This window comes from Atractosteus spatula, chromosome 6 (genome assembly GCF_055471065.1).
Source record: "Atractosteus spatula isolate fAtrSpa1 chromosome 6, fAtrSpa1.hap1, whole genome shotgun sequence".
NCBI lineage: Eukaryota > Metazoa > Chordata > Actinopteri > Semionotiformes > Lepisosteidae > Atractosteus > Atractosteus spatula.
In genome coordinates, this window is record NC_142711.1 from 12,402,806 (window position 1) to 12,546,984 (window position 144,179).

The window sequence follows — 144,179 nt, forward strand, 5'->3', positions numbered from 1 at the left end:
TCATAGAAGTTCCCGAGCTAGGGTTAGGGTTAGGGTTTGAATGAGAAGTAGACATTTACTGATGCCCTTGCTGTGCTTTTGGAGGCAGTTGAAATGCAGGAAAAGTGTTGTTTTGTTGTTTCCTTGACGACAACTTTTGGCCCACTTTTGCGATTTTTGCTAAGCCGCGCGGCTGTCGCTCAAAAATGGTTAAAATGCAAAGTTTTTCAAATACACTTTCTACATGCTAAACTCTTTCGTTTTTTACATTGGAATCCAAATATAATGATACTTTTAGCCAAACTTTAGTGGGAATTGTGATGCTGACCCCGATATGCCACAAACTGTGCTTATTTCACGCAGAATTCCAGCTGCAGGTGACCCAACAACAAATCCTGAAAATGCAAAGCAGATTCAGTGCAGATACACTGAAGGTGCTTTATAGCATTGCATTAAATGTTTCTGATGAGTTTGGAGTCATTTGGGTAACTTTTTGAACACAGGATATGAAAGCCAGGTTTTTGATTGGAGTCATAGTTCCCGAGCTATGGTTAGGGTTAGGGTTTGAATGAGAAGTAGACATTTACTGATGCCCTTGCTGTGTTTTTGGAGGCAGTTGAAATACAGGAAAAGTGTTGTTTTGTTGTTTCCTTGACGACAACTTTTGGCCCACTTTTGCGATTTTTGCTAAGCCGCGCGGCTGTCGCTCAAAAATGGTTAAAATGCAAAGTTTTTCAAACACTTTTTCTACGTGCTATACTCTTTCATTTTTTGCATTGGAATCCAAATAAAATGATACTTTTAGCCAAACTTTAATGGGAATTGTGATGCTGTCCCCAATTTGCCACAAATCGTGCTCATTTCACACAGAATTCCAGCTGCAGGTGACCCAACAAGATATACTGGAAATGTAAAGCAGATTCAGTGCAGATACACTGAAGGTGCTTTATTGCATTGCATTAAATGTTTCTGATGAGTTTGGAGTCATTTGGGTAACTTTTTGAACACAGGATATGAAGGCCAGGTTTCTGATTGGAGTCATAGAAGTTACCGAGCTAGGGTTAGGGTTAGGGTTTGAATGACAAGTAGACATTTAGACATTTTAGCCCTTGCTGTGCTTTTGGAGGCAGTTGAAATGCAGGAAAGTGTTGTTTTGTTGTTTCCTTGACGACAACTTTTGGCCCACATTTGCGATTTTTGCTAACGCGCACGGCTGTCGCTCAAAAATGGTTAAAAATGCAAAGTTTTTCAAACACACTTTCTACATGCTAAACTCTTGCGTTTCTTGCGTATCGGAGTGATATGGCTGCTGACAGTATTAATTCTACTATTCTATTAAGTAAACAAATGGCATCAATTCCAGTATTTGAAGTGACTGATATAGTGTTCTATAGTTGATTTTCATATACATATTATCATGTTTTGCCTTTCTAGTGTCACAATATTTATTTTCAGAAGGCTATTTGCATATGTAATGCCCCTATATAAACACCACAAATATTACATTACAACATTACATTACAAATTAATTACATAACATTACAAATCCCCCTTTTTATTGTATTTTAATTTTTGAGATGTTGCTTAAAACTTTAAGAGAAACTGGATCCTTTCGTACTTTTATTCCATTTTTCATTTTGTGGTCCATAAATTCAGAAGTGATTGCAAAATACCTGCATTTTAGCTAGCATGACAATAATTAATATACCCAAGATAAGGTGCTTTATAATTTAATTCATGGAATTAGAAAAAAAAACATTTTAGCATTCTAAGTGTAAACTGTATTTATGAGTAGTGTGAAGTATTAAGACTGGAAAATGTTTTAATTCATTTTTATTTAAAAATAATTATGCTTGAAATTGTCACATCATATTAATATCAAAGCATTGCAAGCTTTCACTAATGGCTTTTTAACAGAGCATTTAAGTGGAATGAGTCCACTGTACAATTAGTCATGAGTGACTTGTCATGGTCCTCCCATGCTCTAACATAAACTAATTATCTGTAAATATAACATTTTTCACAGTTCTCATTAAGAATGATTAACTTGATTTAATAATATGAAATTTAAAAAAAGCTTCAATAACAAAAATTATCATTTAAGTAATAGAAATATACAGTATATATAATTTAATTATTTTTCATTTGATGGGAATAGGATTTAAACTACATTTGGAATTCAGTGAGATAATGTTTTACAGAAAAACAAATAAGATTTCACATAAAAGTGTATTTTTGTTTTGGGGGAAGGGTTTTTAGGACACCATTAAAACACCAGTGCTAAAGACTTGGAACAAGTTCATTGTGATCAATAAACCTGGTGATTTCTTAATGTAATTTAGATACTATTTTGGGGAACAAAATTGAGTACCCTTAAGCCTTCAAGGGCCAGAGTTCATTTAATTTAACAGATTACTTACTTAATTAATTTGTAATTTATAGATGCTGGCTATCTTTAGAAGTAGATGACCTATAAGAAAACAAATATTGGAGCTCTCCAGGAACAGGCTTGGAGACCTATGCTCTGAAGAGTCTCCCATCAGAATCAGAGCTGGCAGTGGGGAACCAGGTTCAGCACTTTTAAAATTAAAAAGAAATCATGTTATCGCTACATTTATAAATTCAAACAGACTTATTTGAAACAAAGTGGGCTTCCTACAGGCATGCCCCAGCTTGTGTTCTTTCACCAGAATTACGGTATATTGGAACTGTCATTATTTATTTTCTTAGCAGAAACCTTCCATCATTGCAACATCTAAATGGTCAATAATACATAAAGACACTACAAACCATTGTTCAAATACAGTAAAAAAAAATGACAGAAGCAGTGAGACAGGCACGATGCTTTTGCAGAACAGAGAAGAGTGAAGATCGTGTCTGTCAAGCAGTAAACTGTAAGTAGATAAGGAATCATTGATTCCTCCCTTGATTCAAATAGTGAAGTAATTATTCTCTTCTCCACCTGATCTCCTGTGCAGGGGGATGTTGATGCATAATGGCTACAGTACATTACCCAGGCGGGAGCTGCACTTCAGTGGTGAAAGAAGTGGGTCCTGTCCTGTATGGGTAGCTCTTTGGGCACCTTTGGGATGAAAAACACTATGTGAAACAGAAATATTTTTTATTATTCTGAAATATAAGTAAATCATTGCTATTGTATAGAGTTTTCCATAGTAATAACTTTTAAATAGTTTTTTATAGTTTATTCAGTGCTGGTGTGGCCTTTACCTTACCTATTGTAAGGTATTACAATAACTATCTATTGTAGTTTATTAAAGAAGCTCAAGTAGGTAGCTGCATCAGCATATACTGTATAGGCTGCAAAGGCACAGGTACCTGTATGTATGAAACTACAATAGGAACAGATAAACATTTATTCCTCGCTGAAAGTTTCAACGTTTCGACTGTGGAGCATTCTTCAAGTGGAAACCTGAAGAATGCTCCACAGCTGAAATGCTGTGTATCTTTCCTTTTCCTTTCAGCAAGGAATAAATGTTTATTTGTTCCTACTGTAGTAACAGTACCAGTTTTTGTGATGATGGAAATGAAAGGTATGAAACACTTTTAAAACATTACTAAACAGAAATCAAACCAAACACAAATTAATCAAATACGTCACACTTGGCAAAAGTGGGTGCTCTTTAATCGTTGATAAATTTAGAATTTTAATTTGAATGATGTAGATATACAGTACTGTATACTGTATTGTGGGAACTAGTAATGAATAGTTGTGTTGTACTAGTTTGCTAAGAACACTATGATGTAAATCATTGATTTAAATAAGGAAAACTAGTGATGCTAGTAGAAATCCCTATGATACCTTTTTTTATTTTTGTTGCTACTAATTAGTATTACCCCAATTTGAACATTCACTCCGTATCTGTACTGTTTGCTATCAATTGATGGATTTTCCATCCACTTTTATGCATTACTTTAAATTCCTATCATCTGCAACATAGGAATTATTCATTTACAAGGATCTTTACCAAAAGCCTTCTGAAATTCTAATTATAGCAATCACATGCTCTCTTTGTATTCATTGCTGATATTCCTGCTCAAAGAACTCATTTAGTCATTTAACCAAGTGTGTCTTCTAAATCCATGCTGACTTTTCCCTTAGAATCCTACTGGCGTAACATTTGCATCAATCTATTTGCATAATAGTCCAGATTGTTTCCTCACCCTGAGAGCCTTCTGTTGGTGAGTTGATCTGCTTGGAACATCATTTTTAGAATTATGATTACTGTTGTTATTATATCTCCAAGTGTATTTGTGAATTATTCACTACACTTGCTTCACAGATGGAAAAGACTTTCATTTTTCAGCACAATTTTAACATATTTGTATTATTTTAGTCTCCATTTTAATATTCCATTCTATTTTACTCTTATCCTTTCTAAGATCCTTTTTACCTGTGCTTACAATTCATGTTATCCTTTTGTTAATGGAATATTTTTGTTTTTAATCAATTTACAAAACAATTTATTTTCCATTATATTTCTGAACCATCTGGAATAGAAAATATTAGCTTTTCTCACTTTTGGAATAAATTTGTTCTGTTCAAGCAGAATCTGTTTAAATTGGAGGTATCATTTCTCCAATCATTTCATATCTATCTTATCTCATTTTAATTCTCTTAAACTCATTCCTTAAAAGCCTGCTTCATGGAAATTGTAAACTTTTGCTTGGAGCTAAACTTGCAGTTTCAAAATAAACTTCAAAGCACACCATATTATTACCACAATTCCTCAATGGTTCTCTCACCTCTGTTTGCCTCACTCTGTCTTGATTGTTTGAGAAGTCAAGATCTATACAAGCATTTCCTCTTGTAGGTGCTCTATCAAACTGGGTATGAAAGCTGTCATCAACGATGTCTACCCTTTTGGTTTCTGCTGCTGAAATTCCTTTCTTCCTTCCTGTGTAGGTGTAAGCTGTGTTCTGTGTAAGTTGAATTGTAATATAAAAAATATAAAAAATAATATAAAATATTATTTTTACACATAAATTCATTATACAGTGCTTAATTATAAAGAACATTAGCATTTGGTGGTCTATTCTCATAACACTATACCTTCGGAATGTGTTTCTTATGGAGTCTGACACATATAAAAAAATGAGAAGTTCTTAATTCCTATAGTTTTAGTTCCTGAACCTGCATACTCTTTCTGAGTACTGAGTACTCTTCTGAGTACACTTCTTCTTTCTTAAACTTCTCTCCTGAACGAGGAGTATCCACTAATGTTTATTCATTTCCATCATTTCTATCAGTTTCAATAAGCCACGTCTCTGTGATTTCAATAATGTCCTAATGACATACTAATATGATTTTGTTTAATGTAGTTTGTTTCCAGTATTCCTAGCATTAGGGTATAAACACTTAATTGCCTGGACCTTTGATTTGTTTTTTCCTTTTAGTTCTCCCTTTGACTTTGCTCATAATGTAACTTCCTCATGGATTTTAATTTCTTTCTACCTCATTACATTCCAATTTAAATGTTTCTGAATACCTTACTGAATTCTTATGCCAAGATGACAGGTGTCCACTGGAAACTGGAGTGTAGTTAAGGGGTTAGGATGTCAGAAGGTGGTGTAGGAACAGTCCTGAGACTAAGAGAGAGCTAAGACAGGGATTGCATTCCTCACAAGCATATCAGAGAAATCCTGGTCTTTGATTTGTTTTTCCTTTTGGTTCTCCCTTTGGTTTTGTTAAATGAAGGTTGTCTACTCTGAGCTAAGGCTTAGACTGGTAAGCTCTTGTGGTGAGATAATAGATGATTTAAACGATACAATTTCAGAAGTTAGACTGAAAATACTTCAAGGTCTAGAATAATGGATTATTTTACTGATTGCTGTAATAATAATATAATAATAAAACCTCAGGATGGATATCTGTCCCTGGACAAACAGGATCAATTGGTTAGCACAGGACAAAAGGGAAAAGGAGAAGTGGAAAAGCCAATAGACTGTGAACTACATGTAAATAAGTACAGGAAGGTTTAAAAGATCAGGGTTCTTCCAGCTTTCATCAATTAATCTTCTTACTCATACTAAACCCAGAGGCTTATTATATCATGCTACCCAGTAAGGAAGATCTTCTCATTTAGAATTCATCCATCCTATTCTAATATCTTTTGCCATGATAAGGTCTGCTGTGGCTAAGAAAGTTGAAGCTTTCTTCTTTTCATAATGTCCTCATACTGTATGTGCTTTTCTTTTAACAAATTAACATTTGCCATTGTTTGCTCTTACCCAGTGCTGCTATGATTCCTGAGAAAAATGACTGATTTAGTTCTGTTCTTTAGTTTCTTGCGAAATCTGAAACGGTCATCTTGATCCATAGTCAGATATGACAGTCTCCCCATTCATATTTCAGTGAATGATGGACCACAATCCGAGTCTGAACTCCTGCTTTGTTGCAGCAAAACAGAGTGCTGATATCTAGCACAGACTACGATTCCCGCATGAGTCTGGAAGTCACTGTCTACAACATAATCATGAAGAAGGCCCTTTAACTACACATACCTGTACTGTACGCATTCCAATAGCTATGTTACATCATTGAGAAAAGCCAGGTTTGGTCCCAACTAGGGCAAGTGAACGCCATTGGCATGTCCCAAAATCAAATACAGGTGCAAGTCTTCTTGGGGATGGTCAGATATTATTGCCATTTCATTTCCCAGTTTTCTTAACATGCTAGTCCTATAGCAGACCTCACAAAGGAGACAGTATTTCTGGCAAGTTTGGCTTTCTCTGATCTGAAACAGGCACTTTGTGAGAACCCTTCCCTTCTTCCTATGCATAGATACCTCAGGCGAAAGAGGTGTCTTTTATCCCAAATTAAAGAGGAATTCATTCCGTCATCTCAGTCACAAGGTCCTACCATTATTGTATTTAGTGTATTTATGTAAGAGCAGAAAAGCATGCCTCACATTGAAGTGGGCAATAGAAGTCTTCAGGCATTATCTGCTGGGACTACAACTGATCTTCAGCTCTTGCATTGCTCCTCTAGTTGGTGCAGGTCTTATTTTCCATTTTATGTTACTGTAAATTGCTTATTTGTAGTTTAAAATGACAAGTAAATTTAATATATGTACTGTATGATAACTCATCCTGGATAGGGGTCTTTACTAATGAAGGAAATACAGTAATATTTAAGTATGTGCTTAAGAGGTGAGCTATCCTGTAAATACAGATGTCTGCAAACAGCCCACTATACAAATTCTGGAATTGATGCCATAACATGTAGAGTAGCCAATGACTGATTGTGGAGTGAGCTACAGTATATAAGAGTGAGATTTACAGTCTCAGAGAGTGAGAGTCAAGGTCGTAGTGTGGAACTTTTTCACTCCCTTTGTAACTACTTCACTTTCTAGAAATGTGCTATATGTGAGATTTATGTACTGTATGTGTAGAAAAATAGACTACATTTAAGGCTTGGTAAACAATGTCTACATGCTTGGAAAACAGGTAATTTATTCTCAAGGATATGGTGCTATTCTCTAATTGTCTATTATAGAAGTCATTTGCAGTTCAAGAATTGATTACAAAAGCGACTTTCCTGATTTGGTTATTCCGAGAACCACATAACCAACTGTAAACACAAGGCAAAGTTTTGCTCTTTTGCATAACGTCTGTCATTGCCTTAAGGAAGGTTTGAAACATGAAGGGAAAAATTATTGACTACACCTTTATTCTTTCACATGAAATGTTGTTTAATGTTTGGATAGCAATCTGTTGTGGCACGTTACACAGAAGTAATTCTAAACATAACATTAATGGTTGAAATTCAAAAAGTATAATTCAGAGGTTCATTGTGTTCAGGTTTAATGTGTTCATTATCTGTGTTTATGATGCTCTTAACTAGCTTAAAGAATAAAGGTGTTCATTGAGAGTGCAGGCTGTGCTTTATAATCCATATCTAACAAGCTGCAGTTTGGGATATATCTAATTTATGAAAACATTAAAGCAATTCATTTCTAGTATCTGAATCAGGACTAGACCTTGAAGTTTTCTTTTGACATGCTTAATATATTTCTAGTATCTGAAACAGGACCAGTGCTTAGATTTTTCTTTTCAAATTCTTAAAAGGTTGCAAGTGTTAAGCCTTTTCCCCAGCTCTATATTCTGTGTTAAATGTTATGTACTGACAAAGCTAAATCAATGTTTATGGAATACAGTACATGCCTTCCACATTGTCCTTAACAGAACATGTAACCATAGTAACCATTCATATCAGAAAGCATGTATACAAGGCCAGAGGCTATATGTTTCATTATGGAGCAGATATTGTGTAAGATCACATTGACATTTCAGGATTTGTTAGGTTGAGAAGTGGTATCCAACTGTGAGCAAATGGGACTTTTAATAAATAAAAAAAGTACTTTTTTAAAAGGTTAAGAAATATAAAATTTAAACTTGTGCAGCAGTAGGTCAGCCTTTGGGCTGTGCTACTCTAGAGGATAGGTTGCTCTTTATGTATTTGTGCTCTTGCATATAAAGGGGCAAACACAGGGTATTTGCGCATACTTTATTTTATTCACGATGCAACTATAACCTGCTGAAATGAAAAGGAAATATCTCTAGATTGGTACTTCGACATTGAACAAAATTTTACTAAAGAAATCTCAGTACTCAAATGTTTTCACCATGACTTGAATAAGGATGTAGATGAACTACTGTACATATTTATCTAAAAAAGCCTGTGGATCAGTTAGTTATTTCCTGCCTTTAATATATATAATGCTTCGCATTCATATTTATTTGATTCACTGTTTACTTCCTCTTATTCCAGCTGGACCTAATTGCTCAGATAGTTATAGCTAGGTATTTAATTATACCTGTAATTCCTATAGTGAACCAATTGGAAAAACATCTCATATAATAACCTTATACAAATGTGCAGTACTGTGGTAATTACTTTTTTTAAACCAGACAATAAGACAGTAAACTTTAAATCAAAAGATGATATGTTAAAAGTGTGCAATGCACTAGCAAATCATAGAAAATCACATTTAGAATATTCTGTATAATTTTGGTTACTGCATTAAAAAATATGTGAGGACTATGAAGAAATTTTGATTCAAATATTCAAAATCCTCAAAAGTATCAACAAAGTCAACCCAATAGACTTCTTCACAATCAACAGTGAGAAATAAACCAAAAACAAGTGGAAACTAAGGTGCTTTTAAAACTGAACAGAAGGCACTTTTTACACAAAGGGTTATGGTGGTCTCCAAAAAGCCATTTGAAAACTGATCAACCTGTATAACCAATGAGAATCAACAATCAGTGCTATGTGTAGCATGCACAAAGTGTAGGAAGTTTGATCTTTTTGCAATTGTGATGCCCACAGACACACCTCAACAAAAGCCATAAGTTGTAATTGTGCAATGTATTTAAAATGTGGAGTTCCAGCATCACAAAGAAAAGCCAAAGAAAAAATCTTTAAAAATTCCTGCTTCACTTTAACATACAGCTCTTTGTTTTTTATTGTGACTTTCATCTATGGATTTCAAACACTAAAGTTAAAGTGAGACAGGACAATAGAAGCTGACAGCTGTTTTTGAGTGCCTAAATACAGCAAAATTAACACCTGACCAACAAGAGACACCTTTTAGCCAATTGTTCCAATATAAATGCTTCTTTAAAATACAGAGGATAAGCACTATTACTGTTTAGATGACACAAGGGGGTAGGATTGAATTGGCTTTCTTAAAAATATAATGTCTACTGTAGGTGTTGTACTTACTAGTCAAGTTTTTTGAGAAAAGTTACTGTATGATAAAAGCTAATAGTGAAAGTTCCAGAATTTTACTGCTCAAATACTTTTTAAAACTTCTTAGTGTAAGAATCACTATATTCAACACACAAACGTGACTGAAAATCAAATCATGAAAAAATATATTAAGTAAACTTAAATATGTTAAATAAGTAAAATGATTAAACTATAAAGTAAGCTAAGATTTTAAATAGTTAACATTTCAAAATAATAAATAAATTGAGGATGGAAGTTCTTTGCTGATTTCATTACAAATATTAGGTAAAAGAAAGAACAGAAGTCTGCAGTGAACATTTATGTGGAAAATAAAGCCTGAAATGGTTCCATTTCCAATACGTTATGATGAATCAATACTTGGCTGTATAAGTCTATTAATAATCTCCAACACACACAACTTCATTGTTTTGTATTGGAATTTTTTCTTTGAATTTGTTTTAGGCCCTGTTTCCTGTCTTCAAATGTTCTTTGGCTCACTTTCAGGATAATTTTTGTTTCATTTTCTCAGAGTTCCTTGAAATAGTGTGCTGTACCCTGTAAAGTGTTTTCTTAAACCTGATATCTGTTGTGATCAATTTATTAAACTGGGCACCTTCAACCATGATATATAAAACCCCAGTTCAGTTAATCTTATAATTAACTCCAATCTACTGTACCTGCTTCTAAAGACTGGCGACATTTATAAGTTAGTGATGAAATAAGCAAGATGTCTGTGCAAATAACTGGTTAAACTCTGGTCGTTGGGGGCTGAAGAGTACTTCAGTCCCAGGTGATCTCTTAATTACTTAGGTTAACAAATCACCAACTTAATTGATTACAATGAAAGTGTTCCAGATCAGATCTGACTTCTCAGACCAACATCTGCTCTTTACACACCCTTCCTCATGTATTATTTTGCTTCTGTGTGTTGCATGTTTGGTTGTTTCTGTCATCTGTTATTTTTATTATTCTATTAAAAAAAAATCTTCCAAAAGTGGACATTTGTTCAGAAATATCGCAGTCCACAGTTTATTGTATTACCTAGTCTTGCACATGAACATTTTGTTAAACAGTTAAAACCTGAAATAAAATGGTAGAATCACTGTTGCTATGCAAAAAAAACTGCTGCATTGGATTTTGTCTACTATTTTAAGAAAAGCTAGATTAACCAACATGATGTGACCTTCATGTTGACAATTCCATTGCAAGATACAGTATAAGCCGAGTGGGAGGACTCAATTAACTTTTGCATCTCTTAGGTTTTTAAAACTATAATGTGAGAAAACGTGTTTTCTTTTTTTTATTTGTTATAATTGTGGTTTTCATGAACCTTCTGATATGCATCTTCACATTGAAGAGAGACTATGATTGGCCTTCAAAACAAAATTTGATAAATAACCTGAAATTAGAAATATTGCCTCTGAAAACAGAGGTAGAGTATTGTATGATGCCTGTAATTAAATGAAATGCCTATTATTTTCTAATTAATATAATTTTTGCTATGTTTTTCCTGCCAATTAATACCTTTGGTTTTTAATGATATTACAAAGATATTTAAAAAATTAAAACGAGAAACATTATAGAAAATTGCTATTTTTCAATAAATGTGATACTGCCACAGCCATTGATTTTTTCAATTAGAAAGAGGGGTTCAAATACAGGGTAATAAGGAGAATTGCATTACTAAATCTACTGAGTTGCATCAGTGATTATTTTGTCTATTATTTTTGCTGATACCAAATACAAGTTTTCCAGCAGTAGAAAAGTAGAATGTGTTAGAAATTAGGAAAATGCATGATTGCTTTTAGTGCCATTGTAATTTACTCCAGGTTTAAATCCAAATTCATTATCAGGATTCAATTTCCTTGGCCATTGAAATCCTTTTTATAGTAAAGACGATCCCTGCGGACAAGATGGCTTGAAAGAGGCAATGCAGTTTGGAATAATGATACACAAAGAGCAACAGAAAAAAAAATTCAATAGAGACTTCTAAAATGCTTTCAACCCAATTCTAGAGGACAAACATTATTGCAACTTAACATGTACAGTAATATCAATGCCATAGGGATTGGTGAACGTGGCTACAAGAAGTAATATACTGTACAATACAGCACTATTCTTGAGTACACACTCTGGGTGTATTGTCCAGAAAAGCGCTGTATAAGTAATAAGCAAATTATTATTATTATTCAAGAAGAAACAAGAAAAAACTCCCATCCAGGCTTGGAGGAGGTAAATGTCATAATGGTAAAGACTTACTGTAGCAGTGACGAGTGCAAGAGACACCTGTCCAGTGACAAAACTAAAAGACCGAGTGCTAGAAAAGATGTGCACAGAGTTTGACAACACTTCTGTTTGACAACACCATATTTTGGTGGATTACAAATAATCTACACAATTTGTTTTTAAACTTATATATTTTAATTAAAAACTGTAATGGACAATTAATTATTGTTACGACCCCAAGTGTTTTGGGGTAAAGGGGTGTAACATTTAGGATGGATTTGGATGCAGGTGGGTTTCTGGTGAGGGACTTAGGAAGCGTGACAAGTTCTGGTGCAAAAGTGATTTATTTTAAAAGTGAATAGGTGACTGGTACGTATACAGGACACAATAACACACAGGGAAAAGGGAACTTGAGCGGTACCAAAAGAACGAAAATAACAAACAAAATGGAGCTGGCTAATAAAGTGAGGGAAAGCTGGCCTAACTTCCAAAACAAAACCCGAAACACTCGGTCTTCGACGTCTTCTAACGCCCTAGCTAACCTTCACTAACTACCCAAAACCATACAAGGCAAAAGGCACTCACCCGTCCTAGTGTTTCAAATACAAAAGACGAACTACGTGTGCAGAATGTACCCAACAACCTTAACTAACCCTTTACACAAAAGTTTACACAAATACACAAATGCGCTACGAATGCAAATAAGGGAAAACGAGAGTAGACACAAGGAATAGGGTATAAAAGAGCACAGAGGTTGATATAACAAGTTTGGGCAAGGAAATGGCGAAATACAGGATACAGGATAATACAAACAAACGAAAGTACAAGGAGACGAACACAAACCAACAAAGACGAAGCTATACGGAAACACACACACGAAGCAAAACGAAAATGGAGAGAAACAAAGCTGAGTCGAACTGAACCAAAGTCAAGCAAAAGGCTCCTTCATTCTGAAAACCTCCAAGTTAAATATTGAAGAAGTTGAGTTCTGATTGGTCGAGAAGCTGTTTACGAATGACGTATTATAGCAAAGTGGATGAATTAATGAATCAACAGGACGGGAGAACAACCAAAGTCAGGAAGTGTGGAATATAACATCAAAACAAACACACGGACCACACTGGGACGTAACAATTATTTATCAATTAATTGCTGCTATATACTGTAACGCTTACGGCCAACAGGTACTGTGTAAGAGCCGGCGTACCAGAGCAGGTGACGTCACCGCCCTTCCCTGTGATAGCAGGACTACAGCTACTGGGCTGTAGAGAGATCTCTCTTTGGCTCACCGGGCTGGGTCCCTGTTGAGTGACGCGGGAGTCCCGGGTTCGAGCCCCGGACGGTGCGGGGCCGACCTAATGCGGCAAGGGCGCCCGCCCGAACCCCCGTTGCGTTACATTGGTGTCAGAAGCGGGGTGGGATAGCCCTTTGCCAGGGACGGCGATTTAAGCGGGGGAGAGTGTAACGCTTACGGCCGACAGGTACTGTGTAAGAGCTGGCGACGTCACCGCCCTTCCCTGTGATAGCAGGACTACAGCTACTGGGCTGTAGAGAGATCTCTCTTTGGCTCACCGGGCTGGGTTGCTGCTGAGTGACGCGGGAGTCCCGGGTTCGAGCCCCGGACGGTGCGGGGCCGACCTAATGCGGCAAGGGCACCCGCCTGAGCCCCCGTTGCGTTACAATACATTATATGAAGGAGGCTGAACGTCAGAAAAACCTGCAAAGAAGATATACAAGTTTTAATTAACTTGATTAAATGATTGCATACATTTGATATATCTCGAACAGCTATGCACAAAAGGATGATGTAATTTTTGTTAATTTTCCCTGGCACAAATCCTCCAGTTCTGAAAAGCTTGTTGATAGACTATAATCTTTAGGTTTTGCCATAAATCCATCATCTATTTTCTAACCGCTTTATCCAATTCAGGGTCGTGGGGGAGCTGAAGCCAATCTTAACAATCAATGGGCACAAGGAGGGATACACCCTGGACGAGATGCCAGTTCATCACAGAAACAAACATGCACATACTCTTACTAGGGCCAGTTTTCCCAGAAGCCAATTAACCTATAAGTATGTCTTTGGACTGTGGGAGGAAACAGCATATGAATACAGTGTGAACTTCACCCAGATACAGTAGCACCCTAGGTCCGGAATTGAACCCAGGACCTCAGCACTGTGAGGCAGCAATGTTGATCTTGCCATAAATTGTCTAATTAAATCATTTAAGTCAGACTTTCATCATGTGCTTCACATCAATTTCTTACTAATATTTTCATTTTAAAATACTATTGACAGTTTCGGATTCATTAGTTACTCAAGCAGGTTTTTGTCTACAGTAGGATTTGCTTGAGTCATTAGTCAATTACTCCATTCTCAATGCTCAGTACTTGCAGATGCTACCACCATCATACTTGACAGTTGGGATACTGACTGGATAATGTACTCCTGTATATAGGGCTTGTAGCAGATGTAATGCTTTGCATTCAGACAAAAAACTTAAATTTTAACTCATGTTACCATTAAACATTCTGAAACATACAGCCTGCAAAACAGTATATCTCATATGTGATTTTAGATGAGTATTTTCCAGTAATAAGGCTTTTGTTTAACCCCTTACCCATAAAAGCTTTGTGTACACATTGGGATATTGTTAATATCCATTCCAGACATAGAACTTTGCAAATATTTCTAAGTCACTGTTGGTTTTAAAGGGGTAACCTGACACGATTTCCTGGCTGCCCTTGTGCCCATCTTGTAAGAGTATCTGATCTGTGTATCTCTAGCACATTGTCCCACTTTCCTTTGTCTTCAAGTTTGATTTGTTGCCTTGTTCTCTGATTTGTGTCTTTAAATTCAATACTTGAGAGAAATTATAGATATGGATGCATTTAATTTGAATTCAGGTTAAACAACTTTTATTATGCAAAGAGACTTTTAGATTTATTTTCTGGCTTTTCAAACTACTCTTTTGCACCTGAACTGATTCAGGGTTACCATAGCAAGTGAGTTGAAAACATACTGTATGCAGTTGATGATTTTCTGATTTTCATCTACTGTAGAATCTAATTTATGAACAATACTTAAGCAATAAATACTGTACTTAGCCTTTTCAGATTGGAGTAGATTGCAAAGATTCAAAATATTAGCTCCTATTTCAGTATAAATAATTGCAAGCTTAGGAGTGTATTGTGAGACATCTAAGCATAGATTTAACATGTTGAAATACATTTTCAGATTTTTTGTTATTATTGTAATCATCTTTATGGTTTATATCCTTTTTGGATAACGTTGTTTCACTTTGTTACACCTCACTTAATGACATATATCTTAAAATTACTTTGAGATAACTTCAGAACAAGAAGAATGATTTAGCAGAACCTAGAATTACTTAAGAGAAAACTGGCAATGATGTAAAGATAATTCTACACATTTGAAGTTGTATTGCTAGCCAGTTTTGCAAAACCTTTAAATAACAGCCTGGATTGTCAAGTGTTCAGTTTTACAGATTATCCTGACTTTTTCATTGCTTTTTGCTAAACACAGTTATCGTAAAATGAAGCATTACTGTTTCACTTGCCAGACATTTTCAAAGCATCTTTTGCAGCAACTAATCTGTAGTGTCAATGTTTTAATTAAACTCACCACAGGCACACATAAAGGAAGCAGGAAAATGCAAGTAAACTCAGCTCCTTCTTGGAATGCAGCGAATGAACACAATTCAATTTTTCCTTGCAAAATTAGAAAACCATTTGTTATAATGATTAATTATTTATTTTAAAAAGATGATGGAATACTTATAACAATATAACAATTTACATAATACATAATTTATTGCACTCTTTACATCTCACTCTTTACATGCCCACAGACTATTCCCATGATGACCATTTTGTAAAGTTACATTGCTCAAACTGAAAGTTACAGTAAAGCAAAAACTAAAAAAAAATATATATAATTTTGATTGCAGTACATAAATATTAAGATCTGTGAACCCTTGGCAGTAATTATAGTTTCAAGGCTTTTGAGTAAGTTTCCATCAACTTTGCATACCAACTTGGTGCAATTTTTGCCCATTCTTCTCGGTAGATATGCTCAAACTCTGTCTCTCAAGTTGCTAGTAGATTGCTTATGGACAGTAGGTTTTTTCAGGTTCTCAATAACATTCAAAACCAGCACTGTGACAGTAACACTCAAGGACCTTCACTTTTTTATTCTTAAGCCATGCCAGTGTAGCTCTGGCTTTGTGCTTTCGGTCATTGTCCTGCTGAAAGGTGAATTTGTGTCCCGGTTTTAGGTCTGAAGCAGGTTTTACTCTACGATTTGCGAGTACTTTCTCCGTATAAATCCCCATTAATCTTGACAAACTTTCCTTTCCCTGCTGCTTAGAAGAACTATAAAATAATTCTGCCACCACCATGCTTTGACAGCAGTAGAGATGGTAAGGCTGACTGAGTAATGCTTCAGATGTAAGGTTTTGCATTTAGACCAAAAGTTTTCAATCGTTTTTCAAGCCTTTTTGCACATTGTTGGATGGCCGATCAATAAAATGCTTGTTTATTTCGGTTTCTGTTATGAAATTTGGTTTCTCATTAATTTTTCAAACCTCTAAAGAATAATAATGGTTTGACTATAGTGCTTTAATTTACTTCTCTCTTTCTCCACCAATATCTTCTTTTAGCCATATACAATTTCTTACATTAGGAATTCATCTTTTCACATACCCCAACTTGGTTTCCATGAGACACACAGACAGGGAGAGAAGCTTGGGGTCCGAGCACAGGGTCAGTCATTTATACAGCACCCCTGGAGCAGTTTGAATTAAGGGCCTTGCTCAGGGGCCCAACAGAGTAGGATTCCTTCACCAGCTACAGGATTTGAACCGACAACCTTCTAGCCACAGGCACAGATCCTTAGCCACAGTGCCACTGCTCCACCCGTTTGGGGGGACATCCTAATCTAGGCTGTGGCTGGATGCCATTCTCTTGTAAACTTTGTGAAAGTATTTTAAAGTCACCATGTTGTCAACACCCCCCCCCCCCCCCATCTCGCCATAGGTGAGAGCATGAGTTCACCTGAATTGTGATTCCTGAATTGTGGCCCTTCCTGCTCAGTAGTCACTGCAATGACTGATGTAATGCCATGTACAAGTGAATAAATTCAGGTTGTATAGGAGACATTTCACCACAGAAATGTTACAAAGTTATCTACAGTACATGCAGAGTTTTAAAGTAAGTTGTATTTGTTGGCAAAGCTGTCTCGAAGTCGAGAGCAATATTTTTATTGGATTAAAAGAGCTGTATTCACAAGCCTGCTTGTTTACAATGGAACAGGACCACTTCACCTCACCGGATATTTGATTGCCTCACTCTGAATCTGAATTTAATGTATTTTGTGATGTTAATTGGAGGCTTTACATTTTACTGTGTACATTTTGCTTTAATTATGTTTTGAAATACACTCATTTGCTCAAGCTGATTCTTTCTAAGCCAGTGTAAATACATTACTTATAAGAATTGATATCAACTTGTCTTGAGGTAACAATTGAATTGCAGAGATGCAATGTAGAATATTGAGTTACGTATCCAGATATGGATTTGGATTTCCCGGGGAACGGACACAAAACACCAGCTGGCAGGCTCTGTTGCAACGGCGTTCATTCAGCGTCCTCCGGCCCTGTTCTGCCCGGTTCCAAGGCAATCCTGGTGCAGCTCTGAGTCAGGAAGAAGGAGGAAGAGACTTCTGCAGCTGCGCGCTGGGCAAGGTCTCTCCAAGGACCTCTCCCTAGCTAGCGTCTGGGCTGGACTAGGAAAAAGAAAGTCTGTGCACAGCAAAATGACTGCACGGTCCAGGGCAAGTCACTCTAAAATGGGAAGAAGACCAGTTCATTCCCGACGTAGAGCTACTGCTGAATAAAACTTATTCAGATTATCGACAAAGAGTCCAACTGTTTGTTGCTCCGGTGACCAGATGCATTCACGGTAGCGCCAGTGAATTCACAAGGTTTTCTGCTGCAAGCTCAATCTTGGGCAGATGTGTCTTTGTGTGCGGGCTTCCTCCGGCTTACACTTGGAACACAAGTGCAGTTCCAGCACCTAGACAGCACAGGCGGTCACGTAATTGTCCAAGTTGAGCACAAGAGCGAGGTTCTGAGCCTGTGCGTCACCTTTTAACCGGGAACAATACGGCTGTTGATTGGTTGAGAGTTTGGCAGGCATTTCAGACCCACGTGGGGTTACCATGCCCTGCAGATTCCTGATTGGTTGGTCAACTGTAGGAAAGAGTAACATTGACCTCTTGACCCTATGGCCATAAATCAGGTGTTTGTAAGGTCCGAGTGGGCCTGAGCAGACATCCTGTCTCCAGGAGTAGCCCATTCATTATAATATAATATAATCTGTGAATTGGCTTCATTACTCTGCTCTCCTCCCCACTGAGAACTGGTGTGTGGGGAGCGTTCTGGCGCACTATGGCTGCCGTCGCATCATCCAGGTGGATGCTGCACATTGGTGGAGGTGGAGGGTAGTCCCAGTGTCCAGTGTCCAGAAAAGCGCTATATAAGTGTAAGCAATTATTATTATTATTATTATTATTATTATTATTAATAGCTGGAGAATCCCCAATCCTGTGAACTGTTCCTTATCAGAAGACAAACACCTTAAATCAGAAACCACATGGAATAGCCCCTATGTGTCTTGCACCAAAGAGATGAGAAAGAGAGGCCTCACTGGAAAAGGGACAGCAACACTTAATTCTGACTTATTAATAAGCATTGCCGCTTATTAACTTCCTCTCTTAACTCCAATTTTTAGTTTTGTATATAGTGAAATTGCTTCACGTATTATCACTTTTGTTGGTTTTGCATGCTCTTTGTCTGTATCAGTGAGTGTATACTACTGTATGTAGTTTGTATCCATGAGCAGACTGCTTGTTGTTCTGTTGATTTCTAATAGCAAAGAGAAGATCGTGCAGTTCAGTGTTATAATTAATAAATTGTGCCAGTAAATTCAGATAACACTACAGGAGGAACTGCAAAGGAGAAAATTTGTCACAGGTAGTTAATAGAAAAATGTCCAGAAAAGAAAGAGTGGAGGAAGATAAACACGTAATCTACATGCCCTTGTTGATCACAGTTTCAATTAATTGTCCACAGCCAGCTTCAAGGATTTTTGGTGTAACACATGTAAATATACAGTATATCCAACAGTACACATACAGTATACTGTACATGACTCTCTGACCATTTCAGGGACAATCAAAGGGCATCTCACAATCTCTAGCAATCACATTTATTGCTATTCTTGTAGAACGTGTCCTGCCATTTACATTAACATACTATAATCAGGAAAAAGACTGGTTAACTGTTTCAGGGAACATGTCAGACCAGGGAACAATCACAGATTTATCCAAGAATATAGTCCTGTATTTTACTTTTTAAAACTTTTTTAAATCCAGAAAACATGTTTAACATGAATTTAGGTATATTTTATTTTTTAAATCTTAATGAATTGGTTCAGAGCATGGTTCTTCATTATGTTTTCTTCATTTTGTTGTACTTTTCTGACTTTTGTATAAATATTGGCCAAAATAGCTCAAAATACTATATTATTTTCTAGACATTATTTGAAAACAATGAATTTTACAATATGGCAATAAATTAAATTAACTGTTACTTTATTTCTTTTGCAAATAAAATAGCAAAAATAACACACATGATGTCTGACAGAGGACGTAGAGCAAAAGATCTTTTTTTCCCATAGCAACAGACAACTAGCAGAAACATAAAATGTGAGGGAATGGCATTTTAAAGATAACTGTCACAGAAAACAAGCAAAGGCCATATAAAATCAAATCTATGGTTCTGCATATAAATGGTTACAAACATCACTGCATTAAGCTTGTAGCTCTTTGAAGCACTAATAATTAATTACCTATTAGCTTTAACAAAGTATATTTTTGTTATGAGTATTAGATGCATACAGTACATACAGTACATGTATGTTTAGACATCAAAGAGGGAGATAATATAAGCTCAGGTTTATAAGGAAGTATTTTCCTTGCTATTTTCAAATACATATGTCTATGTAATAAAAAAAATGCAATAAAAACTGACAAACCAACAGATAGATCTTTTACAACTACGTTTTTATTTGAATATACAGTATGGTAATATACTCAAGAACATTGACTAATAATTTTACTATTACCTCACCAGAAAAGCAGATGAAAATGGACAGGTGGCTCCTAAATGTATTGTATTTAAAGTATGAAGGTATCCAATTAGATATGTGCAGTATTATAATAAACTGTTTCTTTGAACGTGTAGTGCTTAATTGTATTTGATTAATCCATATTTTCTTTATTATTTGATTATGGGGGGCTGTATACCTGGACCTTATTCACATAATAAAAATTCCACATGGAAATAAGCATATTCATTTTAAAGCTATTTCATTGTCTTTCATCTCCCTCTTGTGGACAAACATTTCATACATTTTTAAGCTTGTAACTACAATATACAAATTGTTACAAATATATTACTGTATATTAGTCTTAGCATCAAATTTAATCATTCAATTCAGAAATATGCGGAATTTAATTTAGTATACTGTATATATTTCACCATAATAGTTGCTCATGTGCAAGACACAAATAATTGTTGATTTTAACTAGTCTGATTGCTGCTCACTATAAATTCAATTTGATTTATTTTGAAGGAAAGGAGTTACATATTGACTTCGCATGGCTAGGAAATTTGACAATAACACCTACAGTGTCAAATTACACCTCTTTACAGTGAACAGGACTAAACCAATCTTTCCTGTTCACGTTTCCTTTCCCATTCTGGTAGATAGATAAGATCCCGAAGGGAAATTGAGGTGTTACAGCAGCCCAGCCCACAACAAGCAAAAACAGACATCAGAATAGACTAAAAATTAAAATAAAATAAGTACAGCAATACAAAATAAAATATATAGAGTTAGGTGTGTGCGAAATATGCTCATAGTCACTGTAAAACAATAAAATATGTGCAAAAAATGTGCATAGGTATATACAAATTGAAAGTACCACAGTATAAACAGTATATTAATGCAGTGTCCAAAAAGTACAATAGTGCAACATGCTGTCCATAGATGAAGGGATAGCAGTCCTAGCCTAGGGCAGTGTTTTACACCCTGACAGCCTCCGGGAAGAACACCATAGCTGGGGCAGTCTGTTACTAAAAGAAACAGACACACTCTGGACTGATTGGATAGCTAACATTTAGTATTCCAAATGCCTGAATCAAGTTCTTCAACATAAAATTGTAAATTAATTTTAGAAAGTTTAACATTCTTTTCAGTGCTTTTAACAAGCTTGTTACTCTTTACAGCAGTAATATTTTTCTTATAATGTTGTGGCAGGTCAACAGTAGTGACCTCAGTTCCATTTGACCTGCTACTAGAGGCAGCACAGGGTGTAATGTTTCCTTAATTAGTTAATTTGTGGTGGTAGGGAGACTGAGAGCCACATTTTAACATGGGGTAAATTTAGACTTTTGGTATGTAAAGGGACTCACAGTATTAACCGGTTTTGGTTTGTTTTAGAGCAAGTATTTTTTTTTTTGGTGGTTGAAAGATTTGGCTTAATAAAGTCTTTGGGCACCTACAGTACAGTGTACCTTTCTATTGTGGTATCCATGTGCTCAAGCCTCAGAGTTCATCAGTTTACAGGGATGCCAGGCACAAATACTTTGATCAAAACTTTACTTTTTAATTTAAATTCAACAAGTTGAACTATGTATCCAAATGTTTTATTTTTGCTTTTGATATATTTCTAGTTACATTTTGAGATTTTTTTAAATTTCAAAATCTGTTTAAAGATGAAAAGTAAAATGCTAAAATGAATGTAAGATTTAGAAGAAGGAATTGAGATGGAGTTAGAGATGGAATTAGAAGATGAAATACAATTTATTTGTATCACTAAGTGTAACAGTATCAAATACAGATGATCACCGCCATTTAACAATTGCTAAAATGGAGTCTTGGAACAAAAAACAAATGGCATAGGTTTACAAATGGTAGGGAACCATTCAGCCCAGGTTCTAAGTAGCAAACTGTTCTGAAGACTTCATCCAACTGTATTTTGAAATTTATGGTATTGACCTTCACATCATGGTTGGGTAGTTTTTCTACGCTCCCATAATTTTTGTGTAACAATGTGCTTCACCTTCTCAGTTTTAAATGTTCCTCCCCCTAATATTTTTATTCAGGTATATCAATTCACTTTTCAAAGTCGATTCTGAGGAAGTCCTTGTATCAGGGCCCATTATAATCAACATTTTAATAAATTAAAATTTAAAGCATCATCCTACATTAATTTGTTACAATTATTTTGTTGAACTTGGGAATGTACCTCCTTGCTCTCCTTGGACTGATACCAGAATTACATTTTTTACTTTGTAGCATGGTCACCCATCTGCACCAAACAGAATACAATTAGGATTAAGTCTATCTATATAAATCTCCCTATTACAAAATGCATCCACAAACCAATAGAGGCCATTTTTAACTTAGGGATTCTTATAAAGGGAAATCAGAGTTTCCTTAAAACAAAAGAATACCACATTCTCCTAACAGGGTTCATAAGGGTTCATATACAGTACTTAACTCATATCTGGTCTTAAAGGTTGCTCTCGTCTTTTAGGCTGCTCTTCTACCCTTTCCTGTCCTTCCCTCTCTCCATGTTTTATTTTCCTTGTCTTGTCCGTTCTGTTACCTGCTTGTTTTTGTCCTGTGTTCCTCAACTGTTGATGACAGAACTGTTTTGTTTATACAGAACTTAATTAACGGAGGTAAACCAGATGATACAGCTGATCAGCATGACTCTTCAAGTCAGCAAACACACCAATTCCTTTCTTGCTTTGAAGCTCTTGAGAACTACAAATGTTGACACTAGCCAGATGTTACTTGTTGTCTTAAGACATAACTATAGTTTAACTGACAAATCCTAAAATAGCAAATATAAATCCTACATAATAGCAAATCCTAAATCCTCATTCCCCAAACTGTTTCAGAAAGTTAGGGCAAATTCTCAGGTTACTGAATTGTGGCACTAATCAGAAGCTACTGTATATCTGTAAGACTTTTTTTCCTTCTGAATTAACACAATTTCACTTTTAGCAGCCTAAAACAGGACTCGGATATCTTGGAGTATTTATTCCAAAATTTGCAAAAAATCAACTCTTTAAATGTCATTCCCCTTCTACATAATATCAAACTTAAATTGGAACTTTGGTGTAAATTACCTTTATCTTTTTATGGTAGGATGGAAACTATCAAACTGACAAATAAGTAACTCTTATAATTTTGTGTCTCACAAAAAAAGAGGACACTTAGCAATATAGACACAAACAACCATGAAAATTGAATAATACTCACTGTACAGTACCTCATGGAAGGGCAGGAATCACACAGAACATTTCATCAACTACAAGGGTTGGCTTTTAGGTTGCTTGATTGTTCCTTGTTAGTGTGAATACTGTATCATAACTAATTGATGTATATTTACATACATTCTTTGAACTTTACTCACAAAAAGCATAGTCATATTTACAGATTATATCCAACACTAGAAACGTGTAACATTTTGTACAGCAGATGGCTCCAGAAGCACTAGAGAAATTATCCATTACACTGACATTACACTTGAACCTGTAAAACTTTAAGTATTACTATGACTGAAAAAGACCTTTCTACTCAAATCTAATCACCTAGTATTAAATACTTACCAGAAAGGCACAGCATATTTTGATCTTTATATTATACTATACTGTATATATATATGGTTGTATAAAGTATATGTTCTCCCTGTGTTAGCGTAGATTTCCTCCAGGTTCTCCGGTTATCTCCCAGACTCCAAAGACATGCTGGCAGGTGAATTGGATTCTGGGAAAAGGGCCCTGGTGTGAGTGTCTGTGTTTCTGTCTGTGTGTGCCCTGCAATGGACTGGCATCCTGTAAAGAGTGTATTGCACTTTACTTGCGTATTACGTATTACTTGCAGGTCTGGCTCCCCCTGTATTGGATAAAGTGGATAGAAAATGGATGGATATGGTTGTATATATCTACAGTATAAATATTAATTATGCACAGTCATATTAATAAAATAAGATGCTGTTGAGCCTCAAAAATCTTCTGTTAAGTATTCACTCACAGTATTATAAAAATACATACAGTATTATAAGTGTTTCAGCTTTTAACCTAACTGCACTGTGTATTTTGCACCAAATATGGTGTTAAAATAAATCCTCTAAGTATGTCTTTTTGTTATGTCACTGAGATACTACCAGGTGAAAAACTGTAAAGGGGAAAATATTATTGTTATATTCCACATTCTAAAAAGTTTTCAGAGACTTTTTCTAAAGTTGTCACCAAGAAGAGCATAAAGAAAAGGATTTAGGCAACTGCTGGTGTAACTCAAAGAAGGAATCCCAATGATGAAAGGCATTTGCTGAACACCTGTTGTCAATTGACACCTTCTCTTCAATTGTGAGAATAACAATTGCTAAAGGGTGGGAAAAGAACACAAAATCTAATTAAAGCAATCTATTAATTCAAGCACATATTAAATAGATATATTACATGGCTGTAAAAACTAATAAAAATAAGCACTGCATTTCCAAAAGAATAACAAGATGACCCAGTATCATAATGACTGTTTTTAGAATTAAACTAAAAAAATACTTAAAAAACCCCAAGAATGTACAATCTGTTCTCTCAGGCCTTTTGTAATTTTAGTTGTAGAGAATGGGTCAGTGTCTAGTTTGCTACAGTACATTTAATTTGCATGTGAAGATTTGATATTACAGACAAATACATTCACACTTTTATGTTTTAGTTAACATTCATGTTCTCAATTAATATTTTAAACTTTCAAAGCCTCTCTTAAGAAAATACTACCTGGAGCTTTGTAGCACTGGGGTCATATTTGGATAAAAGACAAAATCCGCAACAAACTTTGTTGTAGTTTCCTCCACTGAAATGTTGGACAGCTCCCTTGTGTGCAGCCTTGACCTGAAAGAAGAGAATTGTGGTTGAAGATTTACAGACCAACCAGCATTAGGGTACTTTTGTTTTAAGGAAGTTTGAACAGATTGCAGCCTGGAATAGCACTTTTTATTAAACTTGTTATCATAAATCATCCAGTTTACAACACACTGTTTTCATGACTCTTCGTTGTAGTGTTAAAAAATGAAAATAAATCAAGACAGCAGGTATAGTAAGTCTTATAAAAAGTTAAGTCCAATAAATTGTATTGCTTGAAACTGTAGTTCATTATTTTTGTTATGCTTTAGCTTTTTTCTAATGTTTTAATGTTGAGAACCTTGAAACCAAACTGCTATCAGGCATCTACTGTGAGATCAGCATTTGAAAATTTCTTAGTCCTTTTTGCATTTAGAAATATTGCTTTAGTCGTCAGTCCTTATTCTTAGTATACATTATCTCTGGGAGGTTTCCATTTGGCTCAACTAATACAAGAGCCCACTCAGAGCATAGCTTGAGTTATTTTCAATTTTATCCTGCTATTGCTGTTTTAAACCTGGGTTTGTCAGGGGATTATGAGCAGAATTTCAAAAGCAGTAATAAACAATTAGTACTGATCTGCTACGAAATCCTTATCTTGAGGAGACTTGGTGGAAACCCATGAAGAGAAGGAGATGCATTAGTCCTTCCCTTTGTATAAACTCTCTTGTAAAGCATCATGAAGCTCTTAGCATGCCAAAGGGCAAGTGCTTTGAGAATGCTGCTATCAAAGAAAAGGTTTTACAGTCTTCATAACCACTGTATTGGTGCAGGTGTCATTGTGAAAAGCTAGATTGATCTATAATTGGCAATTCAAAACCGGGATAGTATCAAGAATAACCTGTATTTTATGAAGTGGAGTGGAAATTGTATACTGTATAGCGTGCAAAAATAATCTGAACATGCCCTAAAGCCTATTTTAAAAGTGAGCTTTTAGATTGCATTTGAGGCTGCTTTTTATGTATTTCTTAGGAAAATGTGTTTTACAGTCTGTCAAGCTTTCTAGGTGAACACGACATACTCTTTATATAACATTGATTCTTCAGAAAATAGAATGCTTTGGAAATTCATGCCTTAGTGCCCAAAATTACCATGTGTTTAAATATAAAAAATCTTATCCGAATTAATAAAATTTAGAACTGACATTTTACAGATTCCACTTTTTACAGACTTCCAGAGTGCTCAAAAGTTATATTTAGGCAATACTTACACCACAAAAAATGTCAGAGATTATTTTATTACACTGCAGTTACTTACTGTATGTTAGAAACTTTAAAACAATATATTTCCTTATTCCTAAGAGTACAGTCTTAAAAAACTACAAATAAAGTATATTTCATTTACTGTATATCACAGATATACAGAATATGTCACGATTGTAGTCCCTTCTCCTCAAGGGCGCTCCGGCTCTTCCTTGTTTGCCTCATTCCCCGCACCTGTTCCTTGTTCTAGCCTCCTTCCAGCTTCCCTTAAAAGCCAGTCGCTGACGTTATTCCGGGCTCTGCATCTGATTTCCATATCGTGCGAGCCCGGGACCTGGTTGCGCCTGGCTCCGTTATGCTTTTCAGTTCCTATGCCTGTTCCTGTTCCCCTTGCCAGTTCCAGTTCCGGTTCCTGTTTTTAATCTTTCGTCGTGGATGGATCACCTGACCATGGACTTTTGCTTGTGTTTTTGGAATTCGCCTATGGACTGGTTACCTTTGGATTGTTTGCCTCGGCCACACCTCCCCCGTGCACCAGCACACTTTGGACACGCCCCCCTGTTTTCATCCCTGTATTCCTGCAGGACTTTTCCCCAGTGTTTCCTCACTACTTCGGATTGTGTCGTCCGCATAGGGTCCGGAAAGAACTGTTCCGTGACAGAATACAGAAAATATACAGAACATCACAGAATAAAATAATTTCTAAAGCTAAGATATATAGCATATAGATATTTAAAACTAATCAAATGAATGGCGTAAACCTCAGATTGTCAGCAGCCACAACTCCATCTCTTATCAAAGGTTTTTGGAAGGTCAATCTAGCCTGTAAATAAAAATACAAAGCTTGTTTTCTCTTAAAGGATAACACGCTTTATTCAAGCATGTCTCCTGTTGTCTCATTTCTTCTTATAAATGCATACTATTTGCGAACTTTCCAATATTTTCTATTTTTTTAGTACTGGTTTCTTACCCTTGTATTAATATTCATGGAATATAAATGTTTGTTTTAAGTGCAGACCTTCAATTGTCTCTAGCATCCCTCTGTGTCCCAGCTGTATTTTTTTATAAATGTCTGTCACATTTATATAATATAATTAAATAATAACATATATTAATATAAAATATTATGTATTTTAGTAATATATTGGTTATATTAATTTATCAATATCAATTACTGTATACATATAATAAATAATAAAATATATTATAAATTAATAACATATAATTTATTCTATTACTGTATCCTTCTGAAGGCAGCTATTTGAGGGACCAACTATGCAACTTGTCCGATTTCACAGTGTACTGCCCCTTCTTCTTTTGTCTTTCCTCTCTGTCCCTCTGTCCCAGATGCAGAAATGAGAGGATAAAACACACCAGATAAAAGCTGTGTATGAAGACTCACTTATCAAGAGAAAAATGCCTTTGTTGTGTATGTTAAAAATAATACTAATTCTGTACAGTTATCCAGCTCTTTTCTGGACACTCCACTTAAAGCTCTTTATGGTTCACAGAAACTCCCCAATACGATCTACAGTATGTGTAACACTTACCCAATGGCAGCCAAAATGTGCCAGTATGCTCTTCGCATATTGACTATCAGTAGGAAGGATAATAGAGTAATGAGGCCACTTCATAGATGTGGAATACTAGGAGGCCATGACTGGTAAAGGCCAGGGGGGGTCGGCCAGGACACCAAGATAAGCCCCTGCTCTTTTTGAGAAATGCCCTGGGATTTTTAATTACCATGGAGAGACAGGGCCTCAGTTTTATGTCTCATCCTAAGTACTGTATCATTTTTACAGTATATTGTGCCCCTCATCACTGGACCCACACAAACCCCAGGGTGAGCTTTCCACACTGGTCCCACTAACATCTCTTCCACCACCTTCTCTTTCCCAGGAGGTCTCCCATCCAGGTACGAGCCAGGCTCAAGCCTGCTTAGCTTCAGTGGGTTGCCAGTTGTGAGTTTGCAGGACAATATAGCTACAGTACAAGGTTCTGTTACCTTGACCAAACAACAAACCTAGCAGCTTAGGTCTTTGTGTAAAGCATTGGGAATGTAGCTTGAAGGGGTCTTTCTGACCAGAACCAGGATATTATCAAACTATGTTGAATCTCTACCTCTTTAATGATGTATAGTCCTGCATGATTATTTTCAATCTGGTATCCATGAAGGGAGGCTCTTTACAGTCAATCACCCAAAAGATCACCATCAAAGAGGAACATGCAGAGTGGACAGAATGACTATACCTGTTGACATCAAAACCAGTCACAAGCTGTGATATCTTTGTTTAAAGAGTAATGCACAGCTCATTTAAGCTTGCTTGCTTCTCTTCTCTCTCCATCAAACCTAGAAATCAGTCAAAATTACCAATCATGTGACTGCAACCAATTCATGACACCAAGCTGAGGGAGTGAGTCCATATGTAGCAGAATTCTGCCCAAGATTCTTTCTGCAACAGACGAAATCATGTGCCTCAGGTACCAATTGTTATTTTACTTGATTAATTAAATTTATAAAGTTGGGCTCTGTCTCCAACACAGACCCACAGACCCCACAATGATTTTGAGCAACACATAAGTTCATAGCAGAATGGACTGCCCAGGAAGTGTCAGATCAACATGTGGACCAAGTGACATCAATGTCCATTTAATCACAGGTTTTGGCAATATTATAACATATTGCATTTAAAGAAATATTCCTATACTTGAAATTATTGTGACATATTATGAATTGCGTTAGAAGATGGATATCAAATAACAATCAAACATTTGAAAAGTCTGATGATAACTACAGCTGTATAAAAATTATAATGGTTACAGTTGTACACACATTTTCATATACTTTGAGTGACATTTAAAGTCAATTTTAAATGTGCCTGTTGACCAATAGCGCATAGTATAGTCAAAATATATCTGTTTTAATATTTTATTTATAGTACTTTTCCAACTAATGCCCTGTGGTGTAGACTTATTGCTAGCTTAATGCCTTTCAATCAGTTTTCTTCTCTGTGGGACAAAGTGGTTATTGACATTCAGCCTTTGGGGTGTCTACAGCAATGTATTGACTGCACATTACCTACCTTTTTCAGTCTCTGCAATCTAAATGATTGATTTCTAGCATGAGTGAACAAAATTGCCCTGATAAAAATGGCTTTGAAAGTTATCGACAGCTTGTTTGTCATCTCCGGTGGACTTTGTGTTTAATTCACTGCCTCCCGGTTCTGAGGGCATTTAAAAATGAAGCACAGGAAAATCTGTCAAACTTTAAATTGTGCTTTGTAGAGACTTGTCCAGAAGAATATTTACCTGTTCCTAGTCTTTTACAAATTCTGGTTAATAGGTTGCAAGGGCACATGGACATTCCATGGGGCAACTGGAAGAAAAAGAGAAGAGGAGGCTAGGGAGATAACTGAAAGGAGCATGAAGCTTACTCTTTTCATTAGCTTTTATTATTTCCTCTAGAACACAGTTAACTTTAATACTGTACAATGGGGAATGCCCATCGCTGAATGTCTACAGACTTGCTACAAAAAAGCAAGAAAAAAGCAGAGTACAGTACTTCACCTGTCGACTTGGTGTAGCAGAGCTTGTTTGGACATGGTGACGTTGTTGCTCTCCCTGCGCATTGCAGAAACTTCAGATGCCTGGGCTGAGGGAGATCTCCATTAGCTTATGCGGCTGGCTCCCTGTTGCTTTACGCCAGAGACCAGGGTTCGTGCCCCAGGTGTTGCGGGACGAACCGGCGGGGTGGAGCGGCGAGGGCACAGAACCGTGACAGTCACATTGTGTATGTCTTCATTGAACTCACACTACACTACAGATAATATACCCAGGGCCTTATAATTTTATTTACATTGCTTTTTGATGAGGCCAGCATAAGAACTAAAATATTTCACTAAAATGCAGCCAACTCTATTGGAACATAATCTTTGTGAAGACGCTCTTCAATGAAGAACCACATCTTAAGTCATGCTCAGACTTCTTGATACCCAGGAAACAGATTGTATTTCAAATAAATCTATGTTAATGTTAGACCTCATTTACAATATCATGTAGAACTTTGGTCATCACATTATAAAAATGGTGCTGTTCTGAAATCAGTCTTAAAAAGAGTGAACTGATATATTCCATATTCAAAGGAATTTCTGACTCTGACAGGCTCAATAATTTAAACCTCTTCACTTTTGAACTGAGAAAACTACAAGAGGAATTAGATATTGGGTGTCCATCTGATAATTTTCATTTTTATAGGAAATCACTGCATGAGATGTTTGAGTCATTTAACTATTAGCCCAATTGCTTCCCGTCAGTTCTAAATCTTTGTCTAAATCAGTTCTTTGTCTCCTTTAAAATTTGCACAGTCACTTTAAATTCACTGGAAATATGGAGGAATGTCAACTGCTCTTTTGGACATTAAAAAAAATCATATACTGTGTTGCTGGTGTGACTGTGCCAAACAGCTCCTACTCAATGGTGCCAATGGTGTCTTCAGACATGACTGACTGTACAGTTTATATCCAATGTGCCAATGCGGGAATTCTTAGCCTTGACAGATGTATGTTATTTTTAAAAATTAGTTTAATAGACCTAATTTTTCCTATTGTTTTTTTAGCCTATCGCCTTGTTCTGTACTTGTTCCACATTTTTCTATGTGCTTTTACTGTTAGTTTAAATAAAATTAAAGTTGATAAAAAAATTGTTTTGAACAAAAGGTTAGCCAGTTTGAACATTTTAATTAAATGCTAGAAAGTGAAGCTTATTTGTCAAAGACAGTGGACTTCCTTTGAGTTATTGTTACCAGAGCTCCTTCAACATTCCTGATGAGTTTGACAGATACATGACACAATTTGATTCCAAAACCTTAATTTACCTATGACTCACATTACAAGCATTGAATTACCATGATTTGTGGTTCCAACAGAACAATTATTTTCAAGATAAAATTTATTAGGAGATGACTTTTGAAGATGTAAATTCGATCTGACTTTCATTTCTCAGGAGCTTTTGTAATCTTTTACTGTAGAGGGGATTGGTTAGTTAATATAAAGACACCACAGACTACTTAACTGCTGTGTTAAAATTGTGTAGCTTATTCTTTCTTTATGGATGCTGTTGACTGTAATTAAAGTTAAATTTCAATCTCACTTTATCTCAATGTCTAGCTCTGTAGTGGTTTTCTGTTCCATATGGTACATGCTGTTTCCTGCCAAGATACTCTTGATGAAGTTTCATAAATAGCTTGCAATATCCCAGTGAATGAGGGTGAATGCATTTTCCATCACATACCCATTATACAGTAAGTGTGTACTTAAAGCCATTCTTTAATTTATTCCAGTTAAGGCTAGAAGTTCCATGCTGTAATATCCCGAATACCTCTGGTTTGTTTTGTCAAATAAGGATGATGAATAAACAGTGTAAGGAATACAGTTAAAGGAGGACCTCAATGATAACAATATTTATCGTATTAAGTTATGGCCACTACTCTTTAAGCACCTAGTCTGCCAAAAACATGGTGTTTTTAGAGTTCTACAGTGTGATTTTGGAAATCGTTTGATTTCCATTTCAAATATTATCTAAATGTAACAAAAATAGAGCAACAGCTAGGTGTCTTGGTTTCAGGATTATACAATATTATTCTTGGGGAATTTGCCATTGCCTAACTTTATTATTTGTTGAGTGCATATTTGTCATCTGTGTGACCTTTGTGCTTTATTTGCATATCAATAATTTGAAATATGACTTTCCATTTCCCTGTTTTTTTTGGCTTTTGTTTGTTTAATGCATTCACAAGATAAATGGCAGTCCAATTTTATTGTGGCTGCTATGATAGTGACATCCATTTACTCCAAACACATTATTAATTGTGAATCCAAACTCAAAATACTTAAATGTAATGTTTTGCATTTAATGTGTTACTTAGCAAAGGTTAAAACAGAAATAAATGTTTTACTTCAAAACTTAATATAGTTATCATCTGCACATTTATTCAGTCTTATCATAAGTGCAATGGAGGCAATGTCAATATTAAAATAATTCTATTACATACTCTATATTGCATAATCTCCCTTTACTTTGTAAAAAGCTAAATTTTCATTTGTTTCAAAACATTTTACATGCTCTTTTACAAAATAAATATGTGATTCTCCAATATACTGTACAGTATATACTGTATACCCTGTGCTTTATATACTGTATACCCTCTTTTTGTAATTATCTAATTGTTGACGTTGTTTCATACACAGTTCTCAAAACTATTATTTTTTTCATTTGTTTGCAAAAATTATATAATATTAGATCATACTTGAAGGTTAGTTACAGTATGTGATTTGAATTATCTTCTCATTTTACTGCAAAATACAGCAAGACAACACTTATACAGTAGCAATATTCTATACATTTTCTTATCAAATATTCATCTGAACTCTTAAACATTGAAGGGTACTCAAATGAAGTGATTTTGTAGCTTTCTGTGTTTATTGAGTTAAAATGTTTTCTTTATTTTTTGTAGGAGACTTCCTTTTTTCCCATTGTATTTGCTTAGAACAAGCAGTAATTGTGATTGAATATTGTTTCATTCATGGAAAAGAGAACAGTTCTTGGAGCATTGCTGTTTAATGTTAAAACATGTCTTTTATGTTTCCCTTTGTTACTATGGTAACAATCGCCTAGAGACAGCAGAGCAGTTTTTCCTTTTCTGATGAAAATCCCTATGCTGTCATTGTAATGATCATTCAATCTTTGTCAGATCTGACTTTGATCCAAAGCTACATACAGTAATCCATGTATATTTGTTTCAACTAGAAAAACATGTCTCACACAAATAATAATAATAATAATCATCATCATCATCATTATCATTATTTTTATTATTATTATTATTGTTGTTGTTACATTCTACAATTATATATTATATACTAAACCTGAATGTTGTTGTTTTTCTTCTCTTTTCGGCAGGGAATAAACCTTTACTTGTTCTTTCGCAGCCTACACATGCTGACGCAGTACCTACTTGAACTTCTGTAGCCCTAACTCATGCTCAAGTGATTTTGAAAGTCAAGTCGAGTTTGTTGAGATAATATACAGTTTTTGGTTGACTGTATGTCAACAATATCCCATATCCCAGTCCCTACACAAAGCTGGTCTGACTGAGTGTTCGCCAAGAAAGAAGTTTTCACTGAAACAGGCACAACTTATATCTTATATAAGATACACTGTAGATATGAGGAAGAAGGTTTTATGGTGAAATAAGATAACAATCGAAATAAAAAGCATTACATCTGGTCCAAACCCAATACAGTACTTCACCCACTCAGCTCAATGCCAACTGTCAAGCATGGTTTTGAAAAGATTATCAGGACTTAGAAAAATTGATTGGTGCAAAGTACATTTAATTTTTGGATTAAAAATTCAACTGTCAGTAGGACCATGGCCTGAAGCACAAGGCCTGTTCCACACTGCATTGATACGGTGTGATAATGTCCTGTGAAAGTCCTAAGTAGATTTGAAGCTGGCAGTCCATTAATGATCCCCAACTAACTTGTCAGAACTAAAGCAATTGTGACAGGAAACATTTGTAAATCTTACACCATCCCATTTCATAAATCATAAATACCGTTCTAAAATGGCTCTCTCTGACAAAAGTACAGCCACCCAGAATTACTTAGGGGGCTGAATACTTACGCAATCAATAGATTTTACTCTGTATTGTTATGCCTGCCCTGGCTTTTTTATTCTTTATCCTGCAGAGTGAGCCAGCATTGGTGTGGCAGCTGGGCACTGCTCCACTCACCTGTCACTCAGCAACAGTTAATATGAGCACCAATTTGACAGGAGACCTGAATCGCCTGGAGACTATTTATGACCTAGCGCATTTCAGGTGATTCAGGAATATTTAAAGGCTACTCTGTTACTGTTCAGGGCTCTGTTATTGAGTTCTGGCCCTGAGCCCCTCAAGCTTGTTTCCTCTGAGTCTCTAGCTTGTTTGTCTCCCATGCTTTTCTCAAATCCTGAACTCTGCTTTGTTATTACCTCCATTCCCAGATCATCCCTCGGCTTGCCCTTTTATGCTGTTTGGACACTGGCTTGCTTGACCTTGTCTCTCAGACGTCCCCCTTGTGCTTTGGACTGTTTATTTTGAATCATCGGCTTTGACCCCTGCCTGCTCAACCATGAACTCCAACAGAGCCACTTCCCTGAGTCCCTAACAAGCTGCCTGCCGCACACAGCACTGTTCTGCTCTCCTGATTGCGTGCTGCCTGCGCAATTCACCCTTATGTGAGCTGCCTGCACAGTCCCCTGGGTCTACTCTGCCTTTCATCCAGCAAATGAGTTCAGCTTACGATTCCTGATTGGTTAGTTTCCGCTGTGCAAATGGATCTTTGCATAACAGTAAATATCTTCTTTACAGGTTTTGCTGACATTCACTGTCCTTAAAAAAATATAACAGTGTTCAGTTGATGCATTTCAGCTTTGGATAAGAAAACTAATTAGGAAGCAATTATATACATTACTTGTAATTGATCAAAATGTGAAATTGTTGGCAGGAGGTGAATAATTTGTCAGGTATTGTATATATACAGTATATAATGTCGGGTACCAGAATTTTAATTCAATTGGTGAGTTCATTTCCTCCACTCAACCTAATCTACTGTGTAGTGGGGCCATTCATATATAATAAAGAGACATCAATTTTCTCTCAGGTGGGCATGTAAAACTTTTTGGGATCCCAAAATTAATACCTCTTTAATCTAAATTTATTTTAAAAATTTAAAGTGACCTTAACGTGTTTGTGTGGAAACAGATGTCACGTCACAGCTAAAGGAAAAAAAACTTAATTTTTCAAAGTTATAAAGTTTTTATGTGCAATCCTGGTTATTGTATCCAGTAGCAAATTAGAATATTAGTCTATAATACATGATTTTTCTGCCCCCTTGTGGACAAATGAGATATTTGTTCTCTGTTGCTGGATTTACAGTACTTCGAGCTCTGTAAACTGTAAACAGTTTGTGGTTAAACTTAATGAAGCAATTAAGAAAGTGCTTTTTAGAATTAATATATGTAAATTGAACGCATGACACCTAAAATTGAAACATTCTATTTGTGCTGCCTGCTGAGTTTCATATAACATTCATGACACTAAAATAATTTTAGAAAAAAAACCAGGAAAAGAGTGTTACCCTTTGATTGTATTTATCTTTATGCATTTTAAATCTATATTTACAGATTGTTAAAAATCTAAATATCTAAAAACCTAAAATCTTAATAAAGGAAGACCTATACTAGAACTAGAACGTTTATTACAATGATGGCAAAGAACAGAGAAAATGCTGTTTACTGTATATTCTAATTTATATTGTCCAGTGAAGTATTATTGTTGCTAATTAATGTTTTTATGTCCTACCATCTGGTAGTAAAATCACTTCTATATGCAAATACTGTAAAAGTGCATCCAAATGTTGAATATGACAGAAAACAGTTGAAAGAAAAATTAAAGATAAAACACTTACCCGCCTATTGTGTGGAATCTCAACAAGTAGCAACAGCATCACAGGAACCTGAAAATCACCTGTGTAACTCAATATACTGTACATTACACAAATATACTACAGTACCAAATAACTAAAATGCATATCTGAACGTTTCATTCACTGTCAAGAAATAGGGTATTAAAAAACAAAAAAAAGTATTCCTACAGTACTTGTATAGTAATTGTATCCCATACTGCACCATTTTTAATTTCACTTTCAAGTATTATTTTATGTAGTACCATGCTTCTTTTCATTTATATTTTATACTTATACTCCTCCTCTCTCCCAGCTTTTGTTCTCCTACTACATTACCTTTGCTTACTGCCCTGTCTTTCTCACGCCTGAAGAAGGCTCCACGGCCGAAACGTTGTGTTTTCTTTCTTCTTTTTTTTTCAGCATGGAATAAACCTATTACTTGTTCCTTTGCAGCCTACGCACGCTGACGCAGCTACCCACCTGAACAAAAATGGGAGAATGGCAACTATCATGCAGAGAACAACATGTGACTTCCTTTTTTAATAAATTTTCTTTTATGTGTTTATATCAGTACATATTAAAGTACAAAAGTAAAAGTACAAACTAGTATGCAAATAGCAAAACTATGAAAACTAAATATACTGTAGAAATGGAAACACTGAGAGCCTGAAGTGGCTAACTATGAAAAAGGCTGAGAACCTAGCAGAATGTGTTGTGGCAAATCACTGAAAGCTTATTATCAAAGTCACAAAGCTACAGCTTTAGACTTTGATTATAAGCTTTCAGAGATTACAAGAGTAGTCACAAATTACCAGTATTTATTAAATGTAACAAAGGACCAAGTCAAACTAGAAAACTGCTGATTTGTCAAGACCATTATGTAAAGGCTTCAAGACAGAAGGAAACTAACAAATATTTATGAAACAAAAAGAGAAAAAACAGAAGTAACAGCAGTTAAGAGTCCATTATAGACAGAAAGACAGAAAGAAGCTGAAGTGTATTGATGCAGCTTTTGAAAATAACCCATTTTTGAGGTCTGCAAAAACACTACATTATTTTGACATTTCAAGAGAACATGCACTATGGAACAGACCTGACTAAGATAACAAATTCTTATCAGATGCTTATCTTCTAACATATTGTACAGACAATGCAAGTATTCTCCAACATCACCAACCTATATTCTGTTTTGAAAATGGTGGTCTTGTTATCATCTCATACTGTTCCTGTCTAATTTATAAATTAAAGTTTACTGGCACTAACAGGAGGAAATGCTGTCAATACCACTCTTATGAAAAATACCACATATGACTCATATTATGACATAACAATGGGGAAAAATAATTTTGTTTCCACAACTATTTCCACTTGATTGATGTGTTAGTGTCTGACATGATAGTTTTGTCTTTTGATGTAAATGTAATGTTTTGTTGTACTGTGGCCCTAGTGTGGCTAATTCAATTGCTAAACTGAGAGATGGCAGAATTTGTTGGAAACACAAAAAAGGTATTACATCAAGTGGTATCTATATTCATCATTCTGCTACAATCAGATCAAGATGGTACAAGGTCTGCTTTCTAGTACTACACCTTTTCATTCAGAAACCCAGTCTAAGAAATTAGTAATTATTTTAAGGTTATAATATAAAGGAGATCTCCTGTTCCAGAATTTGCCATCAATGTTTAACTGACCTGGCTCTAACATTATTCTGTTTTCTGAATTTATTTAATACCTCTGAGATTTGAATTGTAGTTTGATTCTCTGTTGGACTGAATGACTTTTTTAAAAGAAATTTTCTTAAAATAGTTGTATCTGTGATTTTTTTTTTTGCATGAACTCGCAGCATTGTAAAAAAAACCTTTAACACTACCCACCTTGCAGGAAGAAACCTGGAATTCACTTTGGGATAATATGTATGATACTTTAAAAACAGATTATTTCATATTTTAAGCAAATGTTCCATTGTGCGCTATAATACTCAGTATGTGGCATATTATGAAATAATATAATCTTTTGTGGAGTCAAGTGATTTATTCCGCTCATGTGGGTTGCATTATAGTATTGACTTGTGTAAGCCAACTAGGCTTTGAAACCTAGAAGATAAAAATAATGATGATCTTTTCTTCCTACTTGGGATACATCTGGTATCATAACCAGGCAAAACACATTTATAGGTCATCAAGCAGGCTTGACCAAATAATGCAGTCTTATGCATTTTAGATCTCACACAGCTCATAAAACTACACATGTCCAACAAACCTAGACAAATGTTTTAATTACCTTAGAGTTAACAAAGTTTACTTGCATTCAAACAGCAAAATATGTTATTGCTCAAATTAGCTTTGTTAAAACACAGAAAAGTGTGTTTGGATATTCTGTTAGGTGTTTTTGTGTTTCTCCTTCGATGTACTTTTCTCTTAGAAAGTATTTTGTATTTCAAAGTACTGAAAATAAACATAATTCTTAGTTAATATTTGATGCATTTTTTTCTTTATATAAATCTTAAAATTTGCCAGCATTATGCAATGGCAAAGGTTATGGTTATAGGTTAACCATTCCGATATCATTTTTTATTTTTTAATGCTCATTTAATGTGCTTTAAGACTGCCAATCCCAAAGTAAAATGCAAATGAAATAATTAATACAACATAATCAATGGTGTGTTTTTTGTTAGCAAGAGGACAAGGTCTAACTATTGTTTACATTATCAATTAACTAGCAAACCAAATCCGGATCCTTGCTAAATGGACCAAACTACCTTTTCAGATGGATTCTTTCATTACCCACATATAAGGCACAACTTTTATTAATATTTAATATAAAAAAGTATTCCTGGCGTCCACATGTAGAGCAACAGACTATATTCCTAGTACTGTCTAAAAATTCACTTTATGGGACAAGTAAATGTATTTCTAGCTCATTTTTATTTTTTTCTACAAAGTCTGTCACGTATACTGGTTTCCATTGTATATGTTACAGATTAAATTACAGAACCAATTTATTCTCGTCTATTTCTACTTTAAACCGTTTTTTTCCCACCCACTGCTTTTTTGCATTTGTATGAAACACATCGCTCATTCGCGGTCATTTAACGCGCTGTAAATACAGCAGCTTTTAATTTTTTTTAAAAAAAGTATTCATTTTCAAATCCTTTGTGCATACTTTTACAATTTATCCCTCGGTTAGGAAACGTAAAACGTTATACGCTTTTCCGCTATGGTTATACAGACGGTACCCGGATGAGGGTCACCCTCACTTCTTCCTGCAAGTCCGACTTTGCCTCACTCGCTCCCAGCGTGCACCGCGCTGCGCAGTGACGCCAAGAACAAAACACAGAGCAGACATACAGAAAGAGGGTGTTACTTGAAATAAACATTACACAATCCAGGAGGAGAAGATCGCTTACAAGAAACATAACAACAAAACCCCCAGACTCTTGAAATTAAAACGGACAATATGCACATGTGTACGCACTGAAATATACCGTCTAACGCATAAACAGCAACTGTGTATGTTTTGCGATCCCAAAGCAGGGTTAAACCTGGAGGATGTGATACATAAACACCAGAGGTAAGGGTTCGCTGCTATTGCTTTTTAAGTTAACATCAGTTTTCAGTTTGCTTGATCAGGTTGGAGGGGTCGGTTGTCATAGTGTTGAACACAGAAACGCGAGTGTAATGAGTTGATCAGATGCAGAGAAGCAAGCCATCCTTTGTACTGTTATAACAGTTGGTGGTATAGTCAGGCTGACTAGCGTGTGGTGGGCCCACTGGCGGTGTACTGTACGTATAAACCGAAATGTAGCAAACGAGGATGAGCCTTTCTTTTTCTGTTAGGAGAAAAATTGGCTGCCTTCATCGTTTCTTCTGTAGTCTTCACTACTTTGTTTAGTGATAGTAGGAAAAGGAAACTAGGCCTCGGATTGAAACTGGACTACAGCCTGCATACAGAGCACTGCTAAAACCCTTTCAGATCTTAAAGGGGACTTAAACGTGACGTCCTTTGTGTAATTATAACAAACTGACTTTGGTTTGTCAATTTTCACGTTAAAGAAAAGCAAGTCAAGGTTTAGCGAATTAGAACTCGGAGTGGTTCAGTGGTCAACACGACATGACTCAGCCTGGACATGCCTGTCATTTTACGGCAGGGAAAACTTTCCTTTTGTTTTGGTCTGTGAAGTTAAGTGGAGCACACGTTACCTGTCAGAGATCTAAACGGACACGGAGTGGGATTTGTAAGAAACGGAAGGGATACCTGCCCTTGATCCAACCGGGGTTTTAACCTTTACACTATTTGTGTGAGACACATGAAGTTCGAGGCAGATCACTTCCTACCATTGTTTGGATCCTACTGTTGTTTTCTGGTAATCATTGTCAAATTCTGTACTGAGATGTTTTTCTAACAAACATTTTTCAAAGACAAAACGTTTTTTCTTCTCGAAAAATAAAATAGTAGATTTTTCTAAGTATATTTTAACTATTAACTTTACTTACTAATTATTCACTGTTAATTATGCCTCATACATTATTCAGTATCTATACAAAGATTGTCCCATGGTAAGAAGTGTAATGCAGAGCAAACTGTAGTATACAAGACAGGTGCATTTTTAAACTCACTATTTTAGCTCATACTGTTAATTTAAAACCACTATAGAAACTTGACCTGTAGATCCCTGTGAAAATTAAAAGGATGTGTGTTAAGGTTTGAAAACAAAGGCACTTATTGACTTTAACCCTTTGTACTATATTGTCCATTGTGGTTGAGCTCTATGGCAATTGGCATGAAAGAAGTGTCTGTATAGGACTAGAAAATATTGAGGCTTTCATGAATTATTGTATACAGTATTTAATCAACTCTGCTTTAGTTGACCAGAATTTATACCCTGCCCATATTTTGTGAAAATAATTATTTTTAAAAACTGTTAAAACCCATTTAAGTTTGGATGTTGTAAGTCTTCAGGTGGGCAGCTGCGTCAGCATGCGTAGGCTGCAAAGGAACAAGTCATAGGTTTGTTCCATGCTGAAAAAAGAAGAAAGAAAACACAACGTTTCGGCCGTGGAGCCTTCTTCGGGTGTCAACGGCTCCGCGGCCGAAACGTTGTGTTTTCTTTCTTCTTTTTTCAGCACGAAATAAACCTATGACTTGTTCTATTGTAAGTCTTGATCATCTGTTCATTGTGAATGATCTATTGCTTTTAAGCCACAGTGATTTTGCCTATATACAGTGCCTTGCGAAAGTATTCGGCCCCCTTGAACTTTTCAACCTTTTGCCACATTTCAGGCTTCAAACATAAAGATATAAATTTTTTATTTTATGTGAAGAATCACCAACAAGTGGGACACAATTGTGAAGTGGAACGAAATCTATTGGATTTTTGAAACTTTTTTAACTAATAAAAAAATGAAAAGTGGGGCGTGCAAAATTATTCGGCCCCCTTGCGTTAATACTTTGTAGAGCCACCTTTTGCTGCGATTACAGCTGCAAGTCGCTTGGGGTATGTCTCTATCAGTTTTGCACATCGAGAGACTGAAATTCTTGCCCATTCTTCCTTGCAAAACAGCTCGAGCTCAGTGAGGTTGGATGGAGAGCGTTTGTGAACAGCAGTTTTCAGCTCTTTCCACAGATTCTCGATTGGATTCAGGTCTGGACTTTGACTTGGCCATTCAAACACCTGGATACGTTTATTTGTGAACCATTCCTTTGTAGATTTTGCTGTATGTTTGGGATCATTGTCTTGTTGGAAGAGAAATCTCCGTCCCAGTTTCAGGTCTTTTGCAGACTCCAACAGGTTTTCATCCAGAATGGTCCTGTATTTGGCTGCATCCATCTTCCCCTCAATTTTAACCATCTTCCCTGTCCCTGCTGAAGAAAAGCAGGCCCAAACCATGATGCTGCCTCCACCATGTTTGACAGTGGGGATGGTGTGTTGAGGGTGATGAGCTGTGTTGCTTTTACGCCAAACATATCGTTTTGCATTGTGGCCAAAAAGTTCGATTTTGGTTTCATCTGACCAGAGCACCTTCTTCCACATGTTTGGGGTGTCTCCCAGGTGGCTTGTGGCAAACTTTAGACGAGACTTTTTATGGATATCTTTGAGAAATGGCTTTCTTCTTGCCACTCTTCCATAAAGGCCAGATTTGTGCAGTGTAAGACTGATTGTTGTCCTATGGACAGACTCTCCCACCTCAGCTGTAGTTCTCTGCAGTTCATCCAGAGTGATCATGGACCTCTTGGCTGCATCTCTGATCAGTCTTCTCCTTGTCTGAGCTGAAAGTTTAGAGGGACGGCCAGGTCTTGGTAGATTTGCAGTGGTCTGATACTCCTTCCATTTCAAGATGATCGCTTGCACAGTGCTCCTTGGGATGTATGAAGCTTGGGAAATCTTTTTGTATCCAAATCCGGCTTTAAACTTCTCCACAACAGTATTACGGACCTGCCTGGTGTGTTCCTTGGTCTTCATGATGCTCTCTGCGCTTTCAACAGAACCTTGAGACTATCACAGAGCAGGTGCATTTATACAGAGACTTGATTACACACAGGTGGATTCTATTTATCACCATCAGTCATTTAGGACAACATTGGATCATTCAGAGATCCTCGCTGAACTTCTGGAGTGAGTTTGCTGCACTGAAAGTAAAGGGGCCGAATAATTTTGCACGCCCCAGTTTTCATTTTTTTATTAGTTAAAAAAGTTTCAAAAATCCAATAGATTTCGTTCCACTTCACAATTGTGTCCCACTTGTTGGTGATTCTTCACATAAAATAAAAAATTTATATCTTTATGTTTGAAGCCTGAAATGTGGCAAAAGGTTGAAAAGTTCAAGGGGGCCGAATACTTTCGCAAGGCACTGTATGTATACAAACCAGTGTAACAGTAATGATTATGGGGACACCTCCACCTTTCACTGAAATCCTGCTGAAAAAAATAAATTCATAGAAACTTTTGGTTTAACATTATCCATTTAAAAATAGTAGTTGGAGCATTTTCTTGACTTTTGACCTCAGTTAAATCTTAGGACACTCTTTGCCCACTCTCAATCGGAGTCTTGGAGACAACTTTCAGAAACTGAACTATTTAGTGTGTGGTGGTTACAGCAGCAAAAATGATGCACAATACTAGATAACAGAAAACAGTCTGGTTGGTCAAAAGTCCCCGTGTAATTGTTTCCTTATACAGAGGAGAGCACAGACCCTTTGCTCATATAAGGCTAAAGGTGCCTAGAAGGGCAATTAATCTACAAGGGTTATCGAAAAGAGCTATGGAGAAGGGTGTTTTGTAGAAATACAACTATTTTAGTTTTAATTTTCTGCTCTAAGAGTAAGCACACCACATGAACTGACGGTACAGTAAAAATAAAGCATACAGAGGAAGAAATGAGGTATTATTGTTCACTTCACTCTCATGGAGTCCTGTAAAAAAGGTAACTTTGTGGTGAAGAGTTTATCTTTGGAATAATAAACCTAAGCAGAAGAGGCTAAGCCTAATAAGCGTAATGGAACAAATTGGGTACCATTCATTGTAACCTTTACTTTTTTCTGAAGGTTTTTAAAAGTGATCCGATGACTGATGAAGTCTAGACGTCATAAGATCCTAGTAAAGTTATTAGCCAGCTGTCACCTTGAGTCCCCTGAGAGGTTGCTAATGTTTGGCTGAGGATTGCTGGGGCTGGGTGGGTATGAGTCAGCCAGGGTGTCTATGCTAAGCAATAGTATTCCCTGGGCTTTGCAGATCAGTTGCTATTCATCAGTGAGAGATGACATTGTTCTTCCAGTTGGTTCTGACTTATCAGGTACTGTAGAGCTTGCAGCGTACTTGAGAAGAGAATTCATAGTTCTTTTCGCCTCAGCCATAAACTGTAGCCACAGGTCTGGCTCCAAGGTCATAGTTCTAAGCTGTTAATTAATGCTTTGTGTTTATAAATAGGGAAATTATGAAAAATGAAACTTCTAAAAAACTCTTGAGACCTGTAAAAGTGTAGGAGAAAGTAAATCACAGTTCACCCCTACCCTGGGTTATGTTGCTTTGCAGTTACATTGGTTTTAATACAGAACAAATATATCACCTTTATGCTGGTACAGGCAATCATGCCTTGGCTTTACATCAATTTGCCATTGGTGATTAGCCAGACTGCGACATTGATGCCTGCTTAGCCTGTTAATGGCAGCATCAATTGTAAATCTGTGTGTACATTACAGTTTTTTTTTTTAATGATTGAAAAGGCTTCATTTTGATCTATTGCATACATAGGAACAAATAATAGGTTAATTCCACGCTGAAAAGAGAAGAAAGAAAATACAATGTTTCAGCTGTGGAGCCTTCTTCAGGTGTGAGGTCTGCTCACACCCAAAGAAGGCTCCGCAGCCGAAACGCAGCTACCCACCTGAACTATTGCATACATATATTATTATTTCTCATGCATGGGCTAAGAAAAGGAAAAAAAAACGTATTTTATGTACAAATTTACTTTATTGTGGGTCTCTAAATCTAAATGTAGGGTATGCCTTTATATTGATTATTCTTCTCTTTGCTGCCAGGACTTTCTTAATTGTGAAGACCTTTGTGTGTTCTTTGATGGAAAGTCAAACCATCCTCTAATTTCTAAAAGTTCAGAACTTTAAAATAAGATATTGTGAATATTGAGTTGCAAAAACGGTTGACAAATGCCAAACCTTAGTTTTGTGAGAGTTTGTATGAATTGTTTTTTAGATGTTTTGGTGTTTCACTATTCATGAAATGTGTTATTGCTAGTATTTGTACCTTAACTTTAGCTTACGTATCATGTAATATTTTCATATTTCACTTTGACTTATAGCTTGTTCTTTATGGCTTTGTAGTTAAGTCATCCCTCATCTGGAATCATTCACTATGAATGCACATTATTGCTAGATCTTGTCAGATATCCGAAGATAAGCAAGGATAACCCTTGTTATCACCACAATAGGTGGCTCCGGTGGGCCACAATTTTCCAAGCAATTCCCAAGTATTTTGACAGGGGATGCTGTGATGTAGAAGGTACTGTTATCATCATCATGACATCATCAAAAATCAAGGTTTTGACTAGATGGTCATTAAAGGTCCCCTAGAATTGTTAGTAACATAGTAGTGGACTTGCATAACCTGTACTCCCTAAATTTACTCCTTAGTTAAATTGGTAAAATTATTTGTCACTTATCTGCCTTATTAGTTGTGTTTGTTGCAGGTCAGTGCATGGTGGAAGTAGGTCCCCCCAGTACATGAAGTGCTTGGGAAAAAGGAATTGCAAGCAATTACGTTATTATGTTATAACAATAATTCACCAAATAGCTCTTTCAATACTATACATATCCATTTTTCACAAGGGAAGGAACTTTGTATCTGCAGCCTGTCACTTGTGTATGTAGTGTTTTAGCTGGAGATCAAAGCCATTTGGTTTACAGGGATTATGCGGTATGGAAATTTGCAGTTACTTTCTAGTTAATTTGTACATTTGTATATTTATAATTAATCCAAATCAGATTCTTAATGTGAAAAAAACATAGACTTTTGAATTAAATGAGATGATTGATTGATTTATAAACTGTATGCTCTTTCCAAAGGCAAATACACTTCAACTTTTTGTGCTACAGTACACAACAATATGCAAAACTCACATTTTATTACAAACCAAGGTGCCAAAAGGCTGATGTTTTTCAGTGTTAAAATGACAAAATTGTTTATACTACATACTGTACATCTTGCAATGCACATGTTCCCAGTTGAACCCTCATCAGTGGATAAGTGTTCTCCAAAACATATAAAGTGATAACACTTCTAATTAGTCTGTCCACAAATCGCAAGTCTTATACTATATACCGATTCAAATTAACCATGAAAGATCCAGCATATTAGGCCTGTCTGTTGAGTATGCATGAAGTTTTTGGGCGAAACCCAGTTCAGTTTGGTTTGCCATAGTTTCTTGTCTTTTAATGTGTGATATTTTGATTCATTATCGTTATTATTTTGCTATACCTAATTTCTGATTTTGGTTCAAAATATACATTACATTTAATAAGAACAAATAATTAGATTATAGATTAGAATAGAAATAAAAATTATGAATGATCATGCTTGTCTGTTATTAACAGCTTTTGAGATTTTTTTTACTTAGTGTTGTGAAGTGTGCTTTATCTTTCTCTGCTGATCCTGTGTCTTGCTCTCAGTGGATTATTTGTATAGAATAACAGTGAATGTTGAGCCAAGTTCAGGGTCTTACTGTGAACATGGACAGTTATCTGAATTTTTCTAAGTACTGGCAGTTTTGTTTTGAAGACACATCTTCTTTTAATTACAGTCCTGCACATCCTTACATTGTTGATGTCTGTGTGATGGATAAACGTAATGGAGCCTTTCTAGCCTGTTTGGTCGTTAGTGGTTAATTATACGAACACAAAAAAGGTTACTAAAAGTACAGGGTTTGATAATTAGCTCAGTGACTCACGTTTTGTAGCTTTGAAACTATAGATACTGTAATTACATGAGTAGTTAGCAGTACATTATGAATTTATGCAGGAATATACTTGAATACCATTTTGGATACCATTTTATGTGGAAATAACTTATACTTGAAAGAGTAGCCTGTATGGGATTTTATGTCCTTTTGCAGTATTTCTCTTTTGTAAGGGTAGCACTGATATTAGTATATTATATACTGCTATGATGTTCTGGGATGTATGATATAAGTAATTCAAACTTGCACATGTATCAGTATTCACAAAGTATACTCCTGATTTTTGAGGGGTGTGTAAAAGGCAACAATGTGAAGAATGAGTGTTATTCCTTCTACAGTCTATTTATCTTAGTGACTTAGTATTTTAAAGTGAACATTTTTTAGAATATATTGAGAAACGTTTTCAACTACATGATGTTAATTCCAGAAACCTTTTAACATTATTGCATATTAATTTTGGGTTGGTTTTCTTTTTCATTTAATGATTTTGTTCTCATTAACAGGTCTACCAAGCAATTATAAGATTCATTTTGATGGTGCAACAGCAAAAGAGCAATCGAACATATGTTCTCCTCTCCTGAAAAACTTGGCTGTAGATATCAGGAAACTGTGTCCTGTGCTTAAGAGTAAGTATACAGTCTTAATATATAGTTTTTAATTCATGAAACAATCTAACAAATGCTATGTAAAATAAATGGAAAAGAAGTTAGGAAGATGTGATAAATAGTTTGAGAGTGTTTAATTTAGTTTTCTACTGATACGTTGAAGAAACACAGCACTGAGTGAATTAGTGGATTTAATCAAATATTTCAAGTCCTTATAAAAATGTTATAGTTAAACAGTGAGTAGGACTACTCAAAAATGTAACAAAGAAAAAAGTTAGCTACAATTGTGCATTCAGAAAAAGATCATCATCCCCTATGTATTCTTGTTACATTTAAAAGGTTGAATCATAAAGTTCATGAAGTCTAAAATTGCAAACTCAGTTTAAAACCTGGTTGAAAATGTAAGAATGCTTTGTGATGATTTTGTGCATTTCTAATTAGTTTTGAGAAGGGAAATAATCGCTAAAAACATGAGATATTGGTCCAAATGGATCTTCAGACTGTTTCAGAATTAATGTTTACTCCAGTTCTTTTCCCCTCACATCATTTAAACTATTTTGGAGATCTCCTGCATGTCTTACATAAATATTTTGTGTTTAAATGTTTTTCATTTTAATATTATATCCTCAGTATAAGTGCGTTTGCTATGCAAATAATATTGATCCATTTCTTTCCAGATTTCCAAATATACTGTTTTTGCTCATTAAAATATTTTCTTATTTTCTTCATGGGAGTAGGTGCTGAATGACTAAATGAAAAAGAAAGGGACACGTGAAGAAAGCTGGAGATATCAACATGAAGTTGTATGTGTTTCTGGTCAACAATGGCAATACACTGACATTTAACACTGAACTTGCTGTACAAACGTAAGAGCAATTCTTGTTGTTTTTTTTAAAATAGTAAAGTGACTGCGCTGTCATTAACCTGTGTTAAGATGGTTGAAGAAGGCTAAGATATGTCCCCAGATCCTCACTAACTTTTACAGATGCACTATAGAAAGCATACTGACAGGTTTCATCACAGTGTGGTATGGCAACTGCAGTATTGCTGACCGCAAAGCCCTAAAGCGGGTGGTTAAAACTGCCCAGTCCATCACTGGGGTTGCTCTCCCATCCATCCAGGAGATTTATGACAGACAGTGCTTGAGGAAAGCTCTAAGCATCATCAAAGACCCCACACACCCCAGCTACAGACTGTTCAACCCATCTACCATCTGGAGCATTGGGGCCCAGACTACCAGACTCCCCATTTTTTACAGTTTTTACCCCCACACTATCAAACTATTAAACTCCCAGCCTCTCTCACCTACGATCTGAACCCTTACAGTGCCTTCTCTCTTTATTAGAACTCAAACACACGTTTAAACTACCTCTACCTCACATGTCAAGAAGTTCACTCCCCATAATTTTCTATCCTTTATTTCATTCTGTTGATATATGATTTTGCACAACTGATGTTGTTTTGCACATTACCTGTTTCCTGTTGTTGTTTTGCATATTATCTGTTGTCATGTTGCACATTGCCTGTTGTTTTTTTTGCCCTGCTTACCGTCTGAGAGCTAGCTAAATAGCAATTCGTTATACCATATACCTGTGTACGAGTATAATGACAATAAACTTGAACTTTAACTTAACTATGTGATAAGACTATGTGCTATAGATAAATAATTTTCAAGTATATCAATAGGATATTGTTCTGTAATGTAGGTTTGGTAAATCTTTGTTTCCTGTTTTTAAGTGTTGCAGACCTTAAGAATGCTATCCAGTCCAGATATAGGATTGCACCTCAGAACCAAGTTCTTGTTGTCAATGGCGGGGAGTGTATGGTTGCAGATAGACGTGTCTGCAGTTATAGTGCTGGCACAGTAAGTATTGCACAGTATGGTGCAGTATCACCATTGTTTTCAATTGAATTTCCATCTTAAGCTGAATCACATTTCATATTTGGAAGTGTATGTGAAGGTAACCCATTGAACTGTAGTTCAAACAGTTCTTTATATTTCTGGCAAACGTATTAACATAATCAGGTTATAAATCACTCTTCAGACACTCTTCAATTGTCTGTCAAACCACTGTAAACAAACACATTATTATGTTTGTTTCCATCACTGTACACAAACATCATTACAGAGGAAAGATTTCAATATGGTTATCTATTTTCATTGACACACTAATTAAGTACTAGTACTGCAGTTTTGAAAAATGAACTACAGTTTGAGCTAACAAGTTAAAAGTGAAAATCGTTATTTGCAAAGTAGTATGTTAAATACACATTGTCATTAAAATTTCAGTGCTCTGAATGACCACTTTTTTCACAACTTTGATCTTTCCTAACATTTGTTCTGCTCATTAAATTAATACACTTTTCTCAACATGAGAGTAATATTACAGTCTTTGAATAATATGGAAACAGTGTACTTAGATATAGCAAATAATAAAAAAAACTCTACTACTACTGTAAAAATCGATTTAATCTTTTATAATTATTAAAACATTTGACAGTTGAAATGGGGGAAATGGACTCTGCAAACATGATAAATGATTTAAAAAGGCCTCTTTGCTTTCCTTATCTTATCACAGCTAAATTTCATTTACATTTTCCTCCTTGCAGATTTATTCATACCCCTAATGAAATACTGTGCCCTTCAAAATTACTGGCATAGGAAGGTTATTTTTGGTTTATTATCAAGCAATGTGTATTTGTGATCATGCTATTCTTAAGAATAATAAGGAACTGTATTTTTTATTTTTGGGTAATTCTCTGCACTGATTCTGTATTATGGTATTAGAACCATAATATTTTTTGTTCAGCCCAGGTATTTCAAGTTGATAATGAGTACTGAGGTACATTAAAGTGTGCAAAAGTCAGTATCTGGTATCATATCTCTGAGGCAATAACTGCATGAAGTCTGGAACCCATTGAGTTCCACAGAGTTCTTCCAATCCTGCTCAGCTCAGCCTTGCTTAGTTTCTGAGATCTGACAAGATCAGTGTACAGGTAGCTAATCCTTCTAACTATATTAGTCTGCTTGCCTATGTACTTTATAGATGTATTTATTTCGGTATTACACAAGGGTATGTTTTGAAACATGAATTCATTTTGTTGTTTATTTTTTATTGCAGGATACAAATCCCATTTTTCTGTTCAGTAAGGAAATGATTTTCTGTGATCGCCCTCCAACAATACCTAAAACCACATTTTCTGTGGAAAATGACATGGATGCAAAGGTTGAAGAATCACTGTTGATGCCAGCTGTTTTTCACACCGTTGCCTCGCGAACACAACTTGCTGTGGTAATTTATTCAATTTATTTTTTCTTTTGAAATGTTTTGAATTAGTGAAAAATGTACATCTTCATGGAAGTCTTTTCAGCCCGAAGGCACTATAAGAAAACATAGTATATTATATACTTTCTGGATATGTAATACAAAACTCACTCTACTGTTTATCTAAATAAATATGTTGTATACTGTATTGTATGACATTACAGTACAGTAAAGCCTTACTTTACTGGACTAATTGGGGTAAGTTGGTGTCTGATGTCGCCAGCTGTGTATCAAATCGCCATGCTATATGTGAAGCTCAAAAAAACTTTTATAAGCAATGAAAATTATATCAGACATAAACCAAGCTTTTTTGGAATGGTAGTAGACTACTGGAAGCTTGTTCATTATATCCTTGTGGCTTGCCGTTAGCATTTGCACACAGTAACGCTAAGATCCTATCCTTGCTGATTTCACATTCTGGTGTAGATGTCTCATGATCTTATGCCTGGGTATTTTACGGGATTGAATTCCAGAAAAGACCAGTCTAGTCAGCACTGTGCAGTTGGGATAATACGATACCTTCATCTTCAATTAATTTATTCACGTTCTTATGAAACTTTTCTATCTCTTCAGTGGGTGCGCTCAGAGTTTTTATTATTTACTTTACTGTGACGTTTATAAAATTGCCAAAGCCATTCATCACTGAATCTGAAATTAAATTCCATGTGTTTGGCAAACGTATTGGCTGCAGATCGCAGTTTAACATTATGGTCATCCCTTTTGCAGACAAAACCCCTTTACCAAATTCGTCTGTTAAAGTCTGTAATTACTGTAATTAAAAATGGCATGCAGTGAAACAAAATGAATAACTGCATTGTGTCCTGGTAAAAATGTTTGTAATAAAACACATTTCTTGCAATATTTTGAATGATTTGGCACAGGGATATTGAACCCTCTTAGTCTTTGAATCCTTTTTGTAGCCTTGACTTCCAGTCTATGGTCAAGGATTATAGAAATCGAGGAACATTTGTTAATGACTAAAAAGTGCAAAAAAATAGTGCCTGTTGCATTTCAAATAAGAGTAATGTGGGAATTAGTCTTGTTGAGGTTTAAATGTAAATTGGTTTCAGGTCATATATCTGGCTAGCACTGCTAGCACTGCCGGGCTTGTCAATCTTAGGTCTCAAGTAGGACATAAAATGTACACCTTAATGTTTCTTTGACAAAACTGAATTGTTGACACCCTTTTTGTTTATGTTTTGTTTTGTGGAATGAGCATACCGTACTCTTCGTGACCAATATACTGTACACTATATAATACACTATACTTTAAAAAGGTGCCATCCTTCGGATGAGGGGTAAAACCGAGGTCCTGACTCTGTGCAAACATTTACATCTTTGCAAAACCAAACCAGCAATAAATTAATTCAGGGAAACGTCAGTTTTATTTTACAGCGACTGTTATTTAACTTGTTTTTCAGGAAATGTTTGAAATTGCCAAGAAGATTTGTTCTTACTGTGAACAACAAGTTCACGACGAACATCTCCAGCACCAAGGCTGGGCTGCTATAATGGCCAATTTAGATGACTGTACTCTGTCTCATCAGAAGCTGCTGTTTAAATTTGAAACTGCCTATATAAGTTACCAACAGAGTATTGAAGATATCAAACAAAAACTTAACAAGTAAGTATTGTGTCCCATACACATTCTCATGTTAATACACAGTTAGTGAATTGGTGTTGAGCGTCAAAACAAATGCCTCTAGTGCTCAGCTAACTTTACGCAGTTCTGAAGAGAGGCAAGTGAAAACGTGAGAAGCAGTGTGAAAACGGGAGACCATAGTGTTTGCAATTGTTTTCTTGACAACTATGTAATCACCATACTTTTCTCAAGTACAGCATTTGTAAAGTACAATTTTGTAAACCTATAAGCATACAAAATTGTCTGAAATTTATATCAAGAAACAGAATTACAAGAGAAGACCTTGTTTCACATGCTAAAAGTCAGTATCTTAACCTCAATACCATCTTCTTAATAATACATAATACAATAATACAATAATTACCAGTACCCCTTTAAATTTCAAGCATTCCATCTGTAGTAAACATGGTAAGCTTGTGGCTTATACATGATGGTAAGATACACAATTTATCATTCAAAGATTTTTGCATTTAAGGTTGAACACTAGAGGTCACCTTATCTCTAGAATTGTATGCATAATTTTATTCTACTGCATTTCAGTTTCCTCTTCCAGGAATTCAAATACAGGGGAAAAAGACCTTTTTCCTGCTGTCTGTTCATGGTTGTTCTTCAAAATAATAACTTCTGGCATGTCTAGTTTAACAAAGACTTCCAAGGCCATTTTCACACAGTCATAAAAAAAGAAGAGATGCAGATGAACATAAAGTTCAAGAGTAATGCAGATCTACTAAAATCACTTTATATGTCAGCCAATAACCCCATATATATATACTTTACAAGTACTATTCTTAATATAAAATTAAAAAAAAAGTCTTGAACCGCAGTGGAGCGACTGTAGTTGACTTGGATACTTTTCTCATGCTCTTAAAAAAGGCATGTGTCCAGGTCTGATCCTTGGATTCGTGACTTGGACTGAAGACCTGAGGCAGATGCAGAACTTATAGAGATACCAGCTGCTCCAGCTTGGTTCTTTATTTTGTGAATCAATTCCCATGCATGCCCAAGACACCTATTTAAGTACAGGGAGGTTCTTTATTGGCTTTAGGTTCTAACATACCGAAATGTAGGCTTGTTTTCCATTAAGTTTTATTGAAACAGTGGATGATAGCCAAAGTTACCAAAACCTTTTGACTGGCTCAAAATCCTGCAAAAAAGCACATAAAGATAAATCGAATGTGCGATTGGTCTTTACAGACATTAAATAGATATTCTTCTTCTTTTAGCTAACAGTGTCTCTCCAGATTCAATTGGGAGAAATATTTTGAATTAAGGTTTGGTCATAAAATAATCTGTTTTCCATGTCTGAGGGGTGCTTTTATTTAAACTTAAAAAAAAATGTTTATTTTATGTATTTTGTACTTTTAAACATTAAATGTACATAATTATTACTTTCATTACATTTGACTATGTATATTATTTATATAAAATGGTCATGGTTGCTGTTTGATAGTTTTACTTAATTGTTTTGTTGTTTTATTTGGTATATGTGTATTATGCACCCTAAGGTAGGTATGTCTGGATCTTTTGTATTTGTTGGAGATCTCAGTCTGGACCTGCTATATTTAGAGTAATGGATGGGTTAGCTTATGTTGGCATCTTTGTGACTGTGGCTGCTCTGTCAATTCCCATAGAGCTGTTTTTCATTTGGATGTAGAAAAAGAGCCTGGTCGATAAGGTGTTTGACAATCACCTATTATGCTGTTGTGCTTTTATTGGGGACTGAACTGACTGAACTTTTGCCTACAGTCTAATGTGAATTTAGAATGGTAGTATTTAATAATTACTACACAATGTAAGTACAGTATCGTGGACATCTACAGTATCTACTCAGCCTCTGTATGGTAGATTGTGGTAGATTTTGCAAGCTATAATGCACAGTGCAGTGGCAAAATACAGAGACCTTAAACATTAAATTAAGTACACCTGTGTGTACTCAAACACAGTTGGACCTGTCATTCCTGCATTTTTTGGCCATTTGGTTTTACCATAATCTTTTCAGCTCTCTGTGTGCACATAAATGCTCTTTTATGTCTTAGGTTTAATTATTTGATGTGAGAAGATGATAGAGAGATGAGAAGCAGATGTACATCTTAACTAATGAATGTCAAAGCCTCATTTTGTATTTAATTTTTTTGTAGTTTCTGAGAAATGAGTGAAACAGTTTAAACCAATATCACATTGTTTTGTGTTGACCGAGGGAAATTGATCTTATTTTCTGATAATTAATAATGTGCCTTAAAGATGAGGGCATTCTTACATGCTTGGGTTTTAACAAAATCAGAGGCTAGTATCTGTAGACCATCTTGTTTTCATACACCCAGTTCAAAGTAATTATTTTAATAAGAAAATATAGACTGTGCTGTATAATTCTAATAACTATCTGGTGATAAGCTGACAAGGGACTTCACACATAGTGCAGCAGCTTCAGAACCTTCCTTGAGGAATGTAATGGTGTTATTTTGGAAATGAAATAAGTGCTGTTTTGTCCAATTTTAAAGCCTAGGTACAGCTGTATCCGTTATGGCTAAGATTCCGCTGTTGGAGTGCTTGACCCGCCACAGCTACAGAGAGAGTTTGGAAAGATCGAGCTCACCTGCAGAGAAGGAAGGAACTGAAGAAGAAACTGAGGAGGAGAAATCTACTGATTCGGTGCTATGCCCTGGACAACCCAGAACTAGTAATAAGTCATCAGCGTCATTTTCCATATCGGTAGAAAATTCACCTCAGGACAGCATAGCACAAGAAGACCATGAAACAACGAAGAGTAGCAGTCCGAGGGCTGAACTGCAAGATGCGGACTGCCAGGAGAAGAGTGATCAACCTCTATTCAATGTTTCCTTGTTAGACTGGATAAATGTACAAGACAGACCAAATGATGTTGAATCTGTTGTGAGAAAGTGCTTTGACTCCATCAACAGAGTAAGTGAATATTTGTTTTAAGCCTGTTCTCTTACAAGCACTGGAAACGTAGCATTGCATTAATAAAATAACCTTAGATTCACAAATCGAAAGTATGTTGGGGTTTCACTGCAGATGTTTAGAATTCTGAAAATACTTTTACTGCATTTTCCCAAAAAAATCTATATACGGATATTTCAGTTTTGATGTACTTGGGTATCTTTGGGATATAAAATTATAGTCTTCGTTGAAATACACCAATATTTAGATTTTTTAGTAACTGGAAGAGCGTGTTAGTAAATGATTACTAAATCATATTAATTTTAAAGGGATGAATAGAAAAAGTTTAAAATTGTAAATATCTCTTCTTTCCAGTTTCTTATAGTTACTTAGATTTTGATTTATTAATTTTGTTTTCGTAGCCAATATTAAAATTCTCAGCATCATTTGAGCTTCGATAGATGTAAAAAATCCCATATTTTATTAAAATGTTAACAATAATGATAATTAAAAAATAAATTTGAGAATATAACATTTCTCATTATCATGAAAAAAATATTGGAAGAGACATTTTAAATGTTCCATTTTAACTTAAGTGTTTATTTTACGTGTTTATTTAAAAGTATGTTGAGAAAGAAATATTTTTAATTACTTAGGTTGCACATTTATATTTCAAGTACCTGGTTTGAAAACATTTTAAATACATGTAGCAAAAATAGAAAAAGAGGTAATTTTGAAATCCTATAATTAGCAATACCTAAATTACATACTTATGCATTGCCATGCTTATTTGTTTTTAACATAGCTTAATCTTCATTGCTGGGGTCATGCATTCATTGTATTTTGAAACAGAAATCATTATTGTGCTAAACTGTTGATGTATTACATATTTTACTTTTGGGGGTATTTTATTATTGGGATTTTTAAAAGCTATATTAATGGCTTTAAAAAGTTAATAATTCAGTTTATATTTAAAAACAAAATCTCAAACATGTTTTCTTAGACACTCTTTATCACCAAGCTTCTGTTGATTTAGGCAAGCAGTTCTGGGAGTTATGCTATCTGTCCCTGAATATTTTAAATTAGAATATGATTAGTTTTGGCTAACATTGCACACTCACTGAAAAACACTGCTTTTAATATGATTTTAAAGATCTAAATGAAACAGAATATCTTGTTTATAGTCAGAAATGTATTGGTTAAACAATAATTTGTATGTACAGGTTTAAATTTATGCCATATGCCAGTTTTTCTTTAAAGTAATAGTAACATGAAATTTAAAAAGTGAGAAATCTGAGATATATGTTAATTTCTAGGTATTGTTGATATTTTATTATTCTCTGAGTTTATAGTTTTAGTCATTGTTGAACATTAACAGTTGTTACATATCACTCTTGAATTCTCAACTGTATAAGGGTAGGTAATGATTGACTAAAGGAATTAGACATGAAAATCCAGGACAGTATAATGCGGATAAAAATACTTTCAGCATATTTTTTTCTTTCAAAAGGCAAACGTTCAGTTTCAAAACCTAGATCATTTTGATTAATAATGTAGGACTGGGCTCTACAATATAGTATATGAAGGGTATAGAATTTCAAAAGAAGTGTCAACATTGAGATATTTAATGTTATTTTCCATGTTATTATTTAAAAAGGGTTCATGTTAGGTCTTATTTTTTATTAATTCGACATCACAAAGTATGGAAGGATTATGGTAAAAAAAGGTTGATTTAATTCAGATGTATACACTTAGATTTAAAGTTTATGAAGAGTTTATTCATGTTAAGTGCTATTTTAAGTTTTTGTACTTTATACCATTTTGTAATGCTAGCAGGCATTGCTTGAACTTCTCTGTATTAAATCTACAAGTTGGAGGGGTGCACACTAGATTTTAAACAACAGAAGGACCTATGAGTCATGAGTTTTAATACAACTGGCAAGTGTTCTTTATTGTATTTTATTATAATTGCTCTATAGCTCAAAACTCTGTTTAGACACTTGTACTCAAGGTACCGAACCAATTTATTTTAAATATACATATAATGCATAAACATATAATTCCTAAGGGTTCACAAACATTTTCTCACAACTGCAAATATAGAGGATTATAATCCTCTTTCAGTCAGACTCCACTGCCATCAAAAAAATGTCTCCACATTGCTGGAAGTAAATCATGTGTACAGAATGTGTAAATCATGTGATGGATTATCCTGAAAAAGAAAACCTTTGCTTTTCTGACAGAACTATTGATTGACTTGTACATGGTTTTGGGTTAGTGTGAGTTTCCGGTCAAAATTTGCAAGACCCTTTATTTGTAACCTTGTATGGCTGTTTGTTCTTATTTTAGGTTGAACTATTACACTCATCTATGTTAGTCTTCTTCAGTTAATTACAGCTTTGTAATTAATTGGCTTTTCTCTGTGAGTTATTCAGGATGTCCTGTGCATGAAATCTAAATTTTGGGATATTGAAATAGATTTTGTCCAGTTAGCATGCAGAATTATTAACTGTACTTTAAAATGTATCCATTTTCAGTGAAAGCATTTAATCAAATGGTTGATTGGCAAACATCTCAAATGATCAATTAAATCATCGCAATATACTCTCAAGGTTTAACTTGAGAAAACCAATCACAAAAATAAATAACAAGGTGCTGTACAAATAATGCAGCATAAAGTAGTGTAATAACTTTTCAAGTGATATTTTAAAATTAAGACTTAACTTACACAAATTACAAGAGCAATCCAACTAGCAAAATGCCCCAAAAAGTTTTAATGGTGTCTTTTAAAACCAGTCAGTAACTCAGGAATCCTGATCCTAAATGGGAGAATGTTCTTGAATTTGAAAAAAAAACCAGAAGTTCCTATACCACCAGTATTTGTGGTAGAAGTGAGATCCCGGTATTGGAGTACAAGAAAGCTGATATATTGGACATCCCGAATTTGACAGGAAGCCAGTGCAAAGAAACCATGACTAATATTACATGTTTTCCAGAACAAGTCCTACTTAGGGTTCTGTCTGTAGTGTTTTGATCTGCAGGGATTTTGTAAGACCTTATATGTAAGGGCCTTATAGTAATGAAGTATAGAGGAGAAATAACTAGTATCATCCACAGCAGACAGTGACAGAACAGGACGTTGCTGAGTAGTATTTGTAAAATGGAAGATAGTTATCTTGGTCATGTCATACTTTGTCAACTTGTCATTTCTCAGTCTAATAAAGATCTCATCCAGCCATTTCTTGTGATAAGCCAAAGTATTATCCACAGCATGGTTGGGTAGCTTGTTCCATACTCTTAGGGTATGGGTAAAGATGTGTCTCCTGTTCTTGGTTTTAAAGGTACTTTGATGCAGTTTTACTTGTAGAGCTCTTTGAACAACATCACTAATGGATTACTAATATTACTGCTGCATCTGCACTGATTGCCTTTATCTGATGACACTGTAGCCACCTCACTTCATCACTGTTTCGTAGTAGTAGTTCTGAAATGTTTCTCTACCTTAGCAACCTATAGTTGAAAAACTTAAAGATACAGGCAGAGAGAACCCTCTCCATTTCCTTTTGCAAGGTAAACTGAAAGCACGTGTTTTCTCTGTCTTTCTCATAGCCTTTTAACTTTTATCTCTCTTTTATTGTATTCTTGTGGAAAACACAAGAAACGAAACCTATTAAAAAATGTATATATAACATAGCTAAAATCCAGTGTGTCTGTGATGAACCTAGGAGAGGTGTTTTTTAAATTGGAAGCTTAATAAGCAAGTCTAGGTAAAACAAATATTCAAAGCGACTATAGCAAAAAGAGAGAGTGGTCTGTTATTTATAATGTAAAGGAAAAAGTCTCAAAATTAAACAGAAATAAAAGACCTTTTCTTGATTATCTAACTTGGGACCTTATTTAAACATCTAAAAATTACTCTAAGAGAGGCCCTGTACATTTATTTTTTTCATGATCACGTTTTGGAGAGAGATACATTTGCTTCTCTTATTTATTATGGTCCCTTTTATGTTGGTGTTTTGAGCTTATACACTACACTGTGTCTATTGACTTAGAGCATATACAGAACATTGTGTCTACTGCTGTAGACCATTCATTAGATACTTTTGTGTTTGTTTTGCAAATGTGAGGTCTTGAAAGGAATGACACATTTTCTTTAGTAGATTGCCTAAATAACTTGCAGGCTATTTACAGTGCCTTGCGAAAGTATTCGGCCCCCTTGAACTTTTCAACCTTTTGCCACATTTCAGGCTTCAAACATAAAGATATAATTTTTTTATTTTATGTGAAGAATCACCAACAAGTGGGACACAATTGTGAAGTGGAACGAAATCTATTGGATTTTTGAAACTTTTTTAACTAATAAAAAAATGAAAAGTGGGGCGTGCAAAATTATTCGGCCCCCTTGCGTTAATACTTTGTAGAGCCACCTTTTGCTGCGATTACAGCTGCAAGTCGCTTGGGGTATGTCTCTATCAGTTTTGCACATCGAGAGACTGAAATTCTTGCCCATTCTTCCTTGCAAAACAGCTCGAGCTCAGTGAGGTTGGATGGAGAGCGTTTGTGAACAGCAGTTTTCAGCTCTTTCCACAGATTCTCGATTGGATTCAGGTCTGGACTTTGACTTGGCCATTCAAACACCTGGATACGTTTATTTGTGAACCATTCCTTTGTAGATTTTGCTGTATGTTTGGGATCATTGTCTTGTTGGAAGAGAAATCTCCGTCCCAGTTTCAGGTCTTTTGCAGACTCCAACAGGTTTTCATCCAGAATGGTCCTGTATTTGGCTGCATCCATCTTCCCCTCAATTTTAACCATCTTCCCTGTCCCTGCTGAAGAAAAGCAGGCCCAAACCATGATGCTGCCTCCACCATGTTTGACAGTGGGGATGGTGTGTTGAGGGTGATGAGCTGTGTTGCTTTTACGCCAAACATATCGTTTTGCATTGTGGCCAAAAAGTTCGATTTTGGTTTCATCTGACCAGAGCACCTTCTTCCACATGTTTGGGGTGTCTCCCAGGTGGCTTGTGGCAAACTTTAGACGAGACTTTTTATGGATATCTTTGAGAAATGGCTTTCTTCTTGCCACTCTTCCATAAAGGCCAGATTTGTGCAGTGTAAGACTGATTGTTGTCCTATGGACAGACTCTCCCACCTCAGCTGTAGTTCTCTGCAGTTCATCCAGAGTGATCATGGGCCTCTTGGCTGCATCTCTGATCAGTCTTCTCCTTGTCTGAGCTGAAAGTTTAGAGGGACGGCCAGGTCTTGGTAGATTTGCAGTGGTCTGATACTCCTTCCATTTCAAGATGATCACTTGCACAGTGCTCCTTGGGATGTTTGAAGCTTGGGAAATCTTTTTGTATCCAAATCCGGCTTTAAACTTCTCCACAACAGTATTACGGACCTGCCTGGTGTGTTCCTTGGTCTTCATGATGCTCTCTGCGCTTTCAACAGAACCTTGAGACTATCACAGAGCAGGTGCATTTATACAGAGACTTGATTACACACAGGTGGATTCTATTTATCACCATCAGTCATTTAGGACAACATTGGATCATTCAGAGATCCTCGCTGAACTTCTGGAGTGAGTTTGCTGCACTGAAAGTAAAGGGGCCGAATAATTTTGCACGCCCCACTTTTCATTTTTTTATTAGTTAAAAAAGTTTCAAAAATCCAATAGATTTCGTTCCACTTCACAATTGTGTCCCACTTGTTGGTGATTCTTCACATAAAATAAAAAAATTATATCTTTATGTTTGAAGCCTGAAATGTGGCAAAAGGTTGAAAAGTTCAAGGGGGCCGAATACTTTCGCAAGGCACTGTATTACAACAAATGAAGTATTGTTGTAGATTAACTTATTCCTTGTGGAAAACAAGATGTATTTTGTACAGATGAATCAATCAAATGAATCAATGCCTAACAACAGGCTTTCTAATCTCTCAATCATATGTCAATGGCTACATTTTTGGCAGATATTAAACAAAGAAATAATTATATGCATCTTGGGAAAACAGATGTAAGGGTGTACTTAGTAGAGCAGTGTTACTGTTATTAAAAGGATTTCCTTGTTATTTACATTTAAATTGTAAAATGTGATGAAATGCTGAAACTTTTTTATGGCTTGTTTTCTTTGTTTTTCAGCTTGATCCAAGAATCATTCAACCCTTTTTGGCAGAATGTCGAGACACTATTTCCAAATTGGATAATCAAAATATGAAGGCCATTAAAGGCCTTGAAGACAGATTATACGCTCTAGACCAGATGATTGCAAGCTGTAAGAAGCTGGTAAATGAACAGAAGGAACTTGCTCAGGTAAACCTAAAAGAATTTTGATGTTATTTAAAATAATGTGCAGCTTTGGAAGCTGTTTTTTTATTGAATAGATTCCAAGACAGCATTCTTTAGGACCCCCGAATGCAGGGCCTTGCCAAGACACTAGAACAGTTCTCACATTTTGTTGCTTTAAATCTTGTGGTCATGACACTTTACAGTAGCCTAGACGTACTCCATAGATTCAAGGCATAAAACAACAAGAACTAGATAATTGTTATGAGAGAAAAATGGAAAAACCATGATAGCATAAGTATTCAAGCCCTTTGTGGCGGTATAGCTCAGTTAATCTGATAATGCACAAAATTACCTCAACAAGCAATCCAGTTAGTTGAGTGGATTCTCTTTATAATCGGTAATAGTGGTTCTCATGATTTCAGAATAAAAATACCTGTTTCTGTGAGGGTCGTTGGTCAGGTATTGAATTCCACATAAAGACTGAACCGTGAAGGAGCTTTGAAAAGAAGTCAGGGTTTTGGTCATTAGAAAGTGTAGATCAGGAGAAGGGTACAGAAATACTAAAGTCTCTGAAAATCCCCGTGAGCACAGTCCATCATCAAGAAATGGAAGGTGCCTTGTGCCATCCAGACACAGCCTAGACCAGGTCATTCTTCCAAGTGAGTAACTAGACAAAGAGAACACTGGTAAGGGATGCCACTGTAAGGGCAACAGAAACTTTGAAAGATCTAATGCTTGAGATGAGAGAAAATGAGCATCAGTTAACCATATCTCAGTGATTTCAGAAAGCTAAACTGTATGGTAGAGTGCAAATCTATCTCAAATCCCACAAGTGGTTTTAATGTAAACATTTAAATGAGATACTTTAAACATGTGGCAAAAGATTTTGTGGTCAGATAAGACAGAATTGCAAAGTGTTACATCTCACACAAAACATCTCACATATCAGGCACAGTGCATTACCCAGTCAGCACTACCCCTGCAATCAAGCATGATGGAGGCCGTATCTTGCTAGGGGACTGCTTCTCCTAAGCAGGCACTGGAAAATTTGTTAGGACTGAATGAAAACTGAATGGAACAAAGTTTGGACAAATAGAGGGAAACCTGTTTCAGTCTGCTAACAATAATCCAAATGCAGGATAATGGTCCAAAGAGCAAGGCCAAAGCTATAACGAAGTGGTTTAACAATAAGAAAGTAATCCGTAAGCAACTTGAGAGAGCAAATACGCCAAAAAAAATTGTACAAGGTTAGTGTGTAAAATTGTTAGAAATTTGACATCCTGGTACGGAGTCCAAGATCTGAAAAGGCTTGAGACTGTAATTGCTACCAAAGTTACTTCCATGAAATACTGAGTTAATGGGCTCAGTGTTGAATATTTATGCAGTCAGTATATTTCCATTTTTTCTTTTTTCTTTTTGCTGACATTTACTCAAACTTATCTTATTGTTAAAAACGTTTTTATTTTGAACTTTCACGTTTTTAATAAAATATTCATTTAAAAAAATGTGTATGCATCATTTTGGGATTGCACAGAATAGGACATTATAGGGAGGGTCTTAATTGTTTTGCAAATCCCACAAGAGCATATTTTTTCATCAAACATTTTTCAGAGCTCAGGGTAGCTATAGTGTGTTGTTCTCATATCTGATGCAGGAAGTGCTTGTACCGTGCATCTGGTGATCTAGAAAGCAATTTCAAAAGCAGCAATTTAGTGCATTTAACATACTTGAGAGCTTTAAGAACTACATGTCATTTATAGTACACCAAATTGCTGGCTAGATCTTATATAAAAAAGAATATTTTATTCTTTATAATGAATCTATATCTTAGAATGTATCTAAGAGTCTGAAAGTATAATCTATAATGCTTTGCAGATGTACACAATACTTAGGTCTGATGGCATAAACAACATATTCAGCAGTTTACAAGAATCATGGTGCATTTTCAGTATAAAACATGACAGTCAAAATGATTTTTTTTCAAAATTGGTATTGGGTATGCTAATCCAAGCAGATTAAAAGCATTGACAGTAATAACAAACTGTATCAGCCACTGGATAGGATTTTGTTGAATATTCTGCCAAAACAAACTGGTAATGGTAAACCCTTTCCTTGGTTTTCTTGAATTTTTGTCATTGTAATCCTTGCTTTGTGTGGTGGTGTTTCCTGTGGCTTCTATATTGATACTTACAGATTGTTTTACAGGAATAAAAAGTACTATCTCTGTGACGTCTTCAATGTATATGCTGTTGAGAAAGGTTGTCCTCACTCTGCACCAAAGGCATTTTTGTTGTGAAAGAGGTTCCTTTCCACAGTAGGCATAAGCAATGTGAACATCTGTATAAGAGTAACCAGAAAGCCTGTACGCATATGTTCTTTCAAGGATAAATCCAGATTCACTGGTGAACAAAATACCCCTTTTTCTGCTGTCACCCTGTGTTTGTTCGTAGACTACAGAAAACTGCAGTTCTGTCTGTCAGTTGTACCTGTGAATGCAATTCTCTTCAGGCACCAAGCTACTGTTATTCTGCTTGAATTTGTAGTACTATAACTATTGCTTTCTGATACCACAGTTGTTTCAGATGAACAGGATTATAATGGGTCAGCGTAGGGACTTTCTACCTCCCAGGACACAGCCTGTTCCCTACAGAGTTGGTTTTATAGAACTAGTCTACTGATTGCTGGAACAGAATATCAGCAATAATATTAATTACTTAAGCAGGCCATGGTCATATCTGTATTCTTGCATTAATATAGTTTAGAATGGCTGTTTTTTTAGGGATTCTTAGTAAACTCATGGTAGTTTTAACTCATCTAATGTACAAAATACTGAACAGTTGTATTGTTAAGAAGTATTTTCTTCTTACAAAGAACAATACTACTCAACAAAACTTTTTTCTAACTATTTAAACTGTACATAACTTTTGGCCTTATGGAAAAACTCTCATCCAAGTGACAGTCATTTCTTAATATTTTTTTATGAAGATACTATGATCAATTTTATTTTACCCATATTTTTAAATTGTACGAAGAGAATGACTTATTAACCTTTTACTTCGGTTGTTGGATAGGTCCTCAACAGAAAGACTCCCATCAGTGTTGTTCTATTGGTTTTGCCTCCTCTCAGGCCATCAGTGTAGCTTAGCTGTGTTTCTTCAACTCTGTCCTTCATGTCATTGGTGACTTTTCACACTTAATTTCCCCCTGTGGGTTCTAGTCAAGAGCACCTTTATGTTTGCTACCCTGGGGTCTTCTCAGTGTGTGCTTCACCCATCTCCATTTTCTTCTTTTGATCTTACTTTGTTCTTTCCTGTAATTCATCATTTGACACCTTATCAGACCATCTGATCTTCATGATCTGCTTGAAGCACTTAACCCAAAATGTTGCTGCCTGAATGTCACTGCTTTTGTTGTTCTCCAAGTCTCTGATCTACACTGCTGCATGAGAATTGTAAAGTTGAAGCTTTGTATTCTGTTTCAGTCTTGGAACTTCATACTTGTAGCAATGTGGCATGTGCATCCTGGGCCCTCTTTGTTCTGGGAATTCCATTTGTTTATTCCCACATTCATCTATGTTATCAATGCTGGTATTGAATTCCACCCTCCTTAATCTTATCCTCCAAGACACTGTCTGCTTGTTTTTTTTTCTCATGAGCCTGAATTGAATTATTTAAATTTTTCCAAAAACATAAATCAAGCACAAAACAATACACCCCGCATCCATGGGATTCTACCAAATGACTTTTGAAATAATGGAGACACAATCTGAGCAGTAGAGAGTTTCATATGATTAAGGTTGAGAGAGGACATAGTCCTGCAGTGTTTGGAGAGGAAATACATAGGTTCCTAATGCAGTGGCAGAATCTTAAGTGCAATGAGTCTAGGCAACCAGATGCCTTTTGGCAGCTTAGAGAGGCCAGAACCAAATGATTTAGTAAGATTACATGGTGAAAGCAAAGAAAATCCTTGTTAAGAGTAGTTGACGAAGGTAACTTTCCAAAACTTCCAAAAGTCAAATCTGGAATTCTGAAAACAGGGTGCCCACATCACCCCATGGACAGTGTGTACATAAGGGCTTTGGGACATATTCTGCATAGTAGCTTCTTTCAGGGGTCAAACACTCTGAGAGGAAAAGTGAATCATTTAATGACTGAGTTTTGGAAGCTGACTTTTTATTGTTCTTGGTTTTTTTTTCATCTCTAATTTTAAATCTCTTCCAAATACTCACAGCTGCTAAAGGTTTGTATGAAGCCTCTAGCAAAAAAAAAACATAACCAGAATAAGCCTTCCCTTAATATCCAGTACATTACTCACAGGGTGTGTAGACCGCCTAGTCCCTTAGGAGTGCCATAGCCGTGCATTGCAGAATGGAGGAATAAAGCTCATATCGAGTCCTTTCAAGTCCTAGAACAAAAGAAAAGATCATCCAGAATGTGAATCCCTTTATTTCTCAAAATGGATAACAGAAAGGGAAATCGCCTATAGCTAATGATTATAGAACATTAGAGAGTAGGAATACCATTATTTTAGATTTTGTGGGTCTCTGCACTAGATGCCAAAACATAATTAAGTGGATCATTATGGGTGCAAAATTTAATGTACAATGTTTGTGGGTTGCACCATATTAAATTATTTGTTAATGTTTACTTGGAGACCCCTGCTTTCTTCAGTTGGGCACAAAGATGCGAGATTCTCAGGATTAAATCACACAGTGAACACAAAGGAATAGATATAGTGTTTAATAAAGAAATAAACAGAAATTCCCTCCCTGTACACACTACGTTTTCATAATTTATCATAAACCGTTACTTCCCTTTCTCAAATCAATTTAGAAAGAAATTCTGGAATGTGGTGTAACTCAGTGGGGAAGAAAGAAGGATCATTGAAGATAAAGTTGTTTTCTCTGATAGCATGTAAAGAGTAAATCTCCGTACTAACATGTCTGAACTGTTTGCAATAATTTGGTTAGAATGATGTGCTGCCTGAAAGTACCCGCTTCTTTAAATTCAAGTTTAATTTCATGGATTTTTTTTCTAATTCCTCATTTTTGTTATTTTTAAATAAAATGCAGTTGAAAAGTCAGTCTTTGAGTTTGTCCCCATCATCCTGAATGACACAGCAGCATGAAAATCAATCAGAAAAATGATGGAAAGTGGCAAACATATATAATAATAAATGTATCAAAACTCTAAACATATTAATAAACATTGCCCTGCAGGAATAACAATGTGATTTAAATGCAAAAAATGTAACACCTGATTTTGGTGAGCTTTATTCTGATGGGATTTGTGGAATGACCAGAGGATTGAGAAAGCTGACAGTTTCAAGTTAAAATAGCCAGCCAGGCATTTTTTAACAGTTGCGAAATCTAGCAGCTGTCATAGCCTATAGTGATTATTTCAGACTCTGTTAAACCAGTGAGCCACAGCAAGAACACGCAGACTCCATACACACAAATGCATGAACCAGCTTTTACAATTAGTACACATCCATTTAAAATGGAGAAAGGAAAGAGTTTGTTCTTCCTGTAGTTTCCCCTAGGTGGTGCAACCTCCTCTTCCCAGTGTCCTTTTAAATCCAGAAAATTTAAAACAGGTTTGTTTTGTCCCTTTTTTCCTCAAGGGATTAACTGGAATGTGGTTTCTGTATAGCCAGGGTCAATCCTGTTTTCATGCATCGAAACAATTCACCTTATCCTTCAGAAGAATATGAGCGTCCCTTTTGAGAAATCACTTCCTCAGGAGCACCTTCACCCCTGACTAAAAAGTCCACTTTTTTTTTTAACTTTTCAGCACCAAATTAACCTCTACTTGTTGCTGTATGTTTTATGATTGCAGTATATGGCCCCATCATCCACAATATTTCAGGCACTGTTTCTTTAGCTGGACCTTTGTCAAGAAAGTATGAACCTTTTATACAGTTTTATTTCTTTAATGAAAAATAATTTATAATAACAAAAAACAGGCAGTGCTTTAATATCAATTAAAATGTTTTTTTTTAATTTGTCAGACTTTATAAAGTCAATAAAAATTATCTATAGAGAAACAATGAAAATATAGTATGTGTTTCAAATTTGTAGGATAATGGTGGAAAATGATAGACTGCATGGATTACTTTTACATTGAGATACTTGTTCTTTTTTGCATCATTTCACATCACACCACAACTCATTATATATATTCCTCTTTTCTGTTAATGTATTTATGCAGTAATAAACATTTACTGTTGTATCTGTAAAATCTAAATAATCTTTAATGAGACCATCATACAAATGAACATACAGTGGTGTGAAAAAGTGTTTGCCCCTTTCCTGATTTCTTATTTTTTTTGCATGTTTGTCACACTGAAATGTTTCAGATCATCAAACAAATTGAAATATTAGACAAAGATAACACAAGTAAACACAAAATGCAGTTTTTAAATGAAGGTTTTTATTATTAAGGGAAAAAAAATCCAAACCTACATGGCCCTGTGTGAAAATGTGATTGCCCCCCCTGTTAAAACATAAATCAACTGTGGTTTATCACATCTTTGGAAAGCTGAACTTTTTGGAAGGTGTGTGTCCCATTACTGGCGTAAAAGTAACACAGCATTTCAGAAAAGGAACATCATACCAACAGTAAAATATGGTGGTGGTAGTGTGATGGTCTGGGGCTGTTTTGCTGCTTCAGGACCTGGAAGACTTGCTGTGGTAAATGGAACCATGAATTCTGCTGTCTACCAAAAAATCCTGAAGGACAATGTCCGGCCATCTGTTCGTGACCTCAAGCTGAAGCGCACTTGGGTTCTGCAGCAGGACAATGATCCAAAACACACCAGCAAGTCGACCTCTGAATGGCTTAAGAAAAACAAAATGAAGCCTTAGTCAAAGTCCTGACCTGAATCCGATTGAGATGTTGTGGCATGACCTTAAAAAAGCGGTTAAGGCTTGAAAACCCTCCAATGTGGCTGAATTACAACAATTCTGCAAAGATGAGTGGGCCAAAATTCCTCCACAGCGCTGTAAAAGACTCATTGCCAGTTATTGCAAACGCTTGATTGCAGTTGTTGCTGCTAAGGGTGGCCCAACCAGTTATTAGGTTTAGGGGGCAATCACTTTTTCACACAGGGACATGTAGGTTTGGGTTTTTTTTTCCCCTTAATAATAAAAACCTTCAGTTAAAAACTGCATTTTGTGTTTACTTGTGTTATCTTTGTCTAATATTTCAATTTGTTTGATGATCTGAAACATTTCAGTGTGACAAACATGCAAAAAAATAAGAAATCAGGAAGGGGGCAAACACTTTTTCACACCACTGTATAGTCTAAAATGTTTAATAGAGTAGTTAGGTAAAAAAGTCAAAAGGAAGCAAATTAAAACAGTTTAAGATTGTACCTAAGAAATTGAGGGGTGTTTTTTGTAGACCATTAATGAGGATATGTCAGCACATGCTATGATTGACAGCTATACCCAAAGAGTGAAGAATTGCAAAAGTAACACTATTGTAACATAAAATTAGGACAGAGGTTAACGAGGAAGCTGTACACCAGTCTAAACTTATTTGTAAAACTATGGAGATGTCGCACCAATTGGCAAGATTTAAAGGAAAAAGTACAGGTTAATTCCATGCTGAAAAGTACAAAGAAAGATGAGAAAAATATTTTTATTTATGTATTCTTTTTCTTACTTTCTACTTTTAAGCATGAAATTATAGAAGTGATATATTTACAAAATAGCATTTTAAGAAGCAGTACATTTGGATTTAGACAATTTCTTGTGTTTGAGCACCATACCACAAAAATAATGTACATAGAAATACACAAAAATACAGTTGGGAAATGAGCAACATTAATGATTCCCGGTCTCAGTGAATGTTATATATAAGCAGGCTAAAGGAGATAAATCCCTTTTAAGCCTGCAGTAAATGAGTTTAACAAGAGAGTTTGATCTAAGTTTTTAAAATATTAAGGGTGTAATTGGGGTGAAATCATGGGACATCTTAAGGCTCAGCAGTGAAATTACATTTGAATCCCAAAACTGTTCAAGATCATTTGATTATCAATAACTTACAAAGCACTTTTTCTGGGGAAATCTGTGTTTTTGCTTCCAGGATTGCCTCCAGAGGGAGCACATGCTCTGGTGATATATTCACCGTTACATTATACAGTTTTACATCATTAGCTAATCACATATTTTGCAGAAATGACAGTCCAGGCTTTGTAAACCGATCCCTTTGTAAGCTGCCCCGGCGGTATTTTCCTCAGTATTCCTTTAGGTTGTCTGCTGTTTGCTTGAATGCTTCTCATAAAAACACATTCTTCACTGCCTTTTTGTTTTCAATTGGTATCTATCCAGCATGCCATATCCATCATAGTGTTGCATAACGGATAGATACAAACAGAACACATCTTGAAATATTAAATTTTTCAATTGTTTGATATTCCAAGCAATGAACTCTGTCAAGTAGCACATTTGTGCTATTTAAAAACAAGACCACTCTATCCATTTACCTTTCCATGTGTCACTGATGTGTCACTCCTGGTTTTTAACACGTACATACTTGGTCATTGTTTAAACTGTTTTGTAAAGCCTTAAAAATAATTTGTGAGCTAAACTGTTAAAACTGTTTTTTTTTTCTTTCCAGCAATGGAATAATGAATTGTAGAAAGATAACACATCGCTGACTGCTGTTCAGACATATCATGTATATTTTACAATATATACCAAGTGAAACTGTTGTATGCTGTTTCAGACACGCATATAGCTGTTTAAGAATGGGTCAGGTGTTTAACACTAGAAAAACAAGTCTATCAAAAAGAAAATTTAGTGCACAACTGCTTCAGTCATCTGTGTACCAGGCAAAGTAAGGGAAATCAAAATTGTGGTAGAAGCCTCGATCTGCAGGACATGTGGCATGTGTAGACATGCAATATAATTGAAGAGTGTTTTAGAATTAAAGAATCAGAAGTTTTATTTAAAAAATCAGTATATTCATTTCATATCTGCATGTTAGGATGTTTTACTAAAAGCAACAGGATTTCATTGTATAGACACAACCACTTGGTGTAGTTCCTCCACACGTACATTCCTGAAATGTTAGTGGCACCTCTATGCAGAGCTTGCTTGTGTTCCCAGTGTTCTGGTTTTGAGTAATTCTTCCAGTTTCCTCTCACCTGCAGAAGATATGTAGGTTAGGATTGATCAACAAAATTGAACCATTTAAAGGTTTGTTCCCTGGCTTCCATTAAGAATGAGTTTGATCCTCCACCCTCATTTCTCTGCCCTGGCGGAAGTATCTCTAGGACTTCTCAGCAGTACACTTGGATTCAAGTGTATTGGATCTATACAGTACATATGTATCTTATCATCATATTTAAAGATATGTCTCTCTATGTAGAGAGAGCAAAGTATGTGATTTTACATATTAAAGCTAAATACAAATCTAATACTTAACGCAAAGGTTTCATTTTAATGTTTTATAGAATCTGCCACATTTATACAGTTACATCTTGTGCTTTTTTATGGTGGTTTTTCAAGTTGTGTTTTTAATAGTCAAAAATAATATAATTCAAAGATTTATCAGATTTCTGTTTCCATTCACATTGATTAAATCATATTTTTTAATTCAGAGATAATGAGGTATCATGGTATAAATGTATGTTATCTTGTTATGAATACCAACATAATGTTCTTTTATGTTTAGACCCGAAGAAGGCTCCACAGCCGAAGCATTGCGTTTTCTTTCTTCTCTTTTCAGCATGGAATAAACCTATTGCTTCTTCCTTAGCAATGTTTTTAGAATGTTACATGGCACAGATTATTTAACTGAGGGTGAAAATGTGTGTCTTCTGTTACTTTATTAAAGACATGAGCATTGCACAGTGGAACATATTATTATTTGACTGCTAGTGGAAATGAATACTGCTGTAGTCTTTTACTTGGCTACATGCCCTGTAAATGGAAGTCTTGCTTATGGTCCCAACTGCTGAGTTAATGTTCTTTGTATGGTTTTATTTTAGACATGCAAGATTTAAATATTTTTTTGAAAATCTCAACTGATGTCCCTTGGAGCTGTCATTTCACTTCCTCATAAACCACAGGGCTTTTGAAATTTTAGGTTTACTCTGTGAAGAATGCCATATGTCTCTTTTATATATTAGGTCTGTTTAGTATAGTGCATTTTAAGCAGAATTTCAAGTTCATGTACATGAAGCATCTGTAGCAGGGCTAGGCAACTTTCAGAAGGTGCTGACCAAGAGTTAGCTTATGCTATTGTTTTAAGGATTTGCATGCCATTGATACTTTTTCTAATTTCAACAATACCCTTAATTACATTTTGATTAATAAAAATATTAAAATATAATAATATCTAAAATTAATAAATGAAGATGCAGATCTTACTATTTAGTGTGGTGTATTACCTTACTGAGTTCTTCAGTCTCAGTGTCATAGCTTGACACTTCCAGCAGTACAAGACTCTGGGTGTTCAGTTGTTAGCTGGGTATGGGAAGTACAGAGAAAGTACCTGTTTCCAGAGGTAAGTTTATCCATTTGCCAAGAGTAGTTAAAGTGCTACTTTCTTCAAGTAGTCAAATATCACTGGCAGGGACTTTAAACAGGTTATGATAGTGATGCTGTGATTGCATTCAGTAGCCTCTGTAATTCAATTAGCAGAATTTCAAAATCCTTAACACTCATTGAAATGTCAAAAAATCTCTGTGTCGCTGGTAATTTCATTCATGTGTAGTGATGTCAGATAGAAACAGTAGATTTACAACCCATTTTTAATCTTGCAGTTCATGGTAGTTTTTTTCTTGCAAAAAGATCTTGATTGTATCTTTGAAGTGTTTAGTGTGATTTGTCTAAAAATGTCATTGATGACATATATTTGATGGATGAGAAACGGCACGGTCTTCATGTTGAATGTACCTATATCTGTCTCTACATAAGCGCTAAATGAGCAAACATCTAACTTTGCTTTCATATCGACTGCCATTTTGTCCAAAATGTTTGACTTTACACTTAATTGTGAAAAATATTATCAGTGGCACGGCAAGAATTGCACGGTTTCCTGCGATAACACTAGGCTAGCTCTGCTCAAAATAATGCAGTAAATAAACCAAGTGAATTGTTTTTATATGCCAATTGCATATAAAATTTGATTTGCATGTTGTAGAGGTTTACAGAACAGATGAATAGTTTTATAGTTTTACACTTTAATTTCTTAGAATGTTTATTACACATGTTGCTTTCGTTGCACACGCCACTGAAAATCCCTTTTTGTACCTATAACTGCATGTGTGTCATAGATTGCCGACCTCTGGTCGATAGAATATTAATATAGTATTGTGTTTAAAAAAAATCTGATTTATAACTGCAACAAAATGACAAACATATCAAAAAGGTATGTTTTTGTGTTGTAAGACCTCTGGGATTTTACTGAACAAACATAAGGGTAAATTAGTTATGCCAATTGACATTAATCATCACTTGGGATGATCAACAAGGGAGATACTATAAAAGTCACAGCTGGTACTGTGTGTGGCCACAGCAAGAAGCAATTCAAGCTGGCTGCAACGCGTGCTTTGTACAGTGATGCTCATGTTGTCTTGTCTTGGGATTCTGTCCCATTCTTCTTCTAAAGCATAGACTTGCCTGTTTACTGACATCTGAGGCCTAGATGCCACTTGTCGCACAGATGTTTAACAGGGCTCAAGTCTGGCATGTAGGGCAGTGAAGTCCCGGGACGCAATCAGTATCACACTGTGTAGTCTGGCTGTCCTCGAGCTATAAATAAAGTTAGGTAGCAACTTGGTAGTCTTTCTCTTAACTTGTATTGGTTCAATATAAGAATTTTAAATGTTAAAAAACATCCAAATGCATTTTCTTCATGAACATCTAGAATCTGCACACTGTAGTTTGTTTATTAGTGATTTAAATTTTTAAAAATAAAAATCTGCTTTTAGTGCAAAGATTTTATCTCTGTGTCTTTACCAGACCTGTTGTACTGTCTTTTTTTTTTTGGTAAATTAAGCCTAGAAAACCAGGCCCCTTCCACTGAGGGCACTGATGAAATGGTTGGCTCCTAGAGTGACTGTTCCAGCACTTGAGGTGTTTGCTGTGGGTGTTTGTCTATGAACTTTAATTTTGCACATTAGAAGCCACAGAACAGGTAGCCAGGTGCCCCTCTCTACACCAATAAAATGTAATAGCTATTTTTTGTACTGCAAAATACAGACTGTCAAAATTAACTGTTGGCTTTAAACAAAATAGCTAGAATTGTAGTGGAAAATCTCCATAGAATTGTTTCTGTGTAAAGGAAAACATTGAATGGAATGAATTTTGAAATGAACAATTCAAAATGTCTGAAACAGTTGCACAGCAGTGTATATATTTTAATACGTAATGTTTGTGTTATTTTATGTACTTTCCTTTTTACTCTTGGTGTTATATTCTGGCAATAATAAAGATACATTTCTTCTCTGGCTGTAAAATATTGTACACCTACAAAGAAGATCAAAGATTTATGATGTTTGTCTACTTGGCGAACATTTTATACATAATATTCCACTTGTTCTACGCAGGAAAAATATGTTTGCATTGCCAAGAATTTAGTGTTAACCTTGTGTCATTTAGTGTAAACTTGTCTAGAACTGACAACTAAACTTTGTATGAAACTGACTAAACAGTGTAAGAGCATAAAGAATTAAAGGAAGCCATTCAGCCCAACCTGTTGGGTTTTTACCAGATAATTAATTTGAGGATTTCATCAACCCTTTTCTTCAAAACAGCCAGCTTTAACAGAATTTTGAGACTGTTGAAAGCTGTAGAGATTATACAATACTTGAATTTAAATTTGGTGGCTTACCACACACTTCCAGGCCGGTTTCTTTTAGTTACTGTTATTAATTTACCTTGAATTTTACATTTTTTCCACAACGGTTATTTAAATATTATTTTACTAAGGGTCACATTAAATTTAACTGAAAGATTATCCTTTTCTCCAGAAACAACGCAGTTCCTCTCTGAGGAATTCTTAAAACCCATGTTTTCTTAAAACTTTCAGATCTGATTTCATTTCCATTTTTCTAGTTATGTGTTTGGTTTTCCCCTGGTTTATAGACTTTTCTAGTAGGTATGTTGATCTTTGCTCACTGCATGCTTATATAGTCCTTAATCACCATATAAAGAATAGAAGACAGATTACAGGCTGCATTTTTTCTACATTTACAATGCAGGACTGCAAGGAGCTCAACCACTACTTAATGCATAGTGTTTGGCCCAAATGCATTTCTACCTTTTCCTGATCAAACAGAGTTTTACATCTGCCCAAAAAAGGTTTGATCTTTGGAAGTTATGATGTGTTTTAATACAAGGATTTAGGATTAATACAAACCAAGACTGTTATTGCAGTAGTATTCAGTATGCTTTTGCTATTCGGTTATATCAATAATTAGAATTACATTCAATTACTGTTGCTGCCAATTACCTCACTATCCCCAATTGTCATATCTGTGTTTATTATTTAGGGATTTTTAGCTAATCAGAAGAGGGCTGAAAACCTGAAGGACACCTCAGTGCTGCCTGACCTTTGTTTGAGTCATGCAAACCAATTGATGATAATGTTGACCAATCACAGGAAACTATTGGACATAAAGCAGAAATGCACCACTGCCAAACAGGAGCTTACAAACAATCTACAAGTGAGACTGAAGTAAGTATGTGTATTTTACTAGATAGTGAAATATTGCACAGGAGAGATGGTATGTTTTAACTGTACTTTTGCAGTTAAACTCACAGGAAGCCAAACCCTCTGAAATAGTTTTATAGAGTTGCACAATATGCTAACAATGCACAAATCAGTATTTTATTTGGACAAGAAAGGAAGACAGATTTGAATTCATATATGTTTATCTGAAGGATGAACCATAAGTTCCATTCTAGTAACAGCACTTGCTGGTGATTTCTGGATTTCCAAAGATTTTTCATTATTATTGTTGTATTTTTCATTATCATTATTGTTAGGTCCACATGTGGTAGAAAGGAATCAGCTGATGCCAAGTACTAAATTCATAGAGGGAAAAATGAGTAAATAACAACAGATGAACACGTGCTATGTAATGCTGTGAAAATCTTAGAAGAAGCACAATTTGTAGGATAGTTCTTGACTACTGAATATCCATTTCTTAAATTAATTTAAATTTGAATTGTATTGCCTCTAAAAAGATAACAAGGCTTTCTATACAAATGATTTTATAATATATAAATTATTTTTTATAATATATAATAGAATATATTGTAAATATTTGCTGGTTAATATGAGTCATATTATTTTTGCAAAAACTGTCAGAAATCATTTTTTTTTCTCTTTAAATCGAAGGTCTGTATCTGTCATTTGCTCACCTGCTTTCAACAATACATGCACCTTGTGTTATATTTTTTTGGCAATTTTTCAAAGTTCAAGTTTAGCTTCATTTGTAATAAAAGAGCTGCTGGGACAGGCTTTCTGTCTGTTATATAAGAAGCAGCACACATGGTTTGCCTGTAATCCACTGCTGTGCTACCTTTATAAGTTGAAGTTGCATTTTGTCCAACAAGTGCTTTATTCTAATGCCAAAAGGGATACAGCAGTAATCCATTGCATTTCTTAGCATCTCCTTTTGTTTTTTGGAATTTAATAGGACTTGCATTTTTTTGTTATAATTTTCAATCAGTTAACATACTACACCTTTTTAAAACGCATGTAAATGCCAACCCATTTTTCATTGTGTCCCCAAAAATCTAATGATTTTGTATATTGTTCATCATTTACAGTCATTTACTTTGTAATTATAGTATCATAATGTTATTAGAATTAAAACATTTGTGAACAAAAGTTTGGGAACTACTGGCATAAGGAACATATGTAACCATGATTGCTAAGAAGAGGGTACATTTTAAAGAGAAATGTTCATGGTCAAATATTTCCAAAACATATTTTCAGAAGGTTGTTAAATTTTCATAAACAATCATCATTTATGTTGATTGTGCTTCTCTCAGTGTAATTGAGACAAATTACAAATATGTGGGATTGCACATAGTAATCCTAACTTATGTGCAGTTTCCCAACATTTGTTGACTATATAAGTGTTTTAAAACATTAGTTTTTTTTGGCCAAATTGAAGTGGACATTATGGCGCAACAGACTGGATTGAATCTTTTCTGAAAGCTTATGGTATTTTCTTCGGCAAACCAAAAATTGGCTTGGTTTCTACTTACTTGACAGGTACAGCAGTGATTTGAGAGGTAAAAAGAAATTTTTTCCCTCTTTTAAGCAGTCAAAAGAGAAACAAAGAAAGATGAGGTTTTCAACTTTGAGTCTTTTCATAGCAGAACAGTCAGAAATTATGGATGAATAAAATAAAGTTTCCAATTCACCTACTCTGGTCCTAGTTAAAATGTATTTAGGAACAAAATAAGCAGATAAGCTATAGTATAAATACATAAGAGTATTGGACAGGTTTATATAATCACATCACTGATAGCAAAACCTTTTTTCTTGGATAAGGAAAAATAAACATAGTTTTTATACTTCTGTAAAAACATTATTAAGTTTCACTTTTCTCTCTATCCTATGTTTAGATGTCTATAATTGATGAACATACCTGATCGTCCAGGCACTCTCTTTAATGCAAAATATGTAACTGTTTTCCATTTGGGTAATAATTAGAAATACACTTTAAAATATGGACATACTAAAATAAGTAAATCTAAGTTTTTTGGATAGGAGTGTAGGACCTCTGTTATAGGACTCTCTGATGCCCTTAAATTAACTCAATTTAAGCTGTCCTGCATTTGTACACAACCCAAAAAAATCTCAAAGAGTGTTATGTCTAAGAATTCTAAAAGAGATACAGACCATGTCGGTACTACAAACTGAAAAACTTCAGTTATCTACAATTGTCTATTTTTTACAAACTGAAAAACGAATTTTCTCACGAAATACCATCACTTTAGAAAAGGAAGTCATTAATTCATAATTTATCATATATTCTTTCCTTGGAACCAGGAATTCAGTTACATTTAACTTCTTTGAGTAACCTTCAGTACCACATGGTTATGAAAAGTTTAGGGTTATTTAAGGTCAGGAATGAATAAAAATGTTACATCGGTAGACAGTATTATGCCATTCTCAAAAGTTACATGCCATGGAACTAACAGGAAGACCCCTTTTTATTTTGAATATTTGTAAGGACGGTTAACTTTAATTGAGACGTAATTCCGTTTTGGAGTATGGAAAAAATGCTGTCCCTTTTTTATCATAAAAAAAAACTAAATACAGAGTTCTGACACAGACTTCTAATAGAAAACTATTGGGGGTAATTTCTGACATAGACTGTATGTCAACAAATACCCCAGTATTGGCTGTTTTGCCACAGTGAAGACAGCACATCATGTTTTTCCATGTGTATCCGCAGGTGGTGTTGCTATGTTATGCTTCATGCAGATCAGGATGGGGAAAAGCTGCAGGCCTTACTCCGTCTCTTAACAGAACTGCTAGAGAGAGTCCGAGTCGTAGAGGCTCTCAGCACTGTCCCCCAGATGTATTGTTTGGCTGTTGTGGAGGTTGTAAGGCGGAAGATTTTTATTAAACACTACAGAGAGGTTTGAGCTACTACACTTGTTTTTTTTATTATTTCTGCATGTTTCAATTTAGTGTTGCTTGATTGTGCATGTAATTACTAATTACATTTTTTTCATATTTTCAGTGGGCCAATGCTCTAGTAAAGGATGGAAAGCAGCTGTATGAGGCAGAAAAACTTAAAAGGGAAACCTTTGGGAAATTGTTCAGTAAGTACAACTTCCTAGTTTTTTTAGTTTCTAATTTTCAAAATATCTCATTTTAGTTCTGATTTTTTTAATGATTCATTTAATGTTCATTTCCTTAAATTTACTTTTCATATAAATGGTCTTCTGTTTTTAGCTTGGAGTGTCCTAAAAGAGGATTAAGACGTTTTTAAATAATTATATAATATTAGTGAGTTTTATATTGTATATTATATATTTCAGGAAAATCATTTCTCAGAAATCGTTTGTTTCGAGGACTTGACTCTTGGCCTCCTTCATCTTTTTGTGTAAGTATGTATTACTTGTTTGTAGTTTAATAAAAAGTAGTAAAAGTATATTTACGCTCTAATTACTTTGATTACATTTGAAGCCAATGCACACTTAGCTAAACACTGGCTGTAGCACACTTTTTTCCACCCTGTTTGTGCTGACTTATATTTAAGTTGTATGTTATGTAACTTTCTTGTTGTTAATGCTGCTGTTTCGTGTTTGTTTTGGTGTCTTCTTTATCTCTTTGAATTGGAGCATACATGCAAATAGGCATTTCATTGCACTTGTACATATGACAAATAAACTGAACTGAGGACGAAGGAATCATATACCCAGTGAAACTACCTCAGCGGGATTCTGAACATGTTTAAATTTTATGTGTTCCTGTATTTTTTCAGGATTGTTAAAAGCAGCTGTGCAATCTAATCACAACTGGAAAGCTGCCTTAAATGGCATTCCACCAGGGTTGTCGCTGGCAGTGTGAGGTCATGTCAGCCTGTTCTTGAAAAAAGGCAAACTGTGTATTAGATTGCTCTTTCTACATGCTGTTAAACCTAGACTTGAAGCTATTGGAAAAGGCTCTAAGTGTATACACACAATCAAGTGTCATCAAGTACTTCACGATCACACAGACCTTTTGAAGGGCCAGTTTGCTTTTAGAAGCATACAATGCCTCTTCCATCTTTCCATTTCTTGATCTGTGCATTTTTTAGGATCTGAGTCTTGCTTCTTGGTTTACACTCTGCTGAGGCCTTTGCAGCTAAAGGCTCTGTATATAAAGTCATGATTAACCCTCTCACACAGTGACCGACCTGGTTGTTTCAACCTAGCCTCTTTAGCCTAGTCTCTCATCCTTCTTATTGTATTTGAAAGCAGTCACCTCCCTGTTACCCTTATATGTAGAGAAGACATAAAGTAGATGAGGTGGATGGTGGTCCTGAATGGGACACAATCTGAGATAACACTTTCTTTTCCTCTTAAAACTCCGCACACTGAATAATCATTTTAAATTGGACCATAAAATGGACCATATTGACATATCATAATATCCATCCATCTTTCCATCCATTTCTAACCCACATTATCCAGTACAGGGTCACAGGGGAGCTGGAGCCTGTCCCAGGAAGTAAAAGGCCCAAGGCAGGATACATCCTTGATGGGACACCAGTCCATTGCAGGGCACACACAGACACAAGCATATACATTCACACTAGGACCAATCTTCCCAGAAGCCAAATAACTAATCAGTGTGTCTTGGACTGTGGGATGAAACTGGAGCTCGCAGAAGAAATCCACACTAACACAGGGATAACAAACAGACTCGATGTAGATAACATCCCAGGTCCAGAGTTGAACCCAGTGCCCCAGCACAGCAAGGCACCAATGCTAACTACTGCACCAGCGTGCTCTGTGTTATAGACGCACTGAAGGTTTACTTGGAATCAGTTTAATCATCAGTTGTCTGTAACAGAATGTTTTTGGTTGTATGCGACTTATATTTTCTCAAATTGGACTGATTTGATGGTGCCCCTGTACCCTTGACTGCTTCTTTTCAATAATGTGTCACGAGTTAGTTTCTTTTGTTTTCTGGCTTGACTACTACCAAAAATTATGTTTTTCAAGGTGGGCTGGGGGTTGAGATACTTGGTTGCAGTTATTTAAAAAAATGTCCTTAACAGTAGGAGCATGGATTACATTTTCCTATGACAGGACAGTCAATTATTTTCATCTGCATCAAAAATAAATTTTAATTACCCTAGTTCCTCTTTTAATCTCTTTTTTGTGAGTTCAGATTCTATTTTTAATTTTGTGATTTTGTTTTCTTTAGACACGCAAGCCTCGTAAGTTTGACTTTGAACTTCCTGATATATCCTTAAATGATCTACAGTTTCTGAAGTCCTGTTGTCCTGCAGAGGTTCAGCCTTTCCTCAGGTACAAAATGCATTAATGTAGAACTACCCAAATAGGATAATTTTGCTTTTTAAATTATTTTTACATATACTGAAGTCAGTGACAGTTTGTATTTTGTATAATGCTTTGTAAGCTATTCAGATCATTCCTGTAGTGTCCCATTTACAAAGTGGTGCATACACATTTTTAAGGTTAAAATTGTAATTAATGCTGAAAAGATGATGACATCCAAGAGTAAGATACATTACAGTAAATTCAAGCAAAAACTCAGTTTTCAGTATGTGTAAGTATTCTGACTTGTGTGGCAGGAATTCATAATTTTACATACTGGCCCTTTCTTCATACTTTTGCAAGGCACTGTAAGGAAACATGAATTGATCATATTAATTAATCTTTACTGATTGAATTGTTAATTATATTGTTGCTATTCATTTTAGCAAAATTCTAAAATTGGGTGTAACCAGATTTGTAGAAATAAGTGTTTAATGCATAAATAAGAAATGTTTTGGTATTTCAGGGTTCCAACACTGTGTGACTTTGAGCCTTTACATCAGCATGTTCAGATTCTTCACCAGCTGGTGAAAGCTGCTCAGAGTGTGGATGAAATGTCTCAGACCATTACTGACTTGCTGAGTGAACAAAAGGTACCAAATACTTCATCTTAAACTGTTTATACAGCTGACTGTGAAATCTATATAAATGTTACATTTACAGCACTTTTTGTCTGACAGTTTTGTGAACTTGCTTCTGGGGAAATGTAATTAGTAGCATAAAGTATCTTTCCCTTTACTAGCTTAATTCTTAAGATTAATTCAGAAGTGGCCCGTAGATAGAAGTGGGACTGATGGTGATTAGAAACTTTCCTTTGTGTATCAAACAGAATTGTTAAATAAATCGATAGTACATTTTCCGGCTAACAGCATCTTGAGTATCATAGTTTTTCAAGTGTTTTTTTTACATATGTGAATATATTATAGAAGATCCTTGCCTGTGGTAGTGTGGTTTAGAAGACTTCTGCATATGTAAAGTCCAAACTTTGATGTTAATGTAAGGCTTGTGAAGATACAAAATGAAACAAACTTTCAAAGAAAACGACACAGACGCAGCCTGGATGTATTTACAATGACAAATGTGAGAATCCCACATTCCAATCCAATTAATTACAATTAAACAAGGATACAGCTGTATTCTGCAGTCATTAATTCCATGCTGAAAAGCTTTAAAAACGTTTTGAGTATGGAATTAATCTGTTACGTGTTACTTTGAAGCTTGCAAGCTAAAAAAGTCCCCCACTCCAGGGTATTTACAAACCGAACGCTTGAGGCAGTCTTCATCGCAGCCTCTAGTGGTGGTTCCAACTGAATGGGGCTACAGGATTATTCAGACATTTGTGTTTCACCAGTGCAATACTAAAATTGATCCAGGGATCTCATCCAGCCATTTCTTGAAGGAAGCGAGGGTATTGGCTTCAACAACATAGCTTAGTAACTTGTTACAGACCCCCACTAACCTCTGTGTAAAAAAAAAAGTGCCTACTGTTTTTTTGCCTTAAAGAAGTCTGTTGACTTGACTTTGTGGATTTCAAACACTTGAATCAGGCGCCTTGTAGTTTTTAAATCTATTGTTCGATCATCTGTTTAACACTATCAATGTTTAGTTCTTTTAGCCTTAACTTTGGCCTAAATTGTCCAAAGTGGTCCTAATGCGGATATGGTGATTAATATGAGTTGTCTCTTTATACCGGCAAAAGGTCTCACGTCTTTATACTGAAACAATTCACACGACTGAAGGATACATTGGAAAACAGGAAAATATCCCCCTTTTTACTGTTGTTGGTTTCACATTAAAGCATGGATTTGTAAAGCTCAATACTTTGTGTGGAACTTCATATAAACACTCTAACATTATTGGTACTTGGATAAAATGATGCATCTATGTAACTATTAAAAAAATGCATAATTTTTTAATTGAAAAACCATTCTTTATGTATTAATATTTTTTTTATTATTTGTATTGAAGATATGTGGTATGTATATCTAATCATTAAATTGCATATTTATTTTTAAAAATAAATTTCAAAGAACTTTAGAGCATAAAGGTGCAGTTCTTTATGACCATTGTTATATTAGTTTCCACAGAGCATTTGTGATTGAAAGCTGTTTCTTTTCCCTTCCCATCATTACATTATATTTGACCTGAGCTTTCTGTGATGGATTAAAAATTACATTGGAGAATGTAAAAAAATCACTTTAATAGTGATGCAGTATTTCTGCCACACAGCAAAAACATTTACATACACAGGAGGCATTTTTAAGGACATTTTTGTCTTCCCACTTCATTCTGGCCTTGTACATGTGAAATCCACTTTAGCCTTGTAATGATGATGAGAACTTTTTTTCTTTTAAATAGCCTCATATAGCTTCCACTTTTTTTATTTCAAAGCTGCTGTGCACAAATAATAATTTATTAATAATTCAGTTTATTTTGATTTTATCTTTCTTTGATGCAGTCCAGGGTTAATTAAATTTATCATTGCAATGAAATGTTTCAAAATTGCATTATGATAAGAAACTGGGCTCTCAGGAGTGTGAATATTCATGTTGAAAGGTTTAGTAAATAGTTAAGCAAGGTTTGATATAAGCGCATATAGAATGGGATACATTTTATAGATGTAAATATTTTGGAATTAAATGTTTGCATAATGTTTGAATATGTGTTTTATTTGTATGTTTTAAAGGTTTGGTTCTGCCATTTTGAGGAATATTTGTATTTTTGTAATGAAACTAGTTAAAATTTTTTAATTTGTACTTAATGTTTGTTTTTTTTCATAAATATTCCATCAGGCATCTAACAGCCAGGGGGCTCAAAGATCCACTACAATACCAAGGTCTGAAAGTGCAACCGGAACTATTTCTACCTCTTCCAAAACACCAACATCACTTAGTCTTCAGGGTCCCCTCTGTCAGCCTCTGAATCTGCCAGCTCCATTAGAGGATTTATCTCCAGACAGCATTGATGCCCATACATTTGATTTTGAGACTATTGGACATCCAAACATGGATCCAGTTTTGAAACAAGAATCTCTAGACTTGGACTCTTTAGCAGAGAGCCCTGAATCAGATTTTATGTCTGCAGTTAACGAGTTTGTCATTGAAGAGAACCCTGCTTCCCCCACTGCTATCAGTGATCCAACAAGTCCTGAAATGATGGTGGAATCTCTTTATTCATCTGTTATTAATGCAATTGATAGCAAACGTATTCAGGATACAACAACATTGGAAAAAGAGAACTCAAGAATTGCAATGTTAAAAGTATGCATAGAAAAATATAGATTAGCTGCTGAGGAGTCCCAGTGTAATTTGAGAAGCATCAAGGAAGATCTTTGCCATTTCCGTGGTCTGGTTCAGAAAGAGCAACGAGATTTCAGCTATGCTTTAAAATCTGTGTCAGCAGAAATACAAAACATCATTGTCAGTATTAGGTATTCCCTCGAGGAGGACTTAAAACAACAGCATCAGCAGGAATTGCAACTTCTCAAAACAGATTATGAAAAAGAAATTCAAAATCTTAGAGACGTATCAGAAGTGAACCAGAACATTCTAAAAGACCTGAAAAAGGATTTGCTCGGCCTTGAAGAAACCATACAACATAAAGAAAACGAAATATCTTTGTTAAAAGAGGAAAAGGACAGGTTTGTAAAATCTGAAAGCTGTCAAAAACAAAAATTATGTGATTTGGAGCAAAACATTTTGGCGCAAAATAATGAAATACAGTCCCTCTTGCAGTCCAGAGAATCACTAGCAGATCAGTTAGAACATCTTCACTTTGAGATTGAACGTAGTCAACAAAAAATGAAGCTTGAACTTGAAAGCCTGGAACAGTCTCACCTCAAGGATCTGGCGGAAAGGCTTCAGGCAAAGCATGGTGAGGACATGGATACTTTAAAAAATGAGCATCAGGTAGAACGTGATGCTTTGATTAAAGAAAACATGGCAAAGCTAGATGAACTACTAGAGGTCCATAGGACAGAGTTGAGAGCACGCGAAAGTCATCTGAAGGAACTTGAACTTAGAATTTCTGAACTCTCAGATATGAGGTGTAAGTTGGAAGTTGAAATGGCACTTAAGGAAGCGGAAACAGAAGAAATAAAGTTACTGTATGAAGAAAGCAAATCTCACCAAGAGGAAACTATAAATTCCAGAGTTAAAATGGAGACCAACGCTCTGAGAAAAGAGATTGGTGATCTAAAACAGCAACTTCAAACTAAGAATGATGAATATGAGGTCGGAATTGCAGAGTTGAGAACTCTAATGAGGATCGAAAAAGATCACTGTATCTCTGAGCTTGTAGACAGACATGAAGAGGAGACCACTTTACTTCACAGTGAACTTTCATCTGTTCGACAGAAAGCACTTGATACTGAGAAAGCCCTTACACAGCAAGTACAGCAAATCCAGAGTGATCTGGAGAATCATCTTGCAGCTCACAAAAAAGAGACCGAAGAAAATGAAAGAGCCTTTCAGGAGCAACAGCAGCAATTAAAGACAATAATCTGCCAACTGCAGGCAGAAAATGAACTTCTTTCAAACAGTCTAGCACAAGTGAAACAGACTGTTATCCAAAGTATGGATAAAGAAAAAGAAGAAGCAGTTAAAGCTGCCTTATCCGAAGCCACTAAAGAGTTTGAACATCGCAAGGGGTTAATTGAAGAGCAACTTTTAGAAAGAGTAAAACAGCTTGAAAATCAGCTAAAAGAAAAAAGTTTTGGTGCACGGTAAGTGATGACGGTTTTAAAAGGATATTGTTATCTGTTAGGAAATTTCAAGTGGGAATTCACAACATGCAGAATAAAGTGTAACATCCTTGTTACTCTATTCATATTGCTTAGACTGTCAGTATCTGTGTTCTTCTACCTAGTGTTGAAATGTTGGTCTTTATAAATGTTACAGCTAGGAAGTTATTCAATGGAAGTATTCACCATTTTGCCTTTTTGCACAGGTTCTGAAAATTGAAAAACGTCATTGCAATTATGTATTCCATAGTTTTTTTTAATTTTAGAAGACATCCTTTATTACTTTTGCAGTCTTCTAATAATGATATTGTATTTGCTGGTCATTACTATTTATATTTTTTTATTAGAATTTTCTCTAAGAAAAAATATTGTAATTCAGAAATTTAATTAAAACATTCAATTTTATGTGTATATGAGAGTAGTGATAAAAATGTATATGATTTTAGAAATACAGTACAGCCTTTCATTGCCATAGAAGTAGGAACCAACTCTTCTGGATGAATATGGCTGATCAATACATTTCCAAACAGCAGGTATATTGCTCAGTGCAATACACTATGCAAATTCAAAATACAGTAGTATTTTGTAGTGGTACATTTCAAGATACATTTAATTAAAACTGATTAAAAATATTTTTAATACAGGGGTAGAACTTTTAAAAAATACACTACACGTGCTACAGGAACTTTAGTAGTATGACACTGTAAGGAACCACTGATGTGAGGTGGCATGCACGTTAGAAATATCAGATTAAATAAAAGAAATCATTCACCACTACATACACAGCTTTTTTATAATTCTTATAATAATTTTTTATAATTCTTTTAATGTTGTAGACGAGTTATAACTTTTACTTAGTATGCACAAATTGTTCCTAGTGCTTCATTTTCTAGATGTGGAACTTTATTGTATTTTTTTTTTCTGCCAAGAGAAACAAAGTTATTGTTCCTGTGGAAATACTTTCACTCGGCATCGCTCAATTGATTTGATATGTGGCTGATGATTGGTGTACAGTGTCATTGATGTTCTTTTAGTGCAGTTTCATTTTGGAAGTTTTCGAATCGTACACAATCATGGATCGTACTTACTGCTCTATTTTGTTATATAAGGCATTCTGAGGCCATCTCTGAAAAACAAGTACTCGATACTGATCTCCAGGAGAGGTTACAAGAAGAGAGTGTTGCCTTACGGACACAGCTGGAAGATCTGGAGAAGAGGAAAAATGAAGAATTGCAGACCCTGAAAACATCACTCATTGCAGAACAGCAGGTAGTACCTTGTGGGGTTCTTTAAAATGCACCCTGTCATGTCTTTCATGTCATGTTCAGCTCTGTCAACCTTTGATACAGTTAAAACCAGGTGAGAATATGTGTTAGTTTGCATTTATCCTCTGTTACAGATGAACCAGCAGCATTTCTTCCAATAGTGAAGCTGTGGAGGCGTATGAACATATGTAACATTCCCGTTCACAATGTAGCTTAAGAAAATGCTCGTACAATTCTATGGAACTTGGCATGGACATTCCTAGATTCCTAGGGATAATTTCCAAGTCACAATGACCTACTCTTTTGTAAGTCTGTTTGATACAAAACCACCCTAGGAAAAAAAACGTTTATGTCCACGAAGCCTTTAAAAAATAATGTTAAAAACAGCCCTGAATTTTCCCAAAAAACTGGCTGCTTGTCTCAGACTTAGTCTCTTGTGTTTTTAGTCACCTCAGTAGGAGGTCATGCAGATGGTTTGTAATGATTCACGTGGGAGTGTTTATTTTTGCCTTTTGTTGCTAAAGGTTTAAATGGTTGTGTAAACCCTGCATGCCTTTGCATTCTAGTATACACTGTAGATCTAAAGCTTTTTTGAAGTAAACCTCTTTTAGACTAATATTCCTTTTTATTTGTGTTGGCAAATTCCTTCCTACTGCAGGAAAAGAAAATTTAAATAGTGATCTTTACTACAGAGAAGAAGTAGGAATTTTTCATATATATATACATAAATATACAATTATAGTGTGAATTTTCATATTCTGAAACTCTTAAAACTATTGAACTCTTAATCAGAAAAGGAAAATGTTTTTCATCAGTTAAATGTAGGTTTGGACTTAATAATTTACTTTTCATTTTTGGTTTGGTTCAGTTCAGGAGTTTCTGTTTATTAAAAGTTGTGTTTTAAACTATTCAAAATAATGTTGTAAAATTGGTGTTAAATTTTGTGAACCCCTGCCACTCTTTCATTACAAATTATAATACTGATAACATTGTAATACTTATTAAATGAATATATGATTATAGAAATTTATGAATGCTTCAAGATTCTGAGAAGGCTTTTTCTTGACACCAAAGATATAAAACTTAAGTATTTATATGTTCTTGACATAATATTTTTCATAAACATAAATACATATTGCTTACATACTACTGCCCATGGTTATTATTTTTCCATTGTCAATAGTGCAGTCTTCTACATAGGTCCACAAGCAAATAATTGGTCTGTAGTCTTTTTGTAGTGACTGCATTTTGAAAGTCAGTTATCAGAGGAATAGTGAATTGATGTGATTTAGAAGATATTGCCAATATAGGGATTTTATTGACGTAAAATAAAAGAAAACTGTATTTTTTAAGTAGGTCTCAGGTTATGTTATTGAAACTTTAAGACCTTTATAACATCAGCAATAGTTAATATGATTACAATAAATGTTGTGAACATTATGATGCCTGCTTAAAAACAGCACAGTTTCTCAAGTGAAATACAGCATGTGATCCAAATATTTATTTGTGATATACTGTAGGAACTCTTTAAATAATATGATCTTTATGTATCTTTTGTGAACTAAAATTGTAAAGTAATGCAGTTTCTTAATAAGAAAAACACTTCTTAAAGGGCAGCATTTAAGATGAACGTATTAGTATAATCATAATTATCATTGTTTGGGTTTACCTACAAAAATAAATGTTGTGACCACTGCTCCTATCTTGTTTACACACTCTTGTCTCATAAAGACACACATTTCTCACAAAATCAGTGTGAAAGTGCATATACTGTATTGCATTTTATTAACAGCGGTGGCTAATACAAGTTTATATAAGGCATATAAACCCAGTCAGTGATTGCACCTGGTCATGCTGGTAGCCTTTTTGAATTTCAGGCTTTATTCTTGTAATTAAAATCAAGATTTAATTTTTTATGTGAGGCTAAATGCATTATATACTTGATTCTAACATATTGCATATTATATCATTGAAATTTTGTTCTCAGAAAATGTTATTTCTTACAATTTTGAAAAATATGGGATGTGAATGTGAAGTATGTAAAACAAGTTGCATCTTACAGTTTTTTTCCTTCAATATTAAAACCTACATGAGTAAAAAGTTGGTTATAATACCAATACAATTGTCACAGATTTCACAGGTCAGCCCACCATGTGAAAAGCAGTTCAGTGAAAAAAGTATTCATCCCTTACCAGATGTTCTGCATTTTTCTATACATTTTTACCATTGAATGTTATCAGAGATCCATGTGGATCCAATAATACATAAAGGGACCCTGAAAGATAAAAAATAACACAAATGTTTGGTGCTTATTTTATTTATTTCATAAACAAAGTCGTCCAACATCAAGTGTCGCTGTGTGGAAAAAAAAAACATTCAGTGGCGTAAGCATGCAAACATTAAGAAGATCTGAAAGGAGGCAAAAATGTTTTCCTGGAACTGTAGTTCTCTAAAATAGCAGAACAGTGTTGAGAATAGAATATACTACTTTATGGCAAACCTGACAAAATAATGCCTTTGTTTTTTATGAAAATGTCTCAAAAACTGTATCACCATATACAGGTCAACTAAATAAGGGAGAGCACTAGGATTTAACTATCTTGTGTTACATTCAGTATGTAAAGGGCTCCTATATAAACTAATTTACTGAGATAAACATTAAAGCATAGAAGAGACGATACGGACAGACTGAACTTATTCGTTTCATGTGAGAGCACATTATATTGCCAGTTGAGTCTGTGGGGTTATGCATTTATTGCTTTCACCTTTAGGGCTTTTAAATTTACAAGTATTTTCAGTTGATTCTTTCTTGTACAAACCTTTATGCCCTGCGGAAACAGGGAGGATTAATATGGACGGCACATTTTCCCTGTGTTGTGGGAAGATCTTGTGGTGTGGCATCCAATAAACAGTGAAGTGGAACATTTGGGGTCATCAGAACCTCTGTTAGAAGTTGACAGGCAAGTATGGCATCATCAGACAAATGTCTGTGTGTACCTATACCAAAAAGAGAATTGCAATTCCACAGTAAGCCCTGTTCTATAGCAGTGCAGTGGTGCTCAATCTATATTGAATAAAGTTTAAAAGTTAATGGTATATAATGATTACACAACTTTCACTAGGATGAAAGTACAAAAAGTAATTTATGAAAAGTAAATTATGAAACTGGGGACATCTCTTGTTTTATTCTGCTATATAGCCCTAATTTATGGCTGGAAGTACTTCAAAAAAACTATAGTGAGTTATTTTCTACTTCTGAAGTCTTGTGAACCTGAAAAATAACACTCATAGATGTAATGTTTAGTGACACTGCACATATTTTAAGCGTGAGAAAGACTTAAGGCTGCCCTTTAACACACAAAATTTAAGATTGTGCATTTCCTTTTGCTTGAGCTGTTAGTTTGAGCCATTTATGCTACATTGAGTTTGACAATGAATACATGAGATGATTAATTCTACAATCTGTCACCCTGCAATGTATGGGTATGTGATAATTATAACTTTATAAGTTATTTGTATCAGCCTGTAACATAAAATAAGTTAAGAAATTGTGTACAATTTATGGGCCTATGTTGCTGGTATATTTTCTTTTTTTGGCAGAGAAGTATCTTTAAATAGCTCAGGACTCTTTTGGATAGTCATTTCGTTGTGTTCAACAACTTAAATCACAGCACAAACAACTTGCAACATTAAATGTTTCTTCTCACATGTTTTTACCTTTGTTTTTCTTGTTTTTAAAATGAGTAAGACATAATTTACAAAAGTAAATTCCAAATATTTATTGAGGAAAAACAAATAATAATTGAACCCTTGTTCGGAATGTGGCTATGTTTAATAAAATAAATAGCATAACTTCACAAGAAAATACCATACATTTTCTGTTTCTACAATATGTGACACAAAGGCATAAGACCAAGATCTTAGTAACTTTAATTCCACAGTATTCAGATGATTCTTGTTCAGTATCATTAAGTACAAACAGTGCCAAGGTTTCTTTTTATTAAACCAGAATTTTTTGTTTATTTGTTCAACCAAACAACTTTGTTTTTGAGTGAATTCAAGGCTATTATAAAGTTGAAATGGCTACATACAAATTTACTCTGCCTCTTTGAATTTATTGGAATTGTATTGAGTAATTGGACATAAAATTTAACATAAAATGAGAATGCTTAGGAAAAAATAAATAACAGTCCTTGACTGTAAGTAAGTGACTATAATAACAGCCTTATGGAGCTTTCTACATAGGTACCATATCATTATGTTTAATGTTTATCCCCTTTTGGCCGTTACAGTTTTGTCACATGCTCTGTACACAGCATGCCGGTCTTATGTGATATTCTCTCATGAAGTTTGTTGTTGTTCCAACAACCAATAACCATGTTGTCTTTTTTGCAGGAAATAGTTATAGACTCCTATTGCCTGTGAAAATGATAGAGAAATTTAAACAAATTATGATTATCTTAAATATATTACTGTAATGTGTTGTACTGTTGCAAAGGCTCTGTTCATAAGTTATCATAAACTAATTCAATTTACTATTTCTGATTTATTTAATTAGTAAATTACCACCACTTGCCCTTCAAATTCTCTGTCTTTCCCTCTGTTTCTTCAGCTTACCTCAAATATTAATACAATATTTGTTTTTTGGTTAGGATACATTTTTAAAAAATTCTTTCAACAGCTGTATTTCTCCCCCTCTGATAATACATTTTGCCTCTGATTTTATTTGGTGAATCACTTAGTCCTAAAATCACATCTTTTTATATATTCGCAGGTAGTGCATGACTACTCTGTAGTCATTTACTTTTGCACAACGGGGTAAATACATTTAAACATGTACTTACCATTTACGTCAGTAGACTACTAAGAAAGAGAGGTTAATGAAATAACTTTCTCTTTTGAAATAAATGCTGCTTTAAAATAGCTATGACCTTAACCAATTCAAGTTTTCTGCCATAGATGAATAGCTGTCATCTAAGTAATTGTTCTCTAAAAAGAGCTATTGTTCACTCAGTCACATTTTTTTTATTTCTTCAGATTAGACTAAACTCGATTTGCCATTTGGGTTTAATGAATTATTACAGGTAATTTTAATGAATTATCTCTTATATACAATATTACTTACTAATACTACAACAAGACACAATTATTTAAGCAATTTTAATACTTTTTCTAGAATTTAGATGGAACTCATTTAAGGTATTTCCTTTTTCACTGTCTGTTCTGTAAGCCTACTTAATTATTTTCTTTTGATGTTCCATTCTGGGACAAAATGGACGTTAAACATCTGCTAAAGTTTTTGTTAGCCTGTCATTTTTAAAAAAATGTTTATTTTTAAGCCAAGACAACTCTTTAAAGTAATAATTTAACAAAATTAAAAAACAATAACAGAAAATAGAAACCTTGAAAAATTGGAGTTATTGACCAAATTAAATGGAATGATTTAATTTTATTCTCACACAGTTGCTTAGTGAATAAAACATGAGCACATCTTCATGTTTCACTTCCTGCACTCCAGAAACTTGTTTTAGGTTTATTATATTGTGTATTTACACAGTAACAGTGAAACATTATTCATATGACATAATCTGTAATTAAACTCTTAAAGCTATAAAATGGGCTGTGATCCTTGAACTTGAACTTGAACTTTATTGCCATATGTAACCAGTACATGTACTGGTACAATGGAATTCTTACTTTCAGAAAGTCTCTCGATTGTAAAACAAGTGTAAAAACACAAAGTGCAAACAGTGCATTAAGACAATATACAAACAAACAGTTGACAATGTACAAGTAAACATGTAGACAGTTTGAATATAAACAATACAGACGTGTAAACAATGACTGGAGATGTGCAATAAATAAGAAATCCCAGCTATTAGAAGAAATCCCAGAAATAAGAAATCCCAGCTATCAGTGGAATTTGAAATAAGGAGAATATCATTTTTAAAGGCATAGTGCACATTATTCTTCTTCTTTGCAGCTTTTCTTAAATATCAAGATCACTTAATAAATGTGCACTAAAGCCATTTAATAATGATTATCTTTATCATTATCATTATCTTTTAAGCGTATTGAACATGCAGTAATGATAGGAAGTTGAAGATTTCTTGGGAGCACAGAGACGTGAATAATTAGCAACCACAGAAGTCAGTGGAGTCATAAACATCAGTCTTTAGGCATTGAAAATCCTAATGTTAAGATGGATAAGAGATCAGTAGACCAAAAGAGATTTTGTTGAAAACTATGCATTTTTTATCTATTACTTGATACACAATACAGATGCATCACTGGACTTGGAGTGTGTCCAACATGCTTCAATGATGACTTCAATCAGCAGATGATTAGAGTTCTTTTCCCTTAGAAATGTAATAAAAAATAGTCATATGTTATAGTTATTAATTAGTAAAATTTCCCATTTTAGATTACATTGAGTATTTCATTAAAGTATAATTTTATGTGACGTAAAAGACATGGGCTTAATGATGTCTTCTAGAGTGTTGATGTTTATTTTTATATGTTATGTCTGTCAGCTTTGAGATTACATGGAAAGTAAAACTGTAAAAATACTTTTTGAACATGAAGTCAAGATAGTCTTGAATTGAATGGAAATGCTGCTTTTGTTGGAGGAAATGTTGACTAATGACTGTCAATTCTATGGTGTCCGTAGCAGTGTTATTGCATGGGTAAGCTAGACTAACATTAGATTTATTATTACATCTTGAAGGAAAAACTCATGAGGGTCAAGGATTATTCTATTAGAAGTATTCCATAAGTTTTTTTTTTTACCTATTGGCTATAGGCACTTTCTACTGCACAGGTAGTGACAGAATATGTTGTATTATAATTTTCTTTGACAAACCAAATTAAAATAAATAAGATCTTGCTTTCATTTGTTACTTTTGATGTTTAGCTGTGACTGTATGTATATGTTTGTATCTGAATGTGGTTTTTTTTTGTAGAAATTACTTTGAACAATGTAGTTTATGTAGATATTTAAACATTCTGATAAGAATAACATCTAGAAAATGTTTTTATGTAATTTACATTGTGTTCATTGTAGCCACTACAGAATACACACAGTAGAACTGAAGTGCTATTTTTCCTAATACTGTTTTGCTTTTACCCTCTTAACAACTGCAGCACTTCATGACAGTCATGTGATTGTCCAAACAGCCTGTATTTCTTATTCACAATAATTTGTAACCAACTGAATAAACAATAATATGAATGCAAATTTAAAAATGTTTAAATTGCCATGTATATGGAAATCTCTCTTTCATGTCAGGCTGATACCAGATTATTTTATGCCATCCTATAAGTTAGTTGCACTGTGTGAGTATTATTTTACATTATGTAGTAACAAACACAGTAAGCTATTGTTTTTACTTTTTATTTGGGAATGATTCATTATCTTGGTATTCTTGATACAGAATTATGTACTTTGCCAGATGCTGTCCTTAAATGGTTTATGTTTCACATATTTTTTTACATTTCACAGTTTTGTAGTGCCGTTTGCAGTTACTTTAAGGTTTAATGGGATCCCCTTCTTATCATTCTCCAAATAGGCAGACCAGCCATCTTAAAATGTCTCTGGACTGTAGTTTTAGTTTTTTAGTAGACTGTAGTTGTGGTACATCAAGATTAATATAATTCCTTTTAAAGTTAAAAACAAACTTTTATCTAAAAATTATAGTGAGCGTTCTGTAAAACTGGTCTTTAACAAGGTGTTGTCAATGTACCATTTCTGTTTAATAAATTGGCTTGTGTTTTTGGCAGACAAACTTCAACACTGTTCTGACAAGAGAAAAAATGAAGAAGGAACAAATAATAAACGAGTTGAATGACAAGCTTAAAAAAATAACTGAACAACAAGAAAGGGATAAAGGTCTGTTCCTCTTTACTTACTACTTTTGTACAAGTACTCTATCTTAAAATGACCACCATGCACAAACAGTAGGATCCTTTCACAGCTGTTGTGTGACAACAGCATTTGCGTTTGTGAGGCCCTGTTGCTGCACAAGTAGATTTACCAGAAACTGCTTAAACCCTTTCCATTATGATGTAGGCTACTATAGTAAATAAAAACTGAAGTTTAATGTGAGCTGAAATCATGTTGGTTTGTCCTGATTTTCAGTAATACAACACGACAAGCATCTTGCAACACTAGCTTGTTTGCATAAAAACATTTTTTTTTTACCATTTTAGGATGTCTGTAAACATACTAATTTCAGAATTTCCTTTTTATCTTGATTATTAAGTACTTTTTTGTTCGTGTTTTAGATCTCATTGAAACTCTTTCTAAAGACCGAGCGGAAATGCTTCAAGAAAAGAAGAAACTGGAGGAGGAGCTTAACAGGCTTCGCAGCAGTGCTCTGGTTTCCTCTGCATTTTTTTCTGCCAACCAACCTGATGCACAAGCTGCAGGAGCGTATTCAGCTGAAGCCCCTGTAGACTCTGAGAGGTTGGCCTCTGTTGCTGCCATTGGAGAGGATGGGAGAATAGATCCAGCAGTGGAGGCCAGCATGATGGCTGTTCAGTAAGCACGTACTATTGAAAGGACTGTGTGAAAAAGAATATATAATAAACAGCAGTGCTAAATATTAATAAACAGCAGTATACATATCAAGATAGTGAGATAGGATGGATTTATCAAGCTTATCTACCTTTAACTACCTTACTAATCCCTGGGCCCTGTTACACTGGATTTTGAATGCCTGTGGTTAAGCATGCACATCATTTTCATTTTTTTCCATACACATCCCATAATCTTGGAATGCTTAAGTAACAATAAAATCACAAATACCTGATGAATGTACACCTTTTACATTAATTTTAGTACAAAATAAACACAAAGTAGGGTTGTTAAATATGATAATCAAACTCAGGAGCATCCATCGTTTGTAAAATTACACAAAGTATGGTCTATACAATGCATTAAGGTCAAAGGAAATGTTTATGTGTGTGAGATAACAAACGTCCATTATCAGAAAGCTGTTTATTCCTGGTATGAGTGGAAGCAGCCTAGAACCTATCCTGGGAGCAGGGCTGCACCCTTGACAGGTTGCGCAAAATATGTTTTTGTTTGGTTTACAGCATTATTTTTGACACTGTTGTTGCTAATTTAGTGCAATTTACTACAAAATAATGTATAAAATCATTTTGTTATACTTTCATAATGTTTATAGAAACTTTTACACAATTCTACATCTTAGAATGGGTATATTTAGGAACTGCAAGCTATTCAGCAATAGCCAGTTGTTAAATCTGAGGTAGTAAGATGAGAGTGACTTTAATATCTTCCTCCCCATTCCAAAATGTTTGTATCATATTGCAGCTCATACCATATATAGAAAATAGAATATATGAATGAAAAGGTTTAAATAACAATAATATTTAAAATTAGTTACTAACGTAATATTTAGTAGTTATGCTCTTAACTGGATTCCCAGGTGTGATTGACTTACATGTACCTTATCTACAGTATTTCAACCAACAGGTTCTCAGTTGGATTACATTGTGATGATACTATTGGCCACTTCATGATTTTGGCAACTGATTAAGGCCATTTGCTTTGAAATGTGGATAGATTATACTTTTGATTTCTATATCTTGGTACTACACAGATCAATTTTTCTCAATGTAATACTGTGTAGTGAGATTGCTATTGACAGCAGCAAAGTGAGCACCAAAATAATGCTTTTCACTTACACATGCTTCAGCAAATCTTTTGTGGATTCATGTAGAGCTTTCAGAACTGGAATTTCATCAGACAGAAACAGGTTCATGAGTACAGAAGCAGAATACAAAAAAATACAAAAAGTACATGGGGTGCCCATTTAACATCCTTAATGGGGTCCATAAAACAGGGACTTTTCCTATAAAAAATAATGGAAAGGGGGATTAATGGGCAGTGGAAAGACTTAAATATTCCCCAGAGAACATTTAGTGTGACATATTCTTACTCCTTAAGAATCAATGTGTTGCAACAGAAAAAGGGATCTGGACATGGTGATGTAAGTCGACAGTAGTGTACATTCATGTTTTAGGTTTACAAAGAGATCATGTTTTCTGTGTATAAACAAAATAATTACTTTTAATAACCCATTAAGTTGAGCACTTAAATGTAATTTAACCATGTTTGAAACATTTCAGAATTAAAATTAGAAAACTAACAATGAAGGAAAGACCATGTGTGTGAGAGAGAGATTCTGTGTGTGTTTTAGAGGGTGAACAACATTTTTGAACATTACATTGATTTAAACACTAAATTTAAAGTTGGAATAATTTTATTGTATGGTGTATCATGTACGTACAGTACACAGATCAAAATACAGCATAATACCTTTAAATTCAACTTTTATGTACAGCATAATTCTACATAAAGATACATTAAATGCTGTACATATGATAAATATAGATATCTAATACTGTATAGAGTTAAATTCCTTTTTTTCCCTCTAGCAATATAGGCTCTTAAAGTTTCTTTGAACATTTTTGTTAAGGCATTTTGCCTTCAGAGGACATAAAGTCAGGGAGGAAAAGATGTAAACAGTTGCATAAACATCTCAAACACATACAGATGTAAAATAATACAGTAATGATTTATATCTATAATGATATTTATATAATACAAGATTATCTTAATATACATTTTCCATTTTGTATAATGTGAACCCCATTTTCAAGGTGGAGTTTACATCCTTTGGAAGTTAAGTCAGGGAATTTGTATGTTAAAGTTAAACCTGCAAATAAGTGTATATAAAGTGAAATGTAGTGATTGCAAAGGTATTGAACCCCCTATGTTAAAGTTTAGACTTTTTTAGAGAATGTTAATGGACTGCAATTATCAAGACATGCCATAAAAATATATTGGATTAAACTCAGGACTTTGGGCCACTCAAGGACACTCACTCTCTTCCTTATCATACCACTTATGCGTGGCTATAGCCTTTTACTTTAGGCCATTGATGCTGAAATGTGAATTTTCGTACCTATTTAAGATTCTGCTGTGGCTGTTTTAGATTCTTTAAGGTTTTTGCTAGGATTTGCCTGTATTTTATAGCATCCATTTTCTGTCATTTGCCCTCAGGTCTTAACAAGTTTAACAGTAGGAGTGGTACTGATTGGGTGATATGCTGTATTAGGCTTGCGCTAAGTCAAAAAGTTCAAAGCTTTTGTCTTGTATGACCATAACACCGTCTGCTACCTGCCTGCAATGTTTCCCATATGAGAATAATGAGTCTTTTTCAGTAAAGCCTTATTTCATGTCACTCAAAAGACCAGTTGTGTGTAGAGGCAAGAATATGATTAATGTATGACAGTGGTAACCAGTTCTCTGCTTGCCCAGCTTCTCAATTTGTAAGAAGTGGACTGATCTTGATAATGTAGTTAGTGTTATGACACACATTCCACTTTTTATTGATGGATGGATAGATAACTAACCTTCTCCTGATCTGTGCCTGCCACTTTATCCCTGATTTTTTCCATAATCATCACAGTCAATTTGTCATATTTTGTGTGTTATGGCTTGAACTTTAATATCTGTCCAAGAGAACGTACAGTCAGATGGCTTTACTCTAAAGTCAAGTCATCCCACTTTGATTACACAAAGACAAACCATTACACTAACTTTGTAACATGTCATAATGTTCTTTTGCCCCTGAAAAACATTTACTATATTACCATAGCAAAGGTGTTGAATACTTATGTATTGAGAATCTTTGATTTAAAAAAAAAGACTATCAGCATCTTGTAGCTTTATCTTTGTTACTTTGCACTGCATATTAACACACTTGTGCCAAAATCTCGTGTTACGTAGGTTGTGTTTATATACACACGCATATCACAGAGGGCCAGTTAATAAAAGCAGTGAACACTAGCTACTTAAAAGAAATGAAATTCAAAGTAAAATAATTTAAAAAACTACCAGTTTAGATGAGGATTTGTGGGTTTATTCACTTTTTATACATACACCTTTATTTAATACAATTTCAGGCTCTTTGATCTGCGCCTTGTTTAAACTCTGGCATTAAAATGGGATTGGGGTTATTAGCTGAGCTGAACATATATGGTTTTTCTTTTCAGAAAGCTAGTTGGAGCCACAAGGAGATTTAAGTCAGATTTAAGGATGATAACACTTGTTCTAACATGTGAATCATGACAATAAGATTAATTAGAATTAGTTTCAGCATGACCTCATATGTTCATGTAGCTTAAAGTCTGAGGAGATAGTTCATTCATGGCTCTTAAAATTTCCAATAAAGTGACCTCTACAGAAAGAAGAAAGAGAATCGGTAACTCCAGGTCTTTGCTCCACAACTTTTCTCGTAGAAAATATTGCACAAGATCCTCCATTAGTGAACAGTTTAAAGGGTGTTTTCTTTATAGGAAATCAAACCTCCTTGTTTTGATCCTTTGACGTCTTATAGATGTGAACAGCAGGGCTGTTTCAGATACATGTAATTTATGTGCTTCTATGGAATGTTAGTCATGTCTAATAGTGTGTAAAGGAAGTCCAACCTGAAAGATACTTGGTTGTAATAGATATATTATCTTCGTATAATTCATGATCTTTTTGCAAAGTAATATTTTTCGAGACCAATTATTTTACAGGCATTACATGATATCACTTTAATGGTTTTTATTTCCATTTCCTTTTTAGTGAAAACATAACAATGTTATCTGAGGAAAAGCAACGGATCCTTTTATTAGAAAGGGTGAGTTTAGTGCAATAATGCATTATATGATGTTGTGCTGTCCTTTTAACAGTTTTGCTATTTAATTGAACTTGCTATTATCAATTTAATGTTCATTTTATTGAATTTCTCCTGAGGAAAAGAATAGAATATGCATGCACTGTTAGAAATGTAAGGTAGCACATGCTCTGAGCTTTGAAAGGTTTTATTTGCTGATAAGTCTGTTTTATGGTATGGGTTTATTCCCATTTAAAAAATGATTTTTTTGGCCTGATACAGTTCTACAGTTTCTGTAATATATTTACCATGAGCCTGTTTATAGAAATAGTTCTGTGCTCATGCATAATACTTTGTTACATGCAATGAGAAGTTGTTAAGGCTTTGCTTGATAGGTCAATGTAAGCAAATTAAGAAATTGATGTTTTTATCAAGTCTGCATTTTACTTCTTTTAATAATATTATTACTGTTGCTTACTGAAATCTATTTGGTTACTATGTATTTACTAAAATAAGTTATTGTGACTCTTTAGGCAGATAATTTATATTGAATTGAAGTTTTTTTTGTTTTACAGACTTTACACATGAAGGAAGAAGAAAATAAGCGTCTCAATCAAAGACTGGTAGATATATTTTAATATATTTCTTTCTTTCTAATGTATCTATCTAATCTTTAAAGATTTATTTTCTATTTCATATTGGTGACAAATATGCCTCTGGGATTTAAAAGTAATGAATAATTGCTTGCATGTATATATCCCTAAAGGATCCCAATCTGCTTTGCATATAATTCACCAAAAATGTGCAGTATCCTTCTGGGAGACTTGCAACAGTCATAATGCATAAGAGCTCAGGTAGAGAAGTGAGAAATTGCATCACTAATTGAATTAAGAGAGAACTTTAGGGAGACCGGCTTGTCCAAGCTTTAAGTGAAATGTTGCCAGGCACCCCTGGATAACACCTCAAGGATAGATTGTACTAGCAGTGTCATGGGAAACGCTACCAAAGGAACTGCTTTCCATGAATCATCAATTTAGGCCAAAAAAAAAGGAAAAATGGAATTACTGAGACACAATCAATATCTTATTTTATGTATTTTTAAGATATATTAATATTCTTTTGAGATCACAGATACAATATTTGAATATAAAGGCAGAAAATCTGGCAGGCCAGTGTTAAGAGGCTGATATGGATCAGAACGATATTTTCCTTTCGATTAAATAATAAAGTACGCTTTGTTTTTCTTCAGATGTCTCAGAGCATGTCTTCAGTATCCTCTCGACATTCAGAAAAAATAGCTATAAGAGAGTAAGTATGTGGTGAAAACTTAAGCAAAAATGAAAATATGCTTCACTATCAAAATATTTTAATGATGTAAGATACTAGAGTAAAATATTTATATTTGTTAAAACATTAGGTGTGTTATAAAAGGCTGTGTGGTTAAAAGTCTATATTAGCAATAGCAAACAGGCACTATTAATTTAAATTTACCTGTTTCTAAGAAAATAAGGTATATAATTTATTTAAAGTGAATTGTACATAAAATCTGTGTTAATTTTACTGCTTCTGATGGAAAAAACATTCCCAAGCTTCTCTCCCTGTCTGTGTGTCTCATGGAGAGCAAGTTGGGGTATGCGAAAAAAGACAAATTCCTAATACAAGAAATTGTATATGGCCAGTAAAGTGATCTTGTCATCTTAAACAAAGAATATTGTTATATATGATCTTATATAACAATTAAGATATAATCTTTGATGTTGAACTTAGTTTTATTTTGTATTTTCAATACTATCAATGATGTTTTCCAAAATCTGAATTAAGCATTATAAGAGAAGAATTCTCTGTAAGCCATTAAAACATCATCTTATTGCCTTCTAGTTGCAGTCTGTCACACTGAGCATGGCTTTTCTTTACAATTATTATGACAAATCATAGTTTCTTACAAGATCCATTTGTTGAGTTGATGTGACATTGTAATATGCAGTGGGTAGATAAATTGTGTACTTAACTTACTCTTGTCTGTATTTTGGAAATTTAAATGCCTCATTGTGGCAACGTTTTACCACAAAGAAAAGTTAAACGTTATGAAGAAAGACCAAAATGATTTGTTCTGACATCCCTTTGTACTATTAGATATTTTGGGGGATTAGGTAACATTTGTTTTCACAGACTTTTTTTATTCAGTTTTCAGGTTGGGGATTTGGTTCTTATTATCTTGGATGAAAGGCATGATAATTATGTACTGTTTACTGTGGGTCCGACCCTATACTTCCTTCACTCAGAGTCTCTAACTGCTTTGGATCTCAAACCAGGTCAGTCAAAGTGAATACTGCTCCAGTTATTGCTACTCACATTCTTTTACAACAGTGTACAGCGTACAGATGTGAATGAAGAAAACAATGATGTGGCACTAAAGCTTTTTTTACAGCCAAATTAATTTCCTGCAGATATATTAATGTATAAATAATTAGTAGTAAAATAATCACTCTTGATAGAAGAACAGGTTATTTCAGAAGGGATGTAAAATACAAATTTGCCTTGAAATAAGTGATTATTATTCCATAATAACCAACATTATTAAAAAACTGCTTGAGACAAACTTGGCCTTTAAGAAGTAGTATTCTTATTGTGATATGGTAAAATAATGCTATATATGTTAATTCCAGTAAATTCTAAGTGATATTATTTTGGAAGCTGCCAACACAAATTTACTGCTAAAATTTCACTATTTCCACATCTAAATGAATACCTTTGAATGTATTTTTTCAAGTAATAATGAATTGAGAAAAGTAAGCAATGAGCCTAGAAATACCACTCATAAAAATGTAGAATACTCATTAACTCAGTTGTATTAAAGCATGTGGTTTGTTTATATTTTGATTATCCATGTGAAGCAATGTCACATACATACATTACATGTTATTTTGTGATTACCACAATACTTATATTCTGCAGATGCTTTAACTCTTCAGACAAGATTAATGTAATAAGTAGGTACAAGGATTAGAGTGTAGAAGTATAAATAAAATATATAAAATAGGGATGCTGGATCAGATGACAGATGTTAGTGAAACTAACTTTGAGGTGAGGAAGTTTAAAACGTTTCTGAATATTCGTCTAAATGTTGCATAAGCATAAAGGTTACACACAAGAAAATTTGTTTCACCATGTCCGAAATTCTATTTACTTCTTAAAATAGCCCCTAACTTGGATCTCAACCACCAGGGTGGGAAGCCTCCTATTCTGCCTAGTTTTCAGTTGTGATCCTGTGTCCTTGTTTTACTACTGAGTCCCTGGGCTGACACTGTCTGTTCTTCAGATATTCTGTCATTTGTTCTAGACGAAGAAGATGTGTTTAGTTTTTTTAACCTGTTTATCATAATCACCAGAGACCAGGAAAAATAATTTCAACTCTTTTAAGTCTTACAAGTTGTTGTATCTGTTTTCTGGTGACCAGATCACAGTATTCTAAATGAGTTCTTACTAAGTATTGTAAAGGTTTATCACAACTTAATTTGTTTGAAATTCAACACTATTTGTTATTTTCTGTCATTCTTTTTTGATTTGTGTATTACTTCATCATATTGTCTTGATGTGATCAAAGGGAAAATTTCATAAACACCCAGATACTTTTTATGTAGCTTTCTGCAACTCAGAATCAACCATGTCATATGTTTAGTGCATGTTCCTAGTTCTTGCATGGAACACCCTTTTCTAGTCAACATTAAATTTTATGTACTAATGCCCTACCAATTCCATAATTTTGTCAAAATCTTTTTGTAAGTTCTTTGTAACTGCTTCCGTGTTTACAGTTATCTCTGTTTTTTATCATTTGCGAATTCAACTAGTTTCCTAACTAAACCAGAATCAAAATCATTGATATAAATGAGGAAGATGTTAAGACTGCCCTGTTATAGCACACCAAATATAAAGTCATGTGATGTTGAAGCCCAGAGATGACCAATAGGACCAATTCTGTAAGAAAAATATCTCTTGGAGCACAATTACAAGTACTGGATTTTCAAATAAACCACTACATTTTACACTACATTCATGCATTTTATGTTCTTCCCCTAAGTCATGAGTTCTGCTCAGAATTCTAAAGTGGTTTATCATCCATGCCTCCTGTATAATATGGAATTTGATATATTACAAATGCATGTGATTATGACAAAGGATAACGCATTTAATCTTTTCTATTTTTATATAATTTTCAATGCCAGATTTTCATTATTTTAAGCTAATCTGACAAGACAATTCTTTAGTGTGTCGTTGTTATAAACACATAAGTAACACCTTACTCTGTTGATTTAAAAATTGTGAAAGTATAAAATGAAAAAAGTAATTAGTTATAAAAGGCATCTTGGTCATATGAAAACAGAAATAGAAGATTTTTTTAATATACTTGAAATGGCAATTTTTAGAGAACATGAAAGTTCAAGTTGATTTTATAACTGAAACACATTCATTGCTGACCAGTGCTGCTTTCTCTCTTCAGCATCAGGGACTCCAAGACGACCATGGGTTCTTGGAAAAGTAATGGAAAAAGAGTACTGTCAGGCAAAGAAGGTAAGGATCATTTCTGTCCCCTTTTTTCAAAATAATAGAGTTAAATTGGATGTGGATTGAATATGGTTATTCCAGATGCAGCTTCTCACAACAAAAATAACAAGACTAACAAGATCAAAACTAACTTGCATATGTACTTATTTATACAATTGTGTATTTTACTAAAGAAGTCTGAATAGTATTTTCAAATGTATAACAGCCGTGCCTTACCCACAGCTTAAACCATGTAACTTGTGGTACATAACCCACCTCTGTCTTAGCATGTAACACAATCCTCTGTGAAGCCACTAGAAATTTACTGATATCTGTATGTCTGTCTTTCCCTTTAAATGTGTCTAATGATTGCATTTGCAGCAACAAGGATCTTGTTAAGAGCAGTTACAAACAGGAGGTCATTTGGCTCATTAAATACAAACAAGCATGCGAAAAACTCATACTGCTAAAAGGGAAATAAAAATCAGTTCATGGAAGAATTAGACTTTCAATGGAAATTGCAAGACTTAGAGCCCATAAATGGATTAAATTGTAAATAAATACATATTTCAAAGAATAACACTTGCTTAATGCTCACAAAACCAAAGTGATAAATATTAAATGCAGAATTAGACCCAGGATGAAGTACAGCAGTTGTCACTACAAAATCTTAATCTTTGTTTTGACTTTTTTGTGGATTTATTTTTAAACTCTCAGTTGACCCTTTCAGACAATAGGTTTTTGTCTTTTCATTCATTTGCCATTATTTAAACGTGCCAATAGAATGATATTAGGCCTAACTTTTTCCCTCTTCTTCCTTCACTAAAACTGTGATACAAAAATAGTACAACTTGAACATTATGAGAAGGACAGACATCATAGTTGAACTAATCTTCTAGTGATGTGGAATCCAGGCAAACAACATTTTTTTTCTGCTGTACGTCAGATATCTTCCTATCTGCCATATCTTGATCAATTTTCAATCCCAGATCTGAAAGCAGTCAGGAAGTCTAGGTTTTTTACCTTTTGACACTTTTGACAAAGTCTCAAACCCTCGTCAAATTCCAAGACTGTTTGCTGTTATACCTTTTAATAGAAACCAACGTAGGCAACTTAGTCATGTGGTGGCTTCATGGTCAATATAATTGATAGCCATTGAATTACTATGATGACTATAAATGTTTCTCATGTCAATAACATAAATTGTATTTGGTATAATTTGTGAGAACAAAAGGTCAGTGTAGAAATGTAATTAAACTAACTAAAATTAATTGAAGCATATTAGAATTTACCATATGTGTAAAAGTGATAGGGTTAAGGAAGATTAATTGTGTTCTTTTTAATGTAACTGGAATACAGAGTGTATTACTAGAAGGTGTCATACTACATGTCTTCTTTTCATGCTTATTTCTTTTTTGATGTCCTTTTTTTTTTGCTTTCAAGAACTGTTGTCTGACCTCAGCTGGTCTTGGTCTAACACCTGTCCTGCAAACCTGGACAATTCTGTACTTGACTGCATACTTTATACAACAGATGGACAGACACGAAGGAGTAAATAGGGAAATGTCCAGGGAACTTCAGCGAGCATCATCAGCTCCTTATAGATAAAAGTTAATTTAGTTAATTCTGTCTCAAAAAGTCAGAAGCAGTTATTTCAGAGCATTCAGGCCATTTTCACCACAAGCTATCAGTCCCATCAGAATCAAGATTTTCCCCCAACTTCAGGATTAAGTCTTTCTAGTGCATTATCTGTAGTTTTCCACTCCATTTTCAGGTACTAAAGGAAGTGGACATCAGAGCACATGCAGGCACCTTTGGTATTTTTGTGCTATAACTGAGCTTCAGCAGCTTTAACTTTCTCTGCTCCTTTTTTTGCCTTCAAGATCCCTTCATTGGAAATGTATCTAATTAAACTCTTACCTTCCTGTGGATCTTTGATCATTTGTTCTATAACAGAATAATATTTCATAGTAAATTGTGTAGAGCTCAAACATGAAGTAGCTATATACAGTAATACATCCACTGCAGTATATTTTGAATAATTTGAGGAGTAGAAAAGCTTCAGATTTTTATAGATGCTAGACAAGGAGAATTTATAAGAAACTATCTTTCACATAACCTCTATTATTACAAATATTGACAGGTGGGTCAATACATTAATGTCATTATAATGGCCAAAATCATAATAAATGTGAAATCAATAATCATCAATAAGTGAAAATAAAGTAAAAAACAAGCATAACCACCAAAATGTAAAAGATATGCAAATAATATACCCACATAGATATATACTATATCGGTATAGTTGGAAGCATTTGAGACATTTGTTGTCTGGCACATTTTTGTGTGAAACAGTCATGAATCGGGCACACTGATTATTATTTTGTATTAATTATTTATAAGCACACAATACAAATTAACAATGCACAACACAACATATAAGTTAGTATTTAAAAACTGGTGTCTCAGAGCCTATGTCCTGACCAACAAGGAAATCCCCTCGACTGATACCAAGTATTTAAAATCCCATATAATATCTAAGATACCAAGAGGAGAGATAAACCTGCCAGAATGTTTTGACTTAGGGATTCTTTATAAAGAACATCAGAGTTTCCTCAAATAACAGAATGGCAAGCTCTCTTGGGCAAATACTTCAAATACTTAGCGAGAATCTGGTCTTTAAGGATAATCCGAACAAGGATCTCTCGCCTCGTACGTACTTTCTCCCTTCTCTTTGTAGTTCCCCTCTCCTTCCATCCCTTTCTGTCTCCATTTTCTCTTTTTTCTTCTACTTGTCTTTTCATTCTTTGTTCCTGGGCTGATGATTTACCAATAACTTCATTAACTTGGGTAAACCTTTCCTTTTGGTGACCCCCTGCAGCTGCACAAACATCTCAGTTCCTACTTCTTGCTTTGTAGCCTAGAATTGCAAATGCAGACTAGCATGTCAATATTATTTCACTTTGAATATTGTAAAACTGTAGTTGTCATGGCTCTTAATGTGGCAATCAAAAATAAAGAAGTAGCTATATTTTCACTAAAGCTGCCAATTCAAAGACTGAAATATCTGTGATCATCTTTGTGTTCGATTCTACTGAGTATACACCCGTGAAGATTAAAGCGATAAGCTGGAAAGAGAATGCAGGTCCATCAGAACATATTGACACTATAGACACAATTTAGCATCTTTAAGTTTAGACAGGCTTTACGTTTAAAATCTAAAACATGAATTCTTAAGAATCAGTAAATGCATTTATGCTAATATAATTATAATTTATAAAATAATATATAATATATATCATGTAATATATTATAATATAATATATTATAATTAGAAAAGTTAATTCTAATGAAATAATAAGAAAAACACATTTTGGAATGGCAGGTGAGCTTTGTAAGACCATATACAATAACATACTAACATCTAAAGCATCTAAAGGAGGCACTGTTGTATAAAACAATTCAACAGAGAAAACAGGGACATTACAGTTTTATCAGATTTGTATTAAGCATTTTGAATGGTTATTGTATTGTATTGTATTGTTTTAAATGCACTGAACAGGGTCTTACTTATTCAGTGTATGTGCAACACATTTATCTTCAAGGATTTGTTATGCATAGTTATTGAGCGGTGAAAATCTGACTTTTAGCGGAAAGCTCAGATGGAAAAGAGTTGACTTGCCATAATACAGTAATTACATTGAAGGTTGTGGAGATGATAATTAACTTTAAATTTATTTTAAATTTTACTCTATGTACAAATTGGGAAAATTCTAAGTCTTGAATCAAACCAGATACGTCTGTGATTCAGTTTTTGTTTAAAACCTAACAGGGATCATCTCAGCAGAAATAGAAAATAAAAGTTTCAAAGTTTTTGACTTAAGACAACATTTTTAACATCGGCAAGTATGACTTATTTAAAGCCTGCTGTAGAATATACTAAGATCAAATATAATAGCAGAAAATAATTCAAGTTTCAACTTACCATTGTTTGACATCATTAAAATAACTCCTGAATAGCAATCCTAGCTTCTTTTAGTTTAGTCTTCGTCGAGATCCTGCATTGTGAAGAAACAGGACGTGTACATCAGAGACAATGTTAAAAATGGGGATTTGATCTTTGGAATTTCCCTCAACAGATGCTGCTTGGCTTATTGGTTCAGTATTTGCTAGGTAGACAAAACATTAGCATTTATTCTGAATCATATTGCTAAGTAATAAATTGGTAAACAAATGTGCTATTGCAGAAGTTTCTTCTAGTTATTCGTAAGTTCTTTTTGTGTCCAGGAATAAATCATAATAATCTTTTACAGATGTATTAAGTATTGTGATAAAGTATTAGTACAACCAGTTTCCTTAGAGTGCTGTAAATTCTTCTTTCTTTCAACCTTTTCCTTCAGGTTGCCAATTTTCTGTGTTGTTTAGATTATTTTCTTACCTATGAACTCTCCTTGACATCTGTTGTTCACACTTTTTGGAACAAAATGCCTCCTTGTTGTATTTGTAGCTGAGCAAGGCTACACTTTCAGACCCCCACCCCCCCGTATGTCTTGTCCTCTATTGCACAGTTGCACAATTGCACAATTCTGGGTGTTCAACATTGTTTCTTATAATCTATGCTTTATTTCCTTCACCCATTTTGCACTTCTTCATACTACCTCTTCACTATCCTTCACCAGTTTGATTTGTTAGGTCTTGTGTTCTTCTATACCATACTCTACATACTCCTTGTCTTGCTGGTATACAGTTCATGTAGTGATCCTGCATTACCAGCAGATCCCATCAGATGTGGGAAGTTGGGCATGGCTGGTTCTGGTCAGTATTAAGATGGGGCACCTCAGAAATAATGGAAGACTGTGCTGTTACAGGCTTTCTGTGTCTTTTAATTGCAACTTGTCTTTTATCAGCTCTAAGAGGATACAAGCTGTTAGAGGCTCCAGTATGTGATCTTTGGTCTGTTGTGCAGCTAGGTCACCACCCTTCCCTGCTTCTGTAATTAGTCCTCTGCTGTTTTCTAAATACTCCTGGATCCTGTTGTAGTCTCCCAGAATCTTTGCCCTACCAATGCTGTCATTCTCTTTACTCTCATAATTTTAGGATCAATATAAAGATCAGTGAGTGCATCATTGTTCCTGAACATGACATGGCATGGTCTGTGCCTTGATTTCCCAGTAGGCTAGCTCTAGGTACTCTCGTGTACCTCTGCCTTGTCCTGTGTCTTCTTAACTGGACTGGCAGCAATCTGGTTATTTAGAGAAGCTATGGGGTTTACAGAGACACAAGTTAAAAACCAAAAGCTATCCAAACTTAAGGCAGTATTTCATTGACAAAAAAGCATGTTCATGATAACTCTACTTTTTTGGGTGCTACTAGTAAATATTTTTATGCTTTTATTGCGATTATTTTTTATTGCCATCAATGGCGAAACAGCTGTAAAGCTGTTAGCAGATGAGCACAATGGTTCGTTTGTAAACATATGTTGTGACTAATACTCCCACTCCTGCTGTACATTTTTTAGCAAAAGATAAATATGTCAGATATGCTGTTTGTAGTTAAGCAGAGAAATGTAAAAATAGTCTGAAAGAACCATTGTTTGGGCAATGAGTAAAAGCCCTGCTTAAAATAAAAACTTTTTTTTATATCTCTGAGAAGCTGTTCTCCAAAGTTGATGATGTTATAGCTTTGTTCCCCACAAGCTTAGAATTCTACAGGTATTACAAGGTATTCAGTAGATTTCAGCAGGGAATGTTTTTAAACTGTGTTCTTATATATTCTGGAAGCTTTTGTACTTACTAAACACAACATTAATGTGTCCTGTACATTTTGTTCCCATTATACCCCTTTTAAAATGATTCATATCTCACTGAAATTTAAAGTACTCAACTTCCATTGCAGTTAATTAATTGATTTTGGTAACTCCTTTTGAGTTCAGGTAAAATGCCATCCTCAAAAATCAGTCTAATAGGTAATTACATGACAAAATGTTACCAGGGTCTGAATATCTACAGATTAACTTTCAAATCAACTTGAATTAAATATATTCTGTAAAGTTTTTTTTAATGCAGAAGACTTCAAACCTTTCCTGTGTACAGAAGGCCTGGGGCCAAATGTGAACCCTAAGGGGCATATTAGTTTTCAATGATATGAAATGTGCATGGCAGTATACTAGAACATTTGTTCCATGTGAATGTAATTACAAGAAACAGGGTAGCTGGCTGAACTTTCTCCCCTTGTTTGTAACCTTTCCTAAACAAATAAACTATATATTTAATCAATGATATATACAGCATATACAATTTGAGACAAAATGTATTTAAAGCATTCAACATTAATTTCCTCAAGTTGTTTCTTCACAGTTTAAGAAAGCTTGATTCCATACTGAATGGTATTGGTAACGGTATGAATCTTCATTACAGAATGAACGATTAAGGAACACGACCTCATGTTTTACTTTGAGTGCTGAAAGCTTCACAGCATCAGCAATTTTACAGATTTTTTACAGATAAACCACGTGTGTGTTTTTTTCTTAGATGTTAAAATAGGTTACATGTTCTTGCAAAATATAATACCCATGGCATGTTAATTACTCTAAATCATTCCAGAAAGAACATTTAGTAGAAAGGATCTTCATATAATACCAGTAATTAACCAAAGATTAGAAAGATTTCTTTTTATAATTTGATTCTTTGGAATAAGAATATCTAGCACATTTCACACTGGATAAATTATTAAAATTTTAATCACAAAGTAAGACTTTTCAATATATGAAGTTAATGATATTTGATACACTGCACAAATTTGTACTGGCAAACTTGATATCTGATTGAATATATTGATTGCTTACAGCACATTGTATACTGTGTTTAAAAGGACGCATCAATCGTAATATGTTCATGAATGAGCTAAACATTAGTCTCCCTAAGCATTAGTCTCCCTAGTCTATCTAAATAACCTAGTGTTTAGTCACTAGTAGACAATTGGATTCTTCAGCAATTGTACTAATTTAATCATTGTATTTTTAATTAAGGGTGTTTGACATATGACACATTCTTGATTCTTCTTCGTATGTGAAATGTTTTTCAGCTGACTTACTGGTTTACTGACTTACTTTTAAGAGGAGTTTTAAAAAGTTAATATGACCATGAACAAAATATTTGTTATCAATATTAGTTTTCATGTTTAATATTTGTTAATATTTAACATGGCATTATTTTACTTAGATGTGTACTTTTTTCAATTTCTTTTCAGGCTCTGAACCGATTTAAGGTTCCTCTGGGTACGAAGTTCTACAGAGTGAAAGCAGTACCCTGGAACAAGAAAGTATAATATCAAAATTTTGTCAAGATCATATGCTGTTTTGATTATCATTGTTTGTTTGTCTCATCCTATTCATTATGTATCCTCTTTATCACCATGCACAAAGAGAAACAATGTAATCATGAATGGAGTCCTAGCTTCCAGCTACAGGAGTTTTTTTTTAACCTGGAAGATTTAGAAATGTGGACCAAAATATATTTTTAATTTAATGTCATGCCCTGTATATATTGGCATAATAGCCATAATTTTGTCTGTAAAATGAACATATGTATTTGGATGTTATATATTAGTTTTCATTATTACCAGCATTTGTCCTTTTGTGAAAAATATCAACATACTTTCTCTGTACTGTTCTGAAAATACTCGTTTATCATACCATTTTATGGAGGAATGTTCATGGCATGCATATTAATATAATTTATCTTTAATTTACTTCTCTAGATAAAAGCTTTCATTGTAAATGTAGATAAAATACTGTTGTTCAGAACACAGTATGATGGCCCTCTGTTGTTGCAGAAATTACATTTTGAAAGACTGAAAGAAAATTGTTCATTACAGCAATCTTTGAAATGCACTTTCAGCAAAAATATGCTCTTATGGAGTCAAAAAAGGAAGTGATTGTGCTGTTCATACTATATAAACAGTACTAAACGTTGCCCACTATCATAGATGTTGCATATGTAGAAAGCATTATTTCATTTGGGTGATCTTGTGTTTCATGATTGGAATAAATGTCATTGTACATTAACCATAAAGTCATTTAACAACAAATTACTGTATTGTAAAGGAAATTTAGAGTTTTGAAACAATAAAGGTTTGAACCCAAGCATTTTAGTTTTCTTTCCCTTTGATTGTATGACATTAACAAGTGACAGTATATTTCCATATATGTCAATAGACTTGTATAGCAGGAAATAATTTAGCCTTTTTTACCTAAAGCACACAATGTTGTAAAGTTAAATTACATCTTATTTCAGTAGAAAGTTCAGAGTAATGTTCTGTTTTTTCTATCTCATAAGCAAAATATAATTTACGTTGCACGCATGCTGCATGCAATCTCACTGAATAAGAGGGTGATGTGATTTAGCTGAACTTTAACTGCCCTTCATGTGAGTGGTTTTCTTGCCTACATATTTTTGTTTTTCTTCACAGATAAAATAAGCGCAAGTCTTCTCTTAGGGTAATGTACATTTGCTCTTTTGTTAATTTTGCCAGCACTGAGTATTGTGCTGATATATGATATATGGACACTAAATTACCAATGCTTTTATCATTTTGATCAGTGCATGAGGTTCGACATGGATCGACATGAGATGTGATATGTTATATGCAGCTTGTCTGTATTCTATGTACCGTGGTACATGGTCTGTCAGTGGTTGTGTGATGCATCTAGTGTGTTAGCGAAGTGTCTGTTTGATTGTCACCTCTCGCTTTCAGCCTCATCAGTGGCTAGCAATGCTGTAGTGACTGCAATAACTACCGCAGAATTTCCCTCCTGAGCATCTTTGGCAAGGTATTTGTTGTTCTAAATTGACTGCAGCTACTTGCTGCCCACATGTACCAGGAATCTCAGTGCGGCTTCAGAGCAAAGAGATCAACCATCGACATGATCTTCTCACTGTGTCAACTCCAGGAGAAGTGTAGGTACAGAGAAGACCACTGTTCTTTGCCTTCATTGACCTGACGAAGGGCTTTGACCTTGTCAGCAGAAAAGGCCTCCTCCAAAAGATTAGATGCCTGCCTAAACTTCTTGGGATGATTACATCATTCCATGAAAACATGCAGGGCACTGTGCAGCACGATAGCTCATTCTCAGATACCTTCCCGATCAACAGCGAGGTAAAATAGGGCTGCTTGCTTGCCCCAACACTCTTTGGCATCTTCTTGTCCTTGTTGATTTCTTACGCCTTCAGTTCTTCTGGGAAGCTTTTTAGATTATTTTTTCAGAAGATTCGCCAGGTTTTGATCAGGGAAATGCTGTTTGCCGACGACGCTGCCCTGGTTACACACTCCGAGGAAGGTCTCCAGAAACTCGTTAATAGTTTTGCACATGTCTGCAGTGAGTTTGGCCTCACCATTAGCCTGAAGGAGACCAACATCTTGGGTCAGGATGTTAATAGTGCTCCAAGCATATTCATCGGGGGACACACCCTCGAAGTCGTGGAGGACTTTACCTACCTCGGTTCTACCATCACCATCAGCCTGTCCTTAGACGCTGAACTCAACAAACGCATCAGTAAAGCAGCAACCATGATGGCACACCTTTCCAGGAAGGTCTGGGAAAACCACATGCTGACCATCAACACTAAGATAAAGGTGTACCAGGTGTGTGCTTAGCATGCTACTGTATGGCGGCGAGACCTGGACCTTGTACACCCAGCAGGAGTGTCGCCTCAACTCCTTCCATCTTCGCTGTAGAAGGAGAATCTTGGGAATCACATGGAAAGATTGTGTGTCCAACAGAGACATTTTCACTCACACATCCCCAGCATGTTTGGAATCCTGTCTCAGCGACGCCTGCGCTGGCTCAGCCATGTCAGCTGAATGGAAGACGGCCGAATACCAAAGGAATTGCTGTGTGGTGAGCTGGGTACTGGCATCAGACCTGCTGGCAGACCTACTCTGCATTACAAAGATGTCTGCAAACGCGACATGAAAGCTAGCAATATCGACCCTGGAACACAGGAAACAGGAAAGGCAGGCATTGGGATGAGTGAGCAGAGGAGGTACAAGATGTGGGAGGAGACAAGGGAGTGCAGACGGCAAAGGGCAGCCCTATCCTATTTACTGCCAGTGTCACACTTCACCTGCAGAAACTGCAACAAGGCCTGTCGCTCCAGACTTGGTCTGTACAGTCACAGTAGGCGATGTAAATCTGAAAACTGACAAACCACAGCGCAAAGCCATGGTCTCTCAAGACAGACGGATGTCATATGATGGTGCATGATATAGCTATTCATGTGCTTTATACCTGTAGGATATTTTGGGTGTGTTCCTTTTTTGGTGTTGTTCATTATCTGTGTGACATGATAAGAATTGCCACAATATAACATCATGTTGCTTCTACAGCAGACATTTGGGTTTACAATTGTATGAGATGTTTGACAGGATTTCAGCATAACCAGTAACCAAAGACAAGCAATGTCAGTTGAACAGCTTCACAATGTGAGGCAGCTGTCTTTGGGTTTCTTTTTCTCAGTGGATCAATGGATTGTTCAGTTTATCATTTTATCAAGCCTGTACCTTAATTAAAAAATTAAAACATAGAAAAGGAACATGGATCCTTGTGCCTTGCAGATGAGCAGCGCATTCATTGTACATTAATGCGTTAATTACAAAGGAAACAACATACAGTTTTGACATACAGTCAAATATGTATAAAACTCTCCTTAGAAAATGTTCTAGTTTAGATTAGCCTAATGAGTTTACAGCTCTGTTTTTGTAAAAGTGACTAAAGATCAGTCAGGTGTTCAGCTTTTTTTCTGTAAAACTACCAGAACAATGTCTGATTAGTCTGAACCAGTGTCCCAACAAATGGCAAACAAAGAAAAACCCAGTTAACAGGCAGGTGTGAATTGTGTTACTGATGTGGTTGTGACTTATATCAATACAAAAGCATGTCTGTGTAAAAATAAGGAACAGTTTGAATGTAGGTAATGAAACTTGGGTGCTTCCCACCATTCGCATGATTGAATTATATTACATAAATTATTATAAGAACCTTTTGGAAACATATTATTCAATAATTTATTTGTATTTTGTAAATGTCATATAATGCATTTCAAGATGGCAGTTACCTGTTTCTGTTTTGAGGATTAAAAAAAACAACTTCTTATGTTACTTGCCAAGTAATTCTCAAGTCTGCCTGGAGTTTTGATTTATAAGAAGCACATTCATGATTCATATATCCTTAGAGTTTGTGAAATATAGGTGAGAATTTTTGATCCATGTGCTTGGTTTTCACTGTCAGAAGGGTTATAAACAAACAGCTGGATAAAAGTGCTTGACATTAAAGCTTTTCTCAAGCTTTTCTCTGACACTTTAAACTGTGATAATCAAAAGGAGCATGGACAGAAGTTTTTCAGTAAAGTGCTGAAAGTATTATCAGATCAAAAGGAAATTCAAACATGAGATAGCCTTTCAGATAATTGTGTTCCTTCATGAAAGATTCCAGGAAAGGCCAGGATATCTGATCTGCACTCTTATTTAGCTGCTTTGTACTTCATACTGTAGTCTGTCTTTCTTTGTTTCTATCTTGTAAATAATGACAAGTCAGATGCATTTGGTACATGACCAAAGAATGGTGTCTTCATTTTCACCGTCCAAAAATTGTTTTATTTAAAATAGGTCAGTGATTTGAAGACCAAACGTTTGCCATACTAAACAGTAAAAGCTATAAAACAGTAGTTCTCTAAATTCAGAAATAGGATACATTATATTTTTATAAGACAATATATGTATAGCTTTTACAAAGTTTCACACATTTTAGAGCTGAATTATTCCTATTGGACTTAGAAGCACGTGGATTTCTTTCAACACAGAAATTATTTGACTGAAGAATATCTTTTCTCTTACCACTGTAAGAATAAAATCAGACTAAGTCTTTTACAAGTATTGTGCACAGAAATAAGCATACATATTAAATTCACAGCACAAATTCAGGAAGAAAAACAGCAACCAAATTCAATTGGCCCCAGATGTCCTAAATCATGTTCATTCCTGACGTAATTTTCTTACATCAGAAAAAAAAATCTATAAAATACTATATGAATCCGAAGAAGAGTAGTCATTTACATTTCTCCTCCGCCAAATATCCGCCTATCCAGCAAGCTCTTAGCTCACTCCTCACTCTGCATGGGTGTCCCAAGCTCCTTGTCCTTTGGCCAGGAATTTGAGCCTCAGATATAGAGGTTAAGCCAAATTTACAATGACTAAAACACTCAGTAAGCTTTTATCTGTACTTGGACAAAAGATGTACAGTATCACATTGAAAACACTTTCTATGGGTGGTTGGCATATAATTTTATAGCCATTTGTGATAGTAATGATTCTCAAAGTAGTAACCAATGATGCAGGATGAGCGAGTGGGGCAGTCTATGTACTTATGACAAAAGAAATGTTGCATGGATTAAAATAACCCAGAATAATTGCTGCCTGTCAATAGAGCAAGTGAGCTCTATGATACATACAGAGCTATCAGCTTTTCTGTCTGCTGCCTTTTCATTATTGGTACCAGGAATGTAAACAAGCACAGCTGTGACCTGGCTGAATTCCCAAGGCAGGTAGCATGGGCTAAAGGAAACAATTAGTAGCTCATAATCCCGGGTGCACATTTGCTAGTGGATGTGGTAATTGAGTAACACATGTTTTATCAATAAACATGCATAGTCCACCTCTCACAGATTTCAGTGCTTTAACCATATTCCAATCTCCTCTGATAATTAAGTGCCCTTTCAGATTAATATCTGCTGAATCTTCCTTAAGACAGGTTTCAGTAAAATATATCACATTGTTCCTTTTAAAATCACTGTTGAAGTCAAGTCACGCAGATAGCTTATCTTCCTCGTTGTTTAAAGAGAGCACGTTCAATATGTCAACACTGGGAGAGGATGTCTGCGGCCTCACTTTCGTATTTGGTTCCTTTTCTTGCATTTGTTTTTGTGGTACCCTCTTCATCTCTTCACTTAGACACTCATCTTGCCTGTAAAACTCCAATTAGTCAACATTAGAGCGAAAAAGAGAGCAGGTACTCAAAGGTGTAGGTGAGAGTGTCATGGCATTTGCCATGTCCATTATGTCCAAGACAATACAGAAACATTATTAAAAAGGGACAAAATATTAGCCATAATGTGTAATAACACTGCTTGTTACTGGCTGAGAGTAGTGTCTAAGACAGTGAGGAGAAGCCATGTGCAGGCACAGCACAGCAAGCAGACAAGTAAGCAGGGAGACAAAGCAAAATCAGAAGGAAACAGCAGGAACATAGTCTAAGCAAAAGCAAAGTTTGTAGTCCGACAAACAGGAAACAAAGCACAGCACGATCAGAAAGCAAAAGGTCGAATGGAAAGAGTGACATTAGGGCTGATCCTAAAGTGCCAATTCTCAGTGAGCTAGGAGTGGGTCATTAAGCACAAGTGGAACAGATCTTCTTCCAGAGCACATTATCACAGCAACTAGCTGATTGACAGGTCAAGTGGAGGCTCTGCCAATTGCGGTGGAGATTCCAAAATGCTTTCCAGAGTTCCAGTGTAAGGAAGAATTATATAATGTAAAATGAATAAGTCCTATTATGTATCTGCCTACAATTGAGTCACCACTTGGTGCTTGTAGATGATTTTATGCTGTGCATAAACCGAACACAGAAGGAATGCAAAGCTGCAGTTGTTTGGTTTAGTCTGTAAGGGAGCAATCAGCAACCTTCTCACAATCCTTCTACCATGACTGTTACAAAACAGATGGCAAAAATCAGCATTGTTTAAATATAATTATGGGTTCCATAATACTGACATTCCACTATTTAATATTTTATTGTTACAGAAATTATTGAAAACACATTATTTTAATGCAAGTGGTCAAGTTTAAATATGAACAGAAAACATTGCTAGCAAGGGACTAAAGTTTCAAGTTTAAATACATAAATACACATATATTTATAATGTTTATATTTGATATCTTCATCACACTCATTACATTTAGAATCATAATGTTAGCATGCAAGTGAATTGTTTTTATCACTTTAAGATGCCAGTGAAGCATTTCAGATCTGTGGATGAGGGTCGTTAAAAAATAACTTATAAGCTGATAGAACTTGAGAAAAAAATATACTGTACATCACAGATAAGTCTGTGCTTAAAACGACATTTTCTTTATTAGATGATTAGATGGTGTTAAAAGCAACATCAGTTTCTTGGTTTGGCATGGGTGTTTTTTTAATATACTTCATTTAATAGACTATATATTGGGGAGGTGCCCATTGTTAGTATATTAAAGTGATTTCCCCTAGTTTTCCCTTGCACAGGCAATAGTGTAGGTGGAGAGGCTGGAAATAGGAACTGTAGCTCACTGACTTTATTACCCTTTCTTGGTACACAGGTACTGTATGCTAGTCACTGAGATGAGGATTAATAAGGAGCACCAAAAGACAAGAGTAACAGCTACTACTGCTTAGCTTGGGGTGGCAAGAAAAAAGAGAGAAAGAGAGAAGGGGGGGGACTTTTATACACACATGGAGATAGGAAGTGAGCTTGTAAAGAGAGAGGAATCAGGTCAGGGTTGCAAGGTTCTTAGACTGCTTCCTGGGTGGGACACAACAATCAATTATTTACCATAAGGGATATGAAGAACATGAATATTATTTATTATTATATTATTTTGAGGGGTAGCACTGTGGCTAAGGGTCTGCACCTGTGGCCGGAAGGTTGCTGGTTCAAATCCTATGGCCAGCAGAGGAATCCTATTCTGTTGGGCCCCTGAGCAAGGCCCTTAACCCCAACTGCTCCGGGGGTGCTGTATAAATGGCTGACCCTGCCCTCTGACCCCAAGCTTCTCTCCCTGTCTGTGTGTCTCATGGAGAGCAAGCTAGGGTATGTGAAAAGACAAATTCCTAATACAAAAAATTGCATATGGCCAATAAATGACTAACTTACTTTGTTTTCAATACATCACCTGCTGCATCAATTATTACATATGATAAAGACTGTACCTTAAAACTACATTCCATACAAAACAAGAATATTTTGGCTATTGAGCCTTCTTCAGGTGTGAAGAACAGTAAAAAAAATATATGCAAGCATATAAAGCAAAGTAGAACAAAAGGTGCCTGATGTGAATGGTGGATTCAACTTTGATCACAACTTTCCATGTCTGATTTCTTTTTATTCATCTTTTCTCACTGCTCCCTCAGCTTTCCATTAATTTCAAGACCTTTTGTTACCTACAGCACCCATTCTCACATGCTTTCTTTTGTTCTCCCCTTCACACCTCAACAGACGAAATGTAATTTTCTTTCTACTATTTTATATGTGTTCTTTTGCAACCCACATGCAGATGTAGCTCCTTATTTGAGCCCAAGTTACTTTATAAAATGTTTAACTTCCACAATGTACACTCTTGTAAAAAAGACTGTTACAAAAGACACTGTCAGGAGTTACACAAAAGGAATGTAACAAGCAACAGCATTTACTCAAACCATCCAATAATGCGGCATATTAATATGTAATATAATGTCTTAATATAACATCTGATATTACAGCACATTAATGACTTATTACAACTTTTCTCAATTATTTAAACACTATTCCTGAAACGTTATCTACTCTTTTAAAACAGCTAATGCAAACCCCACAACAGCAACATGATTTGCAAAACACTATCTTTTTTGTATCTTATTTGTCACACAAACCAATCAAGTAAGACTTGTGAAATAAATTGAATTGATGATTTCATGGCTGAAAACAACAGATCCCATGTGTTTGACCTAACACAGGTGTAAATCCTAATTTCCAAATTAGGTTCAACAGTCAATCAGTATTCAAGCACTCATATTAGGTTACCAGTGGGTAAGCATTTCTTAAAGATATAACAGTAGTTGAAATAGGAAGAGTAGTCTGAATGCGTAGTAGTAGTGCCATAAATCATGGCTTGGCAACGTGGAAAGAACCTTATTGGACACAGAGCCACACTGAATATGCCAGGACAATATGAATGTAATATAACTGTGTTCGCTGCCATATCAGAGGTTGGTGTCATTGCCCACATTCCCACCAATGGGCGCTATGGCACAGGTCATAGGTAAGTTTTCTTGGATAATCTGTACAGTCTTGAAGTCTTGTACCTGTTTATAAGAGATAACTGATTTTCACTTGTCTATGTTGATTTACTGGATTCATGTACTGTAACACTGTTTACAATATGATATTGTTTCACATTATGTACTGTATCCGTCATTTTACAGATGGTTGGGAGCAACTCACCGGAAGAAGTCCCACAGCCGAAACATTGTGTTTTCTTTCTTCTCTTTTCAGCATGGAATAAACCTATTACTTGTTCCTTTGCAGACTACACATGCTGACGCAGCTACCCACCTGAACTATATTAAGAGTTTAATGCTTAGTAGCAGTCTGTGGTTTTCTGGGTGACCAGAATGTTAGGCCTCTGAAACACCTTGTTTGTAAATGCTGTACATAAAGTGACTTGTGTTGTGTGTAGTGTAGTTTGTGCTTTGTCATTGTAATAAATATTTGTTTAACGAAGTGTGCCTGGATTATTATTCCTCTCAACAAAGCTGTGCCAGAGAATAAAGAATTCATGTGCCTCTCATTATACCAGCCGCTCTGGTATATTATTAGAAATCACTTACAAGTTATGAATAATTATTTCACTGATTGACTAAACCATTCGGTCAATTCCTGATTTTCCCCAGTTTCGTAACCCCCCATTTGTAACAATATTTATAAAATGTAGGCATTTGTTTGCAATGTTGGCTATCAGTTGCCTGGATTTAAAAATATTGGTATCTTTATCACTCTGGGAAAATCAATGTTGGTCAAACTTTAGCCTCAAGGTTAGCTTAAGAAAGTTCATGTTGAGTGTGAATTCTTTAGACAGGGAAACAGGATCCTCATCGAAAATGGGGCCTCCTGCTTCCGTCAGTCTGGAGGTTAGGCTACCAAAGACTTACATTTTGTCATTAAATCACTGTAATCCTCAACTTCATCACTTCTTCATTAACTACAGTGTTACTCCAGGTGGATGCTGTAGTCATAAGGCCCTTCCTTTGCTTTTTCTTCCTTTTCCCAAAAGAACTATTGTTGGGTTTCTGAAGAACTTCAAAGGTCTTTGCATTTATACATGAGAAGAAATAAATTTTTTGAAGAATGACAAACAGGGAAAACATGCAGACCTTATAAAGCAGGTGCCCCAGACAAGAATCAATCCCAGGACCCAAGAACCACGAGGCACCAATACACTAACATGCAAGAAACACCTCTTAGGTCAAATTCAAAATGTCTCCACTTTATTGCTTTTATTGTGGTTAGATGAACTGCTATCACACATCTTGTATAAAGACCTTTGTATCTCTGGGATTTGAATAGTGCAGTTTTGGTGATTTTACATTAGGATTTTTTTCCAAAGAGTAAAAAGCCCAGGCTGCACTGCTGGCAATCCTATTTGTCTCCAAAACGAAAATAGCAGAGGAGTGTTAATAAGACATAATAACACCTCAAAGGGCAAAATGTCTCCCTTGATCCATAATCCCTTGAGTATTAATATACTAAACTAGTAAAACATTTTAGAATTTGCCTCATTTTATATCCCTTATAAACACATAATTAATTTTCTTAATGGATATTTTATGTTTGGAGCAATATTTTAGATCAATTAAAAAAGAACAGAAAGAGTGTAAGAAACTTTTTGGCTAAGCTCCTTTTCTTGTTATTGACTGTATTAAATCAAAACAGCCACTTGCAAACCCCAAACACATGTTAAATCTGTCCGTTAAGTTATTTTTCATGGAAAAAATGAAGATTGTAATCCTCAAATCTCATAAAAGAAATTTAAGACAAAATAATTTCTCATCCCATGTCTTTTTCTTTGTTGTCCACCAGTCTTCCTTCACTTTTACAGCGCACGAGCTATTTAAACATTCAATCTATTATTATCCAATTTCAATCTATTATCCTTTTAAGAGGACCTGGTAGAATAAAACACAAGAAACAATTGCAGATACTAAAAGAATTAAGTGAATAAATCAGAAATAATTTGGTCCTGGTACACTTTGTACATTTTCTCAAAACCTTTGTGGTTCTTAGTGTATGTAGACTTTTCAAAGTGGGTTCAATCAGACTGATGACCCAGGGGCTCCAGCTGCACACTAAACGTTTTTTAAATGAGTAAAAGTGTTGGGTTTGAGACCTCATAAATTTAAGCTTCAAGCAATAAAGCTACAGTTTTCAGACTGCAATAATTTAAATTAATTGAGGTAAAAGGTAATTTAATTCATTCTGGAAATCTATTGTTGAAGTGTGAGTGAGTAACCACTTCTTTAAAGAGATTCTTTATGAAAATCTGAATAAAATCTATTTTAAGATTGTCTGTAGCATTTACATTAAGAAAAATAAATCTAATTTAAAGACATCTTTTGGTTAATGTTTTAGCCTTGCACCTTTTCAAAATTGTGTTTTGAAAACTAAGGCAACAGTTTCATATTTACGAATAATCAGTTGCACAATTAACATCTTACTTTAATTGCACAGTTACTTTATTTTCTACATCCAATCAAATATACTGGTCAATCATAAAACAGTCATTTTCATTACTCAAATGAAGCATTGCTGTGTTCTCACTTTTTCTTGTTAAGAATTAAAACCATTTCTTTAGGTTAACTTCACATATACTGTACTTCTGAGACACAGGGAAAAACACAATCCATGCAGATAGCAGCCCAGGAATTGAACCCAGGGCCCCAGTGCTACAAGACAGCAATGCTAACCACTGCACCACTATGCTGCAAAAAATTGATATATGTACCATTTTAAAAATTAAATAATTTATATGTATAAAATTTAATCTTAATCTACTAAATGGAGTTTATAACAAAAAGTTCTGGAGGGATGGCAACAACCAAGATTGATCAGATTCAGCCCTCACCCTGCATGGAGGTCCTGGCCTCCTTGTCCTATGGCTGGGAGGTCAGCCCTCAGCCAAGCGGGTTAAGCCATAATTTCGCTCCATAATCCTTTCATTACGCTTTAATCCTGGGTGTTGTCATTCCTACTGAAGAATGTTTGGGTTTAAGATGATAATTGCCCAAACACTTTTTAAACAAAAGCAGTATGATCTTTGTAATGCAGTCGATATGCTGCAGGTGTAAACTTTTTTGTAGCAAACTGTGGAATGCAAGCTTGAAGTTTTGGTAGTTTATAAAATCTACAAAGTTTCAATTGAGCATATAACAAAGGTCTATTAGGAGGACAAGCCCCGTGACATTCAAATAATGTATCGGGCAGGGGTCGACAACTTCCAGAAGGGGCATACGAAGAGTTAGCACATGTACTTTTTATGTACAGTACAGTATATGCATGCTATAGATACCTTTTAAAAAAAACAATAATATCCCTACTCATTATATTGAAGGCCTTTGAAATCTTGTTACATCCATCTCCTGCTCTGTCCCTTTCATCTCTATCCCAGAGGTATTTTGATAGCTCTTTTTTGCACATTGACTCTTTACTTTGAAATACACTATGCAGCAGAGGAGACCTACAGGAACAGTTGAGTTTATTATGAAATCATCAGAATCACTATAGTTTATCAAAGATGGAAGCTAATTAGCTTGTTGCATGATTTGGAAGTCTATTGCTATTACTAAGGCCTGTGTAGACTTATCCAGCCCATTTGAATTGTTTGCGAATTTGTTTTTCATTTGGAGGTTAAGCATTACAATATATAATTAAAGGTAAAATAAATTTTATTCGTCAAAATTCTGGCGTCCCTTATGGGGTGTGTTCTGCCTTGTGCAAGTTGCTTGCAGGGATAATCTCAGGCTACTGATACTACATTAGCAGTTCGAAAATGGATCAATGAATACATTCTGTGTTTGAAATGTTATGATGAAATGGGTGTGTACTTCATATATGCACTTTATAATATACATCCTAAGTTATTGATCGGTAAAGCAAGTCATTTGTTCAAATAAGAGAACTATTATCACTGAGCAGGTGAAAGTAAAAATATCTGTAAAGCTAATTGGAAGAAGCAATGTACATATTGAAAGAAGCTCATTGAAATGCCTATCTTCTACTCTTTCATTAAGCACCAATACTGTAAACTTCTTTGTTCTGCAAGCTAATTAAGATACGTACAACCAGATTTTAAACAACTTTGTAAGCTCTCAGAAGTTGATGTGGAAAGCTTGTGTCAGAATCTGCACCAGTGGAGCCCCTTCTATGTCTAGCAGTAGGCATGGCTTGAAAGTCAAAGTGCTTGAAACTGCCCAGATTTATGATCTCATTGTACACTATGATACACCAAAAGATATTGGCATCAGAAGCACAGGTCAGGAATAATCAGTTCTGCTACTAAAATTGTGAACTTAGTTAAAACACAGCCCATAAAGGCACTCTCTGTTATGGCACTTAAGCCAGATGAATTATAGGACCCAATGCGGTGACTAATAGATCTCAATGAAAGCAAGGGGAGTTAGAAGAAAAATCTGAGTGTATGTATCCGAATTGCAGTTCTGGAGTCATGGTCAAAGACAGGTTCGCTGGTCAGGAAGCCAAAGGTTCAGAAACCAATAAGCGAGGAAATCTCGAAACAGAGATGAGGAGCTCCACTTGCTGAAACCAAAACTGAGCGTTGAGGTAAAGGTGGTGAGGACTTAAGTATTCCGGGATGTAGTGGGTACAGTGATGAAGGAAAGGTCTGATCAGTTGATCAGTTAATGTGACAGCATTTGCAGGAATTGGATAAGACTGGAGTCTGATTAGAAACTATGCGGGGCCGTTTGCGGAGGTTGCATAGGGTTGGATTCTGATTGTGAACGGTCGTGACACTCTCTTTGTCAAGATTTACAGTATGTAGAAGTGGGAGAAGTGAATAATTCTTCATTGTTACATGCAGAAATCAGGTGATTCTCAAAAAGAAAAGTGTTGAACTAAGGAAGGAAATTATTTTTTTTTAAGATTTGGATTTCAGCAAGGTACTGTTATCCTCACTGGCATGTGCCCTTGACCTATTTTGCTGACATTTTTGATAAGCTGAAAATTCTCAGTATCTCATTACAAGAAGCAGAAAGTATTCTGTTTGACCTGCACAACATGACAATGGCATTTAAGAGGAAGCAATATCTGTTGAAAAGATTGAAACTGATACAAACATTCTATAGAGCATTGTTAACCAATGCTATCAAAAAAATAACTTAAAATGTTGAATAAAGAACAACCTGAATTTTCTCATAGCCATTTTGGATAATTATTTTCCTCAAGAAACTGAAATCCTGAATGACTGGATCATCTAATTCAGTGGGGTCAGGACCTGCAAGGGAGTCAGATCATGGTTTGGGGAGGTCACGTGAATAGTTTAGTAAAATTTATTTTTGTGAAAGATAAAATCTCAGCTAACTAATAACTTTTCAGATGTGAAATGGCTTTCTTTTTTAGTCTACTAAACAGGTATTTTTGGTTGGCCGAAAGACCTGAATGCAGCACTTCAGTTCCATGCTAAAAATGCAGGGATGGATTGGAAAACTCATGTTATGGCAAATGTGGGTTGTCAATGACAACTCTGAGGCGTTCACGTGACTGGAGGAATTTGTGCGCAAGAACAGTGTGCCAAAAGCTGATTTAAAAGTTTCCAGGGCTCATCTGGCTGAACTGAAAAGTCAGTTTTGTGAGTAGTTTCCCGAAAAACATGGTGGTCTACTGCAGATGGATGGATCAGAAGTCCATATTTGGAGACAGCTAACAGGATTATTCCTTGAATTTGAAGAATCACTGATCTCACAACTGACTTTGCTCTGAAGCAGATGTTCGCAGACAGCCCACAGGCTAACTTTTGGATCTCAGTGCAAAGTGAATACCAAGGCCTGAGTAAACCTATTTTTGTGAATTGAGCTTTTCAGAGTTAACTTACATGAAGAAAAAATACGTGCCCATCTCAAAGTTGAAGATGATTTGCATCTTTACCTCAGCATAACGAATCTCTACCTCGTAGTTCTCTCAACCTCTGTGCAAGTGCAACCATCTCATTGAGTGAGTAGTCTTTTTTTCTACTATGGTTTTATTTTTCAGTTGATGGGGCAATATTTTTTTTTGTACGGGGTGTGTGTGCACCTTTTCACTTGGCACTTTTACAGCTGAGGCTGTAAAACCTTATTCCATCTTTCAAATGATGTTCAAGAGTTGCTGATTGAACTTCAAAGCGACTGGACACTGGGTAGTCAATTTAAAAGACATTGTATGGGGTTGATTTGGTTGAAAGTTGACTCAGAATATCCAGATTTGTTCATTTTGCGTGATAAAATTTCCATTACTGTTTTGTTCCTCTTATTTGTGTGATATTGGATTGTCTGCACTGGCTGTAGAAAAATACAAGGACAGGGCAACCTCAAAGTGATGTTTTAAAAAAATCTTCCCTTAAGTTGATCACTGTTTGTATAAGTGTAAAATACGCAGCTACTTACCATAATTGGTAAGTCTCAACATTCATTTTTTTACACTTGTACATATAGTTTATGTATTGTAATTTAAGTTTTGTTATACTTAGCTTCTAAAGATGTTGAATCTATTAACAAAAGTTGGAACATAAAGGGGGGTTTGGCTAAAAAAAAAGTAAAAGAATATAAATATGGTTCATTAAAAACTATTTTCCAGCATTTGTCACACTAACATAATTCCACCATCATAAGTGCAGATACTTGTAGGAAGGGGTTGGTTGACTTCCCCAGCTATACAAGGTGCCATCCGTCAGAACAAGTGGGTTATGACGAAAATACCAATAAAACAGGTATTATTCCCATATTATTAACCATTGTATTATTCATTCTGAAATTCAATTGTTGCAGTAGCTCCCAAGAAAAAAATGGCCATATGGAAGAAGCTACTTTGCCACACTTGTTGAAACTAATACACTGTCTCCTCTCAAAAAATGTCTGGATGAGATCCTTGGATCAAGAAGTTACTAACTATTAAATGAGATAGTAGGTACTAAATATGAGATTTGACTAATTGCATTTTCTCATTTGCAGTCATTCTCACATTCTTATTATGAAAGGAATTTCAAATATACAGTTAAGGCTACTATCTTGATTGGTTCTTATCTCACTAATGCAAATCTGTTTTTCAACCACTTGGAGAAAAAAAATGTATGTTTTAGGTTGTTTTACTCTTTTGCACACTCTCAGTAGATCAGTTTAGGATATAAAGGTGAGATCATAGGAGCTGTTCAAGCAAGTAATCTTATTTTTAGGTGACCTATTATTGCTGTTCATTGGATTTCAGCTCCAACATTTATTTAAGACTCCTGCTGAGAATATTGTGTGTATCCACAGGACTAACTTTCACACAGAGCCAGTTTGACACTTACAATTACTATAGGCTTCTAGAAAAAAAAAAGAAAAAAATACTTTAAAAATTCTTTTGACTTCCAGTACTAGCCAGAAGATCCTTACAATCACCAGACACAGACCAATAACATGCCTTTTTACGATTTTTTGAAGATAATAATTTGATTTTACACAACTTTCCCTGTGACACAGCTATGGCTGTCTAAAAAATGAGCTGATTCTTTTCAAGTCACAACTTTATTATATTTTTTTCCTAATAAAATTAATGGATTCTGGGGAAATCTGTTGTGCATGTCTGCCTCTCGGGAATCACCCAGGGAAGACTGAATGTATGATACTGTGAGGCAAAAAAGTACATGTTCTATGCCAGCAGGCAGTAGTTTCAACAAGTGTACATGTACATTAATCTTTATTGTTGCACTTTGGAGTTTGGCAAAGAAAGAACTATTCATGAAGACATGGGCAAGCTCCCTTAACACTTTCTTGTCAAAATATACACTGTTGATATAGTTTCTCCTAATATGTCTGAAAGATAAATATGTTCTGTTCACTTCCAGTGTAAAGACATTAAAAATTAAATAAGTTATAGGTTAAACTTTTTGTATAGTGTTGATAAATAGAAATAAAAATAGACCCCATGTGAATAGATAAGATCTTGTTTTCCCTCAGATCAAAAAATATATACTTTTGTGTATGTACTGTAAGTGTACATACAGTACAGTATATCAGTGACTTGCAAAAGTATTCACCACCTTCCAATTTTGTCCCACTTTACTGAATTACAAAAGTTGTACAGTAGGGTCTTAATACCTGCAAATGTAACATTCACAAATTCACTGATTCATGAATCTTGGATTTAAGAAGAGGAGAGTGGGTCAAACTTTAAGTGCAACTTCCAAATTAGCAACAGACTAGGATCATAAAAGAAATCTAGTTAGTGAGTGAGCTTCTCCATGAGTGAGCCCCCTGCCCAGTACCCAAGACCCAGCATCTGCATCTCAATGTGGTCTTGTATTTGCATTATAATGAATGCTCTGACAGTTTTATTACTATTTTCATTATAATGGGGCATGCTAATGATGGAGCAGGGCATTAGCTGTGAAAGCAGAGAAAGTGCAGATGTCTGCTAGATGCTGAGGAGGGATTCAGGTTGTTAATTGTAGCTGATTCCTATAACTTTGTGATTACTGTTGTGTGTTTTAATTAGTCAATGTTATTTTAATTAATTTAAAGCAAGTGTTTTAGTACTTTAATAATCATATATGAGAGGGTTACTTGTGTATTTTTGCCATAACTGTAGTAAATTATGTGACATATAGGTGTGGACTTGGTTATATGCGAAATAGGACATTCACGCAATGAACCCTTGCAAATGCTGAGACCCTACTGTGTACTTTTTTAGAGCAATATACTGTACTCAATCAAAGCCTGAAAGCGCAAACAAACCACTTTAATGGTGAAAGAAGCTATATGTCAGGAAAAACTGAAAGTCAAAATATTTAATTTTTTATCCATGTTTAATACAAAAAACTGGTTTAATAAAGTAACTAGCATCCAGGTGGGGCTGCACATTAGTGGTGGTGGAGGGGAGTCCCCATTACCTGTAAAGTGCTTTAGGTAAAGAGTCCAGAAAAGCACTTTATGAGTTTAAGGAATTATTAATTATTATTAAATAACTAATCTAGGTGGATTTAAAAAGTAAACTAAGATTTTTCTACAAAAATAATAAATACAGCTCTCTCTTGTTGTTTCTTTTGAAATATCTTTCTTGCTGTTTGCACTCTGTTCCTTGCTGTCTTTTAAAACAATGTATTGGTAAAAACAAAACAAAAAATATCCACACACCACTTTTTCTACAGGAAGAACTCAAGCTTCCTGCACCATTTCACCAACTTCCACCCGTCCCTCAAATATACGGTTAACATATCTTCCACTACTCTTCCGTTTCTAGACATCAACTTCTCCATCAACTACCCCCGACTGTCCACTTCAGTTTATTACAAACCCACAGATTCACACAGCTACCTCCTGTACAGCTCATTTCACCCCAACCACACTAAAAACTCTCTTCCTTTTTCACAGTTCCTTAGGCTATGACGATTATGCAGCGACGACATCGACTTCGAGAACCAAGCCCTCGAAATGTACTCCTTTTTCATCAACAGAGGATACCCCAGCAGTGTGATTGACAGGGCCCTTGCCCGAGCCAAAAACACACACCGGACCATCAACTCGATCAGGAACTCCCGCCATAACAACTGCATTCCTTTGGTGCTTCCTTACCACCCTAACACACTTCCTATCCCCAAGACCATTAACCACAACTTTTCCATCCTACAGGATGATCCCTCCATTGGGGCCCTCTTTTCTGATCGCCCTATCATCTCATATCGCCGATCACCTAATCTGCGTAACCTCCTTGTTCACAGCTCCCTTGACCGCCCTCAACAACCATCCACACCAGGCACTTTCCCTTGCAACAGAGCTCGCTGTATCACCTGCAAGTACACATCCACCACCACACTCATTCAAGGCCCCTCAGGACAATTCTGGATCACCCAGACAGCATCTTGTACCTCCAGTAACCTTATTTACTGTATCGCTTGCAGTAAATGCCCAGCTATCTACATTGGAGAAACAGAAAGGAGACTCGGAGACCGCTTCAGAGAACACGTCAGGGCTGCGAAGATTAAAGATCTCTCCAAGCCCATTGTTTCTCATTTCACCTCTGACGGCCACGACCACTCTAATCTCTCCGTCTGTGTTCTCAAAGACGGTTTTCCGAACTCATACAGTACATCAGAAAGACCACCGAAACCAAAATTATTCTGCAGCTAGGATCACACATTCTCCCTTCTCTTAACGACAGACTACTGTTCTTTTAAATTTTCTCCATTCATTGGAAGTTTCATTTCACACCTCTCTGCACCCATTCCGACTTCACACCTCTCTTTTTGAGAAAGAGAGATTGGCCTCTCTTTCTGTCCCTTGCTCCCGCCTCTCACTCCTCCTCCCTCCCAACCTTTGTTCTCCCGCTACTTTACCTTTGCCTACTGCTCTGTCTCTCTCACACCTGAAGAAGGTTCCACGGCCGAAACGTTGTGTTCTCTTTCTTCTTTTTTTCAGCATGGAATAAACCTATTACTTGTTCCTTTGCAGAGGATTAAAATGACAGGCATATTTCATGTATGCATGCCCACCATCATACGTGTAACATTCTTTACAGGTGTGAAATTCCTTTTCTTGTTCTTTACAAATTTCTGAACCCCCCGTTTTAATCCTCCACCCTAAAAAGGGCCTTTATATGTCAAATCATGCAAGTCTAATTGAGAAGGCTTCGATGTGTGAAACAGTGATGTTATGAAGTGGAACTGCTTGAATAACACAAGTAAATTCAGGTACCTGCTGTGTTTGTTTTACGGATGTCTATTTCCTGTGTGAACATTTAAAGTTAAGTCAGTCCTTCTTTAAGTATTGAAATGTATTGATCTGAATTAATGTGTTCAGATTTACAGTAATTGTTACAAAGTTGTTAAGCTAAGACAGGCTTTGTTAAAGGCTGCTAATGACTCAATTTTAATATTGCTTAATGTTTCATTATACACATTGTGTATGGCTTTTATGTGCAATTAATATATGTAAAACTCATTATCAGTTCCCTCTTAGTTCCTTTCATAGGTTTGACTTTTACAGAACTACTAATTCTTTGTTTTAAGATTGAATGAAATGTAATGTAAACTGAAAGGATTATCTAACAATCAAAAGTGAGCAATTTCAATGAGCACAGTGACCACTGAATTTACACAAGAGTTTTTATGCTTTGTTTTCTTATATTGGTGCTGAGGCTCCAGTGCTGCAAGGCAGCAATAAACCTACCAAACATTTGTTTTTCTAAGAGTAGGTACTTACAGCTTCAGAATATAACAGTATCTTCCATTACAATATTCCAGAAAATTACTATTGACAGTTTCTTGACAACTGTATTAGTTTGTACAGTAATCCATTTTGTACAATTAAATTGAAAGAACAAATTCCTTTCAAAATGTCATTCTCCAAATCAGATATCATATTCCATTCCCTCAAGTTTGTCTGTTTCATTACCAAACACATTAAGACAGCCATATTCATATGGCTTATACCTCTTAAAAGTGGACTAATAACCTAATCCTCACAGACACGTGGTACTTTTTTCTCAACCGGGCGAGTTAAAAATTAAAGCCTTTTTTCCAGGGTTTCAGGGTCATGTGTGAGCCAAATCTTTTCTGTCTCCTTTATTTCTGCCCCCCTCTTTTCTTCTAGGAGCAACTATTTTATTTACCTGGTCATCTTAACTATGCCATTCCTTTAGGAAAAAGCCTTCACATTTTGTTTGGTAGATTGAGCCTGTTTTCTGTGTTTCTTCATTCCACCATCACAATTTGCAGAACTCTGAAGAGATATGCCTCTAACAGTTATACCTTGTACAGATGCAGCCATTCAAAATGCACGGTACAAACCTGCGGTACGGTAAACTACCCACAAGCCACCGCGGGGCACCGCAAGGCACCGCGGTAAGTGATTGGCTGGCCAAAATGACCGACAGGGGCTCTCGTGGTGCATTGGTTGGTAGTGAAAAGATTTAATCATTTAATGTCCTTACTGTGCACATTTTAATCCGCTTAGTTTTGAATATTACATGGAATTTTACCACTAAAGGGAAATTTTAGTAGCTGAGCACAAAAAGAAGAGGAGCATAACGCATCTGAAGATCATAAACAATACTAATTTAGGAACATAAACATTACTGTATGTACGTAAACTGTACTGTGTATGGCTGGTCTTGGTAGTTTAAAGAAAAAATACACACCAGTCTTCCATTTCTCCCTAAACATTTTAAGCATGAAAGTTTTATGAAACGGTACCCAAATATGTGATTGCTGTATAGAATGAATTTTAATTTCTACCGGACTGTTACATTTCTACCGGACTGTTACATTTCTACCGGACTGTTACACTAATGCATTAGCATGTTAAAGCGATTTAATTGAGGAGCCTAGCTTTCTTAACTAGTAAGTACTGTACTTCCTTGGTTTTGGAGGGGGGAGGTGTCTTTCGCTGGAAATCTCGCCCCCTTCTACTTTGAAAATACCTGTGAAACCGGTTTAATTCGTCACAGCCAGCACTCCCGCAGAGAGGGGGGTTGTACTCGTTAATGTCTAAGCCGGAACACATCATTATATCTCATTTTGTATTTCTATAAAAAAAACGTTTGCCCAGCCTAACACTATTGTTGTTATTGTTTTTATCCTGTAAAGCACTTTGAGGAGCACAGCTTTCTCACCACTTAGATTACTTTTTGATACCATCCTTACACAAAGCAGAAACTTCTTGTATTTTCCGATGACATACACGTGGAAAGATTACAGATTTTAATCGTCTTTTTTCTGAACCAGGGAAAATCTGATCATGTTTCTCTATAACAATAATAAAAAACTTTATTTTACATATCACCTTTAAAAGTGGCATCTCAAAGCAATACAGTAGATGTAAACCACAGATTACAAAGTAAATACCCAGACAAACGCAAACACGTTTTTAATAAAATGCTTTTATTCATTCAGCAGAGAGAGAGCATAAAACCTGGGCGTAACAGCTGTTCCCTTTTCTGATCACTCGCTCTCTGGATAAATGTCTCGCCTGTCCTGTTCTTTGTTTTCCTAATTTGCTGATTATGCCTTCTGCGATCCACTCCTGCCCTCACACCTAAAGAAGACTATTTTAAATTTCTTTGCGCGGTCCATTGTGCAATTAACCCTTGTATGTGCTGTCCTTAAGGTGATATCACATAAAGGTGATATGTAAAATAATGTTTTTTATTATTGTTATAGAGAACCATGATCAGATTTTCCCCAGTTCAGAAAAAAAGATCTAAAGTATACTAGTTTGTCACTAGTATACTTTTAATAGAGTCTTTGCTGTGCTCTTGAGATCCTTGTGATATTTCGAGCTCTGGTTGAATGATAAGTGTCGCAGTTTAAATCTCTCTCTTTCTCAATTCAATTCAAGGTGCTTTATTAGCATGACAGATGGGTACAATCAGTGTTGGGTATTTACTTTGCTTTGAGATGCCACTTTTAAAGGTGATATATAAAATCAAGGCTTTAACTTGCTTTAACTACGCAAGTCTGAGTTCTTGTGTCTGTCCTATCCGAACCCGAAAGTATTACAATATGTATCTTTATAGCAGGTGGTGTACAGCTTTTTAGTATAGATTACACTTTTCTAAAATGTATTTAAAAAATAAAAACGATTACAATCTAATCTTTCCACGTTTAATCCCAAGATCCCAAGAAAAATAAATCTAAACGGGGAGAAAGCTATGCTGAAAGTTTATTAAGATACTTAGAAGACAAAGATATCAATTTATGTTGCATTTGTCTGATTGTGAATAAAAAAACACATATATTTAAACCCCCGTTTGCGATTTAAATTAAAACGCGATTTAAATCGATATAAATGTTTATATTGTAACGCCTAGGTGACTATTCATTGTTATTAAAATGACTTAAATTCGATCATGTTGTGATATTTAGAAATATAAATTTGTTTGGTGCGAGTGAGGTTTTATTTAATCTCTGACTCAGGGAAACGTTTCATTTTTTCAAAGAAATGTTTGTTAAAAAAAATTCATGGCTCCAGCAGGATTCAATCACAGACCGTGTGACGTGGGAGTCAGGAACCTAACCCACAGCGCCACCGGCAAGGTCACATGCAGAGTGCTGAAAAAGCACTACAGAAACATTATCAACAGACAATGTACAGCATGTACTATTCTTGTGTTGCGGTACATGAATATAATTATATCGTTATTAATTTCTTTAGATACGCGATTCCATATTATATTCCCTTTTAATCAAATTCTAAAAGTATGCTTGTTGACTCCAGTATCACGTTAGTTAAAGACTTCGATGCTTAAAATGTTTAGGGAGAAATGGAATACTGGTGTGTATGTTTTCTTTAAAGTACCGAGACCAGCCATATACTGTATGTTTAAGTTCCAAAATTAATATCGTTTATGGCCTTCACACGCGTTACAGTATGCTCCTATTCTTTTTATGCTCAGGTACTAAGATTTCCCTTCAGTGGTAAAATTCCATATAAATATTCAATAGTGTAACGCTTACGGCCGACAGGTACTGTATAAGAGCCGGCGTACCAGAGCAGGTGACGTCACCGCCCTTCCCTGTGATAGCAGGACTACAGCTACTGGGCTGTAGAGAGATCTCTCTTTAGCTCACGGGGCTAGGTCGCTGCAGAGAGACGGGGAAGTCCCGGGTTCGAGCCCCGGACAGTGTGGGGCCGACCTGATGCGGCAAGGGCGCCTGCCTGAGCCCCCGTTGCGTTTCATTGGTGTCAGAAGTGGGATGGGATAGCCCTTCGCCGGGGACGGCGATTTAAGCGGGGGAGAGTGTAACGCTTACAGCCGACAGCCACTGTGTAAGAGCCGGCGTACCAGAGCAGGTGACGTCACCGCCCTTCCCTGTGATAGCAGGACTACAGCTACTGAGCTAAAGAGATCTCTCTACAGCCCAGTAGCTGTAGTCCTGCTATCACAGGGAAGGGCGGTGACGTCACCTGCTCTGGTACGCCGGCTCTTACACAGTGCCTGTCGGCTGTAAGCGTTACAATACTTAAACGGGCACAGTTAAGACATTAAATATACATATACATACTGTATACAGTACAGTTTGCATACGGTAATATGTTTATGTTCCTAAATCAATCTCTTTTATGAGCATGTGAAAGGCATGGTGAATCGATTCTCAAAAATTACTATACTTTGCATGATTGGAAACAAATACGTGATTGCGAAATGCTGTGGTGTTACTTTTACAAAGACGGTCAATGAAAAAAAGAATGTGGACCAGGGCAATACTTTGGGTTTACAGCTTGTCCAAGGTCATTCATTATTAATACTATTAGTAATATCTTTGTTAAAGACTTTGATGGCGACAGCTCAAACAAGAGAGGTTGAGCTTTATTAGCTCCACCTTGCGGAAATTCCGGATACTATTATTTTAATTGCGGTATTATAGGAGAATTTATGGTAACTCGCGGTAGACGAGTTTCCAGTTTTTGAATTGTTGGACACGTATGGTGGGGTAGTAAGACAAGAAACCCAAGAAGCCTGTTGTTGTCTATTTGAGCACCTCATGAAAGAAGGACTGGGGAAGGGATAGACGTGCATTGATTTGGATGCCTGACAATGAAAACCCAAAGAAGTCGAAGCTGTAGAGAGAGGAGGGAATGAGTGGCTGTAGTGTCGCAGTTGTTCTGTTTCTTCCACAGAGCATGCATGTTTGAGGTGAAGAGACATGGAAGCTGACTGCTGCAGAAACTGCAATGCACAGGAAAGACAGAGGCTTAAGGTTGGAAACAGAGAATGGAAATTAAAGATTGGGCATGAGAAAGAAGCACAAAGGGGGACGCAACATATTTATGTGTACCAGGGAGGAAGTGGGTGAGATTTGACCTTGACCTGAACTTCTGTTTAAAATACCATTAAATTACAGGTGTTCTTCCCTGCTAATTATTATTAAAAAATCTCAAATGTCTCACTTGTTATTTCTTTGTATTTCAATTCACTTTAGGTGCTCACATTCAACGTCATCAGAATATTTCCAATTCTCTCTTTGGCATTAACTAAAATTTCTGGGGGAGGCTAAACAGTACCCTTGCTCACATCCGCTCACCATTACGTACTGTATCACAGATCTAGAACACCTTCTCACGAATTATCATTTTCCCTTTTGCACTCACCTTTGTAGAAGACAGGCATGTATTGTTCTCAGCTATAATTTTTTCTAACCATTCAACTCCCAACTAATCCCACAAACCCACAAATACTCCAGCTGTCAAACTTGCTATAGGGTCCATGTCTCTGCCACCACACCTGGTGATGCTCTTCCAGATTTCAGAAGATTTCTGCTGGATCCTCCTTAAGAACTACAGGCTCCTGTTAGCCCTAATTTCAGATTTTCTTCCCATTGATTCTCCAACAAATTGAATTCTTTAAATTTTGGGTAACCCTCACTGCAGACAGAATTTTAAACATTTTCTACTGAGTACTGAAAATACTCACATTATCTGCTTTAATTCAGAATGTGAGTATTTATCTCCACTAAATCACCATAACCATGCTCTGTACATTATCCGTCAAGGGATCACCTATTTTCTAATCTTCTTAACCTTCCTTGTTCCATGGCATCTGTGCACATCAAGTGACTCTTGATGCATCTATAGTCTTTTAAGATAAGATAAGATATACATATACAATTTCTTGTTTTAGGAATTTGTCTCTTCCCATACCCCAACTTGCTCCCCCTGAGACACACAGACAGGGAGAAAAGCTTGGGGTCAGAGCACACAGTCAGCCATTTATACAGCATCCCTGGACCAGTTCAGGTTAAGGGCCTTGCTCAGGGGCCCAACAGAGCAGGATTCCTCTGCCAGCTCCAGGACTTGAATCGGTAACCTTCCAGCCACAGGTACAGATCCTTACCTACAGAGCCACTGCACTGGCCAGGAGTCCTCCCACACCATTTTGAGAACTTTGACCATATTACTGCTCTTTTTACTCTTTTCTGCTCTCTGTAAGTGTTATGCAGATACTGTAGAATACTGTAGATACTGTAGAAGTTAGAGAAAGTGAACCCTCTGTGGAGGCTTGGGGACCAAGATGAGGTATAAACTCAAACAGTTTGGTGTTTTAAGAAACCGGGAATGAGATCCAGTAATTGTAATCCAAAAGGTAAGCTAGAGTCCATTAACCAGAAAGAACACTTTACTGTAAGATCCAGGGAAGAAATAGAGATGTGATACAGGAGTCATAGTCAAAAGGATAAGCATGTGAGTTCACAGACCAGAATAAGCAGTTTAGCAAGAGATACAGGAATCTGAGTCCAAAGTTAAGCTGTAGTTTAAAAAAACAGGAAAGACACACAGGGAAAGCACAAGCAAGGAAACCAGAAGTAAAGCTCACCAGGTAACACCCAATACTGAGCAAAGTAGGTACTGTGGTCTGGGTTAAAGTACTCAGGTGAGTGGAGGTGTGGTGGTAATCGAGAGATCCGATTGGTTATCTTGTCCTAAGTGAATTATGCATTCCCCTGTAGGCTAAGGTAGAGGCTTGCGCGTGGGGTACCCTCTGCTGGCGGGGAGCTGATGTCGTAACAGTAAGAGCACATATTACTGTTTTGTGGATTTATCTGCACTGTCTCTTGCAGTTATTGTCTAGTCTCTTGATTTGCTCCATTTGTAATATGTTTACAGGAATTATTTATCAGTAGCATGAAATGATCATATAAAGAGGGTCAGATTAGTCAAAGCCCACAAAGCTACTGTATTTCATGTAACTGCCAGTACCTTCTAGACTGTCAATGCAACTAAGCAGTTAAATACATAATTCTCAGGCATGTGAAGAGAAGAAAGAATATTTTACAGCTGAAGGCATTTCTAAGAATCCATTAAATTTGATTTCTGATAACAGAAGTCAGGACATACCATTGTGCAAATGCCTTTAATAACAAAAGTAGAGGCTTTAATTATGTTAACAGCATATGCATTGTAACATAGCAAAATACTGCAGCTCTCACAGACTTGCTACATTTATTAAATGAAATATTAAAGTATACAGTATAAAGTATACAGTTTTGTCATCTACTAAGCACAAGCTTACCAAAGTTAAATTCCTTAAGATGTTTCACTTCACATGTACATTTCTCTCAATAACATGTTTGAAGCCTAGCCAAATAGAGCAATACAAGTGTCCACAGTAATTCTTCCACACAAAAACATTTACAGGAGGCAGTTGTTTTACCTCTTTCATCATGGGTACTGGCATTACATAATCTTTTATTTTTTTTCTAACTCTGTTAGAAGTCTAGAATTCAAGTCTAGAATTCACTCTCTTTGGTGAATATAGCTTTTGATATATAGTTAATATATACAGTAAATATAAAAATGAATAACATGACTTGCAGGTTGGAAATGGATATTTTCTAATCACGTACAAAAGATCAAGATGTGGCCAAACAACTGGCAGGAAATGAGGTTGCCGGCAACAGATGTTTAAACAAGGCTAACTGTAAATTGGTAGGTCTCCTAATGACGTTGCGAGAACTGTCATACAGTATGTTAGTTAACCCTGTGTAATGGCTACAGCAGTTATGAGTTTTGTTAGCATCTAGTATATCAGTGGTTCTCAAACATTTTGGACCGAGTACCACCCAACATGAGTGCACGCACGCACACACACATAATAAAAATAGCACAGAGCTCTTACCATTTCAGTGAGAGGGGTGAGCCTGTTTAGTCGAGCCAAGTTTTGCAATGTCAGGGACAAGGGCAGGGAGCTTCAAACGCAGATCTGGCTCAGCATGCATTTTGTTGTGGTACTTTGTCTCGATTGCAGTGAGAGCAGAGAAGCCTTTCTCACAAAGGTAGGTAGTAGCAAAAGTCATCAAAAACCACACAGCCTTTAATGAGAGGGCTGGGTATTCACTCTTTGGATCCAGAAATCCAACAGTGACTGTCATTTCAATTCCGACATCAAAGTCGCATCAGATGATAACTCGAGCAACTTCTCTTGTTCAGCACAGGTCACATCCTTGGGTATTCCTACTACATCAACAGTAAAGGGGTTCCTGATCCACTCTGGTGTGACATTAACTGGAAAATGCTCTGAGAACTGTTCTTCCAATGACAAGAGGTGCACTGCAATCACATCATGAACAGCAGCATCAAGTGCCACACCATATGTGTTCAGATAGTTCTTGAAAGTTGGGAAAGAGATATCACTTGTGTTGATTTTATTAACGAAAAGCTGCAGCTTTTTCTTCATATCAGTGATCTTGTTAGACACGTCAAAAATTGTCATAAAGAGAGCCCTTGCAGTCCCATATTCAGCTCATTCAAACATGTGAATATATCAGCCACACTAGATCATCAAATAGACTTGCAAAGGGAGATTGCTGGTCATGCAAAAACATCTGTACCTCAGAGTGCAGTTCAAAGAGCCTCGTGAGTACTTTGCCCCTTGATAACCATCTTACTTCAGTATGTAGCAAAAGCTGCACGTTTGCCACCCATTTCATTACAAAGCACACTGAACAGATGTGCATTCATTGGTCAAGCCTTGATAGAATTCACAACTTTGACAGCAGAGTCTAACACAGATTTTAAACCCTCAGGCATTTTCTTGTCTGCCAAGGCCTCGTGATGGATGCAGCAGTGCATCCACTTCATATCTGGAGCAACCTCTCTAATTCGTGCAACTACACTGCTGTCTCGGCTTGTCATCGTTCTAGCACCGTCTGTACAAACTCTGATGTATTTTTTCCAGTCAATGCCATTCTCTTTGATAAATTAATTTAGAAGCTGAAATATGTGCTCTCCTGTAGTTCTTGTTGGTAGCAGCTTGCAGAACAGGAAGTCCTCATGGGAGAATATGAAGAATAAGCCATGACATAAAGTACACCACTTCAGTACTGTACCATCATGCTACCCTGCTAAGTTTTACACTTCAGAGGTGGGTGACGTCATGTCTGTTGCTAGCTAAAGCATGAGCCCTGTCACATATTCATGTTACATATCACATCCCAATCAGCATTGATGGTACAGCTATGGAACTGTCAGTTGCTTCAGGTTGATCAGTCTGCAGATCTCCACTGACTTGATCTTACAGTCTGAAAACAGTTCCTGCACTTTCTGCAGTGATTAAAGAAATGTGGTATGGGGAAGCAGCTCCTCGTGAATTTTTACTGCAGCACCATTGCAAGTGCCCTCACCAGTGGTATCACAGTGTGGTATAGCAATACTACCATGCATGAGAAAGACACACTACAAAGGGTTGTGGCAACAGCACAGAGGATTACAGGATGTGATTCTCACTATCAATAGGTGAGATTCACACCATGTGCTTTATAACAATAAAGCCCCATCTTTCAGGATCCTAACAGGATTACAGACTGTTTTCTCCACTGTGATCCGGCAAGCAGTACTGCACTATTAAAGCACGGACCTCTAGGCTTAACAACAGCTTCTATCCTACTGCTGTGCACATCCTTAACAGCTAACTGTGCAGTGCCTCAGACTCAAAGCATATCTGCACTATGCACTTTTGCATGGACTACTATGTTTTTTTTTCAATACTTTGTATTTATTTTTCTCTACAACATATTTATTGTCCTGGTTCTTATCATTTATTATGTTTTAAATGTACTGTCTACATTGTGTGGTGTTGCCTGTTGTACTGTGTTGACTGCTGTACTCTGTACTGTATGTCCTGAGAGATTGGTGCAAATAAGAATTCCAATGTAGATGTATATATGGCAATAAACTCCTCTACTCTACTTGCAATAAAATGCAGTCCATTCCTATTGAGGACAGGAAAATATTTAATTTTAAGATTCTATTTAATGTGTAAATGTCCAAAAAGCTTATATTTGGGGAACAGCATCATTGTACAAACTGCAAGGAAGAAAAGCTTAATTCTGCATAAATAAAAAAGACACTTTTAACTTTAAAACATGGAATTAACCTCTTCTAGTTCCACACATTTATCAATAAAAGCATATTACAAAACTCCACCCAGAAGGTTCAAACTGCAGAGGAGAATCTAGCATAAAAACTGATCTATGCAATCAAGTAGAACATTCAAAAGGACAATATCAATGTTCATGTACTTTTTTGCAGTCAACCCTACATTAATACATAGAAAATCTGTTAGTAACTACAAAAAATTTGTGAAGATCACAAAAAGTAGAACCATTTGGTAACTGAGGCATCTGCAGCTCATCATGGTATTAGCCCTTCAAGCATCTCTTGAGTTAGTTCATAATAATGGATGACATGGTGAAACACTAAATATGGAATACTAAGAAACAGTAAAAGAGAATTTTTATTTGGAATTGAAAAAATGTTTTTGACTCAACTTACCCTCAAATTTGGCAGTAAATTCTAAGCATCATTATTTTTAAAAGAGAAGAATACCAGAAGACTTAAAGTAGTATGATTACTTATTATGTGGTAATCTGAGATATATTGTGAATAAGAACCAGAAACACAACACTTTTTATTTGTCATTACTCTGAGTATTAGCTGATATTTCTGAATGCTGCTTTTAAAAAAGACTATTTCAAAATTACATGATTATGCTAAAAAATGACATGGATATTTTGTCCAAATGTTCGTGCAAAAAAAACATTGTAATTCTGATTGAAATAAAATATCCATTTTGCTAGGAATTGAACTGATTTGACACATATAAACCCTTTTGGGAGGGGGTTCAGAAGTTTGCAAAGAACAAGAAAAGGATGGAAAACAAACACTAGGTCAAGGAGCTAATGTTTAATTAGAATAAATTAAATCAGAATAAATACCCTCCAGGTAATCAGCTAACTGATGTTTAATTATTAGACGGTTGTTTTTGACAGTCTGCCTGATCGTGTTGTCATGGGAATGGGCAGATTAAGTGATTGATTTGCTTATTGACCACCAGCTGCGGTATTTCAGGAGCTAGGAACTGCACTCATCTGATCGTTACAATAATCTTTTAAATCAAAACACACCACTATCTCTTGGCTGTTGCTGAGAATTTCCCCTATAATGGAATCACATCACATTAATGTTAATGACTGAAATAGTTTACAATTATCTCATGTTTAAACAGTAAGACAAATCAGGGGACAAGCTGAATATATTTTTAACATATATTGTAAATACCAGATAATACAATGTTTAATCTTTATAAATGGCACTGAGTTATTTCTCTTGGTCTTCTGAGCTTCTCCAATGTGTTCAGTTTCCCTAGCAGGTACTGTAAAAATGATCATGCACGTTGTTCATTTGCATCTTATTACCCTGGATAGTCTAGCTTTTGCACATCACATATTGTAACAGAGCAGAGTTATCTGGAGTGCTAAACATAGGTTAGGGGTGGCATATGAACTCTCCAGAGACTGAAAAGAATGCTCTCTATAAAAGAGAACAATGAACAACAGATGTATAATCATTAAGGAACAGATCAGATAAGACAAATAGATTAAATGGTGCTTCAAATGGAGACTTAAAGTCGATTAAGTAATATTATAGGAAAAGGTTACCAATGGCTGCTGTGTCAAGGGTACAAATTTATCACAAGTTTGGTATCTGTCCCTGACCAAACAGGACCTGCCAGATGACATTAAGGTCCTAAAAAGGCCCTATACAATGAAAGTAGGATGACTATGGTTAAGGACCAAATCAGGGTGGAAAGCTTTAAAACCACAGGGTTAGTCTGTACTTGGTCAATTAGCGACTTTCCCCAACTATTACAAAGCATACGATTGTACTTTATGTCAGTCTTTCAGACTACTCTAACTAGAGAGGAGGAAGTGGTACAATACATTACTGACATGAACACATTCAAAGTACTAAAATGATACCACTTGATAATACATTTCTTATGTTTTACTGTATGATTCCTTTGTACAGTATGTGTCTTGTATTTTATGTTCTGGGTGGTCATTGCATTTAGTACACTACATACAGTTTGTGAACCCTCTGGAACAAATCAAATAAATTCTGTGTTTATGATAAGCATTCCTTGTATTTGAATTGTAATTTGCATCAAGAGAGATACCAACATATTCTATAGATCTGAGCTAATGCACCACCCACACCTGCTTAAGAGTGCTCCAATCAGTACTGACCAGAACCAGCACTACGTAGTTTCTGAGATCTGACATCAGAATACATCAAATACAAGAATGAGATATAATGTTCTAAATATAAATCAAGAAAGCTTTTCACAAAGGCTTTACAGCCCACATTGTCTGAAATAGTTTTGTGATATTATGACTATATATTTCAAGGCAATAATTTTAGCATTATCACCAACAGTATAAATTCACATTTATATGAAAATAACTCAACATGACAGGGAAGTCTTGCAGGTAAGCTTGCACTTTTATCCACTTTACCACAGATTTCACACATAACAAATGAGTTAACAGATGTTAACACCATTACTTAACATTATGTCTTTGAAGTGTGACTATCCTTCTTTCCTTGATTCTATATGCATCTGTTCCCAATTCACTGCTTGTAAACCTTGCCTCACTCCTTCGTAGTCTGCTTTTCTAAAATTCTAAATCAAAACTTTATTACACATTTTAGAGATACATACAGTATATACATCAAGTATATATGATACAAGTATATATCATAGCATCCTATATTATGTTCAGTGTCTTTCACCAGTGGGTCTATCATGTCTGTTTCCTTAAAGTACAGTGTGACCTGGATGTTTAAACATATCAGTCTAGTAAGATCTTCCCTAGTTGTAGTGTTATAAAATGGGATAAAAAGCAATCATTAAGCATTTCAGTTTCCACTTCTGTATTCTCAATTACAATATCCCAGTTTATATGTGGGAAAAATGAAACATCTTATCAATCAAACACCACCTTTCTAATGTTGTCATCCAATATATTACTTGCATCAATGTTTGCATTAGATGGACTGTACGTATCATATATAGAGTATTAGTTCTTTAGAGCTTCTGTTTCCTAGTTTCAATCATGTAGATTATAAATGGTACCTTCTTGCTTTACTTATCTATTTTTCAGATTATAATTAATATAAATATATGTATATATAGAGTAGGAGTTACTATACAGTAACTCTAACATTACATCTTCTATCTTTCCTGTCTTGGAGGAAATATGTACTCATTAATTTTATATGCATTCCTGTCATCCTCTCTACCTATGTTTTAGTTATATATGGTAAAAACACTCTGCTAGTGCAGTTGCCTTTGGTTCTTGCCAAATTTCATTCTTTATGATTTCCACATTAAGTTATAAGCATTTAAGTATGAATGAGGTATTTGTTTTATGTTTTTTTAGTGCAGCCAGAGCTCATTTGATCTCACCAGAGTTGGTCTGTTGTGTGGACCCTGCCCCATATTAAATATTTCTCAACTGCTGTATGCATGTGCTTTCCCAATATATCAATGCTTCTCTGGTCCAAGTGAAAACCATTCTGCTTGTGACAGGACCCATTTGTTCCACAAGAGCACTCTACGCTCCATAAATCTAAACCACACTTCTCTGCACCAATCACTTAGCACGCAAATCAATCATTTAGTCATGTTAAAACTCTAGTTTTCCTTTTACCTCACTAAGCTTGCACATGGCACAAATACAATTTCTGAGAAGTCCACCGTAGATGTTCTACTCCTAAATTTACAAATCCTTAAATTTGTCTCACTGAATTAAAGCCTACAGTACCTTTTCCTACTGTATGTTATTTGTTCCTACATTTAACATTGGACAATGGACATTTAAGCTATATAGTATAGTTCTATGGGTGCTTTCTTTTGTTTAAACATTTGAGCACTCACTGTTATAAAATTGTGGTTAGGTGTAACATATGTTTTGATTTATTCTCTGTCATCTCTATCTGATCGACTTTATCTGCAGAATATGCTAATTTCTTCTGTTTGTAAGTAATGCATTTTGCAGATGTCCAGCTCTCAG

General features: G+C 35.4%; 1 protein-coding gene across 1 annotated transcript; it reads left to right on the plus strand.

The window, feature by feature from the left end:
• Positions 1-39,041: 39,041 nt before the first annotated feature.
• On the plus strand, positions 39,042-111,378 carry rb1cc1 (RB1-inducible coiled-coil 1). Its single transcript, XM_088918914.1, has 24 exons — positions 39,042-39,301; positions 46,701-46,823; positions 47,540-47,668; positions 48,540-48,666; positions 49,925-50,095; positions 51,550-51,752; positions 54,269-54,689; positions 60,807-60,977; positions 74,463-74,647; positions 77,391-77,577; positions 77,682-77,763; positions 77,983-78,047; positions 79,859-79,962; positions 80,459-80,585; positions 82,785-84,715; positions 85,843-86,002; positions 93,778-93,886; positions 94,282-94,537; positions 98,663-98,717; positions 99,269-99,316; positions 99,943-100,001; positions 100,878-101,005; positions 103,192-103,262; positions 110,484-111,378. The coding sequence occupies exons 3-24, from the start codon at positions 47,598-47,600 to the stop codon at positions 110,559-110,561; spliced, it is 4,809 nt and encodes a 1,602-aa protein (XP_088775040.1). The 5' UTR covers positions 39,042-39,301; positions 46,701-46,823; positions 47,540-47,597; the 3' UTR covers positions 110,562-111,378.
• Positions 111,379-144,179: the final 32,801 nt, after the last annotated feature.

Excerpts from the sequence above, each read along its gene's own strand:
- rb1cc1 (XM_088918914.1), top strand. The coding sequence starts at position 47,598 with ATGAAGTTGTATGTGTTTCTGGTCAACAATGGCAATACACTGACATTT. Across the intron at positions 47,669-48,539 it reads ACTGAACTTGCTGTACAAAC|TGTTGCAGACCTTAAGAATG; the intron begins GTAAGAGCAATT and ends CCTGTTTTTAAG. Across the intron at positions 101,006-103,191 it reads TGCTTTGGATCTCAAACCAG|CATCAGGGACTCCAAGACGA; the intron begins GTCAGTCAAAGT and ends TTCTCTCTTCAG.